Source organism: Schistocerca gregaria, chromosome 1 (assembly GCF_023897955.1).
Source record: "Schistocerca gregaria isolate iqSchGreg1 chromosome 1, iqSchGreg1.2, whole genome shotgun sequence".
Taxonomy (NCBI): Eukaryota; Metazoa; Arthropoda; class Insecta; order Orthoptera; family Acrididae; genus Schistocerca; species Schistocerca gregaria.
The window spans coordinates 850,797,182-850,941,360 of NC_064920.1; the positions used below are offsets into that span (position 1 = coordinate 850,797,182).

Here is a 144,179-nt window from a genome sequence, read left to right on the forward strand (position 1 = left end):
ATTTTCAATTTCTTCTGCAGGTACTTCACACGACATAATTTTCCATCTGTGCAACTTTCAACTAATCTGATTACCTTTGATGGTATTTCAGATTCCCTCACTATATTTAGGAGTGTATGCCGGAATACTATAGTAGGGATTCTTGAAATCTTAATGCCGTCTGAGTTATATACATTGGAGTGAATACATTATATACTGTAAATTTGTTCCTGCGGTGACTATGTCGGCAGCCCCAGTTAGTTCTTCAGTTATGGGATCAGCGCGGTTAGTAAGAAATTCAATAGGACTTTCCAAGTGGCAACCTATTGCTTTGTAAGTATCGCACACGAGGGGATCATTCTTCTTAATTATGGGGATGCAACTGCGTATTCCAGGCTGCAGGTATGATACTGTCTTACTAGTTATTTTCATTAAAGGCAGTAGTTCTAATTCCAGTCGTGGTTTAATAACTCAGCGTATACCTTGTAATCACCGAAAGTCTTGGGATTCTTCAGTTTATTCGTTACTTGCTGTATTTCATTTACTGATGCTGTGCTAAGGTGTACATCAACAGCACCAACTAATTTTTCGACTGGAGTGGGGAGATTAGCGATCTGGGGCTCTCAAGTGACTGAAGCGCACTTGTCTGGTGAAACTCAATCTCTACCCTGCCCACTGCAAACACTTTTTTTTCACATGAAATCTCTTGCTGGAGCAAAGTTCGTCTCGGCGTTCAGCAGTGTGTTCCCCTCGTCACTTCCCGTCTCAGCAGAGGCAGGGCTGTTGGCACCCTTCCCCGGGGGCAGAGTGTTTGACGTGATGCGAGTAATGGAATAGCTGTCGCCTGGGGATCTGCCGACAGCGGCAGCACCAGCCAGGACGAGGCGTAAGCCAGCGGCCCGGGCCGCCGCGAGGGGAGAGGAAAAGGGAAAGCGCGGTGTCCGTAGGCGCAGGGCTTTTGTGTGCTCGGCTCGGGTTCTATTAGCATGTAGGCGTCACTTCCATGCCGTCATGTCCTTCTCAGAACGAAAATTTCCTCGTATTGTATATCCTTGTCAGATGTACCTGCCGTTAAATGATGTGAAAACATTGGGAGAAATAAAGTTCTTAATAATACGCAAGCCCTGTCAGCTGATATTATTTGAATCCCTTATGTTAACCACCAACACCTACGCGTATAGGATATCTGCAGCACGAGTCCTCACTCACAGAGTACAGTTCTATGTGCTGCTGTAGGAGCTGTAGAATTTCTAGTACCCTTTAATGGGTCTGTTTCTCGATGCAGGACAGAGTATCTAAAACCATTGCAGTGGTGACAGTTATGAGAGTTACAAAACCGATGAAAATAGTTACAACAATACTGGCAACGTAATAACATATTCTGTCCTCAAACGTAATGAGGTATTCTGAGCAGAATGACAGCCCGAAAGCTTACATGACACTCTGAAATTCGTCGCTGAAGGCAGCCACTAGGTGCAGTATTTCTTGGATCCCGAAAACCTTTGATTCAATACGACAACAACGCTTTAAAAATGGTTCAAATGGCTCTGAGCACTATGCGACTTAACTTCTTAGGTCATCAGTCGCCTAGAACTTAGAACTAATTAAACGTAACTAACCTAAGGACATCACACACAGTCATGCCCGAGACAGGATTCGAACCTGCGACTGTAGCGGTCGCTTGGCTCCAGACTGTAGCGCCTAGAACCGCACGGCCATTCAGGTTGGCAACAACGCTTATTAACGAAAATACGATAGTTGGGAACTGGTGGCCGGCCGCGGTGGCCCAGTCAGGAACCGTGTGACTGCTACGGTCGCAGGTTCGAATCCTGCCTCGTGCATGGATGTGTGTTATGTCCTTAGGTTAGTTAGGTTTAAAGTAGTTCTGAGTTCTAGGGGACTGATATGTTCAGAGCCATTTGAACCATTTTTTTTTTTGGGAACTGGTGACTACATAGAGGAATTATTTTCAGTAAGGACGCACTACATTATCTTGCCTGAAGAGTCACCCACGGAAGCAGAAGTAACATTATTCAAACCGCGGGGAAATATTTTGGCGCTCTTAGTGTTCGTCTTGTATATCAGTTGCATAATATATAACATAAATAAATGCAATCAGAATAAGGCGACCAAATGCTCGGAGACTTCAGATTTCACTTCACAGTTTCCAGAGGACAGACAATTTTAATTTTAAAAAATGCGTTGTAACCATAGCTAAGCAAACGCTTCACATTAACGCATGCGTTCATGCGATTTAACCATAGCTAAGCAAATCTCAAATCTCAAAACAATTATAGACTTAGTAATAATAATGACGTTGTTGGCTTTATATTAACCTTCCCACTCTTAAGTTCTTTTTAGGATATTAAACTTCGTGCATAAGCACAAAATTTTCCTAGACATGCCACACGTTGTAATCACGTGATGTCTTCCTCAAATCATGAGCAACGGATGCTTCATAAATGTAAAGACAGTGGATCTAAGTACGGTCTGGACAGGATAACACATACGCCCTTTTCCTCAGCTGTACCTTTCTTTTATGTCACTTTACTAGTAAATTCAAGGTCAGGAGTTAGGTTCGCGTCTTGCCCCAACAAGTACCCATCAGTCAGTTTATGCGCAGGCGCGAGGTATTCTGTCCGCCTAGGCGGGCCTCATGACTCTACGGTCAGTTCCAGTGCAGCACTCGTGGCTGCCGCATCGAGGTCTCAATGTGGGGCCGAGGCAGTTCCAGGTACGTTTTTACAATCTGACGTTAATTTATGGACTTTTAGTTTTCGCTTGATGATGTCCATTATAGTTAACGGTACTTTTATTCTGAAGAAGGTTGGGTTATCTCAGCTAAAACCTAGGCAAATCTAGGTAAACTTTGCAACTGAGGCTGTTGCTTATTAAAATTAATATTTATACTACTATGACAGGGCCGTGAAATGTTAAAAATACAGGCAATTAAAAATCTTTACTCAGGGTGGATATAAATCAATTATTCAAAAGTAATCTTAAATTCTGACGAAGGAAAAAAACCTACGGAAATATTTGATGTAGCACTGAATGCAGAATACCTTAAAGTTTTAATGTTCAATGTTACTATCTTCTGTAACAAGACAAATGCCCCGTCTGTCATCAATTTCATGACAGATACCATGAATTCCCTACATGTTCGATGACGTGATGTGGTTTCTGGCTCACCCCATATCTGAACATTGTGCCAATTCACTTTACTGCAGCTACGGAAAGTAGCTTCGTCGCAGCACACAATTTTATTAAGAAAGCAGTCTTCAGTCTGCATTTTGTTTGACATTTCTACCCAAAACTCAACACGTTTACCTTTCTTACTTTCTCATAAAGCTAGCAAAGGTTAAAGTTTGTAGTGTTTGACAGGTTTTTCCATAATACCTTCCACACTAATTTGGCACGTGTCATTGATTTACCTGGAGTGCGAATTTGACTGGGGAACTGTTCAATTGCTGTGTCAGAGACTGCTGCCCGACTTTGACCCGCATTCACATGTAACGCACAGCTAATTTCAGCGAAACGATTGTACAAATTAATAAAAATTTAAGGTGGTGGCCTGCTGTACTTAGTCACTGACGTTGTTAGATGGTAATAAAACCTGGATATACAGGGTGAGTCACTAACTGTTGCCACCTATAATAAACCAGAAAGTATGATAGTAGATGAAAAGTTTGTGGGACAAATGTTGCATAGGACAACGTTGGTTTTGTGTTGCCAGGTGGGGTCGCTCAACTTTTTCTTTAAATGGGATAGTTTGATACTTATTTTCTGATAGCGTCTATCGAGTCGAATGCAATGATTTCTAACAGTAAGGTCTTTGAAGGCCAACGAAGGTCACAAAGCAGGTATTAACATCCATTTAAAGGTGTTCGAAGAGATAATTGGTATCAATGCAGCGCTGCAATCTCCTAATCATAGGTTAAGGTGTATTCCTTATCACTTCGGTACTTACCGATGCATATGCTGTGACAAGTCTCCCTCGTATATCGCGCAAATAGCAAATAGTCGCCGGATATGGTGCATCCATCTAACGTGGCATTGACTTGTAAACACCATTCAGCGGTTTCGCAATATAACACTAATAGGAACGGTAAGAATAGTATCGTCGAAACAAGGGAATGTGAATGATGTATTCCATCGAAAAACATGTCGATATGCTTTTCATTTATGGAGAATGCCAAAGAAACGTACTCACTTTACACGTCGTACATTTAAAAATGTGTATGATAAATGGAGAAGGTGTCAGAAACATATACGGCAAAGGAAAGTTACTAACGACGAAACGGACTCTTGTCACTGATTAGAGATCCTTATGTTAGTTCGCGTCAAATCGCAATAGAACGTGGCATGAGCCAGAGTAGTGTTGTTAATGTTCTGCATTGCCATAAATATCATCCTTACCATATCACTCTAGACCAAGAATCAATTGGTACCGATTCTTTTCGTCGCACTGAATTCTGCCGATGGGCTCATCTTCAGATTTAGGGGGCTGACACATTTATTAATTTGATTTTATTTACTGACGAGGCTACGTTCACGAACCATGGAAATGTTTATGCGTTATTGTCCAACTGAAAATCCATGTTGGCTGCTGCTAGCTGCACACCAGAAACCGTTGGTGAATGTATCGTGTGAGATTCTGGACAGAATTATATGCTTGTATTTCATCGAAGGAAAATTTTAATGGTAGGAAGTAAACTACTTTCCTGCAATAAGCATTAGGTCTGTTACTGGAAGAAATATCTTTAGCGATAGGAACATTATGTGGTATCAACACGAAGGGTGTCCGGCTCAGTTTTCGCTGATGGCTAGAAATGGGCTGCATAGACAATTCCCCAATCGTTGGATCGGACGCGGAGGAAATGTTTCGTGGCCGGCTGTACTTAGTGTTAGGTGGTAATAAAACCTTAATATTTATATTGCATTCAGTGCCGATCAGATATTTCTGTAAGTTACTTATAAAAACTCTTTATCTAATTTAAGAAATACATTTTGCCAGAACTCACCACCACTTCGATGTGAATTGTTGATTAGAAAAGTATTGTAAAATAAATTGCCTGAAAGTGTATTTCACAACGCTAGTGTGACGTGGGAGGCGTTTTTGTTGCAATGTTGCTGTCAAATCCTGCGGCCTCTTCGCGTGATTTAGGTGCACAACGCAGATGGACGTATCAAGAGAAGCTACGCCAACTTAGTTTCGGTCGGATGGTAGCATTGGAGGGATCGACGATGGGTGACGTGGGAGTGTGAACAAAAATGATAAAATTATCATTTGACGTAATATAGAGGATGTAAGAAAGACATAATTATTGAAAGCAACGCAATGAGAGTTGGCAAAGGTTCTGATTACGATTAAACAAAGTTGTGCAGTCGATACCAGTTTTATTCACTAATGGCGCCAACAAACAATGAGAAGAATGACAATCTAATACTCAAAACGAGTATCTGTGTTTCTTCTTTCATTGGTTGCAAAACGTCAGGATGCAAGGAGTCACGCCCTCTACCAGGGCTTGCCACCATCTTTGAACACATTATTGCCATGCTCTAGAAATCATCTCTTTAAGCATATACGTTTCACGTAAGGTCTCCAGGAGTTAGGGCTCAAGTCCAAATATTTCATGTTGGAGTCTTTCACTAACATCTGCTTTTGCAGTTAAACTACATGCGTAACTGGTTGGTAGTGCAACGGTCGCTACTGGGTGTTGGGAGGTGTCTTGATGCTTGTCAGCTAGCGCTCGGTTGCAACCTGGCGATTCTTGCGATGGCGAGCGAGACAGAGGTGTTGTTGGTGACTGCAGAGGCATGTGTGAAGAAAAGTTATTTAATACTCCATCAGATTTAGACAGTTCTATTTCTAACGGTCAGGCAGCAATCTGCAATTTGCAGCCTGGTGAGCATACTGTGTCCTAGGTATTGCGTAGACTCCAACGCTGCGTCTGTCACCGACTGGGTGCAATAATATCCACTAGCTGTCTGGGTAGTGAAGGGGTGAGTGTGGCGGTTTAATTGAAGCTGCTGGGCGCTGACTATGTGGAAAAAGCTTCTCAGGCACAGGCAAGTGAGAGAGATCCGGCTATTACTATATGGTAGGTCAAATCGCAGTAACTTTCTGAAGGTTGGTTTGTGTCCTAGGCCATTGGCTCGTGTGGCGCATCAGCTGATCAGCTATTGTGGCTGGAAGAGGCAGTTTAGTATGTCCTTCATTCAACTGGTGCAACTAATGAACTACACTGCAGCTCCCAATTGACTATTAAAGAGATTAATGCAGTAACAGTGTGTGTGTCACTGAGCCATTAACTGCACTGCAGTTTTAGTGCAACGGCAATCTAAAGTTTTTTTCAGATAAGGCAATAATCTATGATAAAGTGCTATCGCAAAAAAGTTGCGCAAAATTCCAGTAAGATCATAACAAAATTTCGAAGGAGTGGCAAAACTGGCAGGATGGCAAAATGTTTCTCATGTCACGTTGTAGACAAATACATCCGAACTGCAAGACTACAAAAATCAACCTTGGTACAGTAGCGCCATTCAAAATAGTTGTTACTCTCGTATCAAAAGCAGCCAGACGACTGCTAGTGGCAATTTGGCAGTAACTATAACCGTAAAAAAAATTGTTGTACAAAAATTTCCACCGTAATATTAGCAGCTTAGGGCGTACATATATGGATCACATTCATGTACATATTTTCATCGATAGTTTCATTAAATAATGAACACATACACATTTAATTATCAGACTTCATTTTTAAATACAATACCATCATGCATATTTATAGAATTTTTATATACTATGCAGTCTACCTCCATACATTTCATTCCTATTAAATCATACATAATAATGTACCGTGAATTTACTAATCATCTGTCTATGCACATTTTAGTTCTTTTGTATTCTACTCTAGTTTTAAAAGTTTTGCATTTAATATGCATTCATTGACGGAATAGAAAAAAAGCTTTCTACAAGGCATTGTCGTATGGTTGCTCAAATTTCTCTTTAGAACAGATATTACTTTAATATACAGTAAACCGTTTCACAGTAACTTTGCCACATACACAATATTTCTTTCAACTTTAGCTGTATTGTGGAACCTCTAACTTCATTTAGCTGCTGGTAGCATGTTTCATGTTCATTCAAACTGTTTTTACGTTGCTGTGCAAAAACTGCTATTCTGTGTGGGTACTGGGCGCTACAAAAATTTGGAATCAAGGTGAGAAATGCATGCTTGAACATAAATACGGATGCCAGCCAAGCCTATAGGTTGTGCTCTTGTATTTGACTACGAACGGCACTTCTGCGGTTCCCTCAATATTTTGGAAGTGTAAGTCGTGATAAGAATAGTGTTCAGTGCAGTTGTGAGTACATAGTCAGAGGTAAGTGGGGCAACTGTTGGTGCTCGTGTGGCTGGTGCCTCCGTAACATAGGCAGATGGCGTATACGGCAGGCAGGCAAAGCGTAAAATGTCATCCTCTGAGTCACGACGAGAAGGGAAGTGTGTGGTGCGTCATCGTGACCGACGGTCATTGAGGATTGTGGCAAAAAATAAAAGCACAACTGCGATAATCACTGTAGAACTGCGGAACTGAATGTCGGCAACACAACAGTCCGAGCTACGGAGCAACGGATGTCATTTGGTCGGATGAGTCTTGTTTCACACTGTTTCCAGCCTCTGGCAGAGTTTGCCTCCCAAAAGTGAAACTTGGTGGAAATTTATTGTCGATTTCGGTAACCATACTGGAGTATTCCTAGACCATTATGGTTACTCTGCAAAGTAACACTGCTGCCAAGGACGGTGTTATAATTTTGGCTGATCGGATCCATCCCATGGTACAATGTTTGTCCCCCAAAACTAATGCTGTGTTTAAATACGACAGGGCCATTTTCACACTGCTCGATTGTTCAGGACTGGTTTTGTGGATACGTGTCACGTCTCCTCTGGCCACCAGAATATCTTATTAAACTTTTGTGGTCTACTTCGGAGAAAAGGGTAGGTGATCGCCACACACCTCCATCATTACCTACGCTTGCCATTATTTTGCAGGAAGGAAGGTATAACGTTCCCTTGAGAACCTTACAGGAGATTTTTTATGCGCTCAGAGACGACTGGAAGCTGTTTTGAATACCAGCGGATTTTCTGTTGACACGCTGATGTTTTGTATGTTTTGTATTTTTGGTGGTTCCATATTTGTGTCCACCCTCTTTACACGATGTGGGAAGATAAAATTCCAAGCTCTTTGAATAGTGACCTACATCTGTCTGTTCTTCTTGCGTTAACCATTGTTCTGGTGGTTACTGTATACAGTTTGAAGGCTTTTATTTCATTACTAGACTTATCTTATATATCTATTCCACAGGTGTTCATAGTATCAAAATGAGAAATACGTAATTTGCATTCCATCTTCTGCTGCCAGTCGTTTAATATTTCGGAGGACTAATATGGATGAACTCAGTTTGCTTGTGACGGGAGCAATGCGGTTTTTCCACAGTAAAGGATTAGCTATCTCGAGTCCTAAGGACATTGCGTTTTGAACTACATTCATATTCAGTGCTCGTAATTGTGATGACTCCATTCTTCTTCTGTTGTTGTTGTTGTTCCTGAATAGTATTGTTTTAGTTTTGTCTTTACTGAGAGTCAGCCTATTTGTTCCGCACCTCTGAATGATAAACTCAAGTAATTTATGTAGAGTAATGAAATTTCTGGAATACATTTGTCTAGATACTGTGTTTATGTGAATAACGTTGAAAACCACAGGTTAATGTAAGCATGAGACAAGCTGTTCCAAATCTGAACTGCTAGTACATCAATAACAGGGGCAACCTCCAGACTGTTAAATGCAATCATTCGAACGAGCACGCATTGAGGTGTTGAATGTCAGTTTGTGGGATGGAGTTCCATTCCTATTCCACTTGGTCGCTCACTACTGTGGCGATTAATCCAGTTTGTGGATGACGCTGAAATTGTTATCCGATGACGTGCCGTATCTGCATGCTCTGTAGAGCATGTAGGGTTGCAACATTGGTATGTGGTCGAGCGTTATCCGGATGAAAAACACTCCCTGGTATGCTGTTCATTACTGGCAGCACAACAGGTCGAGTCACCAGATTGACGTACAGTTTTGCATTCACGGAGCGTGGGATAACGTCGACAGTGCTCCTGCTATTACAGAAGATCGCAACCCAGACTACGGCTCCAGATGTATGTCCAGTGTGTCTAATTCACAGAGTGATTGGTTACAGGCCCTCAACAGCCTCCTTCTAACCAACACGTAGCCATCACTGGCATCGAGTCAGAAACAGCTTTTATCAGAGAACACAACAGACGTCCACCCTGCCCTCTGGTGCTCTCACTCGACACCACTGATGTCACTAATGGTCGTGGTTTAGGCGTCAGCTGAATCCACGCCACAGGGCGTCTGGCGCGGTGAAGTCCTTGAAGAAATCGATTTTTTACAGTTCGTTGTATCACTATCATGTCAGCTACTACCCAAACTGCTGCTGCAGATGCAGCACCCTTTCGGTAGTGCCATATGGCCGTCCGGAGCCCGTCTTCTTGCGATGGTACATTCTCGTAAACACCACTGTCAGCAATCATGTACGGTGGGTACATTCCGCCGTGCGGGATTAGCAGAGCAGTCTAAGGCGCTGCAGTCATGGACTGTGCGGCTGAGCCCGGCGGAGGTTCGTGTCCTCCCTCGGGGATGGGTGTGTGTGTTTGTCCTTAGGATAATTCATGTTAAGTAGTGTGTAAGCTCTGGGACTAATGATTTTAGCCGTTAAGTTCCTTAAGATTTCACACACATTTATTTATTTATTTTTGCTCCATTCCTGTCAAGTCTCTCCGCAATACCTCGGACGGCTCTTCCAGCTCCTCATAGTACAATTAAGCGACCTCTTTTAAACTCAGTGCGTTGTCAATAATGACGTCTTTGTCGCTTTAAAGGGATTCTTGTCTAACATGAATTCATTGCGTCCAATATCATAGGTAACCAACGCTCACAACCGTTACAGAGCGTATTCAAACCAAAACTTATTTGCATCCTCACGGTGACGCTAAGAGTATCTGATAAAAAAAAAAGTTTCTGTTGTATAACCGCGCCTAGCAACTTTCGTTTATCTCCCAAGACTCGATTTTGGTGTTAGGATTTATTTCGGACCGTTATATTAGAAACAAGAGGTCTAATACGCTAATCTGTGGCATACCGTGACCAATTTGTTGAAAATTTTATAAATATTTCTTTTGTATGAACTGTTTTTCTATTGGCTGTTTTATATTGTGCGGCTATGATATAATGATACAAATATTGTAAAATTGTCCCTCTGATTCTTTAAAGATAAAGATTCCCTATTAAGATTTCTTGGTAAATTGGTTGAAAGCTTCTAATGTGTCAAATAATATACAAAGAGGTTGGCACTGATAGAATTCCACTGAGATATTTGTAACATCAAATGTCGTGAAACTGTTTATTTTCATTTTTTAAATCCTACTTGTCTACCATTTATTACGTCACTTATGTCAAAATAAGACATAAATATGATGTATATTATTTTCTCAAGTACTTTTGAGAAAATGGGTAGCAGGCTAACTGATCTATAATTGTGATAGCACATTGGATCTCAATTTTCGTATAGTAGACTATGGCAAACTACCTTACATCACTTATGAATTAACTAGGGGGCAAAAGCTGGTTTGTCACTTAATTACAATTTCATCCGGATTTCCATCTATGTCAGTGGATGTTCTCTCACAAAATCAATTATTAATTTCACTGTCTCTTGCTCTGCTGTAGGATACAAATAATATGAATTAATGGCGGAGTCTTACTTATTCTTTACCAGCTGAAGGGCTTGTACAGGATCACTTACGTTGTGTAAGACTCTGGCTTAAGCTGATTATTTTTTTAAATTAACACTAACAACTGCAGAATCCTCTTTTATTCTGTGGTATAGTTTAAGATTTAGGCATTTGCTTTTATTGTCTCATGGTTTTATCCGGTTTCTTTGTTAATTATCTTCCATGTGCTCCTGTGTTCAATGATTGAACAGCCGTATTTCCTTCAAAATATTGTTTCTCAGCTTTTACGGCATTACTGTAAATCTTTTGTTAAGCTTCATAACACTTAAGTGGTAATATCTGGCTGAATATTTCTGGATAATATGAAGCTTTTTTCTGTTTTTTACCGGTCGTCAACCGTGGAACCCGAACAACATTTTCCATCAATGTCTTTGGTTTACTCGTACGTATTCTATTATAAATTTTAAGCAAATGTCGAGTGAAATTTCGCATGCGTACAGATTTGATCCATACCGCGGCGCACAAAAGCGGGATTTTCCGCTGCTCACACCTTTAATTCTATTGATAATAAGAAAGTAGCGTCAAGTGATTCGGATATCCTTTGGGAAAGGGACCAGTTGTACACCCAAAAGAAGGATCGTCTTATTGTATCTTACAGTAGAGGCTCAAAATGTAGATAGTACACACTTCCTTCATGCTTAGGAGCACCGAACTAATCGGTTAGTTCTTTTTTTTCATTTGCTACAGTCTTGATGGGGTTTACGGGGCACCATTAGTTCATGGGAAGTTCTATGGAAAACCCCAAAATATGTTTCTTTACTATGTTTCTTTACTATGTTTTCGCTGTCACCGGCTGGCCAAAACCCAACCAAGAACCCTAAAATGGCTCCGCACATCAAATGTCTGAAAATTTCACTATTTATTCCCAAGGTCCCGATCTCGAAAACAATTGAAAGTTCTCTTAATATCTTCATCCCTTTTGTAGACACAGAGGTTCAGAGTTTCCCTGCCCGTAAACGAAAATATGGAGGTAACAAATGATTGATTGATGACATGTTTACCCTATATCAGCCTGTGATTTTATTAACATGATGCACTCATGGGCGGTTGGTGAGAAACCCGCAAAAAAGCGTTTTTCACCATTTTATCGCCGTCAGCAGTGGATGAAAAAAAAAACGACTGCGCACATCAATTGTCTCTAATTTTATAGTATGTTCCGAAGATTTCAGTCTCGAACGTCCCTGAAAACCTTTTAGGTTTATTTAAACTTTTCCGAGATAAGAGGTCCAAGGTTTTCTACTTGTGCACGTAAAATGTAGTGTGAAGCCGGAACAGTGAGGTATCACGGAGAAATATGATATAGTGTCTCCATTATCATGAGAAGGGTTATAGGAGCTCCACGTTGTGGTACCAAAATACATGCAAATTTTTGTGCATGTAAAATCCAGCTTAAGGTGTAATATTAATTCAGCGTATTTCAATTTCACGTAAGTAAATTATCAAAATTTTAATGACTCACAAAGTTCTTTTCGTATGATAGACGTGTCCTGCTGTGACAGGGAAAAGGGAAGAACCAGCGCAAAAATTATTCTATCAGAGCACAAAAACAGGAGAATATACACCTGTTTATTAAAACACACTGTGTGAAAAATGGGGTAACAGCTACCTCTACCTTCCTCAGCACCTTTAAAAATGTTCCAAAAAATATGGACGTGTATTTTAGTGCCGAGAGAAGACAGTGGCAGTGGAGAAGAGATGGAAAATTAATAAACAGTTGAAGACAATGGACAGAGGTTGTGCTATAGAAAGGGCGAAGGATACAGCGGTAATATGAGAGAAAGCGAGAGACGCAGTCATAGTGGAACATAGTAAGCAGTGAGGGAACAGTGTTAGGAACAGTGTGTGGAAGATAGTGCCAGTGGGAGAGGAATAAAGATAAGCAGAAAGTGTAAGCGGATGGGAGCCAACGATAGTGAGACAGTCCGTGGCAATAACAAGGAGGAAGAGAGTGACAGTGAGAACAGGCGGCGGCAGCAGTGGGAAGGAATGAATGAGACAGCAGCAGTCAGACAAAATGAGAGGGAGACGGTGAGAATGGGAGGAGACAGTAATGGTAGGCTAGAACAAAGGCGACTATGGGTGTGCGACAGGAGACAATAATACAACAGATACTACAATAATTAAATTTAGGTCTTAGCAGTCAGCAATTTCTTCGTTTCGTAAAACTTCTTCACTCGTTGTGATCTGGCTACTTGTTCTTCTGCAAGATAGGAGATACTTCTGCCGTTCTGATGGTTTGAATGTCAGCCATGTGTGTTTGTTCTTCAGAAGCAGTGTCTCTTCTCTTTGTTGAATTTGGTGTGTGGTGATTGTAACGTTCGCTGGCAGCACACACACTATTAATAAAATGAAATGACATTTAATTGTACTATGTACGCCACTATGAAGCAATTCGTATGTACTGTAATTGTTTAATAAAAAATGTTATTTAATGTTGTGTAAAGGACGTTGGTTATTATTGTAATTTTTTCTGTAATAATACTCTCGAAGTATTTATGATTGTAATATTTCTATACTCATAATGTAATTACGAAATATGTTAATATCTGCGATGAAAAAATGTAAAATATAGCCACAGAGGAAAATAATGTTGTAAGATTATAAAGAGACATTCACAATCAGCAATAATATAAATAGTGCTACATAATGTGTATTCTTTGTCGTCTTCCTCTAGAGCTGAGAGAGAGGAACCTGTGACGTAGCATTATATGAATGAGTAGACTTAGTTTGCCTGTATCTATCTTTATCCGCCATTAGAGGAGAAATTATCAAGTTGTGTAATTTTGATTGTTGTTATGGTCTAAATACATTACAATTTATCAAAATTGTGTATTACTAATGTAAATTAGCTTGCCCATGTCATCTATAATATTTCTTTAAAGAATTTTCAGCACTTTTAGCGAATATCGTTGGTGTTGCTGGGCTGTGTCGCGACCGAACGATTTGTAGCGGCGGCACATTTAAAAAATTGTTCTGCTACAAAATTAACCAAACCCGTAAATCGGGAGCAGGTAAAATTAGCAGTGAATTAAGAAATATTTTTCTTTTACAGCGATCCTGAGGCTGACTGAATTTATTACTGGTTTTACATTTGTGCATTCATAGGCGGATAATTAACGTTGAAGTGGTTAATCTGTTGGTTCTTTTCATTACTAAAGCAAATAACGTAAACGTATAGTGAAGTGTTTTGTCAATGATAATTAAACGTTCAGGTCGGCTTGGCAATATTTAACCATTTTATGCTAAGAGACAGTCTTGTGTTCCATAGCTAACGCAGGGAAGGAATTCAGTAAATATTTAAAAACCCACTGCATCTAGAAAATGTGTGCCAAGGCCGAAATACGTAAAAAATTGAATTTAAATAAGTTTCAAATAAATGTTATTAATCAGTTAGTTTGAATTTATCAGCATGAGAGGGTTGCTAAGGTTCACGTAATTTTAAGTGTGTTTAATTCTGTCTAAATGAATTTTTGTTACCACACGTAAATAAAGGATTCTACAACAAAGTTCGTACTGAAAGTATAAATAACATAAATATATAAAGCCATTTCTTCCCCATTTCCATTCACATTTTTACATAATAAATATTTCATATCTTTGTTTTCTCGTTAAATGATGTTCAGTTCATCCAGATCACGTTGTACGTCATTAAACCAGATGTTTTGGCTTTACTGTTCCAGAAGTATTCAAAAATTTGCTTCAGGGTTCTACTATTTGGTAGGCGAGATATGTGGTCGAAAAATGCAATTCTTTTCCGCATTGTATCAATAATGGATTCTCTTTCTTTATACACTACTGAATTGGGCAAAAGTCTCCACTGTCCATTAACTTGGTGTTTCTTACTGATAATTGTTCAGCGTAATCTTCTATCAACTTTCTGCAATTTGTCAGTTGTTGCTTGAGTATTTAGTCTGAATAGTGTTTCACTTGTATTTGTTGTTTCCGGTTGAACGACGGAGGAGTAATGTCGAAATTTAGCATTTATTGAGAGAGATCGTTTTTTGTAGGTTGGCCACGTGGTTCTCTGCGCTCTCTGAGGTTTTAATGTTCTACCGTCTATTGATGCTCTAGTATTAACAATACAGATAATAATATCACCAAGATATTTAAACATTTTTACTACCTTACTGCAGTCAGTAGCGAGCCAGGGGGTGTGTTGGACATTCCATCGAGCTACAGACCCCCTTGAAGATGTCTCCCGCACACGGGGACGGAACGTTGGGAATGAACACAGAATTCATCAACCGACCAAGGCATAATAGCCCGGGTAATTATAATGGACTTGACATTTCCGGCAGTGAAAGTCTACATTATCAGACGCATCTACAGGGAAGAGAAGTCAAGAGAAGTGCGACGCCTGGAAGGACTCCAGAAGAAGAAAGTTCAATTTTGTGTTCCCTCACATTCCTGTCTCGTTGCAGAGCCGTCGGCGTTATACCGAAGTTTCTGAAGGTAAAGCGACTGTTCTATCCCGGAAAGGCCCAACGCATTTTCGGACGGACTGAGGAGGCCTTACTACGAGAGCGCATTCAGCAGACCCGACGGGACTTGGCAAGCACAAACTGTAAGTTATTGTCTCTCCATATTACTATCAGTAATAAACTGTGCAGCGGTGACTGGGATAAAATTGATAGACTACTGCATGATACCATGGGGAAGCGTATGTTGACAACGTCTAGCAGACAGAAGTAGTAGTTTGATAATTTGCTACCTAATTGACTGTTCGGCATTTCGACGTTTCCCGGACCATTATCAATTTATCCAAACGTTCGTTATCTGACACGATGAGACATCTGTGCTTGCAGAGGGAGGAAATTTTGCTGTTAGTCCATGTTTTGTGCCCACGGAAGAAATTATAGTTAGTGCAGAAGCAGGAATTCGCAGTGTGGATTCTGTAACAGCTGAAGAAATCCGTATAGAAACAGTGAGAATATTAGCCAATGTAAAACCGCCGAAGAGTAATATAACTGTGGTTGAGAGAAGAGCGTTTAAACTCCTGAATGACGACGATAGTATTTTGATTCTTCCAGCTGACAAAGGAAGCGCAACGGTGGTTATGGATGTGGCCGACTATGAGTAAAATTACTGATCTACTGGATCCGCAAGCATATAGGAAACTGAGTAAGGACAGTTCTTACAACTGTGTGGCGGTTAGTTAAAAAGTCCTACACTGAAGAGAGTGAGAGAAAAGTCTCTGCAAGTCGGTTGCGCTACCACCGAGGCTCTATGGATTGCCCAAAATTCATAAAGAAAATGTACCGTTAAGACCGATACTAAGTGCCATTGGTTCGCCCACATAGTGGTTAGTCAAGTTTTTGATTACCCTGTTACCACCACATGTGGGCCGTTCAGGCTCTTATATAAAGAATTCGACATATTTCATCAGCAGATTGAATGGCATAGTGGTCCAGCCAGAGGACATATTGGTCAGCTTCGATGTGATATCGCTGTTTACCATGGTTCCTCTTAATGGTGTATTCGAACAGTTGGATCGAATTTTTCCTGCCGATATTTCAGAACTGTTTAAGTGTTGTTTGTCGACCACATATTTAAAGTGAAATGAAAAGTTCTATGAACAAACGGACGACGTGGCTATGGGAAGCCCGAAACTCCCGTAATCGCAAACTTCTTTATAGAGAAATTTGAAGAACAGGCCTTAGGTAGTGCCAGCAAAAAACCAAATGTATGGTTCCGATACGTGGATGACACGTTTGTGCTGTGGAGACATGGCAGGGAGGAACTAAGCCAGTTCCACGAACATCTGAATAGTATAAATTCGATAATTCAGTTTACAATGGAGGAGGTAGACGGCTAATTACATTTCCTGGATGTGCTTGTTTCTAGAAACGAAAATGGTAGTTCGGGCCACTCAGTCCACCGCAAACCCACGCACACGGACCGTTTTTTGCACCGAGATTCGAACCACCACCCACAGCAGAAGCGGAGTGTTATGAAGACGTTAGCGGACAGAGCTAGAAATATTTGTGAACGTGAGTTGCTCGACGCTGAGATGGAACATCTCCACAATGCACTAATAAAGAACGGATATTCGTCCGCCGAAAAAAAAACGTACGTTGAGGCAGCCACGCAGAAATCATAGGGACGTACAGGCTACTGCAAAATCTAAGGTTTTCCTGCCGTTTGTTAAAAATCTAACGGAAAGAACAGGGAAGATGTTGAAGAAGCGGAATACTACCGTAATTTACAAGCCCATCAGGAAGATATAGGAATACCTTAAGCCTGCCAAGGACGCTCGCAAACCATTAGAAAAAGCTGGAGTGTATAGGATCCCATGCAGCTGTGGTGATGTTTATGTGGGTACAACTAAAAGAAAGGTTTCAAAACGCTTGGAAGAGCACAAGAGCTATTGTAGAAGAGGAGAAACGGAACGATCAGCTGTTGCGGAGCATGCTTTCCAGCCAGGGAACCACCATATTTGCTTCGAGGAGACGCAAGTACTAGCGGCCACAAGCGGGTATTACGAAAGGCTCTACAGGGAGGCAATCGAAATCGCTAAACACCCTAATAATTTCAATCGTAAGGAGGAGGGCGTGAAATTAAACGGTATATGGATGCCGGTGTTCAAGATGTGTATCACCCGTCCACTACTGGGTGATGGCTACGGCGATCGAAGGAAACCGACAGCGGCCAATTGCACTGACGTGTTCAAAACACGTGACGTCACGCCGCGGTGCGGGAGCGCTCGGCCTCGGAATTCAGCGGCAGTCAGTAGCGAGCCAGTGGGTGTGTTGGACTGTCCATCGAGCTACAGACCCCCTTGAAGAAATAACAGACTTCATCAACTGACCACTGCATAACAACCCGGATAATTATAATGGACATGTGATACTTACGTTCTGTTAATCTGAGACATCTGTTAAATGTTTCAATTTACCTGGTCATTTATACTATCAAAACACACAATTGTGGCCAGTTTTAAAGTCCCAGTTTTTTTTCCTGTAGGAACTCTATGTTGGAGATGCTAACGTCCCTATAAGGGGAACATTTGTGAGCATCTACCTTTACAGCATCATTTTTAGGTACATGTTCGACAGTGCACGGTAGCAGTATGTTCCAAAATGCCGGGAGCTAAAATGAGTGTCCAGGGGGCTATGTTTCCAGTTCTATTGGTCACAAATAAGGGGATCAATTGAAGTTTTTCGCATTGCAAAATTGGCAGACGTTATCCATTTTTCCGATCACGACGTGTTCGTTTGTTATATTCTGTCGTTGGATCCTAGAGGAATGCTTCATTTGTTAGGTTGTACTGTTTGTCTTCGTTGGCGCTTCTCGTAGGGTATTATTTTCTTGGGTGGCTTGAGCTCGCAATCTTTTATTAGATCTGTCGTAATTCTAGATTTTTCAGTCGGTTCATTTCGTTGTTCTTTGGTTCCTGTGCTTATCACGGAGCTCATTTTTTTCGTTCGTTGGGAACTTAAATGTGCTTCGTGCTCTTCGTCTGTTTCTTTTTTTTTCTTTTTGTTATTGTCGTTTTGCTTCGGAACTGGCATGATCTCCTCTTCCACTCTTTGACATTGTCTAAAATATAAAGCAAATCAACTTTAGGTTAACAAATACAGTAAGTACACATTATACACTTTTCACACTTTATACACTTTTCACACTTTATACACTTTTCACACTTTATACACTTTTCACACTTTATACACTTTTCACACTTTATACACTTTTCACACTTTATACACTTTTCACACTTTATACACTTTTCACACTTTATACACTTTTCACACTTTATACACTTTTCACACTTTATACACTTTTCACACTTTATTTTCGATGTATATTCAGTCACTGCATCACTTTGAGTACTACAGGTCACTACTTTACCTCACTCAGTGCAATACTTTTCCGGTTCTTTCCTACGTCGCTGATAAGATACTGACGTTCCAACCCACGAAGGATTTTGCTTTATATACCTTTACCAATGGATACCCCCACTAGTAGCGAATTCAGAACACACTCAGCCGGCCGGTGTTGCCGTCCGGTTATAGGCGCTTCAGTCTTGAACCACGTGACCGCTACTGTCGCAGGTTCGAATCCTGTCTCGGGCATGGATGTGTGTGATGTCCTTAGGTTGGTTAGGCTTAAGTTGTTCTAAGTTGTAAGGGACTGATGACCACAGATGTTAAGTCTCATACGACTCAGAGCCATTTGAACCATTTTTTAAGAACATACCAAAAAGGCTTCGAATAGTCCACAATGTTAGAGAACATTTCATAACATTAGAGTGGTCTAGAATGCTCAACAATGATCTCGGATGTTCCCAAATGTTTCAAGCTATTCCTGAATATATCAGAAGATCCCAGGTCATTGTGGAACTTTCCGGAACGTTCTAGAATGTATCGGAATGCTCTCAAATACTCTCCAGCGTTCTGGAATGTTCTCGAATATTGGCGAATGTTTTGGAATGTTCTCGGATACTCTAGAATGTTCTGTAATGTTCTAGAAATTTCTGTAGGAGGAAACTTCCTAGTCGTTATACGTTCAAAAGCACGCCCACCTTAGGTCAAAACGGGACCCCTCTTCATGAATGAGGGATGGAAGGCTACCATACCACATAACTCCCTTGATCGTTTTAGCGGCCTATGCGTTTTACTCGATAAATTTTTTACCATATGTTCTTAAGTCGATATTCTCTGGTAACTTCGAAATGTTTTCGATATCATTATCCATTACCGAGATCCACAGGTTCAAAATTAAGGTACTTATGCACGCGAAATATGCACGTAATATCTGGTGTGACGTGCAAAAGTAGTTTTAACTGACGTAGTGAACGTATGGTATGGGTTTTAGTCATCGAAAGGCTTCTGAAATCACCAAACTATATTTCTAGTTAGTATTTTTTCACCAATAAAACTTTATGGCGCGCAGTCATTATATAATGGGCACTTCACGCCTTTGCAAATACGAAAAAATGGTAATGCAGTTACAAAAAAGGACTACAATGGCCTTAAAATGAGCAAAAAATCTTAAACTGACTGCCAAAAACTAGACAAAATGCATTTTGATTCCTTTACGATACGAATCACAAGCCAGGGGTTTCTGATGAATTGCGATCTATGTGCGAAATATCCAGAAAAAACTGTGTAAATTTTATATTACACGTAGGTATTTTTTACTTACATGTGTCAAGTATTTGAATGTCTCGAAGTATACGTATAAACTGTCAAAATTTAAGTGACCTATGTTCGTATTACAGAAAGAGCAGACGCTGCTGCAGCAGGGAAAGAAAGCGAACCAACGGAAAAATGATCCTGTAAGAGTATAAAATATGTGAATATGTTCCTCTTTAAAAGGCACAGACAGAAAAATGAGGAACCAGATCAGTCCTCATTGAACCTTCCTCAACAAAAAATTTTGTCATGCGAGCTTATTCGCGCTTTTTTCTGCTGGAAGAGAGAAGCAGAAAGAAATACAGAGGAGGCAGTGTAGGTGGGATAGAGAGGAGACAGTAATGGATGGAGACAGAAAGTGGTAGTGGCAAAGGAGACATGACTGAAGACAGTGGCAGTGGAAGCCCAGGAGAGAGGAGATACTGATGATGAGAACAGTGGCAGTAAAAGACAAAAAGAAATGGATGGAGATACAAACAGTGAAAGTAAGAGAGACGAGACTGAAAATGAAAAAATACTGATGATTGAAAACTATACGTAGATGTGACGGGAAGAGGGGAGTCTGTACCCTCCCAGATCGGCGAACTTCAGCACATACGTATAATGAAGAGTGTACTTTGGACCGTAATTTAAGCATGTGTACATACGGGCAAAAATAATTTCCCGCCACCCCTCCCCCTCCCTGTCCCATCCTCCCAGAATTTTTTAGCTGCCGAGGTATGGTGGAGGCAGTGGCACTAGGAAAGCAAAACAAAAGGAGACATTAGAAGTGAGAGACAAGACAGTGGTAGCAGGATGTATGAGAGCAAAGGGAGACAGTGAGAAAGAGATTACTGTGTGTTAAAATAGCATAAGTACGCCAGTATGTTACAATTTTTAGTGTGAAAGGCAAAATGAGAATTGAAGCAGCTTGTTTCCCACTTTTCTGTGAGTCTTTTGAAGACGAACATATTCGCCTTTTTTGTGATGTGATAAATTCATTCTTCCACTGTTGATTAATGCCTGGAAATTGTAATCTAAGAGATTCACGAGAGATTTTGAAGTGCTGGTTTTATAGAGTCACTGTACTGATTGAAGCCTGTCACATTTTCTGTGGTGGATCAATCTCTTGTAAGCACTCGACAACGGAAGCAAAACGTTAACACTAAATTGTAGTTTTGATAATGTATTCACATGTAAGTGCACTATTGACGCAATCTTTTCTTTCGCTGTTGTAAAAAGTCACAAACCGATAATATTGAAATAATTATTTCTGGCCAGATGCACTGGAGTCAAAGAGAAAAAGGCTCGAGGACCAGATGAAATTCATGTTAACAACGCAGTCCATTCCCTGTAGTATCAGCCCCTTTAGAAGTTCATTTTTTGTGAAAATGTCGGGCAACGAATAGTTCAATGTGACTGATAAAAAAATAATTGTCGTGTGTTTGAGAAGCGTGAGGTGGTCAGAATTGCGGAACAGTGGACTTAGTATCCGCAAAGATTTAAGTCACTGGATCATTTTGTTATTTAGAAAACAATTAAAGTGGTTTCTTTCCTTAAAGTGAACACAAACAACGCTACAAATAAGGCAACATCTCTCCTTAAATCTTGAACTGATCATAATACGAGGTTTCTTGAATAGCTAGTCGAGGTACTACGCAGCTATCTAGATTGTCTATCCATGATTTCGCGTTTGTACCCTAAGTAGAGCACACTCAACAAAACAATGGGCATTTTCGTCTAGTTATGCATATCAAGAGACAATCAGACTTACTGACAAAATCCAGTGCCTAATTTGACATCAGAATATGAAGCAGAAGCTATAATACGCAACAGTATTAAGAGGCAATCCTGCACAAGACACGGTACAACGTCAAAGTCAGGGGGTGGGAGACAGCCTTGTCTCCAGAGACTGCTCATTATAATTTTAACTTTGTGCTTGCTTCTTGTGGGGCCACGTTAAACAGTAGCTCACATAACGATTACTCAGTCTTGTAAACTTTTTAACGAAAACTTTCTTCGTTGACTTCAGTTTCATTACAGCACGATAAGTATTGGCCAACTTGCGCCTCCAGTTACGGTCCCTAAAGAGAGAGCACCACTCAGCACAGTTCATTACGTGTAAGGCCGTTACATAAACGAGCGAGGCGAACACGTAGGCGACAGAGTTCTTGTGGCCCAAACCAGCGAACACTAAGGACAACTTCTGAAAGCCGTTGGCAGTGGGCTTGTCATGAAACTACGGTCAAACAAAGCAAGTGTTAAATTATCCACGATGGCACATTAACAGTGTAGCTAGTATACATGACAGTTTGAAAACAGACTGGAGCACAACAAAATTTACGGAACAGTAAACTACTCATTTAGCTAAAAATATTTTTATCGCCGCAGTAAAAAGTATAATTATGCGGAGTATTACATTGAAGAATGATAGTCTGCTACACATCAAATCTTATAAAACAGAGAACTAGACAAAGGAATTCTACAATACCGAAAGAGATATGGGAAAGACTGCTACAGATGAAGATACCAATCATTACATTGTGAGCTTAACACAATATGCAGTAAAACCATGGCCACAAGGGAACTGAAAAGAACAAACAGGAAGCGAATGGTATGAAGTATGGTAAACATTTCGAGCACAGACGAAATGTGAAATGGAATGCATTGTATATTCGAGAATAGCCACATCGCCACTGGAAAGAAATGTATAAATCAAACATCATTAGGACTGAAAAAGAATACGTTAATCATAGACAGTGCTTTGTAATGTTACGGAAATTTAGGCGAGCTCATCGGCCGTCCAGTATAGGTAGGAGGTAAGATGAATTTGCTGTACGGCTGAACGCTAGTGGACACAGTTCTCAGGGTGCGCTGAAGCAGTTTAGGCTTCCTGCTAGACGACCGCTATAGGTAAGCCAGGACCAAGGACGTCAGCAAAGGACGGGACGAGGATTAATCTCATTATGGGAATTTTGGCGATGGACGTTCACTTAAAACAACAGACAATGCTCCAGGAAAAGGCAGAGTGTCAAACAATCTCAAAGACGGCTAAGTTTCACTGTCTCAACTTCAACAATAAATCAGTTACATATTAAAGCCCATCTGTATACACCTGCGGTCCCATAAAAATAAGGTGCACACAATGACAGAATATCTTTGAAACTACAGAAGTTACAATTTTACAGTGAATAAAGATTTATTCAATGATCCCCTTAATTAATCGCTCCTGTTTGCTAGTCAGTTCGCTAATGCTGACGCCAGAGCTAGTTTCGGGTAGCGGGGGGAGAGGATTTTTGTCCAGATCGGAGATGTCGCTCTAAACTGTCTCAGTGTGGATTGGTACTTGATCCTCACCATAAACAAATGTATCGTATTGCGCTTAAATACATGGATAGTTCCGTTACTGTATGATTAGACAATTTCCGAATGAGCATTTGAAGCACTTACACACATTAACTACACTACTTGCCATTAAAATGGCTACACCATGTAGATGACGTAGATACGCGAAATTTAACCAACAGGAAGAAGATGCTGTGATATGCCAATGATTAGCTTTTCAGAGCATTCACACAAGGTTGGCGCCAGTGGCGACACCAACAACGTGCTGATGGGAACGTTTGGAAGACAAGAACCATCTGCACGAACAGTTCGACGTCGTTTGCAGCAGCACGGACTATCAGCTCGGAGACCACGGCCGCGGTTACCCCTGACGCTGCATCACAGACAGGAGCGCCTGCGATGGTGTACTCAACGACGAACCTGGGTGCACGACTGGCAAAACGTCATTTTTTCAGCTGAATCCAAGTTCTCTTTATAGCATCATGATGGTCGCATCCGTGTTTGGTGACATCGCGGTGGACGCAGACTGGAAGCGTATATTCATCATCGCCATGCTGGCGTATCACCCGGCGTGATGGTATGGGGGGCCATTGGTTACACTTCTCGGTCACCTCTTGTTCGCACTGACGGCACTTTGAACAGGGGATATTACATTTCAGATGTGTTACGACCCGTGGCTCTACCCTTCATTCGATCCCTGCGAAACCCTGCAGGTCCTGTCCGGGCCTTTCTGAATACAAAAAATTTTAGACTGCTGGCCTGGCCAGCACATTCTCCAGATCTCTCACCAATTGATAACGTCTGGTCAACGGTGGCCGTGCAGCTGGGTCATCACAATACGCCAGTCACTACTCTTGATGAACTGTGATTTCGTGTTGAACCTGCATGGGCAGCTGTACCTGTACACGCCATCCAAGCTCTGTTTGACTCAATACCCAGGCGTATCAAGGCCGTTATTACGGCCAGAGGTGGTTGTTCTGGGTACAGGTATCGCAGGATCTGTGCACCCAAATTGCGCGAAAATGGAATCGCGTGTCAGTTCTAGTATAATATATTTGTTACCCGTTTATAATCTACATTTCTTCTTGGTGTAGTTATTTTAATGGGCAGTAGTGTATATGAGAGTACCCGTACAGAGCCATTTGAAGTGAACCTACGACATAAAACAAAACTAATCGTAGGAAAGACTAAGAAAGATTGAGATAGAACGAGAGAACCCTCAGGAAAAGTAATCAAACCATGAAAGAGGTATCTTTCAACCAGCTGTTCAACCAGCACTTGAATATTGATGAGACTGATGAAGAAAATACAGAATATTAGAAGATGAACTGTGCTTTTCATCACAGTTTAATTTCGTAACTGGAAAAAGGTCACGATGATACGCATCAAGCTCTTAACAAAGGTTATACGTATGTTCTGCGCATCACTCTGTGGTTTACTGTTAAAATTCCGCAAGCATACTTTCCAAGAAGAAACCAGTACATTGCTTGCTCCTAAGATTACCTCGCAGAAAGATAATGTGGTGCAGAAGTCGTAAGGGAAGAGGATGTGGTTTCATAGTGGATATCTTCAATCGGGGTTAAGTGATTCTTTTTGGCAAATCTACTTACAGTGAGGTGACAGAAGTCATGGGATAGCGATATGCACATGTGCTGATGACGCCAGTATCTCGTACACAATGTATAAAAGGCAATGCATTGAAGATGCTATAGTAGTACTCAGCTGATTCGTGTGTAAAGGTTTCCAACTTGAAAGCGGCGGCATGTCATGAATTTGCACGAGCGCTGGTAATTGCAGTTTCCTAGCGTCGATAGTAGGTTTCGAGCATGGCGCAGATCCCACGAATCCGTGGACTCAGATTTTGAATAAGGCACTATACAAGCTGGTGGTAGCTCTTAATGGTATGAGCTGTGTTTAAATGGAATGGAACAGTTCCTCTGGTCCAACTGATCTGATAAGTGACCATATTCAGCCATCCACGTACTTCATGTTCCCAAGCAGAGATGGAATTTTTGTGGGTGAAAGTGTGCTGTGTCACCGGGTCACATTAGTTCGCGATTTGTCTGAATAACGTTCTGTACAATTCGAGCGAATGTTTGGTAATCTAGATCGCTCGACATGAATCTCTCCGAATCTTTATGGGACATAATGCAGATGTCAGTTAGAGGACAAAATCCTGCACTGGCTACACTTCCGCAATTATGGACAGGTGTAGAAGCAGCATGGCTCAGTATTTCTGGAGGGGACTTCCAACGACTTTTTCAGTCCAAATCACGTACAGCTGCTGCAGTATGCCAGGTAAAGAGACGTTCGAATCGATATTCGGAGGTATCACATGACTTTTGTCAATTCAGAGTATTTCTTGCAGTACAGAAAATTGAGATAATCCGAATATAAGTTCCCATCTGAGCGAGGGAATATGTCGTTGAGGCATTTCCAGTCTTATAGGCGAGTGTTATTGCTTAGAAAGTATGCAAATGTCTGTTACTCTGAGATTTGAAAGTAAGTTACGAAACGAACTGGGCCGAATGCACCCTTGAAAAGACACACATAGGTTAGCGATGCAGTGTCACAATAGCGGTGATGTTTATGGAATGAGAAGAATTTGGTAAGGTCTATTTGTAGCAATGAGATCTATTTTTGTTCCGTGGAAATGTAAGGTGTTCTGACCTCACTCTTCCCATTTTTAATTTGAACTATATTCCTATCTCTTTGTTGCCGAATTATCAACAGAAGATGCGAGAAGGCGTTTTAGGGCAATGAGTGAACTCCTTACGGTGCAGATATGTAGTCCTGTAATCCTGTCTGAGTCTTTTTGGAAGTTCACTAGCGTGTAGAACTGAAGGACGAAATGACGTGGTCTGTCACTGCCAACTAGAACAGGTCAGTGAAACTTGGACTACACGTAGATAGAGGTGCTCTGGTATTTGGAAAAGATAACTGAAAGAAATACGGAGTAACACTTCAAGAGTTCGTAGAGCACTTGCCCGCGAAAGACAAAGGTCCCGAGTTCGAGTCTCGGTCCGGCACACAATTTTAATCTTCCAAGAAGTTTCAGAAATGAAACTTTTATTCCCGGACAATAACTACACTGGAGTCATCACGATTTATGACGGACCCTTAGCCATTATCAGCCCTGATGTAGTTCTTAATAGGGTGTGTTTTCACCATGTGCGGTAGTGTATACTCTACAACGAGGTCCGTCGCTGGCCACAAAGCTGGTTAATACACTCCTGGAAATTGAAATAAGAACACCGTGAATTCATTGTCCCAGGAAAGGGAAACTTTATTGACACATTCCTGGGGTCAGATACATCACATGATCACACTGACAGAACCACAGGCACATAGGCACATAGACACAGGCAACAGAGCATGCACAATGTCGGCACTAGTACAGTGTATATCCACCTTTCGCAGCAATGCAGGCTGCTATTCTCCCATGGAGACGATCGTAGAGATGCTGGATGTAGTCCTGTGGAACGACTTGCCATGCCATTTCCACCTGGCGCCTCAGTTGGACCAGCGTTCGTGCTGGACGTGCAGACCGCGTGAGACGACGCTTCATCCAGTCCCATACATGCTCAATGGGAGACAGATCCGGAGATGTTGCTGGCCAGGGTAGTTGACTTACACCTTCTAGAGCACGTTGGGTGGCACGGGATACATGCGGACGTGCATTGTCCTGTTGGAACAGCAAGTTCCCTTGCCGGTCTAGGAATGGTAGAACAAGGGGTTCGATGACGGTTTGGATGTACCGTGCACTATTCAGTGTCCCCTCGACGATCACCAAAGGTGTACGGCCAGTGTAGGAGATCGCACCCCACACTATGATGCCGGGTGTTGGCCCTGTGTGCCTCGGTCGTATGCAGTCCTGATTGTGGCGCTCACCTGCACGGCGCCTAACACGCATACGACCATCATTGGCACCAAGGCAGAAGCGACTCTCATCGCTGAAGACGACACGTCTCCATTCGTCCCTCCATTCAAGCATGTCGCGACACCACTGGAGGCGGGCTGCACGATGTTGGGGCGTGAGCGGAAGACGGCCTAACGGTGTGCGGGACCGTACCCCAGCTTCATGGAGACGGTTGCGAATGGTCCTCACCGATACCCCAGGAGCAACAGTGTCCCTAATTTGCTGGGAAGTGGCGGTGCGGTCGCCTACGGCACTGCGTAGGATCCTACGGTCTTGGCGTGCATCCGTGCGTCGCTGCGGTCCGGTCCCAGGTCGACGGGCACGTGTACCTTCCGCGGACCACTGGCGACAACATCGATGTACTGTGGAGACCTCACGCCCCACGTGTTGAGCAATTCGGCGGTACGTCCACCCGGCCTCCCGCATGCCCACTATACGCCCTCGCTCAAAGTTCGTCAACTGCACATACGCTTCACGTCCACGCTGTCGCGGCATGCTACCAGTGTTAAAGACTGCGATGGAGCTCCGTATGCCACGGCAAACTGGCTGACACTGACGGCGACGGTGCACAAATGCTGCGCAGCTAGCGCCATTCGACTGTCAACACCGCGGTTCCTGGTGTGTCCGCTGTGCCGTGCGTTTGATCATTGCTTGTACAGCCCTCTCGAAGTGTCCGGAGCAAGTATGGTGGGTCTGACACACCGGTGTCAATGTGTTCTTTTTTCCATTTCCAGGAGTGTAGTTTATCTGGTAGCGCGCTCGGTTCATCCATCGGCACGTTTGACAAGCATGTGTTGCAGTAGGCTCTGAAACGTGTTGAACTCTTTCTCGACGGGATTTAAGACGAGGGAGCGGGCAGGCCAGTCCAGTATGCGAAGGTCTCCTCATTGCAAGAGCTCCTCCACCTCCGTAGTTTGACCCGATCGCACGTTGTCTTCTATAAGAATGAAGTCAGGGTCGAGTGCATCCCCGAAGAGACGCACATTGGGAAAGTATCCTGTTGAATTTTGGAGGTCAGGATGTGTAGGCAACATTAGACCTCCCAAAACCAAAACTCAAGCACCCCAAAGCGGTCATGTTCGCACTTCTTGCCAGCGAGGTTATGTGCAGCATTGTTGACCGTGATCGTTTTGTTGGAACATGTGTTATAGTCTTGAGGGTTCTAGTGCTGCATGGGAATACTAATCTGCAAATCCTTGAACGCGGTACAATCACTGGTAAAGGTTATAAGACATTTTCCTCCTTTTCCATGTCCGTCTCTTCGGGGGGTGTTCGGCCACGTAGTTAATTTTTATATAAATTTTTAATACAATAAATTATAAAAATGAGCAAAAAGTATAAAATAATTTCTCCCAACCTCACACAGATTTCTAACCCCATACAGGTACTTCCGAAAAGCTGTGTTTGTGGTTATGATTAGCTATTTTAGGCGGTCACTGCTTTCGTGTCCTGGACTGAGGGATCCCTTGTCAGGATTATGCAGGCGTTGGTTCCGTAAGGTAAAGAATTACACGAGCACGAACTCCGAATTATTAACCATTAACACTTTATTTCCAAAAGCACAGTTACGATAAAACGCTAGTTACGTTGACCCTTCATAGCTATGCCTAGCACAAACAAACACAGATTTGTGAGGACTCTATTGTAAGCCGAAAAATACATAAATTCCACTCCGTACCACGCGTGTTGAAAGCATATCCGCCCGTTCAGGCAGCCAGCAACGCGACTCGACGGCTGCGTGTGTGGCGGGGGTCTGCTGCCGCCGAATACTTACATCGCAGTCCATCAGCATTCCAAGGTAGCGGAGGAGGAGATTAGTGTCTAACGTCCCATCGACAATGTCATTAGAGACGAAGCACAAGCTGAGATTAGGGAAAGATGGAGAAGGAAATCAGCTGTGCCCTTTCAAGGGAGCCGCACCGGCTAAATAAATTGGCACATGCAGTAGATAACTGGTACATGAATAGTTCACCAAAGTCTCTAACAGTTTTATTTCACTACACAGCAGCCACCGTTGTCTCAGCGCTGCTATAGGCCGGCCCCTCAATCCTTCTTCCTCGCTGGCGTAGTTGAGATAGTGGCGACAACAAGCGCCTGCTATCCGGCGTTCGAATCTACGGCCCTCGCCTCAGGAAGTCTCTAGCGTGTGTCGGGAGCCGAGGCGACTGCCTGCAGTAGTGGGCCGAAGTGTGGCATGCCGCTGGCTGACTGCGGACCCCGCGTCAGCCTCAGAGGTCGAACCAACGACCCGACATGGACTGGGACGCTGGCGCCCCAGCTGTTGCTGCATGTAGCCTGGTGGTGTGATACGCCCCGCAGGCCAGGAGAGCTGCCACGCTTAAATGATCTCGTTAGAAAACAATACCTATTTATACTCGTAATTGCGCCTATGTTTTGCTAATGCGTCACTTCGCGTCACGTATGCATGACACTTAGGTTTGCCAGTTTCTCCCTTCTGCCTGCGACTTGCGCCATGCAAACTGCTGTGTGAGTGTGCCTACTCCGGCAGTTCTACGCCCTTGTGGCCTCTATTTGCCTCTGCAACTGCTGGTATGCGTAATTCACTGCAATCCGGCCCGCACCTGGCCGTAACTTGCACTCAGAATATCTCACAAAACTAACTTTCCCTATCTTAAACGGATGTGCCGCTACAATTGGCTGAAGGCCTTCACCACCAAAAATACGTCGTCCTTAAGCTCTACATACATTATTTGATCCATGTTGACAACTTTCCAGGTTCAAATGGCTCAAAGCACTATGGGACTTAACACCAAGTCATCAGTCATCTTGACTTAAGAACTACTGAAACCTAACTAACCTAAGGACAATAGACACATCCATGCACGAGGCAGGATTCGAACGTGCGTCCGTAGCAGCAGCGCGGTTCCAGACTGAAGCGCCTAGAACCACTCGGTCACATAGACCGGCTGAAGACTTTCCAACTTAAACTAACATAGAACATCAATATTTAAATCAAGAAAGATCATAAATATTCGTTTACCTTGAAAAGTCCCCTTAGAACAATTATACACGATTGTGCTTAAACTGACACACAATAGTTTTAGCGCAACGCAATCTGACTTTCAAAAATCCCTACAAAAGAATGACCCTGACTAACACTAAGTTATACCTTTCACAAAGCACTTACGTCACCAAAATCTTAGTTACTCGAACTACTGCAATACAGAGAGCGTCACTACTGCCAGTCAAATAAAAGATTCAAACTATGGAAGTCACTAACTACTGATAGCCACAATTAGCAAATGAAAGATTTTAATACAGAACAAACAATGTATTTACCTTAATAGTCATAATATATATAGCAGTTCATGATACCAATTCTTACAAATTTCAAAACTCCTCCATCACTCTCCCCACGTCCACCACCGCTGATGACTTACCTCCAACTGTGGAACGCTACACGCTGTTAACATCCAGCCGCCCAACACTACAATGGCGAGTATTACAACAATGCCAACCAGCCACTGACTGCACATAGCACAGCCAGTGATTTTTCATACAGAGCATTATGTGGCGTTACCAATAAAAAAACCTAAACAGCCTACTCACATAGCCCCATGCTCCCCACAAAAAAATTTACAAATTGTTTTGGGCAGTGGCCAATACAGATTTGAAACATGTTTTCATAATTACAATAACAAAGAAATGAAATGCACACACTTATCGATACAATGTTGGTCAAAAGCTAAAATTTTCTCACAGTCCATAAAGACCGTCCTGATCATTCATCAAAGTAAAATTGCAGTGTTTTTCTCAAAGTCTGAGTAGTAAAAGAAAATGCACACAGAAGTAGTGGATTTCCATGCAGTCTTGAAGAAGTAGTGTTGTCCTTCCAACGGAAAGACAGTGCTGACTCTTGACATGCAGACAGGTAATGGGCCACAACAGAGCGAACCCACAGCAGAGTCAGTCGAAGTTTTGAAGAATATTGGTAGGTAGGTCGTTACAGAGTAGACCCATTGTAGTCCTGGTAGAGATTAAGGTATTGGTGGGCCACCAGAGGTGCAGACCCACTGCAGTCCTTGTAGAAATAATGGTATTGGGGAGTCATCAAAGGTGTAGACCCACTTCAGTCCTTCTAGAGATAGCCAGCAGCCATCTGTTTGACTGTGCAGGCGCACAATCACCATTGAAGAGTCTTACGGATAATATAGCAAGTCCATAACCCACCACTTGTCCATTCACAAAGTTTTTGGAATTGTCCTTAGAACCAGCAATGCTGTTAACCAGTCCCTTGCTGAATTATCCACACACTTGCAAACACAAACAGTCCCTACTTCTCACATATTGTCCATATACTATGACCAACAGAAACGTGTGCAGTGAAATGTAATTTACAAGTTACTTAATTTGATGAACTGGTGTCAATTACGATTTTATAACATAAGAATACAATAACAAAGATACAAAATACATCTTTAAAGAACATAACAATACAGATAACATTTGTAGTAGTACAGGTTTTACAAAAGAATCGAAATAGCAAATACATCAGTGTTACAAAAATTACGACACAAGTACATACATAAAAGATCAGAATAACTTTTGAAACATAAACTTCACACATGAGCATAAGAACAAAACAGAATAAATAATGTGTAAACATCTTTACAAAGTAAATAACATGTTATCAATGCAAATTATATTTGAGGATAACAGTATTCCTCATCATAGTGAATGTAGCTTAGTATTAAAAAAAATTCTGTAACATAAGTCTTATAAACATATAAAGACAGGAAGAATACAAATACACAAGGGTACACAAACACATAGCGAAATAATACAAAGGGAAAGGACAGGGTTTGTTTTACTGCAGTATTTTGCAAACAAAACTTTCTTTACTTCTTGGAGATCTCACTTCATTCATCATTATTCCCAAAAAGTCTTATCTATACCAGCTTTCTGTATTCTATTCATCCTCTTTCAAAATCCTTTTTTGGCCAAACCATTTTCTTATAGATTCTCAATGCATTTCTTCCGATTCATCATAACTCGTTCTCTTATATAGCCTACCCCATCTTAACTTAAATCTACTGAGCTCAGATGCATAAACTAAGGGATGAGGCAATGCAGCAGTACAAAAAAAAAAAAACAATTAACGCAAACAGCAATGATAAAAATGCAAATTTCCAAAGAGAGCAGCAGTAAATCTAAATTAACAGAGAAAAAGCAACATTACAAATAATATGAAGCATTGAACAGCAACAAGAAAAATAAATCAGTAGTAAAACTGGCTTAACAGAGTAATACAAAGTGAAATTCAGTAGCACTATGCATGGCAAACAGCAGCAGCAAATGGAATAACTTATATGTAAACATGACAAAGCTCAAGAAGAAAAAATATTACAGTAAAGACAACAATGCAGAAAAGGGAAATGTCTATTCACATATTAATATCTATGTCATTAAACTGGTGCACCACAAAACTAATTCTACAAAAGATATTACCAAGTAGTTGAAAAGAAAATTAAGTATGCAGTAACTGTTATCAATCCCTTCCTATTGCTCTTTCCTTTCCAAGTGCTCCTTTTTCGAAGAACGTGGATCATAAAATGATTATTTAATAAATCTGTTGACACAAAGTGTTCACATTAGCAAATGCATTTTATTTTATAAAACAAATGCTGCAACATAGCTGGAAACCAGTTATCAAATGAAATAAGCAAATATGAAATGCAAAGCGTAAAAATATCATTCAGTAGTCATGTGAAATTTCATAAGTTAGTACAAATTCTCTCAACTCTCGTAGAAAGACGCTTGTCATTGTCAGATATGTAGATGTAAGAAAATCTTTCCAAGTAATGAGCGTATCGCTTTTGCGATGCTTTCTACAAAGGAATGTCAATAGCGAGGGTAATGGCCTCTTTATTTTTTTTCTCCACCTGTGCCTCTGAAAGGCACACAATAATGGCTAGTTTCCAGGTGGCTGTCGCCCAGCTGGGTGCCCACGACGCACTATGTGCAGGTGGTCACTTAACTTTCTTACCGAAATATTTAAGACACCAGTTTCCGCTACAGTGGCAGTCTCATATAAAAAATTTCACAGGTCAAGAATTTGCGTTACACATTTGTAGAAAAAAAATCCTATTGATATAAGTGTCCAAAAAATTTTCGTCGGCATTGCAATACATTCATACACCTACATACGTTTCATAACTCTTAAAGTACGATTCTTGGTTTCCAACAACCACCTTCACAAACCAGTCCCCAACCACTACTCATTATTCCCTACCCTATTCGTCGACACTTCTTCAATATTTCATCATAACAGATACGTAGCATAATCAAATAACTCATATAGCATCAGCTTATTGATTACAAACATACCGCAACAGCATAATACACATAGTCATCTCAATAATATCATAACACCTCAGTCAGTCGTAGCTTCCTCCAATAATTTCAAAACCTAGAAAAAAAATCTCTGCTCATGTCAAGTGTCATCCGCCTGACATGTACTTTAAAAGTCATGACCCCATGACAAATACATCATTCAAAGCTCTCATAGTATCACAATGGTTCCGAAAAAATATAAACAGTTCACAAAGTACAGACAAAATACAATTTCATAATTGTGAAGTTATCCAACTGTGTAATTACGTAAACATCTGTCACTGACGTAGTAAAATAAATATTTGTCTCTCTCAGTTAAATGATCAGACAGCTGTGCAATTTTGCGTTAGAGAAATATGGTACCGATGTGTAAAGTTGAGTAGCAAATACCTTATTAGCTAGGGCTCCTTGCGCCTGCCACACACATGGTACACAAAGTAAGCGTGTACCCCCCTGAGGATCAATGTAATTACACCCTCAGATGTTACAGATTACAGCAATTGAATGAAATGTATCACGGAAAACCTTTGTATCATTTTACTTTAAATATCTTTAAAAATGTTTTAAGTACAAAATTAATCACTCAAATACGTGTACTGTAGCGCTAAACTGTGCGTCTTGTTATAAGATAATCTCTGTGGAAGTGTCGTAGTTATTGTCCTCCGAAAGCTAAGTTCTGCATAAGTCAATGAACATACCTCATGATAAACAAAAGTGAAATGCTTTGGGTATAAATATCTTAGTTATTAAGCTTATTGCCGTGATGAAGGAAGTGCTGTGCTGTAACGTATTGTTGTGCTACGGAAAAGGCTGTCTCATTGTAGCTATACCACAAAGTTACTACTAAAACATGTTTTACTTTTCAAAATAATTCATAAAAACTGTGCAGATATAAAATAAATACACCGCAAAAGCAACATTGTAAATTGTCACTCACTAGTTGCATCGTGATAAAATCGTGTAGTTGTCACATAAACCAAATGCTAAGTCATCTTTAATCTCACAGAAAGTATTCTAAATCCAGAATTTACTTTCAAGTAAAATAAATGTTGCATTAAAATCTCATTAGCACTACTGGTAAATGTTCTAAGTATGTAAGACTTATAGTCGTTACGTGATCGTGCAACTAACAAGCAAAAATGTACACACACAGTAACACTGTGTCCTCTGTTCACTATAACTATGCATATGTAATTTCTGTTTAAATAAGTTCTATTGGTTCTTGACTGGATATTTAACTTCAAACATTGTTGCATGTTAAGAATTTCTTAGTCTGACAAAGCATACTAATAACGTGAAGTGAAAAATTTTATAGGAAAGACTAAGTTAAGAAGCAGATTATCATTCAAGAAACGGTTTTACATGTGAAATGTAGTACACTCCTTTATTCTTCCTAGTGGTCAGAGTTAACTAGAACGCAATTATCATGCGATATGCGTTGGTAAAGAATACTGGAATTTTTCTCAAGGTTAGTGTCTATGTTACATTTCTCTGAGCCAGCCGGCGCAGGCGGCTGCCTGCGGTGCGGGTCATTGTCTGTCTCTTTGTTGGCGCGCGCCGTTATTGGGATTAGGCGACCTAACTTCTACAAATTCACCTTGACGAGAAGGCCCTGTACTGTTTGAAGCTCGCCAGTTCTGATGAAATTCAGGTCTGTCGTTTTGTCGGTAGTTTACATAGTTTCTTGTTCGTTGGTCATGTGGTGGAGAATTTCTGCCTGAATCGTAACTGCGCGCTGGACCGTTGCGTCTGAAGTTATTCTGTCTCCCTTCATAATAATTTTTTTTCCATATCGTCTGTTTCTCTGATTGTGTCCGTTATATTCATTACTACGGAAATGCGATCGTTCTCTGTAACTATTACTCTGCCAGTGGTTGCCATACGGGTGGTATCTGTTACGGTCACGATTTGTGTTGTGAGAATAGACTTGTCGTGTCCAGTTATTTCTTTCATCGCGGAATTGTGACGGATATGACCTGTAATTGTTGTGCTTCTGTTTTCGCGTTCCGCCATTGTCAGGGTCAATTTCCAGTTCTTGTAAGAGTCGCTGGAAAGCTTCAGTGTCGTCTTTGCAACTTCCTACCAAAATAATGTGTCGTACATGTTCAGGCAATTTGATTAAGCACATGCGGATGAGTTCTGAGGGGCTGTATGGGTTTGAAAGATACTGATTCTTATGCAACATGTCTTGAAAATATTCCATAGGACTGGAAAATTGATTGTTCGAAACGTTTCATCATTATGATGCTGTGTTTTACTCGGTCTTGTGTAGCTTGAGACCAATACGCTGAGAGGAAGGCATGATAAAATTCTCCTTCATTGTGACAATCGTGAATGACCGATCGCATTCTTACAGCTGGTTCATTCTCTAAGTAGCCACACATAAGTTCTAATCTGGGCTCCAATGACCAGTTAGAAAGAAAACAATGAGAGAATTGATGGAGCCACACTTGTGGATGAATGTCGTTGCCAGAATTTTTCCCTATTTTAAACGGATGTGCCGCTACAATTGGCTGAAGGCCTTCACCAACAAAAATACATCGTCCTTAAGCTCTACATACATTATTTGATCCAAGTTGACAACTTTCCGGGTTCAAATGGCTCAAAGCACTATGGGACTTAACACCAAGTCATCAGTCATCTTGACTTAAGAACTACTGAAACCTAACTAACCTAAGGACAACAGACACATCCATGCACGAGGCAGGATTCGAACGTGCGTCCGTAGCAGCAGCGCGGTTCAGGACTGAAGCGCCTAGAACCACTCGGTCACATTGACCGGCTGAAGACTTTCCAACTTAAACTAACATAGTACATCAACATTTAAATCAAGAAAGGTCATAAACATTCGTTTACCTTGAACCAGCCCCTTAGAACAATTATACACGATTGGGCTTAAACTGACACACAATATTTTTAGCGCAACGCAATCTGACTTTCAAAAATCCCTACAAAAGAATGACCCTGACTAACACTAAGCTATACCTTTCACAAAGCACTTACGTCACCAAAAACCTTAGTTACTCGAACTACTGCAATACAGAGAGCGTCACTACTGCCAGCTAAATAAAAGATTCAAACTACAGAAGTCACTAACTACTGATAGGCACAGTTAGCAAATGAAAGACTTTAATACAGAACAAACAATGTGTTCACCTTCATAGTCATAATATACACTCCAGGAAATGGAAAAAAAAAACACATTGACACCGGTGTGTCAGACCCACCATACTTCCTCCGGACACTGCGAGAGGGCTGTACAAGCAATGATCACACGCACGGCACAGCGGACACACCAGGAACCGCGGTGTTGGCCGTCGAATGGCGCTAGCTGCGCAGCATTTGTGCACCGCCGCCGTCAGTGTCAGCCGGTTTGCCGTGGCATACGGAGCTCCACCGCAGTCTTTAACACTGGTAGCATGCCGCGACAACGTGGACGTGAACCGTATGTGCAGTTGACGGACTTTGAGCGAGGGCGTATAGTGGGCATGCGGGAGGCCGGGTGGACGTACCGCCGAATTGCTCAACACGTGTTGCGTGAGGTCTCCACAGTACATCGATGTTGTCGCCAGTGGTCGGCGGAAGGTGCACGTGCCCGTCGACCTGGGACCGGACCGCAGCGACGCACAGATGCACGCCAAGACCGTAGGATCCTACGCAGTGCCATAGGGGACCGCACCGCCACTTCCCAGCAAATTAGGGACACTGTTGCTCCTGGGGTATCGACGAGGACCATTCGCAACCGTCTCCATGAAGCTGGGGTACGGTCCCGCACACCGTTAGGCCGTCTTCCGCTCACGCCCCAACATCGTGCAGCCCGCCTCCAGTGGTTTCGCGACAGGCGTGAATGGAGGGACGAATTGAGACGTGTCGTCTTCAGCGATGAGAGTCGCTTCTGCCTTGGTGCCAATGATGGTCGTATGCGTGTTTGGCGCCGTGCAGGTAAGCGCCACAATCAGGACTGCATATGACCGAGGCACACAGGGCCAACACCCGGCATCATGGTGTGGAGAGCGATCTCCTACACTGGCCGTACACCTCTGGTGATCGTCGAGGGGACAATGAATAGTGCACGGTACATCCAAACCGTCATCGAACCCATCGTTCTACCATTCCTAGACCGGCAAGGGAACTTGCTGTTCCAACAGGACAATGCACGTCCGCATGTATCCCGTGCCACCCAACGTGCTCTAGAAGGTGTAAGTCAACTACCCTGGCCAGCAACATCTCCGGATCTGTCCCCAATTGAGCATGTTTGGGACTGGATGAAGCGTCGTCTCACGTGGTCTGCACGTCCAGCACGAACGCTGGTCCAACTGAGGCGCCAGGTGGAAATGGCATGGCAAGTCGTTCCACAGGACTACATCCAGCATCTCTACGATCGTCTCCATGGGAGAATAGCAGCCTGCATTGCTGCGAAAGGTGGATATACACTGTACTAGTGCCGACATTGTGCATGCTCTGTTCCTGTGCCTATGTGCCTGTGGTTCTGTCAGTGTGATAATGTGATGTATATGATCCCAGGAATGTGTTAATAAAGTTTCCCCTTCCTGGGACAATGAATTCACGGTGTTCTTATTTCAATTTCCAGGAGTGTATATAGCAATTCATGACACCAATTCTTACAAATTTCAAAACTGCGCCATCTCTCTCCCCACGTCCACCACCGCTGATGACTTACCTCCAACTGCGGAACGCTACGCGCTGTTAATATCCAGCCGCCCAACACTACAATGGCGAGTATTACAACAATGCCAACCAGCCCCTGACTGCACATAGCAAAGGCAGTGATTTTTCATACAGAGCTCTGTGGCGTTACCAATAAAAAAAAACCTTAACAGCCTACTTACAACCTGCAAATCGCAAATAAATAAATAAATAAGCCTGCATTGTTGCGCAAGTGTGGTAACGATAAATGACAAGATTTTCCTTAAATATTATTCAAACAGTTATTTACAATTTCTACATAGAATTGTCTTTTAGTAATCAACATTAAAATACAGTTACTGTCAAAATAATAAACTTTCCATTAAATAAATACAATGTTGTTGTTGTCTTCAGTCCTGAGACTGTTTTCATGCAGCTCTCCATGCTACTCTATCTTGTACAAGCTTCTTCATCTCCCAGTACCTACTGCAGCCTACATCCTTCGGAATCTGCTTAGTGTATTCATCTCTTGGTCTCCCTCTGCGATTTGTACCCTCCACGCTGACCTCCAATACTAAATTGATGATCCCTTGATGCCTCAGAACATGTCCTACCAACCAATCGCTTCTTCTGGTCAAGTTGTGCCACAAACTTCTCTTCTCCCCAAACCTATTCAATACTTCCTCATTAGTTATGTGAACTACCCATCTAATCTTCAACATTCTTCTGTAGCACCACATTTCGAAAGCTTCAATTCTCTTCTTGTCCAAACTATTTATAGTCCATGTTTCATTTCCATACATGGCTACACTCCATACAAATACTTTCAGAAATGACTTCTTAACACTTAAATCTATACTTGATGTTAACAAATTTCTCTTCTTCAGAAACGCTTTCATTGCAATTGCCAGTCTACATTTTATATCTTCTCTACTTCGATCATCATGAGTTATTTTGCTCCCCAAATAGCAAAACTCCTTTACTACTTTAAGTGTCTCATTTCCTAATCTAATTCCCTCAGCATCACCCGACTTAATTCGACTACATTGCATTATCCTCGTTTTGCTTTTGTTGATGTACATCTTATATCCTCCATTCAAGACGCTATCCATTCCATTCAACTGCTCTTCAAAGTCCTTTGCTGTCTCTGACAGAATTACAATGTCGTCGGCGAACCTCAGTTTTTTTTCTTCTCCATGGATTTTAATACCTACTCCGAATTTTTCTTTTGTTTACTTCACTGCTTGCTCAATACACAGATGGAATAACATCGGGGAGAGGCTACAACCTTGTCTTACTCCCTTACCAACCACTGCTTCCCTTTCATATCCCTAGACTCTTATAACTGCCATCTGGTTTCTGCTCAAATTGTAAATAGCCTTTCGCTCCCTGTATTTAACCCTGCCACCTTTAGAATAAATAAATACCAAGGTATTACAAAATATGGAGTATTCATGCCGTATCAATTTGCTGTGTCACTGTTGCGGATACGATGATCTGACTAACATTTGCATAATGAAACAGATATAACAGATGTTTGATTTAAAACAATAAATGAAATAGATACAGATATGTAGATGTCACAGATGACAGCCACAGGGCAATGCAATCAGTTGAGGTACTGAGGCGTCCAAGATCTTACATATTTTAATTTTTTCAAATATTGTGGTCAATGGGGTACAGGTTTTCCTGTGATTGCAAACTAAAATAGTTGGTCAGCTTAGTGCATAGAGCGCAACCAAATTCCAGCTCTGTCTAATTATTAATTAGATAGCAATTTACGATTTAGCTAAAACAAAAATTGCGAGACTCTATCCCTTAAAATGGCTTTAAGCGCTGCAGTGGAAATCTTTACCCCATTTGAGACAAACATCCATAAAAATGGAGAACTGTATAATGGAAACATTTGAAATAACGCTTTGTAACGTTGTTATATTGTAGGCTAGATACTCACCACGATATTGAACTGTAATGTCTCTGATACTTTCTTGAAATCCCAGGCTCCTGATCATCTTCTTCTTCGGATACTTCTTCGGATACTTCTTCGGCAAACAGTAAGTCCTTATCAATATCTGACCTTTTATGATGTTGTAAGTTTGAAAATCTGAGGAGTAATCAACTGACTGTTTGATCTGTTACCTTCCTTCTTTGACATTGATGTAATGACATTTAGCTTACGTCAGTTTGTTTCTATGGCATGCTCTTTTTCTTCTTTCTTCTTTGTAGCAAGCTTTTAATTTCTCAAGATTTCTCCTTCCACTCATTCTTTATTGGGTGTCGGCGTTAGAAGCACAGATTTCATAGGCATTGTCGCAAAGTTTCCCCTAAATCATCATTTTACACCTCAAAATTGCATTTTCAGGTGGGATAGTCTCTGGTGCCGAATCGCATCTATTGTAAGAGTTATCGTTGGAAACCTGTCTTCACATCGTTGGAGCTGCGGGAAATTAAATCAGAACACCTGCGAGGATTTGCACCACTTCACCTTTTTCCGAAAAAAGTTGCTTTGTTGATTTTGGGGACCAACTGTAACAATTCGAACACGAGTAATTCGTAGATCCTTGTATTCAAACTCTACAGTCTAAAATGCTCAAGTAAATCATCTGAAACGTATCGTGTAGGTAGTAAATAACAGCCTTACATTCCTTTCACACATCTAAAGCGATCTGCTGACAGAGAAATTTCATGGATAAATTACAGTAGTACAAACGTACCACCTGGTGGGCATCTCCTGAATCGATGTTAGTCACGGGCGACCGCTACGGTCGCAGGTTCGAATCCTGCCTCGGGCATGAATGTGTGTGACGTCCTTAGGTTGGTTAGGTTTAATTAGTTCTAAGTTCTAGGCGAGTGATGACCTCAGAAGTTAAGTCGCATAGTGCTCAGAGAAATATTTTTATGTTAGTTAGTTCAAAAACTAGGTGCATGATTTTACTCCAAACGGAGCCTTACTCCCACCTATTCTACACGGTGATGGAAAACAGTTTCCCAGTCCTTGTGCTCTGCTTTCTAATGTGTTTCCTTTCTTCCCTCCTTCAAGAAACTGATGTCACTGGAATAGGTAGGCAGAAATAAGTTAAGAACTAAAAGATAGTGATGACGTCGCCACGAAGATGTGACAGGTGAGATATTGTTTATATTATTGTGAAAAGGAAGTCTTCTGAAAGCTCTGTCGACTGTTTGGCCTCTCTCTGCGAAGACGGCGCCAGCTATCGGCTCGAGCCGCGGGAGCGAGCACGGCCGGCAGTAAGACAGGGCAGCGTGGCGCGTCTCGGAGCTTTACGGCGCCATACGTTCCGCCTTATCGCCGGTGCGCGGTACGCGGTACGCGAACTGCGAGCAGCCTATAAAGTGGCCACGCGAGGGCCAAACCTACTGCCATGGCGAAGTCGATGACAGCCAGCCCATCGATACCTTCTCCATGAAGCACCCGCATTTATCACACCAGCGATTTGTACACTAACGTGCCTTTGGTACTGTCGCACCCCGAATGACCTCTGAATCACCCATAACTTTAAGTTTCTGCCCGACGAGCTCAGAACGGGGCCAGTCTGTATCTGGACTCGGCCTACCACCGATGTTGCAGAAAGCAAGGTACAATTTCGAACGTTGCCCCACAGCCTCCGAGAGAGGGAACAAGACAGGAGGTACTTCAGTATATCATAACAGCACTGTATGAAGTAAAGCTCCATAACTCCAAACACCAGAGTGCCACACCAATAGTCAAACTTTGCAGAAAGACCCAAGCTTCAGAACCTAGAGTGCGGTGTCGTTGAGTATTGAGAGCGGCGGGAGATATATAGACCATTGCAGAGATACTGCTCAGCAAGGTTTATCACGAGGCACCAATAAGATGCTAGAGAGAAACCGTGCGTCCTGAGGTTCTTAGGCGAGGCTAGGAGAGCAGTTCTGTTCGAGATTAGATCCTGTCCACTTCTAGGAAGTTCCTGTTGGAGTAACATCGTTGTGAGGCACAGGTAGTGTCAACTATCAGGGAATGAAGAGATTTGTCTCCTGTGAATTGCGCCTACAAGAAAATAAATCAAAACATTATCAACAAGTGTCTAAGAATTGAGTTTTGCAGCGACGCTACAGTAAGGCCATTCAGACCCTGTATCACTTTGTGAATCAGTAACTGTGGCTCATGTGCAGTTCCATAGCTACAGCCAAGAATGGCCAGAAAAGAACATTTTTCTTGTAATTAATAAGATATTACTTATTCAGAATTCTCTGATTTACTGTCTTATTTTAGCCACGTCAGTAACCAAGAAGTAGGACAAAACACAGAGTACTTACTGAGCTGAGGAACACTGATGAGCCCAGTAAACCAGTGCAAACTCGCTAATCCACTGAGAGACACTGTATCATAAGAGCAGGCTCTGCAAATTCAATCATTGGGCGTTTGGAGCTCATATACACATTCACTCACGCTGCCATTCTGTCTGAGTCATCAATACCAGAGAGAATGATGCTCTACTGAGTTTCATTGTAAGCACAATAATGTGATCGAAGATGGCCTGCCTCGCTGACTTAGATGTCGAGACGCAGCCATCCCAATGCAAGCCACAGCCATACTCTGCCATTGTGGCCTACTTGGACATTGTATATGTGCACCAGCTCTGCTCCTACTAAGGGTACTTCATAGAAGATATGCAAGCCGTCACCTTAACACTGCTCAGGTGTGACATGTTTGTGCAGCTCCCTGGCCAACCAGTGTGTATCTGCTGTAGTCTTGGTCGTCCTGTGGTGTGAGACGAACGCCTGTGCTACATAGCTACCACCGTCCTGGATCTTCTAGACAACTACACTTACCTAAGTACATGACGAGCCACCTACACATCACTGAAATAGCTTTTAGGGCTCAGAGATCCTTCAAGTAGATAACAAGTTGGCCACTCAAACTCTGTGAGTTTGATTACAAGGCTGTTTATAAATCAGGGAGTAAGTACATGGATGCGGCTATGTTGAGTAGAAAGTTTGCAGCATTTAACGCACTAGGGAAACGTGTTAGACGCTGGCAGACAGCACAGGCATCTGACAAAACTCACTTACGTCACAACCATAGCTTGTGACACGTGATAGCTTTCTCTGCAGACCAACAAAATACATTCCATGCACATTGGTTCTGGTAGCATTCAACGGCAAGGTTTTACAACAAGTGCATTTCCATATGTAGGTCATAGAGGATGCAGAGCAAGAGACAGATGAGTCACAGAAAGCTACTGGTGCAACACAAGAAAGTGTAATGTTGAGCAGTACGTAAATAACTGTGCATATTTTGGACGGCGAGCTGATCGTGCTCATAGACAAATTCCTTTGGTAAAACTACCAGAGGCATCTAAACATTTTCATATTATAGGGCTCAATATTACGGGACTATTGAATAACACCTGAAGGAAATAATCACTGACAATCAGAGATGACTTCTGAAGATTTACAACAATGACAGCGATTCCTGATCAACAGGCAAGTACAAAGCTCACATTACTATTAACAACTGGGGACTTAAATCTGGTGTGTGTGATATGTTAATTATGGACCAGGGAGTAAATTTCGTATCAGGCTTTATGAACGCCATTATGTCTGTACTTTGTATCTGGTAGTTACAAACAAGCCTTTTCTATCCACAGACTAATGGCAGAGCAGAGCAGGGGCATAGGACAATTTCTAAAATTTTAAGTAATTACGTTAATAGTCAGCACAATGATTCATAGCTTATGTGTATAGTTCTAATGCACATACTAACACCAGTCATCGCCATTTGAGGTGCTCTATGTAGGAAATTCTGTCGCCTTTTGATATCATTATTCGTAAATTAGGACATAACTGTGAGTCGGTTAAAATATGTGCGTAGACAATAAGTGGGGAGTGGAACAAAGTGAGGCAAGCAACGCTAAAGCCTTGAAATGACAAGAACAGGCTGGACATCATATAGGGCAACCTCTGTATCGGGTGGGTGTCAGTTACTAATCCTCAAGGGCCAAAGGGGAAAGCAAAGAAGTGCTTGACTATCAGGATCCTTACCAGAACATAAAGATGTAAGGGAAAATAAGCAGAAGACATAAATATTTCACCAGGGGAGACTAATGTGCAGTTTGCAAATAAAATGTCTATTTCCGTGTTAACAGAGCTACATCCTATAAAGGCATAGTGATCGCATTACCACAAATTATGGTAGGCAAGATTGTGCACCTGAAAATAACTAAGGGAGTCAAGCAGCACTTACCAGTAGATAAGAATGACACACATTGCATATCCTACCCACTGAGATCACACGACGATCAGTAACATTCGGATTTTGTTTTGATTTTTGAGAGCTATTCCATACGTGATTCATCTTCTATGTTTGTTCAAGAGTTACATGATTTTATATTTATGTTAGATACCATAGGTTGGCGTTCGTACTTTGGATGTGGATTATTTCATGGCTGATTTGATTTGTATAAATGTTTTTGAATGACTATTACAGTGTCATCTATCACAAAGCGAAAAAAGATCTACAACTAAAACATTCATATTTCTTTATGTACTACACGAATATGTAATAAGAATGAGGGTTCCTATTTAAGAAAACGCGGTCGATATCCGTTTGACCTATGGCAGCGCCATCTGGCGGGCCACCATAGCGCCATCTGATTTACCCCTTCAAGCTAGACAAGTTTCGTTGTTTGTAGTTTTTTCGTTTGATGATTATTTCCTGAGATATTTGGCCTGGTCACTATCAATGGACCACCCTGTATGTAACAGGGCGAGGCCAACAGTATTGCTATGATTACATCGCCGCTTGGTTAAAAGCCACTGCAAATTGAGCTGCCAGTGCCACCAGCCTTCCACTACATTGTTTATATTTGATTCTCTGTAAATGGACCAGATATTTGTGAAATTTGATTTTAATAGTAGTCGTGGTTTTGCTAAAACTTTCTTATACCCGTGATTATCCCAAATCACAAACCTAGTGAATTTAATTCTGAGTGTTCTGATTTATTATGAGAAAGTGGTTGAAATTGAATTTAATGTTGTGTTGTCAGCTGCAACAGCCAATTATATTTCTGATTAGATCAAAAGACTGTTTATGAAAGGACATTTGTTATTTAAATATTTATAGGTTTTGTGCTTTCCTTGATTAATAACTAATAAGAAGAATGCTTACCATTTCTCATACATACTTAATCCGACGGTTTTACCACCACCCACGCATAGGCGCTCTCTTTAGCTCCCGCCGGCCGTCGTCCTTCGGATCATGCCCCGGTGACGCTTAGAGATGGCACGGATGCCACCAAGGTCCACACGTTACGCTCATAACCTGACGCTACTCCGGTCCCATTGCCAACACCGACGACTTCCGATCCTCTTCCTACGTCCCATCATTATCGCCGGTTCCTCCCAGACCGCCGCGACTCTCATCTTACAACACGCAAACAACGTTCACCTAAAACGAGCAAGACGCGGCGCCGTAAGGTCTCGGAACGAGACATCTCACTTCCCCTCGACGCTCCAGAGACTGTCCGGCCCGGCGAGGCCTCGGAGAACCCGCACGGCGACAAGAATGATGACAACTCGACGCCCGCTCTGGCTGTGCCGATGCCTACTCTGAGCACTCGCCCAGGTGCACCTGAACCAATAGACTCCACCGTTGGGACTACCGCCGGACGCCCTCCGCTCCTGCGGTCCAACTGGAATATAAGAACGCTACAACGACCACAACATCAGTGGGGAAGATTGACGACGTCGACGAAGGCCCGAGCCACACGCTGGGGCGTATTAACCTCAGACGGAGACCTAGTTAGGCCGCCGATAATGCCGTCAGGTAGCGCATGGCATGGCTGGTAGCTGCCCCTCTTCACCCTTCGCTAATTGAAATCCCGTCCACGCTGGGACACGACTCCAAACGTACCGAATAGCAACGATCAACACTAGAAAAATTAGCTCTCGCGTGAAGATTCAACTGCTGCGGGAGATGGAATGTGCATCGGACGTTGACATCGCACTATTAAAGGCCACAATTCCTGATGTCGCCGGGTGTAACACTTATCCTTCTCATGGTGACATCTACATCTACATCTACATGACTACTCTGCAATTCACATTTAAGTGCTTGGCAGAGGGTTCATTGAACCACAATCATACTATCTCTCTACTATTCCACTCCCGAACAGCGAGCGGGAAAAACGAACACCTAAACCTTTCTGTTCGAGCTCTGATTTCTCTTATTTTATTTTGATGATCATTCCTACCTATGTAGGTTGGGCTCAACAAAATATTTTCGCATTCGGAAGAGAAAGTTGGTGACTGAAATTTCGTAAAAAGGTCTCGCCGCGACGAAAAACGTCTATGCTGTAATGACTTCCATCCCAACTCGTGTATCATATCTGCCACACTCTCTCCCCTATAACGCGATAATACAAAACGAGCTGCCCTTCTTTGCACCCTCTCGATGTCCTCCGTCAATCCCACCTGGTAAGGATCCCACACCGCGCAGCAATATTCTAACAGAGGACGAACGAGTGTAGTGTACGCTGTCTCTTTAGTGGACTTGTTGCATCTTCTAAGTGTCCTGCCAATGAAACACAACCTTTGGCTCGCCTTCCCGACAATATTATCTATGTGGTCCTTCCAACAGAAGTTGTTTGTAATTTTAACACCCAGGTACTTAGTTGAATTGACAGCCTTGAGAATTGTACTATTTATCGAGTAATCGAATTCCAACGGATTTCTTTTGGAACTCATGTGGATCATCTCACACTTTTCGTTATTTAGCGTCAACTGCCACCTGACACACCATACAGCAATCTTTTCTAAATCACTTTGCAGCTGATACTGGTCTTCGGATGACCTTACTAGACGGTAAATTACAGCATCATCTGCGAACAACCTAAGAGAACTGCTCAGATTGTCACCCAGGTCATTTATATAGATCAGGAACAGTAGAGGTCCCAGGACGCTTCCCTGGGGAACACCTGATATCACTTCAGTTTTACTCGATGATTTGCCGTCTATTACTACGAACTGCGACCTTCCTGACAGGAAATCACGAATCCAGTCGCACAACTGAGACGATACCCCATAGCTCCGCAGCTTGATTAGAAGTCGCTTGTGAGGAACGGTGTCAAAAGCTTTCCGGAAATCTAGAAATACGGAATCAACTTGAGATCCCCTGTCGATAGCGGCCATTACTTCGTGCGAAGTGACCACGCCCGAGAAGGCATTCCGGTGGCTGATACCACACACCTTCCGTCCACCAGAGATATGGCAGTCGCCAACATGGGGACGAGTATTGTCCATCAGGCTCCACCCGCAGACGAGACAGTCAGAATATACAGAATTAGCCATCCACAGCTGTGCAGTAGGAAACGACTTCTGTCTTGTCAGGTTCGAATCCGTTTCATAATCCTTCATGGACGTCTTGGGACGTCGTATCCTTGTAGCAGCATGGAAGGGATCTCGACTAAATGTTGATTGCAGATGATTGTTCCTACTGGATTTTCAAAGAGTGGGTGACCCAGTACGGTTGTTCGCTCTGCACCACGATCGTTTCCTAGACTTCAAGCATTGATATTCTGCTTGTACAATATCTCGATAAATGGGTAGCTGAGAATTCTTGAGTGTTGCTCCAGACCGTGGTGAGAGCTCCTGGTCTTCTTACAGCTGCAGGTAGGATGTTGCTAAGAACGGGCAGCTGTAGTGTGTTTATACTCCAAATAAACTCTGCAACTATCCGCATTGCCTAATTGAATTGCACGTCTATCTCCTCAATGTGAACACTATTATCCATATCGAACGGCAATATTCAGCAATAGAGTATGACAGGAGTAAGGCTGTGAATCTTAAATCATGAGAATTAGTTTCCCATGAGGTACCAAAAATGTTTTGAAGAATGTTTTGAAGAATGTTTTGAAGAATGTTTTGAAGAATGTTTTGAAGAATGTTTCTTGTATTTTGGTGTAATACAGTACAAACCCTGGTATCTGAATTTGACTAGTGATTTGCAATTGGCCTATCTGTTACATAGTTGAAATGTATATATGTGTTCTCTAAGGATTTTGGTGCAGGCACTTTTTCTTAAGGATTTATCCAAGACTTCCATATCAATGTATAAAGTGGTTTCAGCACCAGAAATATTGGAGTTCTGGACCACCAAACTGTCATCAACATAAATGAAGTCGAGTCTGTACAGAGAGCTGTAGCCTTTAATTACCGTACATGTGATGCCCGGGAGGTGCTAAGAAATCAACAGTGAAAAGAGGAGACAGAAATTTTTCGAAAGATCTCACGGTCGAAGGATGTATAAGACGTCCAAAGGACCCACAAGTTCGTGAAACTGCACCACCTTTGCCGTTTTGTCGAAGGGATAAGTCCAGTGAAATGTGAATATGCATCCAGGCTTTCACAATTAATTACTCAAGGTCTTTCCCATGCCTAGAACACCTAAAATGTATATGTATGATTGACATTCCGAATACCACCATGGTCGCAGTATACGGATTGTATCCCCTAAAACATACGTATATACTTTCGTCTGGATTGATCATCACGAACAGTTTCTTGTATCCTTCATCAGTGACTTCAACTTTGGAAAGCGCAGGTAGATTTACCTCCACCATTACTACTTGTACAGATCTACGATCGTTTGTTCCTAGTCCAAATCATTTCTAATTGTGCTTCTGAGTGCGACAGTAACACCGCTAGCTGGAATAAATTTGTCTTGTATCATATTTCGTAGCTGACTGGCTGTACCATCATCTTCGCCCGTAAGGACGCAAATTCAGTGTGCACGTCGTAGGATGATTAGCTGTAAGTTTCTGCGGCAGATTACTCTCCATACTACACAAGTCACGTTAGTTAGAGATGAGTGCATGATCGAGATAATCGTAAGCTTTCGCCTCTAGGCTTAAGGATGTGTTAGGTATAGCGGAAAAATATATTGTGCAAGCAGGGTTGCACAGCATCAGCGTATTTTAAACGACCGCTTCGCGAAACCACATTAGAGCAGCTTTTGGTCATAAACCCACGGAAACGACAGTGAGCCGTAGGCGTTTCGTGCAGTTTTCCACAATCGTAGCTTTTCACTCTTTACCTCAGTTGTGGTACATTGGGAGAATCCATATATCTGTACAAAGAAGTGTACAACACTGTAGAGTCTACTATATAGCCGCTATTTCCAGTACTGCCAGCAATTCGTGTTGCGTTGTGCTCTGTTGATATTAAGCGGTCAACAGCGTGAGCAGAGGTGCTACATTTGCCTCTCGTAGGCAACGGGAAGTATACACAGCGCTTTAATCAATATATTTTTTATTTGAAAGGCGTACCGCGGTACACCTAATAATTAACTGTAAACAGCAATGACACACATGGCAGCAAATTGTAGCGTTCCGCTTAAATAACTCTGTTTTGGCAACTAAAAGAGGACAACAACAAACCTGCAATTTTTACACAAACATTTCTCTCAGTGATAGAAAGCATGAGTTAATGAATTCTGAGAATAGATTCAATTAAAATGACTTTCTATATCGAATGACAATAAGTACCTGGTATTTAACTGTGCCGAAAAATATTCACAACTTTTTTCACACTAACAATAATGATTTATATGACATTTTTAATACACGAACACAAGGAACATTAACAGCTACGTTAAGTTTCCTTTCTCAACAGACACGGCTCATAATTTTCAGGTACACTTTAAAATTAAAACTTCTCCCCGTCTTTGAGAAAACTGCCCCTAAGCTTGTTAATAATAGGCAATTAAAAATCTTGCATTTTTCATCACATATGGAGTCGGAAACGCATATTGTACTAGAAATCGAGGAAACAAACTTTTTCAACTGCTGCTTATGAACCCATAAGGTTACAGTTTTTCAACGAAAGCATTTTTGACGTAGCGAACAAAGCAACACAGAACGTGTTTTCGATTCCCAGGTGCATTTTGCAGTCATTTTCCATTTTTTTTCATTTCGAAATTGATAAGCATAGGTTGGTTAACGAGGTAAGGCAATAGATAATAATAATACAGACAAATTTCTTAAGGACTTGGAGCAGCAGAGAATTAAAAATGTAATTCTTGGCGCTTTACAATGGCTTTTCACTCACTCTCTTACATTTCTCAAATTTCCTCAGAGACCGATGGTACTTCTCGTATATACATTCAAAGCAAATATACTCACGGCACCAAGAACGTCTAATAAATGCTATCTTCGCACAGCGACCTCGTTTCCTCCTAAGATTGGCAGGAAAAGAAATTGGGTTTACATTTAAGAACATTTCTTTCTCTGGAATTAATTTTTAGGCATACCATATACACAATAACACTGTCACAAAAGTTCTGAAAGTTAATTATGAATTATTTTGTGAATTTTCATGGTATCCGCTCGGTTGTGCAACTGCTGCTGGGTTTGCAGACTATAATTTTGATGCCTCGAAACAATGATTTTAACTTTGTGATAAAAATAAATCACGTGGGAGGCACACAGTTGTTCTGTTTGACATTATTACTTCTATCATGCAAATCGAGTGAACCTCGTCATCCACACACATGCTATCATATGTGACAGTGTTATTTTGTCCACCCTCAGGGATCCAGTACCAGACAAAACTTACTAGTAACGTACGGTTTAAAAATGTTCTCAAGATATATTTTGCAAATTGAATTCTTCTATTTCCCTGATATGGAGCAAGTCAAGTAGACATTTTTTAATGTGTTGGCTAAGTAGTTGACCTCTTATATTCCCAAGAATAAAATTAATCATTAGTTTCTTATAGGTTTTAGTCAACAATTTTGCAATCGCTTCGATGGAATGTTGCGCTGTCTACAAAGTTTAGTTTTTTATGAACTATTAACTGAAACAAGGGTTAGTTTCTTTCGCTTATGCATAACGTTGGTAGAATGCTCCGCTTCGCAACAGTCTTACTCGCGACTGATATCTTGCAATGAGGCTTGAAATTTTGTGTACTAATATAAGCAGATTGAGAAAGTGATTCGCATACGTTGTTATTATTATTTGCTGATTTACTTATCTTATTAACTCTCCTATTCCTACCAATTTCGATGCAGAGAAATATGTAAAGAAACTACGAATCGAACATAGTTTCTCCGCCTCTGAGCCAAATGACTTTGTCACTCCGCCAGCTGCGGTTACGTTTAACAGAATATTCCTGATGGTTACACAAGCGGAAGTAGAAAAAGGTTCTTTCCTCGATTTCTAGGAAAAATGTTTTATGACGTATGTATGTTTATGAAAAACCTGAGTTGACTGCGCTCATTTACTTTAGAAGTATTTCTCAAAAAAGGTGTGGATTAGGGAGGGGGGAGCGTGTTGAGGCAAAATATCTTTAAGTTGTTCATTTTGCAGTTTTGGTTGTGCAGAAGCGATTTGCCAAATATGACCCGAGTTAGCTGGCCGCATATGATGCATTCCTCATGTCAGTATTTCTACTTCACGTAGCAGAAAGCACTGAACAAACCACAAATTTTAATAACTACATAATATTAGCCTTAATAACAAGCCCCCCCCTGCGGGTCTGGGGTAAGAATAGGCCTGAGGTATTCCTGCCTGTCGTAAGAGGCGACTAAAGGGAGTTTCAACCGTTTCGGTCTTCCATGTGATGGTCCCCCTCGGGGTTTGACCTCCATTTTTCAAAATTCTACAGAAGTACGAGCCTTTTTGGGGAAGGACACATTACATGGTGTATCACTGGTCCTCAGTGCACTAGGACCTTGGCACTCAGCATTGTAACGGCGTTCTAACCGCACCCACTATTCCTCAAATTGGGCCTAAACACCTGATGGGTTGCGCAAGTTACGCCCATAGTGCGTCCCCATCTGCACCTACGATGATGATGGACTTCCCATGGCACCCGAAATCCAGCACGGTAGCCAGCCCGTTGTGGTGGGGTCGTCATTTACCCTCTAGGCTGTAGACCCCTGACAACACAGGGATCGTACTGCCGATACCTGAGCTGCACCCTCCCCACGTCGGCCAAGGAGTAGATGCCCGTCTCCTTGGGGCGTCAGGACTCCTGGCAACGGTCATACTGCCAGGTGGCCCTTGCTGAGGCTGGGTGGCGCCCATGGGGAGAGCCCCTGGTCGGAGTGTGTGGTATCGGGACGGACGTTTCGCAGATGAAACGTCAACATGTATCAGGTCGATCTATGACAGAGTCTTTTAAAAAGAAAGGTACTGTCTCTGGTTCTCGTTCTCCTGCCCTTTCACCTTGGCCACTCCCTGGGAGGAAGGACAGGCCCACCGGCTTGGGGCGAAGTACTTCCCCCCGCTATTTAGTCTGTTCTCGGACCGATGGGGAGACGTTCGCCACCTCCAAGCCCATGTTCTTTGTCCAGCACATCGAGGACATCTTCGGGGAAATCGAGGCTCTCAGTAACATGCGTTCGGGTTCCATTCTTATAAAAACCACCTCTGCCACACAGTCGGTGGCGCTCCAGGCGTGCAACCGACTAGGGGACATCCCAGTGTCCATTGTGCCGCATGTGGCACTGAATAGGATGCAGAGAGGTTATTTTTCATCGGGACCTCCTGCTGCAATCTGATGAGGAGCTCAGGGCCAACCAGGAGCGCGGAGGCGTGCATTTCGTCTGGTGAGTCCAGTGCGGCCCCAAAGACTGTCGCATCGACACCAGGGCCTTTATCCTCGCCTTCGAGGGGGACCTTCTCCCGGAGAAGGTAAAGGTGATGTGCTACCGGTACGACGTGCGACCTTACGTCCCGCCTCCTACGTGCTGCTTCCGGTGTTTGCACTTCGGGCACATGTCGTCACGGTGTGAGCCTCAGCCCCTTTGTGGCGATTGTGGACATCCTCTTCGTGAGGAACATACCTGCACCCTACCACATTGGTGCGTCAATTGTCCTGGCCTCCACTCGCCTAGATCTTTAGACTGCCCCGCGTATCAGAAGGAGGAGGAGATTCAAGAAATGAAAGCTTTGGACCGGCTCTCTTCTTCTGAGGCCAGGAAGAAGTATGACCTCCTACATCCCGTGACGTTGACAACTTCGTTTGCCTCAGTCGTGCCCACTCCTTCCACAGTATCCTCACCCTTATCCTGTCCCCACTCCACCTCCTCACCCCATCCGGGGTCTATGCCTCCGCCTCCCAAATCCCTCCCTTCCAAATCATCCTCCCTCGCAGCCCCTGCCCCCTCTGCCCCAGGGGCCACCCTTCCTCCTCCTCCCCCTCCACCGCCTGAGAAGCGATCCTCTTCTCAGATGTCCATCGGGGAAGCGTTCCGGACCCCGGCTTCCGAGGTCTGGCGTTCCAAAACGGACCCCGCGCGTGAGGACCTTCTTTGGGTCCAGCCCACCATCCCCATGCCTCATCGGACTTCCAAGGCCTCCAAGAAGTAGTCTTTATCCCCCTCTCCAACCCGGCGCGTTTAGTCTGACGCTCCATCCGTGAGTCGCTGCTCCCAGCCGTCCTCAGTTTCGCCGGGACGCTCTGCTGCAAGGCGCTCAGCTGGCCTGTCGTCAGCGAATGATGCTGCCCCTCCTACGCAACCCAGGAATGCGGCCGCAGCTGGCGACGACTCGATGGAACAGGATCCGCCTCCCACCGGTTGTAGCGTTGTTCCCTCGAAACCTGGCCCTCCGCGGCCGTCGAGGTGACCAGCTCTCCACCTGTTTTGTTCCCCCTTTTTTCTGACTAGCGCTGGCTTGTTACATTGGAACATAAAAGGTATTCGATCTAATCGGGAGGAATTAAAACTGCTCCTCCGCCTGCACTGTCCGCTCGTCCTTGGTCTCCAGGAAACGAAGTTGCGCCCAACTGACCGTATTGCTTTTACCCACTATACCTCGGAGCGGTCTGTCCTCACCCCTGTGGACGGTATTCCAGCTCATGGTGGGGTCATGTTGCTCGTTCAGGACGATGTCTATTACTATCCCATCCCATTGACAACCCCACTCCAAGCAATAGTTGTCCATATTACTCTTCCTGCTTTTACTTTTTCTGTTTGTATTGTCTACACTCCATCGTCATCCGCAGTTAGTCGGGCTGACATGATACACCTGTTTGTTCAGCTTCCTGCGCCGTTTTTATTGTTTGGCGACTTTAATACCCATCATCCCCTTTGGGGCTCTCCTGCATCCTGTCAGAGGCTCCCTCTTGGCGGATGTCTTCAACCTTCTCAATCTTGTCTGCCTCAATACTGGCGCCCCGACTTTCCTCTCGGACTCATACCCTACTCCCACTTGGACCTCTTGATCTGTTCTACCACTCTTGCCTGTCGGTTCGAGTGGTATGTCCTTTCTGACACCTATTCGAGCGACCATTTCCCCTTTGTCGTTCGTCTCCTGTACCACACCCCATCCTCACGTCCTTCGAGCTGGAAAATACTGAAAGCTGACTGGGTACTTTACTCCTCCCTGGCGACGTTTCCAGACCACGATTTTCTCAGTTGTGACAGTCAGGTCGAATACCTCACGGCTGTTATCATCAATGCTGCCGAACGTTCCATTCCTCGTACTACCTCTTCTTCACGTCGCGTTTCCGTCCCCTGGTGGAATGAGGCTTGTAGAGACGCTATCCGACGACGTGCTTTACGCACCTTTCACCGCCATCCTACGTTGGCGAATTGTATTGGATACAAACGACTCCGAGCGCAAGGCCGTAGAGTCATCAAAGACAGCAAAAACCTTGTTGGGCCTCTTTCACCAGCTCCTTTAACAGATTTACTCCCTCTTCTGTCGTCTGGGGTGGCCTGCGCCGGCTGTCGGGCATTAAGGCCCACTCCTCGGTACCTAGCCTGACTTCAGGTAATGAGGTACTTGTTGAGCCTGTGGATATCTCCAACGCCTTCGGCCGCTTTTTCGCGGAGGTTCCAAGCTCCGCCCATTACCACCCTGCCTTCCTTCCCAGGAAAGAGGCAGAAGAGGCTCAGCGACCTTCCTTCCACTCGCTGAATCTGGAACATTATAATGCCCCCTTTACTATGCGGGAACTCGAACGTGCACTTGCACTGTCCCGGTCCTCTGCTCCGGGGCCAGATGCCATTCACGTTCAGATGCTGATACACCTTTCTCCGGCAGGCAAAAAACTTTCTTCTTCGTACCTACAATCGCGTCTGGACCAAAGGTAAAGTCCCCATGCGTTGGTGTGATGCCGTCGTTGTTCCTATACCCAAACCCGGGAAAGATAGACACCTTCCTTCTAGTAACCACCCCATTTCTCTTACAAGCTGTGACTCTAAGGTGATGGAGCGCATGGTTAACGGTCGGTTAGTTTGGATTCTTGAATCTCGACGGCTACTTACCAATGTTCAATGCGGCTTTCGTCGCCGCCACTCCGCTGTTGACCACCTTGTGACCTTGTCGACATTCATCATGACCAACTTTTTACAAAAGCGCCAAACGGTAGCCGTGTTCTTCGATTTGGATAAGGCTTATGATACCTGTTGGAGAGGAGGTATCCTCCGCACTATGCACAGGTGGGGTCTACGCGGTCGCCTGCCCCTTTTTATTGATTCCTCTTTAACAGATCGAAGGTTTAGGGTACGTGTGGGTTCCGTATTGTCCGACGTCTTCTTCCGGGAGAACGGAGTGCCTCAGGGCTCCGTCTTGAGCGTAGCCCTATTTGCCATAATGATCAATCCAATTATGGATTGCATTCCATCTAATGTCTCAGGCTCTCTTTTTGTCGATGACTTCGCGATCTACTGCAGTGCCCAGAGAACATACCTCCTGGAGTGCTGCCTTCAGCGTTTTCTTGACAGCCTATACTCCTGGAGTGTGGCTAATGGCTTCTGGTTCTCTGAAGAGAAGACGGTTTGCATCAACTTTTGGCGATATAAAGCGTTCCTTCCGCCATCCTTACATATCGGTCACATTGTTCTCCCATTCCTGGAAACAACTAAGTTTCTAGGGCTCACACTGGACAGGAAACTTTGTTGGTCTCCGCACATCTCTTATTGGCTGCCCATTGTACACGTTCCCTTAATGTCCTCAGAGTTCTTAATGGTACATCTTGGGGAGCGGATCGCACTGTCCTGCTTCGCTTGTATCAAAGCTGGATTATGGGAACCTCATCTACTCGTCTGCTCGGCCATCCCTCTTACGCCGTCTCAAATCCATCCACCATTGGGGGTTACGTCTTGTGACCGGAGCATTCTACACTAGTCCCGTCGAGAGTCTTAATGCTGAAGCTGCCGAATTATCATTGACCTACCGGCGCGGCGAACTGCTTTGCCGGTATGCCTGACGGCTGTTGTTAATGCCCGACCACCCCTCTTATCAGTCCTTCTTCGCCGATTCTCTCGACCGTCATTATGGGTTGTACGTGTCTACCCTGCTTCCCCCTGGAGTCTGCTTTCGTCGCCTGCTTCGACAATTGGATTTTGCCCTCCCTGCCACCTTCAGAGAGGGTGAGAGCCCGACACCACCTTGGCTCCAGGCTCCGGTTCATATTCATCTCGACCTCAGCTCGCTTCCGAAGGAGGGTACTCCGGCTGCAGTGTATAGCTCACGGTTTGTCGAACTTCGTGCACGACTTGCCAGTCACACCTTTATTTGCACTGATGGCTCCAAAACTGACAATGGTGTCGGCTGTGCCTTTGTCGTCGGGGCTGTCACCTATAAATACCGGCTCCTCGACCAGTGTTCCAGGTTTACGGCCGAGCTTTTTGCTCTCCATCAGGGCGTTCAGTATGCCCGCCGCCACCGTCACTCATCGTATGTACACTGCTCTGATTCACTCAGTACTCTTCAGAGCCTTGGAGCTCCATATCCGGTCCATCCCTTGGTGCAACGGATCCAGCAGTCCCTCCATTCTTTTGCTGATGATGGCTCTCGTGTCAGCTTTCTGTGGGTTCCCGGCCATGTAGGAGTGCCTGGGAATGAGGCTGCTGATGCTGCAGCCAAGGCTGCAGTCCTCCTGCCTCGGCCATCCATTGTGTCCCGTCATCTGACATTAGTGGGGTTGTTTGTAAGAGGCTTGTGTCATTGTGGTGGGATACTTGGTCATCACTTAAAGGAAACAAGCTCCGGGCCGTAAAACCGTTCCCAACTGCTTGGACAACCTCCTCCCAACCATCTCGGCAAGAGGAGGTCCTTCTGACCAGGTTGCGGATTGGGCATTGCCGGTTTAGCCACCGCTACCTGCTTTCCGGTGAGCCAGCCTCGCAGTGCCCTTGTGGTCATACATTGATGCATTGACAGTGCTCCATGTTTTGTTGTCTTGTCCCCGTTTTAGTCAATCTCGTGTTGTCCTGTCTCTGCCATCTACTTTACAGGATATTTTAGCTGATGACGCTCGAGCAGCTCCTTCTGTTCTTCGTTTTATTACTTTGACTGGCTTGTCCAAAGACATCTAACTCTTTCACTTACTTTATCTGCATCTTTGTAAGAACTTTCAGGTGTCCCCCCCCCCCCCTTGAGTTTTACTAGATTCTATGTGCTCTTACAATTGTGACTGGGCGCTAATGACCTCAGTAGTAGAGCGCCCATAAACTCCAACAAACAAAAATCGGCATTTCAAGCTCGTCTAGGGTGAAGGAATAGCTCCAGAGGACAGTTGTGATGTGATCCACAATTCTTATCTCTTGCTTCGATGTCGGTCATTGCTATTTATAATTCAACTCTCACAGAGAAAACACCACAAACAAACACCAGAATAGCGGATTTTTCTCCCTGGTTTAAAATCATAAAATATTAAGCCCAGAATACGCCAGACTGGTGCCGATCTCCTGCAGCTCGTTACTTTATACAAGTCACGTGACAGAATGTACAAACTTGATTTCCTTGCACGTGAATGGGGTCAGTTTTGCTTTTACCCACGTGTCACTGTTAGTGTAGCCCTAATTTGGGCAAAGGGTTAAGGATATGTAGGAGAAAAAAGCAAAACATTCAAGACAACATACACTGAATCGTTCGTGCACTAGGCAATAGACGAAATCTACATGTAGCGTGAGCAGAGTCTGTGCGGCATGCTGAAAAGCTTCAGGAAGAAGAATTTGACAGGGAAGTGATGATGGATATAAGCCTTGAACTAATCGTCATAAATTTAAGGTCAGATTGTTCCTAACCATACTCAAATAGAAGTGAGAATGGTATTACGGTGTAGACTTAGGAACAAAGTAGTAATGTTTCTTAGTTTTAAAGACTGGTGGTTTTAAAAAAATGTATTTGTCAATATATCAGTTACATACATAATATTGAGAACTTCATAGACTTTTTGAGTAGGACTTCGGATCCTTTGAATTTTGCAGACTACAATGTTCAACATATTGCCCAAGGAGAAGTTAAGCCTCTCCCACCAAGTTGTGTGCCCTAATAACATGCGAGAATGCAGCTGGAAACACTCGTTAGATGTCTGACATTTCCACACGTAAACTATTCTCATTTTCAAGGCACTGACTGGATAAGGCAATAAAATGACAGTAACTGTAACTTTTCGAGATATCGGTAGTTTTCGATGCTATCGATCAACATTCCCTGGCGTTACTCGCAGATGATGGATAATTGTTTGCTTGTTCAGTATATTATAAATTCGGTCTCTCACTGTAATATCGAATAAGTTTATTTACACTCATAATTCCCGTTAATAGCGAAAAATATGACAACTCAGTGACCATTTTTACGACAATCTTTTACATTAGTCTTTGCTACCGCTAATTCTTTTTTATGCACAGTGATTACACTTAAATATAGTCAAACAGACACACAGCTTAAACATTTTAAAAATTCTACTGACTAGAAGCACTTATCAACTAAATATGATTTCGGTTTGCCTTGAAGTAAACTTTGTTCTGCATTAATTATTTCTATAATACAGTTCAAATAGCAATAAATTATAATTATTGCAATCATTTCAATGATCTTGTCCTTTTGAGAAAAATTGTAATTCACGTCTTCACAAAGCTGTTTCAGATGTTCTCGCCTTCTGACGTTACACAGAATAAATCTCCGGAGCAGTGGACGCAACCTCGTGAAGAAGTGAATTACTATTTCTCTCATGACGATTGCTATAAATTGGTTTTAATACTTGCTATTCCCCTCTCAGATTTGAACGTGTAATACGATGTATTGTAGGCAAATGAGCTTGACTGTTGTCCGCAGCAACGCAGTTCGGCACATGGACTTTGTTTACCCGCTCTCTGTTACTGCGTATGCGTAGTTCTCATCCACCCCCCACCCCTCCACACACACACACACACACACACACACACACACACACACACATTTCCGCCCTGCCTCTATGCGCGGAAGCGCTGCCCTAGGAGACACGAACTTTAGTTCTCGATTGTCACGTGAGGAAATGGCCGATAATGCTTCCACTGCATACCGCAACTGAAACAGTAACTTTAGGAGAATGCAGTGTTTTCACTTCACACAAATCGCCAGTCTGTCTTATTTACGAATCCAGTCAGGTGGAAGTGAGTTTCATCTGCGAACTGTAAGAAGCTGACATAAAAACCATCATTACCAATCGTTGTGAAATTCTGCTTCCCAAAGTTGTTGCAAACCAATCCCTGCTGCAATTCTTCAGCCGGATTTTCTATGATGCTGCTGAATAAGTCCAGAACTTATGGCGATCTTTTCCCAAGTGGCTACAGTTCGCATGGGTCCAACATTCCCCACTGCCTGTCTGACTTTGGTGAAGAGCTTGTGAATGACTGCCGCTGTGGGTCCTTTTCGAATGTTGAATCCTTGTTTGACACCTACACCTTGTTCCCATAACGCTTGTTCTCAAACCGTGATACTCCAGTATCTTAAACTCATTTTGTTCAACGGAATACAGAATTTCATTTCAAACTCTTCCCTCAGTACGCTAACCTTATTTCCCGTTTAAGCGATGGAATTGTCTGCTCTCGACTTCGGAGATTATTTATAGGAACTACTTATTGCGATTACAGTGTCACCTTTTACTAACTTTTGCAACTACTACTACTTCGAAGTTTCTGTTTAAATCTCTTCCAAATTCCATATGGAAGCACTGTTTGTTGCTTTCTTCCATGGATCTTTGTTTTCATATCTTTTGATTTTAGAATGGTGGAGTTCTATGCTGGACACCTTGTACCAAGAACATTATCTAACCCTTGGTGTTGCATTTCTTATTATTTACAGCAGTATAAACACTTACGTCAACACACAACGTTCTCTTGAAGATAAAACGGCTAGATATGTCCACCACGGAGGCTATATGACAGTGCTTGCGCGCTGTCTACATTAAAGGCGGTATCCCTTCAACAGGTGTGACTACAAGTGGTAGCATTACGCAACATTATCTTCAAAGATTGTGTCTGACATGTTCTGAGCATCACTATGGAAAATAGTAAGATTGAAATATAGTTGCTCTACGGGTCTTCAATACAAGGTGCGAAAACTATTTTCCAAGACAATCGAGTAATAGGTGTATGACGCTGTGATCATGATACTCTCTGCAACATGAATTTTAAAACTATATTCCAGTGAGAGCATTGATTTGGTGCGTTTAATTTGAAACCTTTCGCATACAAACATCTTTGAAATAATTCATACTACTACTTTTTTACATTTTCCATTTCTAAGTCTGATAAATTTGTTCATAATCTATACATTCGATATCACTAGGCTCCTTTCCGTCGCCCTACGTTAAGTGAAATGTTAGTCATCCTGAGTTACCCTTTTCCAAGACTCGTGGTGTCCGTCGAATTGGAAATTTCTACCTCGACATTTATACGGTCCTGTTATACACACTTTCTACCATTGTTACCGGTAACAAAAAGCTGTTGTTCCCACCGCAACTGCTACTGCTAGTGTACAGTTTCACAACAAATAGTATCCATGTGTGCTACGTTTCCAGAAAGCGTTATGCTCATTTTACAGTGTAGTGGCGAAACCATTTATGTCCAGTAGAAAAAATATGCTCTCTATAACGCACAATTCTGAACGACGCTACGTATACACATCTGGCGGACCATCCCTAATGCAATGTTTTAAACCATATTTAAAATAGTATACTATTTATTATTACATCTCTTAGTATTGTTAGTAAACGTCTGATGCGGGTGAATACTCAGAGATACTGTGTGGTGAAACGGGTAATACTCAATAATAATCTCGAGGTTGAAGCTCTGAAGCTTGACAGCTGGTAAACAGTGACAGTGACAGCTCAGTATAGAGAACTTCACGGTGAAGAAGATGAGGAAAAATAAAACATGACTAACTGTGAAAGAAAACAGGCACATAATAACTTAGAACCACACCATGTGGAAAAAAGCCATAATATATTATTTTTATTATTATTATTTCGAGCCTTTCCTCAATACAGAGGCTTATCTCCCGCGTAATAATTTGCTCGGAAATTGCAATACACAGAATAAACTCTCTTAAACTATATTTTCAAAATATTCCTTCAGGCGTTTCGATCGTGTGTACTCCTCTGCGCCCATTCTCCTCATTGTGTGCTGTACACTTTGGAGACAGGTGGTCATTGGTCGTCCTCTTCTTCTTCTCCCCTCCGGTTCCCACTCCAGTATTAGTTATGGTATTCTGCCTTCCTTCATTCGTCGTACATGCTCGTACTACTGTAATTTCTTCCTTTCCATTATTTCATATATTCCTTCTTTTATTTCCACTCTCCTTACTGTTTCCTGGAGATTCTTGTCGATCTTCTCCAGAAGTCCATCTCTAGAGCTTGTAATTTTTTAATGTGCTTCAGGTTAATGGTCCAGGTCTCGGTTCCATACAGAACAACACCTCTAATATGGATTTGTATATGAATTTTTTATTCCTGCGCATTACATTCCTGCGGCATAAGACTAAGTTAAGCAACCAAATGACCTTCCGTCCGCTACTAATTCTTCTACTGATTTGACTTTGATTTTCCTTCAATTTCTAAAATAACATGAAGTGTTTATCTTTTTGATTTTCTTTTCAGTGTATAGCTCATCTGAATCATTAGTTAGTTATTCTGTTTCTTGGTAATAAATCTTCAAACCCCAAGTTTTTTATGCTACTGTTAGTTCATTGCACATATATTTAGCATCCTCCCCATTTTCTGCTACGACTGCTTGATCAACAGCAAACAATAAATCGTATAAGTAAGCTACATCTCTTATTTACAATCCCACACTATCACATTTGCGAGACCATGTTCTAAGGTTGACATCTATATAGGTTTTAAATAATAATGGTAACATGTGACAGCCTTGTAAAAGGCCTTTGCTTGTTCTGAATTTCTGTGAAAGTTTATTACCAACTTTCACTTGGCAAATTTTACCTTTATACACCTGTTGTATTATTTTAATCAAGGAAGGGTTTATGTTTGCCATCTGTAGTGCTCTCCAAAGTAGTTTTCTTGGAACAGTATCATACGCTTTTTCTACATCTATGAAAATTAAATACTGTATTTTTGGATTTATCCCTATGTTCCTCCCCCCATGAACCATGGACCTTGCCGTTGGTGGGGAGGCTTGCGTGCATCAGCGATACAGATGGCCGTACCGTAGGTGCAACCACAACGGAGGGGTATCTGTTGAGAGGCCAGACAAACGTGTGGTTCCTGAAGAGGGGCAGCAGCCCTTTCAGTAGTTGCAGGGGCAACAGTCTGGATGATTGACTGATCTGGCCTTGCAACATTAACCAAAACGGCCTTGCTGTGCTGGTACTGCGAACGGCTGAAAGCAAGGGGAAACTACAGCCGTAATTTTTCCCGAGGACATGCAGCTTTACTGTATGATTAAATGATGATGGCATCCTCTTGGGTAAAATATTCCGGAGGTAAAATAGGCCCCCATTCGGATCTCCGGGCGAGGACTACTCAGGAGGATGTCGTTATCAGGAGAAAGAAAACTGGCGTTCTACGGATCGGAGCGTGGAATGTCAGATCCCTTAATCGGGCAGGTAGGTTAGAAAATTTAAAAAGGGAAATGGATAGGTTAAAGTTAGATATAGTGGGAATTAGTGAAGTTCGGTGGCAGGAGGAACAAGACTTTTGGTCAGGTGACTACAGGGTTATAAACACAAAATCAAATAGGGGTAATGCAAGAGTAGGTTTAATAATGAATAGGAAAATAGGAATGCGGGTAAGCTACTACAAACAGCATAGTGAACGCATTATTGTGGCCAAAATAGATACGAAGCCCACACCTACTACAGTAGTACAAGTTTATATGCCAACTAGCTCTGCAGATGACGAAGAAATTGAAGAAATGTACGATGAAATAAAAGAAATTATTCAGATAGTGAAGGGAGACGAAAATTTAATAGTAATGGGTGACTGGAATTCGAGTGTAGGAAAAGGGAGAGAAGGAAACATAGTAGGTGAATATGGATTGGGGCTAAGAAATGAAAGAGGAAGCCGCCTAGTAGAATTTTGCGCAGAGCACAACTTAATCATAGCTAACACTTGGTTTAAGAATCATGAAAGTAGGTTGTATACGTGGAAGAAGCCTGGAGATACTAAAAGGTATCAGATAGATTATATAATGGTAAGACGAGATTTAGGAACCAGGTTTTAAGTTGTAAGACATTTCCAGGGGCAGATGTGGACTTTGACCACAATCTATTGGTTATGACCTGTAGATTAAAACTGAAGAAACTGCAAAAATGTGGGAAATTAAGGAAATGGGACCTGGATAAACTGAAAGAACCAGAGGTTGTACAGAGTTTCAGAGAGAGCATAAGGGAACAACTGACAGGAATAGGGGAAAGAAATACAGTAGAAGAAGAATGGGTAGCTCTGAGGGATGTAGTAGTGAATGCAGCAGAGGATAAAGTAGGTACAAAGACGAGGGCTGCTAGAAATCCTTGGGTAACAGAAGAAATATTGAATTTAACTGATGAAAGGAGAAAATATAAAAATGCAGTAAATGAAGCAGGCAAAAAGGAATACAAACGTCTCAAAAATGAGATCGACAGGAAGTGCAAAATGGCTAAACAGGGATGGCTAGAGGACAAATGTAAGGATGTAGAAGCTTATCTCACTAGGGGTAAGATAGATACTGCCTACAGGAAAATTAGAGACCTTTGGAGAGAAGAGAACCACGTGTATGAATATCAAGAGCTCAGATGGCAGCCCAGTTCTAAGCAAAGAAGGGAAGGCAGAAAGGTGGAAGGAGTATATAGAAGGTTTATACAAGGGCGATGTACTTGAGGACAATATTATGGAAATAGAAGAGGATGTAGATGAAGACGAAATGGGAGATACGATACTGCGTGAAGAGTTTGACAGAGCACTGAAAGACCTGAGTCGAAACAAGGCCCCCGGAGTAGACAACATTCCATTAGAACTACTGACGGCCTTGGGACAACCAGTCCTGACAAAACTCTACCAGCTGGTGAGCAAGATGTATGAGACAGGCGAAATACCCTCAGACTTCAAGAAGAATATAATAATTCCAATCCCAAAGAAAGCAGGTGCTGACAGATGTGAAAATTACCGAACTATCAGTTTAATAAGCCACGGCTGCAAAATACTAACGCGAATTCTTTACAGACGAATGGAAAAACTGGTAGATGCAGACCTCGGGGAGGATCAGTTTGGATTCCGTCGAAATGTTGGAACACGTGAGGCAATACTGACCTTACGACTTATCTTAGAAGAAAGATTAAGAAAAGGCAAACCTACGTTTCTAGAGAAAGCTTTTGACAATGTCGACTGGAATACTCTTTTTCAAATTCTAAAGGTGGCAACGGTAAAATACAGGGAGCGAAAGGCTATTTATAATTTGTACAGAAACCAGATGGCAGTAATAAGAGTCGAGGGGCATGAAAGGGAAGCAGTGGTTGGGAAAGGAGTGAGACAGGGTTGTAGCCTGTCCCCGATGTTATTCGATCTGTATATTGAGGAAGCACTAAAGGAAACAAAAGAAAAATTTGGAGTAGGTATTAAAATTCATGGAGACGAAGTAAAAACTTTGAGGTTCGCCGATGACATTGTAATTCTGTCAGAGACAGCAAAGGACTTGGAAGAGCAGTTGAACGCAAAGGAGAGTGTCTTGAAAGGAGGATATAAGATGAACATTAACAAAAGCAAAACGAGGATAATGGAATGTAGTCAAATTAAATCGAGTGATGCTGAGGGAATTAGATTAGGAAATGAGACACTTAAAGTAGTAAAGGAGTTTTGCTATTTTGGAAGTAAAATAACTGATGAGGATATAAAATGTAGACTGGCAATGGCAAGGAAAGCGTTTCTGAAGAAGAGAAATTTGTTAACATCGAATATAGATTTATGTATCAGGAAGTCGTTTCTGAAAGTATTTGTTTGGAGTGTAGCCATGTATGGAAGTGAAACATGGACGATAACTAGTTTGGACAAGAAGAGAATAGAAGCTTTCGAAATGTGGTGCTACAGAAGAATACTGAAGATAAGGTGGATAGATCACGTAACTAATGAGGAGGTATTGAATAGGATTGGGGAGAAGAGAAGTTTGTGGCACAACTTGACTAGAAGAAGGGATCGGTTGGTAGGACATGTTTTGAGGCATCAAGGGATCACAAATTTAGCATTGGAGGGCAGCGTGGAGGGTAAAAATCGTAGAGGGAGACCGAGAGATGAGTACACTAAGCAGATTCAGAAGGATGTAGGTTGCAGTAGGTACTGGGAGATGAAGCAGCTTGCACAGGATAGAGTAGCATGGAGAGCTGCATCAAACCAGTCTCAGGACTGAAGACAACAACAACAACATCCCTAAGTTTCTCCAAAATCTGTCGTGAGATAAAAATGTGGTCTACACATCATCTCCCAGCCGTGAAACTACATTGTTCTTGAGTTCTAAAGTTTTTTACAGTTTTTAATCAATTTCCCAAAAAATTGTCATGTGTTTGTATCAGAAATTCCTCCATAGTGTGAAGAAATTTTGCGATCCCCTTTCTTAAATATGGTATTAATGTAACCTAGCTTCATATCGTAGGGTATTGAATCTGCATGTATCATTTTGTTGAAGAGCTGTTAGCAGTTTCACAATTTTGTTACCACCATAATATAAAAGCCCACCTGCGATGCTGCAACTGCAGTGAAACATGTTTAGGATATGAAAACAAAATTGTCTTGCTAGGGGTGGACCCGATCCTAAAACATATGAGTAATACTAAAGTTGCCCTTTATATTCTCCCACCATCAATAGCAATAATTATTTCTATAGAATGAATGTATCCGCAGGCAGCTTTTTAACACCAGTGTGTAAATGTAAAGAAAGGGGACAAAAGACAGATATTGAGCTATCTCGAATTTTTCATTGATTTATTAAAGTATTAATGTACTTACATTTTCGCAAGAACCCTTTTATAACTACCATTTCCTTACAACGCTCAAAGGAAATTGTTTGCAGGTATTGTAACTGCCTACAGCTCCCGGCAGTAACAACGTCCTGAGCGACGTGGCACAGAGGTAAAGCACTAACTTGACAGCACGACAGTTGAAATTACGTCCAAACATCCAGGTTCAAATTTTCTATGGCTTCGCTCATCCAACTGAGGCATATATGACTACGGCTCTATTCCGAAGGAAACTGCTGATACCCGTCCTGATCCAGAAAATGACTAACATAATTCACATCTTTACTTGCAACAAAGGAATGTTTTGTTGAAAAATGTCGTTTGAATTTGCTGAGAACCATAGCAGTATTACTCAGTTTTCACCACACACAACACTCTGGGGAATTAGGCATGTTTTCTTACCATCCAAATATATCCTTGTTGTCGTTGTCGTCTTAGAGTCCAAAGACTGGTTTGATGCAAATGTCCACGTTACTCCATACCGTGCAACCCTCTTCATCTCCGAGTAACTACTGTAGCCTACATCCCTCTGAATCAGCTTACTATATTCTTCTCTTGGTCTCTCTCTACGATTTTTACTCCCTCCCCCCCCCCCCCCCCCCCATTTTCCCTCCAGTACTAAATTGGTGATGCCTTTAACTCGCAGAATGTGTCCTACCAACCGATTCCTTCTTTTACCCAGATTGAACCATACATTTTTCTTCTCCCAAATTCTATTCAGTAGCTTCTCATTAGTTACGCGATCTACCAATCTAGCCTTCAGCATTCTTCTGTAAAACCACATTTCAAACACTGGTATTCTCTTATTGTCTAATCTTTTTATGGTCCATGTTTCACTTCTATACGTGGCTACACTCCATACAAATACTTTCAGGAAGGATTTCCTGACACTTATATGTATACTCGATGTTAACAAAATTCTCTTCTTCAAAAACTCTTTTCTTGACATTGTCATTCTACACTTTATATCCTCCCTACTTCGATCATTATCCATTATTTTCCTTCTCAAACAGCAAAATTCGTTTACTGCTTTAAGTTTCTCGTTTCCTAATCTAATTACCTCAGCAAAGCCTGATGTAATTAGACATTATTCCATTATGCTCGTTTTGCTTTTGTTGATGTTCATCTCATATTCTATCATATAGATAGTTCTCTTTTTTCCAAAGTTCACTCTAATTTTTCTGTAGGCCGTGTCCATCTTATCCCTAGTGATATATGCTTCATCCTTGCATTTGTCCTCTTGCCACTTCGCACCTCCTGTCGATCTCATCTTTTAGACTTTCGTATTCCCTTCGTGTCAACCAAGCATTTCTACTAGACCTAGTCTTTTTACCTACTTGTTCCTCTGCCACATTGACTATTTCATGTCTCAAAGCTACCCATTCTTCTTCTACCGTATTTCTTTCCGCTCTTCTTGTCAATCATTTCCTTATTCTCCCTCTGAAACCCTCTGCAACCTCTGGATCTTTAAGTTATCCAGGCCCCATCTTCTTAAATACGTGCCATTCGCTGTTTCTCCAGTTTTAATGTGCAGTTAATACTCGATAGACTGGTCCAAGTCCGCATCAGCCCCTCGGAATGTCTTACAATTTAAAATGTTTCATAAATCTCTGTCTAACCATCATATAATCAATGTGAAACCTTCGGAGGTCGCTTCCACGTATACAGCCTTCTGTCATGAATCTTTAACCAAGTGTTAGTTGACATTAAATTATGCTCTATGGAAAATTCTACCAGGCGGCTTCTTGCATTCCTTTACCCCAGTCCATATTCACTTACTACTTTTCCTCCTCTTAGTTTTCATAATATCGAATTCCAGTCTTCCCCCCCCCCCCCCCCGAGCATTAAATTTTCGGTTCCCTTAACTATCTGTATAATTTCTTTGATCTCATCAAATATTTCCTCAGTCTTCTCCTCACCTGCAAATATAGTAGGCATGTAAACTTGTCGTGCTGTGGTGGGTGTGGGTTTCATGTCCGTCTTGGCTACAATAATGCGTTCACTATGTTATGCGTATAATCTTATCCGCCTTCCTATTTTCTTCTTCTTATTAAACCACCGCTACAGTAAACCTGTTTGATCTTGTGTATATAACCCTGTATTCACTTCACCAGAAGCCCTGTTCATCCTGCCACCGAGCTTCACCAATTCCCACTATATCTAACTTTAAGCTACCCACTTCCATTTTTAGATTTTCTAATCTACCTGCCAAGTTAAGGTATCCGACATTCCACGCTCCGATCTGTGGAACGCCAGTTTCCTTTCTCCTGGTAACGACGTCCTCTGATTAGTTCTCCCCCCCCCCCCCCCACAGATCCGAATGGTGGACAACTTTACCTGTGGAATATTTTACCTAAGAGGATGGTGGCGAATGAAAAGAGTGATAAAGCTTAAGAAGCAACTACAAGCTGGAGCAAATATTCAATGAAGGCAAAAAATAAATAGTTTTACGAGGACATTTTTGTGATCTCCAGAATTTTAGGGAAAAGCACCTGCTGTCAGCAATACACAAAAGGGGCGATGTCACAAAGTACTCTCATCCAAGTGGCACAATTGGTGCAGTGATACGGTGATGCAGGTAAGAATACATCAACTTGAGGTAGCGAAATTCAGCAATACTGAGTACATAAATTACATTTAATTTCTAAGAAAATATTAAAGCTACCAGTGTGTATTAAACAATAAATGAATAAACTAACATCTTCTTACTTGAAGTCGATAGAAATAAATCAGATTTAATTTCTTTAAAAACATAAAAATTCGCTGTATTTCTAAAATAGAATTCTATAATTTTCTTACAATATTGAGTACATGTTTACATCACACCCTTGACTTTGTGGCAGTACATCAGAGTGCCATAGTACCCTGGCTGCAGAACACTGAGATAGAGTATGCTGCAAAAATATACACAATGTACAATATATTATGTACAGGTTTATTTAACCTCACTGTTGCAAACTGCTTTTCTCAGTTCTGAAAAGAATACAAAGGAGAAAAGGGTCACTCCCTCACAACACTTCTTTATACAGAAAAATGTTTCGCACCTTTCACTTATGCTTTTCATTTGAAAAGATAGCTGCGGCTGGTCCCGGCGGAGGTTCGAGTCCTCCCTCGTGTGTGTGTGTGTGTGTGTGTGTGTGTGTGTGTGTGTGTGTGTGTGTGTGTGTGTGTGTGATCGTCCTTAGGATAATGTAGAGTAAGTAGTGTGTAAGCTTAGGGACTGAAACCTTAGCAGTTAAGTCCCATAAGATTTCACACACATTTGAAATTTTTTTTGTCAAAGATAGCTTGCCACGAGCTGCATTTGATGCTTCACCACACGTGACCTCCTTACCATTATCGACTTACCATGGTGCACACTGCAGGTGAATAATGAGTCAACGGGATCTTGGCTCACTTCCTGATTCGAACTATAGGTGACCCACGAATCACTGAATGTTTGACTCACTCACTGATGCGGCCCGTGGCAGCCACCCAGTGCTCCCAATTACAGGCAGAGCAGTTAACAACCCCTGCTCTTTGTGTTCTTGGCTCACTGAATGACTTGGCTAACAGTGCTATTGAGGTGTTCACTGATTCTGCTCACAGTTTGGCTAGAACCTTGGAATCACTGCTCTACATTCGAATTCGGCTTACCAATGACATCGTTCATTGTAACAAGATATATATGTAAAATTAAATGTTACACATATATTAGTGCAGTTGTTGGTTATGTAATGTACTGCATGTAAATTTATTCTATGTTTTTGCTATGGGTCAGGAAGGCCATTAAGATCGTAGTCCACTGATTATTCTTCTGCAGAAAACCGAGGAAATCATCCTCTGCTATGTCAGCTTCCACTTCACATGCGCTCTCAAGTCAGTGAAACATAGCAAGTCTCAATCTGTTTCCAGGCTGTCATTGTCATATAATATGCATATGCATTGTCATAGAATATGCTGGTTTGTTTCTGTTGTGACACCGTAACTGCCAAACTATTTGTTTTCTACGACATATAAGTAAATCTGTCAGTGTTACAAATCCAACTACATTAAATAAAATTATTACTTTAGTGACCTATAAGCTGACAGCTTCTATAAATTATTAAATGATGTGATATTTGCTCTTAGCTCTTCCTATTTTTATTTCACTATTGCAGTTTCAGGATTTGAGAAATTTTCAAACATTTATAGACCATAGTAGAACATACTAAAAAGAGCCTAATATGATACAAATTTAAATATTGTAAATACTGACACTGTAATAGAAATAAACTGTTTGCTGTGCAAATTGTTATTAAATGAAATGATTTAAACTGATTTGTGGCTGCTTCTGTGGGAAAAGGAGCGAAATATGTTACAATATTCGAAATATCCGTGTAATGGCTGCTGATTCTTGCACACCAGCGGTATTCTGTCGCTAGCGGCGCGACAGCTATAAATTGCTAGAAATTGCTTAATTGTCCGGGATACTGATACGAAGGACCAGAGGGCTACTTTCAGTAGTAACAAGGCTACCATTTCATACATACAGTGAAAATTACAACATACACACCTCTTTAACTTAAATGTCTCTTTCTCCAAGAACAGATACAACAAAAATAATACAGACAGAAGACTTAGCGGCTATTACGACCACTTCTGTTACAGAACAAAAAAAGATGTTATCCATGGTCGCAGCTGTGTCAGGATCGCTTGCTATGTTCTTCAGACTATATCTGTGATGAAAAGTAATTACAGTACACTTGAGACATTTTACTAATAAGTTACAAAAATCACACAGCCTTTAATGTCCAAATTTGGAGACGTTATACTGTGCTACTTGTAATGGTAATGTTGTCATAGGTTGCTGTTAATGAGGTTAACCGATTTTGTACTGATGGCCAATGGCATACGAACAACCGTAAGTAATATTCCTTGGTCTGGAGTCAGTATAGAAAACTGGTGATGAGATGAGAAGGGTAGTTTCGTTTCTCAGTAGCAGTCCTTTTGCCTTACACCTCAAGCGGGCGCGCCATTTCTCGTAACACGATTGGGTGTACAGTATACTTCGGCACACTGGTGAAGAATATATGTTTTATGTTACCAAGGTAAACATGTATGAGCAAAATCACAGTTTGGCCATAGTATAATTACACAATGAGAAAATGTTACATTCTAAGAGCAAAATCACTGTTTATTTAAGCAATAATAGAAAAAACTTTAATTTTATTACTCTGTTGCACCATACAAGTGTTACCCTATAGTAATAGCCCACTCTAAGCATTAATAGTAAAATTGCATCAGATCGCTGATCAACGCTTATTTGATATAGTTTCCTTATTGTGGGTTTGTGCAGGTATCTCTGAAAATGGGTGTCATTTTGTTGCACAGATCATAAATGTTTTTATTTAAATTAATGTTGAGCACTTGAAGATATCCCAACACTGTTTGTCTTTGTGTTAGCTTAATTAGCAATAAAGGAATAGTTACAGACATGCAATTCCTAAACAGCAATGGAATGGTAGAGGACAATGTTTTTTGTGGTTGGCGTACTTTTTGCACATGCTTGTCCACTAGAAGTTTAATACGACTTGCTGAAATGCATGAACATCAATGACCAATCAAAGGGTGGGAATAGTTCAATTTAGCAGGTGCACAGTGCTACCATCAGTGAACTCCAAGGAAACTACGACCTGCAGCAGTTACCAAACTAGTTGTAATTTTTTAGGCTGGTTATAAATGGCAACCATAGGTCATTTTAGGCAAGAGAAACTTGAGTTATATTTCAATTTTTACATTTGTTTCAATAAAATTATAAAAATGTGCACAGAATAGTTTATTTTCATAGGTTATCAGTCCTTTAATCAGAATCTAGTTATGGTATTTTTAATTTTCACTGACGATGAATAGTAGGAATTTTCAGAAAGCTTAAATTACAAAGAAAGTAGCGAAGAATTGTTAGTTCTCTTCCTATATTCTTTCAAATAGGGTTAAAATTCGTTAAAAATAGATGTACAGTAAACTTGAATTACAAAAGGAAGGTGCATTTTCCTATCAATTTAATGAGTGAATGGTGATTGGTGAGTCATGAAAAAGAACTAGTTGATTCCAGTAAGTCAACGGTTAATTTCCAATTCCTGAAAAGAATTATTTTCCCATCTCTAATGCACTGTTGTCACATCCGATCATTAACTATGTGTGGGTTTTTGAAGCGATGTTTCTCTTCAGTATGCAGCACAAACTACTGCATGACGTTCCACTGTGACAGTAGGCCACGCTATTTTGTTCGGGTTCATTAGTCACTTTGCTGTGCAATTGGATGTGAGAGTTTCTATTACTACTGCATACTACATACATGTACACGAACCCCAACGAAGATGGTAGAAGCAGTTGTCCAAAGCTTGCGATTTTTTTTAATTAGATTTTTTGACAAGAACTTTTTATGCAAGGACTCCATTGCGAACGATTTTGTAGCCATATGTAAATTTATATTTTCATGGTGATAACAAAGAGTCCAGGGAATGGAAATCAGCATCCACGAAGTACCTGTGTTAGCATACCATTCGAAAAAAGGAAATGGTAAATATGAAATCCCGTTTGCTCTACTGAAGGTAAATTTAATGTAAGCACTCTCGATTAAAAATAAGTAAAATAAAGAACGGAAAAAGGACCGGGTATAGATTCTTTCAGCATGGCAAGTTACTCGCCTTAAACAAACCGAACCTTTGCTTGCCAGCCATTTCAGTGCTTGACTCTCTACCGACAGCTTCTGTTATGTTGCGATGTACTGTGTGCTCTTCCTGCGCTGGAAGCGGAAATTAAAAATGAACGACCTCTGCTGGCCTCCCTTGCTACGCCTCGCTATGGCCTCGGGCTGCCAGTTACGTCATCTAATATTGTTAGCTGCGAAATCATGTTGAAAAGTCATTCCTTAAGGCGACAACCGTAAAACTTTCTACAGTCAACGGATCTGCACCTCATTTTCCCAGCACATTAAGTGCTGTTCTGAGTACTCCAGATTGTGTAGCGAAAGGATTGCACTGTTTTTCACTATTTACATTATATACGTCACTAGGGTTGTCAACTTCCTGATTATCCTAGTTAGGTGAATAATCCATGAAGTGTTGGACTTTCTGCCAGAAGTCATTTCTTGACGAAATGGTGGCGCCAACAGATAACTACACCCAGGAAACGGCCTGAAATTTTACAAAGCGTCCACATTCGAAAACCAAGGAGGAAGTATTAGGTTTCAGAGAACCATTGGCGGTGAGTACATTAAAAGAGCTCCATGAGTGTAAATTCGAAATGGAGGTGTCGTTTCTCCAAAGGAGCTATACCGGAATTTATCTTAATGAACTTAAGTAAAAGACAAAAAACATGTACCTGTTTATCTGGAAGTCTACTTGCTTTTCCCTCCCTCCCTTCTTCCCTTCCGACAACGTGTGGCCAGTGCTTCCAATGAACACTTCTCTTCGCTGACTGTGCTCACTGGTAATTACTTTTAACTTAAATTTTTTGTGTCTGTTATTTTAATTTGTATACGTCTATCGACATTTCACCTAAAATGAAAATGTAAATGTCGTGTGACTACGGCTTCCCGTCGGGTAGACTCTTCATCGGGTGCAAGTCTTTCGAATTGACGCTACATCCGCGTCGATGAGGATGAAATGATGATGATGATTAGGACAATACAACACCAAGCCCTTGAGCGGGGAAAATCTGCGACCCAGCAGGGAATCGAAGCAGCTAGGATTGACATTCTTTCGCGTTGACCACTCAGCTACCGTGAGCGGATGACATTTCATCTGAATAACTTGTATACAAATTGTTTGGTGCTGGGTTACAGCTCCAAAGATTTACAGTCTATTGGTCACGAACTTCCCTCCATCAGAAAGAGTCCATTTACAAACATCAATATGCTGTGAGTGTAATTTCTATTTATATCCACACAAAAAAATAATCAATAACAGTTTCCGTTATGACTATAGACACATTTTAAATTATGGGAGAACTGTTTGTATGTGTATAAAGTTCATTTCATGATCGTACAACATGTAAAACAGTCATGCTTCAAATGACGAGATGTTTATGACTGCAAATACAAGAAAATGTTTCATCGATCGAATGGAAATCTTAGCTCTGTACCCCTACCAAATATTTTTATAGAAATAATTTACCTACTCTTTTCTTTCACGACTTGTTATTCCGTGATAACACTAGGAGAACATTGCACGCTAAATGCTAATCAAATTTACACATTCGTTGTTTTGTACCATGGATGGTATAGGTCAGACAAAAGCAATTGTAAGCTAAATACCTAAGACTTCGCTTTAAAAAAATATACAGTACCAAGTTCCCTCATACATAATTAGTGTACATTAATTTTCGTTTTCTGTTATTGAGTGAATCTACCAGAGCAAAATTAGTCAACTTAAATTCTGGTTAATAAATGTATATACCATCTGCCTAAAAAAGTGAGAGATAAGGTTTTCGGAACGGATAACTTTTTATTTCACTTTACACAGCAAGTCCCAGAAGAACAAGGTACTGCAAGAGAACAAAAATACAAAAGAGAACGCTAAAAATGGATTAAAAACGAAATGTGCAAGAGGCATTTATGGTCGGGAGACATTTGCTGCAAATGTGTTTGAGGTCACTTCGGCTACGTGTGAATCAATGAGGATGACATGATGAGCGGGACGACAGACACCTGCTGTTCGGGGCGTACAACATCCACGACACAAGCGGGGATCAAACCCAGGGTCCTGTAGTCGAGAATTAGTAATAACTACAAGACCACGAGCAGCTCAAACTAAGGGGGTAATTGTTGAATGAAACAGGTTAGTCAGGGTTGGTTCAAATGGCTCTGAGCACTATGGGACTCAACTGCTGTGGTCATTAGTCCCCTAGAACTTAGAACTATTTAAACCTAACTAACCTAAGGACATCACACACACCCATGCCCGAAGCAGGATTCGAACCTGCGACCGTAGCAGTCATTAGTCAGGGCTTTATTTAAAAGGCAATTGCATAAGGGCAAACAATCAGTGCTGAAAAACGGGCAACGGGCTTTATGCAAATTAACGGCTGCGAGAGTTGGTACTGTAGAGCAGGGCCGGCCCTGCAGTGGCAGATGGCTTGTGTACCCACTGTGCGGAGCGCCTGCAGGCCTGGACGTGACCTGCCTCGGCTTCGCTCGGTCCTTCTGGGAAGTATCGGTGCAGAGATAAGTTTTATTTAGTGCTGCGGTGCTGCATTTTTCAGCTCCGCAGAACTGTGGTGTCACAGCTGTTTACTGTCCACTGTTTTTTCCTGGTACTACGGACATTCACAGCTACAGAGCTTGTTTGCAAAGAAGAAACAGTCTAGCTATCCATCGTCCCATTCATTTAAAAATAAATGGGAATGATAGAGTGGGATGAAATTTCTCAATATACACACTGGCGACACTAACGGGGGAAAAATGCAGTACCAAGAGGTAGTTGCGTTTCATAAACTAAAGTTGGTAGGCGTGCTTGTACATCTGATAGATGTTGTCTGTTCACATTTCTCTCTAGTCGTATAAGAGTGGAGCTAGCAACACCATTACGAGAATGCAGATCAAGTTTGCTTTAAATATCCGCTGTAACAGAAGTGAGCGTTGTTACTTTTGAGAGACGATGTGGTGGGTTGATGTTAGACAAGGACGCCTATAAGGCGACTAATACGTCACTATCAATGAGTTTGAACGAGGTCGTGTAAAGGGCTACGAGAAGCTGGGTGTCCCTTCTGCGATACTGCAGAAGGACTTGACAGGAATGTAGCGACTGTACATGATTGCTGGTAGTGGTGGTCAAGGGAACGTACGATCGTAAGAACACGGGTATCTGGACGTCCATGTGGCACTACCGAGAGGGAAGACCATCGTTATCGGCGTATGGCTCTGTTTCATAGCACTGCATATAGATCCAAAATTTGAGCGTCTGTTCACACAACGGTGAATAAGGAACTGTTACAAATGCGTTACTTTAAAGACAGCGTCAAGCCAGACGCCCTACAGCGTGCAGTTCTCTGACGTCACACCATCGCCGTTCGCGACTTCAGTGGTGTCAAGCGAGAGCTCATTGTAGGGCAGGGTGGAGATCTGTTGTTTTCTGGTCATAGTTGGTTCTGCATAGGTGCTAGTGATGGTCTTGCGACCAACCTGTATGTGTTCCAGACACGATGGACCGGCACCTGGGTTTATCGTCATATAATAGCAGGAGCACTCTCGTGGCTATCACATGCACTCTGATTTTAAATTTCGACGTCTATCGGGTGATTTGACCAGTTGTGCTGCAATTCATGAACAGTACTCATGGAGGTTTTCCAACAGAATAATTCTCGCCCGCATACTGCTGTCGTCATCCAGCATGCTCTACTCAACTTGGTCTGCCCGTTGAACAGATCTGTCTTTAAGCGAGCACATATGGGACATCATCAGACGACAACTGCCGCGTGATGCGATTTTGTTTCTGTCAATGTATATTATTCAGAAGGATAATCACAGTTTTCTGCAAATTTGCTACGAAACGACCTTAGAATACCACGTATAAAGAATTGAGTTTATTTACAATTAAAGAGCAAAATATTACAACCCTCTATAGAGGGATCCTTTGTTTTGTACATCAAGAAGCAGAAGCTAAATTTGTAGCCATGGAGCACGCAGGGAAACTGAACTGAATTTCTGAAGTCGCACACATCATTCTCATGACTGTTCCGACAGTTTTCGATTAAACTGAAATAAGAGTACGGATACTTTATAAATTTTTTACTGCACAGTAGGTTGGTAAAATTTAAAGACATATCTGGAACGATTTATCGATTTCAAGCACGCCATTGCTGAATTTATGAAGGAAAAAGGAGTACAGGAACGAAAATTAGAACATACAGAATGAATTTCAGACCTTGCATTTCTGTGGACTTGATTGTACACTGCCTATAGTATGACAATACACGATGAGAAACAACATATTTCTGACTTGATGGGGATGCATCTAGAAAGAAAATCGTGAATGACAAATCTGACAAACACAGTCTAGTTCCGTAAACTCATTGGCGTTAAAGAAAACGCCAAGCACTGGAGATTCATTGTGGTGTTTAAAGAACAACGAGAATAGGTTTCTAAACATTTTCAGGACTCAGCCAATCTCACACTTGATGTTTCAGTTGAAAGAGTCTCTGTGCATACGCAGATTAAAAAGCTGGGCTTTTTCCCATCTTAAAGGTAAATGTTTTTATGTTAAAGTCGTCCAGGAAATCTACATTGTTTTCCACATCAAGAGTTTGCATGACTCCATAATTACTATTCAAATGCGATAAAATATTTCGATATTTGTGTTAAAGGCTTTTTTTCGATTATTAAACTAAATAATTAACGATTACGAAACAGCCTGAGTATGAAAATACGTCCGTTTGTCCATATGGCGAAGGTCTGTACCAGATAAAAATTATATATCTTCAATATGCCTCAATAATTAAGTAATACTGAACAATTGTTCCGTTTGTGATCTGTGTTGTTGAGAATATGAAATATGAAAATATAAAGTGGTATTGAGAATATGAAAATATCATGTGGTATGCAACGCGACTGCAATGCCATCTAAACAGGCGCGTTTGCTATTTACATCTAGTCCCCCTCCTCCCAATGAGACAGTGTGTTGTGACGATGGTGGGAATGTGCCGAACACTGTGGCACGCGTTCCGGGGCGTGGCTAGCGAGCCAAATTCGTGGCATCCCTGCTGCAGAGAGAGCTGTGCTGGAAATGGACTGGTAGCATGGTGTTGGTTATCTGCAGGCACGTTATGCTATAAACAATGCTACTTGGAGACATATCACTCTAGGCAGACAAGCACGGGCTTATATTTGCAATGGGAAAGAAGTAAGAGTTGTTGTTGTTGTTGTCTTCAGTCCTGAGACTGGTTTGATGCAGCTCTCCATGCTACTCTGTCCCGTGCTAGCTTCTTCATCTCCCAGTACCTACTGCAACCTACATCCTTCTGAATCTGCTTACTGTATTCATGTCTTGGTCTCCCTCTACGATTTTTACCCTCCACGCTGCCCTCCAATGCTAAATTTGTGATCCCTTGATGCCTCAAAACATGTCCTACCAACCGATCCCTTCTTCTAGTCAAGTTGTGCCACAAACTTCTCTTCTCCCAATGCTATTCAATACCTCCTCATTAGTTACGTGATCTACCCATCTAATCTTCAGCATTCTTCTGTAGCAGAAGTAAGAGTATTTGCTGTAAATTCGAAACGTGCATTGTAATAGACTTCCTCAGCCTGCAATATTTCGTAGTTATCATGGGGAAATCAGCTAGGTTCGTAGCCTAAAGGGTAGAGGGTGATGGATATTGTTGAAATACATCGCGGTGTCTGGATTAATTTGAGAGTGATGCTGTAATATGCTGGTGCTTGGAACTGATGCTGTAATATGCTGATGCTTGGAACTGCTGCTGTAAGAAGTATCGTCTGATTGTGGTGAGCTGTCTGCGAAGAAAGGGCGTTATATGGCGTCGTCGGCAGATGCCTGTGATGAGGCTATTGTAGGTGCCAGCTCATGCAACACCATTACTCTACAAAACGTTGCTTTGAGGGAATGTAATGATAACGATTGTGGTGATGGTACATGTGGTACAACGATGAACATTGCACATCCGAAAGTGAGATTGACAGCTACTGTGGAACCAATTTCAAGGGACCGTCAGCGGAGCCCCGGAAGGTCTAACTAAATTTTTCACAAATCATAAATAGACAGCGTTACTGAGATTACTATTGTTATTAAATTCGTTATTTGATATTTTTAAAACAGTGGCAGTTAGGAAGGAGGCCTAATTCAGCAATAAGATCACAAAGCTCCGCGTTAAACTTTTGGAAATAAGTGACATTCAGAAAGTACAGTCTACATTTGCTTTGCAGAATTTCATCGTGGCTGTGCTAACGTCATCGACGAATATTGCGGAGATCGACAGAAATATGTTGCTTTTTTACAAAGAAATGTCGATAAAGCGCACATGATTACCTTCGTTCGTGTCTGAAACCAAGCCACACGCAATTGTTTGGTTGTTGCAAGATTAACCAAAACCAGCAAAGGTGTTCGTTCGTGAAATATTTCCAATAATATTTTTATTACATTAAACATATTGTGATTATCGCTTGAAGCGAATGAAGAGCAGTTAATGCTTAATGGTATACTAACGTCTGTTTGCTACAAATCGGCGATGAAATAGTAATAATGGCGTGTGGCTATCGCCTCCCTTCGGGTAGACCGCTCGCCTGGTGCTAGTCTTTCGATTTGACGCCACTTCGGCGACTTGCGCGTCGATGGGGATAAAATGATGATTATTAGGACAACACAACACCCAGTCCCTGAGCGGAGAAAATCTCCTACCCAGTCGATGAAATCAGGAGGAACAACGTAAACGCCGCACTATTCTTCGTCATAAAAGCGCTACCGGTCACATAAGTCAAGCGAGGGGTTATTTGACCGACAAAAATATCAAACTAACGACACATCATACGTATTCACGTCCAACGGCTTTTCTTCTCTCCTTCATGCCGAACAATATATGCGTGTTTAGCAATATTTATCACTTCGAGAAACTGGTGAATTCTTCCTAAACCATGTTTTTGGCCTTCCATCGTTTAAGTGGAAAATGTTTCCAGATAGCTTAAAAGTTAGCTGTTTATCATGGATAATGTCCGCCCCTGGTAGCTGAGTGGTCAGCGGGTCGGAATGTTACACCTAACGTCCCGGTTCGAATCCCGGCTGGCTCGGAGATTTTCTCCGGTCAGGGACTGGGTGTTGTGTTGTCATTATCATCATTATTTCATCCCCATCGGCACGCAAGTCGCCGAAGGGGCGTCAACTCGAAAGACTTCCATCAGGCGAACGGTCTACCCGACGGGAGGCCCTATCCACACGGCTTTTCCATATCACGAATAATGTGATGACTGTAGTTAACAGTACCATTAAGTTATTGCCGTAATTTGACTCACACTGAAGATCTGCAACATAGATAGAAACACTGTATCAGAACATGTGAGGGACGTATGAGAAACAAACTTGGGCAGGCGAAGATGAAAAGAAAGCGCTATTGATGTTACCACCATTTCTTTTAATGTTAGCGAATGCTGAATCAGTCCTCCTGACACTTCACATTTGTCATGCAGCCATTTCGCCTTAGCTTCCCTGCACACTCTGTTTTTCATTCCTCACTGGTTGTATTCTGTATTCCTGAGTTTCCCTAAACATTTTGTAAGGTGTCAGGCAAATCCAACACCTTACATGAAAACCCTGACATAATAAGCAAATCTAGTAGTATGTCACACAGCTCCGAATAAATCGTGACATTAAATTAACCAAAGTAATACGAGTAACGACTGAGCAAATGGAATACCACAGACTAACACAAGACTGCCTAAATGCATGTCATACCTTCCCACCGTGAGACAGACGAAGTTCCGAGGGGAGAAACGAGAACAGAAGCCGAGAGCAGAACCGTGTTAAGCTAGAAGGCCATACGATAAGGGACGGACTGGACACCCACGTCGGCAGCCTACCGCTAAGACTACCACCCGCACGTTTTAGCGTGAGACTTTTTCTCGCATCTCTGTTACGCTGCAAACTTTAAAAACATTGCCCACCACGAAAAGTATAACGTTTCTCCTTGGATAGACAGATTTTTTGTAGGCGGAGCTTAAGGTTAACATTGAGACCCTGACTGGTCAGATGAAAACACAGCCAGATAGTTTTTTTAAACCAACTTCGGTAAATTGTAGTAAGGAGAAGTTAGAGGAGAGTTGTTTCCGAGACGGCGAGGTGAGCGGAGCTGTGGTGCCCGCCGCTGCCCTGACGCTGCCTAAACACCGACAAGGTAATGAACGCACGCGATGCCGCATTTTTGAGCGCATAAGGCTTCACTGAGAACTGTAGAAGTCTCATCTGCTACACCCTCTTTTTTTGCGCAATGCTCATGGTGTTAACATTTGCCACTTGAAGAACAGATCTCAAACGCGATGATTTTTCTTTTATATAGTTATTGAGAAGCCACATCAGCCACTGTAATTTACAAGTTAGATAAGTAATTAAAGATAACTGACGGTCACTCTAGACCATTTTGATAGTTTTCTCTTTTGTGAAACTTAATTTAAACCCAGATTATAGATGTGATATGGCATAGGTCATCCTTCGATCGATTGTAGAACTTGGAAACCCATTCAGGGAATATTCGTTAAAATTTTTGTTGAATGCACTTGGTTTTTACCATCCTGTATTAAAACATTTCCTTTTATCAATAGTGCAATTTATAAAAGATGTTTTGAGAGTAGAATAAAATTCCCAATGGTAAACATAACTGCTTTTTGGACGTTATTTTACCAGCTAACTAAAAATAGGAAAGCCTTGAACCCCTTTCACTAAATTTAGTTAGTATTAAGATTCTTTTACAGGGAGTGCAGTGGAGCTGACCCTGAGATCATTAAGTATTTGGTTATATCATCGCCAGTCTCACTGAACTCTTGTGAATTCTACATGCAATGTGTGGTCTGGCGTCTCCTTACCAGCAACAGGTCCCAGGTTCAAACTAGTTAGTTCCCTAAAAAACACGCTCAGAGCGTCGTTGGGCGAAAGTGGTAGGGAGACACGATATAGTACAACCAGACACCACCATGAATGTTTAGAATTTTTGTACTTCCTTCTTTCATCGATCCACTTAAGTATTTCATTTTCTACCCATCGTTTCTTCGCTGTTACCTTCTTTGCGCCAATGTTTTTCTTTCCAGATTGTTTGATTGCCCTTTCTAGAGGTGTGTATTCCTCTTCAACTGTTCTGCTGTTGACAACTCCATACTGGAAAATGTTACAGCTCCAGGCTGTGAAACCTATGTTCGTCTCGGTATCCGATCGCATAAGATCAGCAGACTTTTTAAAAATATTCTGAATTGGAAACTAAGTGGAAATGAAAAAAAGAACAAATACGAAGGTGTTTTCATTCATGTCGGTAAAAATTCCATCCGGAACAGCAGTGAGGAAGGAATAATCAGACACACAGAATTTGATCCGCTCTGCAAAATGTATGTTTGAAAATTGAAAAATTGTCTTTTGTGCAGTTTTACACATAAGATTAGTAGGTGATGCATGCATAAATAAGATAAGCGGTGGAATCAGGGGACAATGCGACAAGCTGGGTGCAATTTTTATAAACTCAAATTTGTAAGTGGTAAGTGTCAGCGAAAGGATGGCCTACACTTGAATAGGTTAGGTTCAGTGACTTCCAGCAGAATCATCGTAGACATCCACAGAATCATTAAAAGCAAGGGAAACTGGAAACTTCTGAAAGTGGTGAGAAAACAAATGTGGTGAAACAAAATGGAAACTGTAAATATAATGGAACAAGTGAGGATCTTCAAAGTATAAACAAACTCAATAATACTATCTTGATGCATCTAAAAATAAACGGTTGAGCAGAAATCGTCCAAATGTAGGTTATGAAGAATTGCAAGCTACACTTTCTGAACTATCAAATATAAAGGTGGTCTGCTTAAATGAACAATGGCTCCCAAAAGAATGCATAGATATTCTAAATAAAATTAGTTACTTCAAACGTGACAGCAGCTTATGTAGAAAAAACAATCTCGTTGGGGCTCCTGTATCCTACTGCATGCCTCCTTACACTTTAAAGTGAAAGAAGATTTTAGTTATCTAAATAAGGAACATACTTTTGAAAGGCGTTGTGTAGAGCTGTGTGATTTAAATACTGTGATAATATCAATTTACAGAATTCCTGGGGGTTCTACTACTAAATTGTTCTTACAAAATTTTCAATATCTCTTAGGTAAGCTTAAAAAAAAGAAAGCAAGAAAAAGATTGTGACTGGAGGAGACGATAACTTAAATACATTAATTGAAAGCAGTGAAATTGAAAAATTTCGTTATTTCATCCAAAAATCTGATTTCAAGTTGAACTTCAAAATGTGCACTAGAGAAAGCTTTCACTCCGCAAACGGCATTATTACAAATTATCAGTTTGATGATACAAGGATGTTTTTGCCTAGATCCAAGGATATCTGATCACACAGCTTTGTTTACAGAGCTCCCCAAAACAGAGAAACTAAAATCTGAATTTATATAAGACGGAATTTTCGCACAGAAAACTTAGTGGTTTTATGATAAGCTAAGTGTTATAAGCTGGCCTTCAGACCACTGTGATTCAAGCAACAAAAATTTTGATAAATTTCGAAAACTGTTTTGGGTGTATTCAATGAAACATTCTCCAAAAATCTTTTCAGGATCAGGAATAAACTAAATTGGGTTATACCAGGCATAAACATTCAAAATCCAGTAAAAGGCAGCTGCACAATGAGGCCAAAGTAAATAGAAACCCAAATTTCCTAAGTTCTATTAAGCACTTTAAGTGTATATTCGATAAAGTAATACTGGCAGCAAAAAACTGGCAAATAGTGTACTCATAAACAAACAAAGAAATAAAATAAAGGCAGTCTGGTGTGTTGTGAAATCAGAGTTGGTCAATGTGAAACGTCAAGAAGTTCTCAAAATAGGTTTCAGGGTGATATTATTGTAAATCATGTTCAAATGTCAAACTGCTTCAATGATTTCTCTGTCAATATATCAAAATCTGATGTAGACATGACAGCCTATGAGGACAATATTATTTTCAGGCATTGAGATGACATATAAAACATTTGTTTTAAAAAATTCAGAAAAATTACAGAAAAAAACACACTATTATCAATAAAAAAAACAAAAATTTAGCTGGAGTTGATGGAATACCCTCCATGGTAATCAAAGCAGTACGTAATATTGTTTCATACACAGTGACTATTATTATAAACCAGTCCTTTGAACTTCGGTCTTTCCCAGATATCCTAAAATATGCAGAATTTAAGCCAATATTTGAAAAGGGATCACCAGGATATATGGAAAACTACCAGCCTCTCTCTCTCCTTCCTGTTTTTCTAAAATATTTAAAAATCTTGGGGCAAAACAGCTAGAAAATTTCCTTACAGTAAATGACATTATTTGTAAAAATCAGTTTTCAAAAAGGAAGAAGCATAAATGCCATCAGAGAATTTACAGGAAAGATAAGCATATCGTAGACCAAGGTACAACAGTCTCAGGAACATTGTTATCTAACGAAAGCCTTTGACTCGGTGAACCACTCATCATTACTTCACAAAATGAAGAGCTATGGGATCGAACATACCGCATTACAGTGGCTCAACTCTTATCCAACAGAAAGGAAACAGAGTCATTTTAACATCAAATTCTGTTAACTACCACTCTAAAAGGAAAACAATTTCCCAAGCAGTTTCACAGATTCCAGTACTGGGTCGTTACCTGTTCTTGTTGTATATGAATGATTTACCATTGAATATTGATGCTCATTCAGTCTTATTTCCAGGTGACACCTCAGTTGTGATAGAAAATGTTACAAAACAAAAGATTCCAGATAGTATAGAAAATGTTCTGGGGAAACTGGAATCCTGGTTCCATAGAAATGGACTAAAACTCAATGTCACTAAGACTCAGATAATGCAATTTGTCTCTAAATTGTCAGCAATATGTCACGTACAAATATCCCATAATAATCAACTGATGACAGTCATGTGCCATGAGAAGTTCTTGAGCCCAAACCTTGATAAAAGTTTAAAGTGGAAGACGCTTACAGACTTCCTGACAAACAAAATTGAATTCTCTAGCTTTTGAAATGTTTACTTTATCTGGTGCCACTCATGGGGACAGAAAAAAAACAGTCTACCACGGCTATTTTGAATCTGTTCTTCGGTATGGGATAATTTTCTGGCGAAACCCTAGAAGCAGTACAAGACTACTAATTCTTCATAAGAAAATCATTAGAATCATGCGTGCTCCCCACAAAAATGAGTCATGTCACCCATATTCAAGAAATTAAAAATACTAACAATTACATCATAGTATATTTTTGAAATTTTGTTTTTTATATATAACAATCAACATAATCTAAAAACGTTCCCATTTAAGCATAGCTATGGTACTCATCACAAGAAAACTTCAAATTTCCTTCACAACACTTAAAACTTTATGCTCAGACACGAGTGTACATGAGGATTAAAATATATAACAAATTAAAAGGAAGAGCCATATTAACAAAGGATCTTGGGTTGCTGAAAAGTTTACTCCAAAATATTTTAAAACAGAAATTTTACTATACCATTGAAGAATTCATGGAAGACAGTCTGACACTTTGAACAATAAAAATCTATAGCTAACATTGCAGAGTGTTGTCTGTGTGTAACAAAGGAAATTGGTAAACTGTCAATTTACAGTAAATATTTTAGTGTTGTATTTATTGGCTTATAATAGTGTAAAAGGTATTTCTATAAATCACTATACATTATATTTTTGTTTATCCTCACGTGTCTCGTAAACAACACATGATATGAACCGTACAATGTATGTAATAAGACTAATAAGTCATATTTCAAACGAACTGGCGAGTTTTTGACATCTGAGGAGGCGGGTCGACAGAGCCATCCAGAGCTCAGTAGCCGCACCAGGTTTGTAGTGTCACCAACTGATGACGGCAGCCTCTGAGGAGCAGTGATTGGCAGACGCTCTGAGTATAAGAATTTTAGACTGTAGGTCAGGCAAACGCCGGCTCTGGCTACTCGGTAGGAAGACCCGACCGTTGGTGTCAAACATGGAACAAATATCAAATATGTAGAAATCTACTAAACTAAACCCAACTAGTGACGGAGGAACCACCAACATGGTTACAAAGACAATATTATGAAATGAGTGTGTGGGTGTAAACGCGCCGTGGATAAAAAATTTAGTTCTGATATTATTTAATGTTGTATGTTTTATGCATATAAAGATGCTAAAAATTAATTCTCGATAACGCCTTGAGCGATTTTTACAAACAAAATGTCTACAGATTGGTTTTTGTCGGCACTATCGAACAGTAGATTTGCTTTCATGAATACCAATTTTTATTTACTGGTCAGAAAGTACATTCGGCACATGAACCTCAATTTTCATGTAAATAAGAAATAAAACTTTAAAAGTAGCGTCAGCGTTACTGAGTAGGAATAATGAGGGACGTATGAGTGTGTTTGGGTATAATTCTGTACGCTTCTTGGTAACATAACATTGGAAAGTAGCATAACATTGGAAAGTAGCATTCACTTGGACAAAATCTTTATTTTCGAAAAAAACTACACTCCTGGAAATGGAAATAAGAACGCCGTGAATTCATTGTCCCAGGAAGGGGAAACTTTATTGACACATTCCTGGGGTCAGATACATCACATGATCACACCGACAGAACCACAGGCACATAGACACAGGCAACAGAGCATGCACAATGTCGGCACTAGTACAGTGTATATCCACCTTTCGCAGCAATGCAGGCTGCTATTCTCCCATGGAGACGATCGTAGAGATGCTGGATGTAGTCCTGTGGGACGGCTTGCCATGCCATTTCCACCTGGCGCCTCAGTTGGACCAGCGTTCGTGCTGGACGTGCAGACCGCGTGAGACAACGCTTCATCCAGTCCCAAACATGCTCAATGGGGGACAGATCCGGAGATCTTGCTGGCCAGGGTAGTTGACTTACACCTTCTAGAGCACGTTGGGTGGCATGGGATACATGCGGACGTGCATTGTCCTGTTGGAACAGCAAGTTCCCTTACCGGTCTAGGAATGGTAGAACGATGGGTTCGATGACGGTTTGGATGTACCATGCGCTATTCAGTGTACCCTCGACGATCACCAGAGGTGTACGGCCAGTGTAGGAGATCCCTCCTCACACCATGATGCCGGGTGTTGGCCCTGTGTGCCTCGGTCATATACAGTCCTGATTGTGGCGCTCACCTGCATGGCGCCAAACACGCATACGACCATCATTGGCACCAAGGCAAAAGCGACTCTCATCGCTGAAGACGACATTTCTCCATTCGTCCCTCCATTCACGCCTGTCGCGACATCACTGGAGGCGGGCTGCACGATGTTGGGGCGTGAGCGGAAGACGGCCTAACGGTGTGCGGGACCGTAGCCCATCTTCATGGAGACGGTTGCGAATGGTCCTCGCCGATACCCCAGGAGCAACAGTGTCCCTAATTTGCTGGAAAGTGGCGGTGCGGTCCCCTACGGCACTGCGTAGGATCCTACGGTCTTGGCGTGCATCCGTGCGTCGCTGCGGTCCGTTTCCAGGTAGACGGGCACGTGCACCTTCCGCCGACCACTGGTGACAACATCGATGTACTGTGGAGATCTCACGCCCCACGTGTTGAGCAATTCGTCGGTACGTCCACCCGGCCTCCCGCATGCCCACTGTACGACCTCGCTCAAAGTTTGTCAACTGCACATACGGTTCACGTCCACGCTGTCGCGGCATGCTACCAGTGTTAAAGACTGCGATGGAGCTCCGTATGCCACGGCAAACTGGCTGACACTGACGGCGGCGGTGCACAAATGCTGCGCAGCTAGCGCCATTCGACGGCCAACACCGCGGTTCCTGGTGTGTCCGCTGTGCCGTGCGTGTGATCATTGCTTGTACAGCCCTCTCGCAGTGTCCGGAGCAAGTATGGTGGGTCTGACACACCGGTGTCAATGTGTTCTTTTTTCCATTTCCAGGAGTGTATTTAAGTTAGAGAACTAACAACAGCACCAGAAAACTGAGGACACTGACTAGCAAATCAAATATGATACATGTGTAAAACATTACATTTATACTTCTTAACAATGTTCAGTAGTCGGAAGCGTGTGCACTTCACTCAGGTCATTGCGAGGGTTGAAATAACGGATGCCATTTTTGAATGAGGCTTTTTTGGTTGGCCTTCGCCATGCTGTTGGATTGGGACCTGGTGCACAATATGTGCGTGCTGCAGCAGGTCGGGTTTCGAATGAGTTAAAATATTTTGTCTATGGATTAAGTTGGTGGATTGACATTTGCATGTGTCGATAGTACGCACTTCGATTTGTTTTGGGTTTGGAAACCTATAATAACTGACATCCGGCGAAATGGTTGTATCCTAGACTTGTGATATTCGCGTTTAGTGCTGATGTATACTGTAAAATATTTTCAAAGTGTGAACTTTAAGTATTTCGCATTAGGTAATACGGTCTGGACTTAAAGACATTACTGGGGTTGTTTCTGAGAGTGGTCTGCACTCGGAATGTAGTTAGTTCAGAACTGTATAACTTTAATTTTAGAAGTCTAGACAAACATTTCTTCAGTCAGACGATCACTGCTTCACTGATGAACAACTATAATTTTATTAAGTGTTACTTTATTTCAAATAACCTCAGTTTTGTTAAAATTTAAAACACTACGACTAGCGAACATCGTTTTCACTGCAAATATCTGCGTGAATTTGTCTGAGGCTGTAAATTAAATTTTTTACTGGTAGGTTGACAGCTTCTTCGTTTAGACCCTAGACTTTTGCGAAGCCAATACTTGAAAACCCAACTATGCATTTTGGAGGGCCTATGAACAATGACTTTCAATTTCAGAATTTGTTATTCCTGCAGTGCAGTGTGGGGCATTCAAGAGCTGCTGAATGAATAACAATCGGAAGCAACACTTTAGTTTTCCCATTCTCATTCATTAATTTTTAATCCACCCAATTGCATGCATTGGTCTAGTCCGGGTCAGGAAGAGTTATCAGAGAAAACATAATCTTCACTGCGACTAGAAACATCCGTTTCCTAAAAAATTTCCATTTCAAACATTCTGATACTAAGCCGCAGTTGTCCATATTAAATAAAATCTATTACACCATTGTCACTTTTTAGTAAAACTCTAAGGGCATTCCTATTAGATCACTGCTTCTGTAGAGTATCAGAATTTTTAAAATATTTCAAATATAGTAGAGTTAAAATATCCTACTACACGTAGTGTAACCTCATTTGTAGTTAAAGCAAAAATTCATTTATTTGCTGTAATATTAGTGTTAAATGTTCAGTACTTCATTTAAGTGTGTGTGTGTGTGTGTGTGTGTGTGTGTGTGTGTACACAATCAAATACATTATCTATAAAGGAATCATATTTCCTATGATATAAGACTTTTGGAAGAATAGGTAAACAAATACTGAATTATGTGCAAATCGGACAGTGATGTCGACACCGTGATGTAGAGCGCAATCTATCAGTTAATAATTTTTCCTTTTGTACACGTTCACAAAACAGAACAAACCTATTCGTGATTTGACAGCGTTCTTATATAAACACAACATAAAATATTGTAGAACACACTTGTATGAAATTAATAAAGAGTTCTCGGAAACTTTTAGACAACATTAAACTAAACAAAAATATGTGCAGAGCACGCGCAGAATGTAGCCTTCCAGACGACAGTCCACAGCTCTAGCAAGTACACTACTGTCAGTTAATACCTACACACTATAATATCTTTGAGATTTCTATGCGTTATCAGCCGATCCAATATTAACTGACATTTAATTATATCAAATGTATAAAAAAGAGTTTTTTCAATATATCGTCAGACTGCCGATGCCTGGAGACGGCATATTTTCATTCACGCAAGCAACAATATGAAAAGCATCAATTACGATCAACCGTAAACTGCCAACACGAGGTTTCCCGTAATTTTTTTTACAATAATTTATTCCAAATGTGAATTGGACTGGCAATCTTTAAAACAAAGCCGTTTCTCGTTGCGACTGGATCTTCTCATGAAATTTCAATCACCAGTTTTTTCCTTCGATAGCGAAAACATTCTGTTGGTACCCTCCTACATTGGGAAAAAAGATCATCACGATAAAATAAGAGAAAGCAGGGCTCGCACAGAAAAATTAAAGTGCTCGTTTTTCCCGCGCGCCGTTCGAGGGTGGAACTGTAGGGAGATAGCTTGAAGGTGGTTCATTGAACACTCTCCCAGACACTTTATTGTGATTAGCTGAGTAATCACGTGGATATAGATATAGATGTAGATGTAGAAAAAGACAGGTTTTTGAGAGATCCTCAATGAGCCAGTGCTCTGAAACACCTTATATTCATAGTAATAATATAACCTATCGTACCCAGGCTTCAACTACAAACGGCGTAATCTCGTAATCCAATATAGCGTCTCCTAAGATGTGTTTGTGACGTAAAAGCGATCTTCTGTCTTATTGTAGACGTGGTTCTTTCTGAAGCGAAAATCTGACGTTCTGGTTATACGTTTGAGGATTAAAAATTTTCTGCAAAGAGAAATTCCACGTTATGACCCGAAAAACCTGGACCAGGTCACATCCAGGTTCGCTTTCACGTCCGATGTCTAGATGGCATTGAGGCACAATTATAAGTTCTCTCGACTGTTGCTCTGTCCTCAGGCGTGAAAGAAATGTGTGATTTCCGCTCTCATCACTCTCGGAGATGAAGGAGCTGTAGAATTCGTTTCTGTTCAGTAGGCAGGGACGAGTTTCTCATAGCGAAGCACGCCAGACGTGGTATCGGTCGTGGTTGCTACACGTTTTGAAACGGTCTGCTACACCTTACGGAACGTGCTCCTCGTCGTGATTTGCAAAGACAGTGCTCTCCAGCGGTAGTCTGCTGCTAGAGTCACACTAATCACACACTCTTTCCGAAAATGGACGCTTACAAAAAAGCTGTGTTAATTCAGTTAGCGATTGCCAAAGAAAAGCGGAGGAAATTACGAAGAAAATTTAAACTCCTCGATCACTTGAACAGCGAATAATGCAGCGCAAACTATTAGAAGTTATTCGTTGACTCACTTGAATCTTCATCCCATTTTAGGTTTTAAATAGAATGTAGTTAAAGTATTGCGTCTAATGTCAATTTGTGCATTCCCAATATGTATATTTTCGATGTTTCACTGGCTACCATCATATGGGTTTCAAGATCGACGTTCGCTTCGTAATTTCATTTGAGCAGAAGAGGAGAGTTTTCCGATACTGCTCACTATCATTGAAAATGATTTTCGCCGACAAGATTCGAACATGAGGCAGCCCTTAAGAGAAACTGATATATATTTGACACAAATTTTCATAAGAGTAAAAACTTCCCCTGAGTAACTTATGTTCACTTTCTGACTTACACTGGTACTTACGTTAAGATTTTTGACCCCTGTGGAAACGTTGCAGTTGTTGGTCTCTGCAAGAATAATTACAGCAAATACAGTATTTATATAGTTTACTAATATTACAGTCTTGGTTAACAATATTTATATGTAATCAGGTTATTAATTTCAGTCACTAATGATCATCTTCAGACCTAGAAACTAAAGGCGCACAGAAGTAGCCTACTTTACAAAAGTCCTATGTATAAGACTGTGATGCAGAAAACAGTTGTTCACCTGGCCCAGTCATTTTTCTGCGAGCCATTATATCCAATCTTCATTAGCGAGTGGAATTCAAAAGTAAGAAAATTGTTTATTTACGAGCCTAACGTTTGAAATGTCATGAACAGTAATACTGTACGGTGGCATACATCTTACCATACGTTTCAGGCTGCATGATTTTATAGCACATATTTTAACATATTGATACTTTATAATTATGGTCTTTGTATGGGTGGCGTAAGGCACTGATGATGCAGCGTCCAGTGACATTTTTATTACATTTTATTGTTATTCCGGTGATTTATTGCAAGCACCTCTCTGGCGGGCGTGTTGCGTGAACGCATTGTCCGTATTTGGTAATGTTTTCACTTGTGTGCTGTCATTCTTTTTGTAATTAAAATTTTGCTTGTCTAATTTTGTAAAGACAGTCTTCTTTCCGATTTATTATATGACGTGAAGCAAATTAAACTTCATCTTCAACATCTCCTTTTATAGAAAGTGAAGTAAGATTTTGGTACCCTATGCTTGAAAATAAGGAATGTACATCTTTGAAATCATGTGAACTGACGTGCAGCGGCGATATCTAGCGGGTTTGGATGGATACACGTTTGTTGCTGATGCGAAGCAGTATAACTCTGTCTCCCTTGTGTCCTTTATGAAGGCTTCAATGATGCGTTTTACATGCCATAATTGTCTTTGGCGAAGTCGAAACGGCTAATGATTTTGACTGTGCCATCACATGTAATGAACATCAACAAAAGCAAAACGAGGGTAATGGAATGTAGTCGAATTAAGTCGGGTGATCCTGAGGTAATTAGACTATGAAATGAGACACTTAAAGTAGTAAAGGAGTTTTGCTATTTGCGGAGCAAAATAACTGATGATGGTCGAAGTAGAGAGGATATAAAATGTAGACTGGCAATGGCAAGGAAAGCGTTTCTGAAGAATAGAAATTTAACATCGAGTATGGATTTAAGTGTCAGGAAGTCATTTTTGAAAGTATTTCTATGGAGTGTAGCCATGTATGGAAGTGAAACATGGACCATAAATAGTTTGGAAAAGAAGAGAATAGAAGCTTTCGAAATGTGGTGCTACAGAAGAATGCTGAAGATTAGATGGGTAGATCACATAACCAATGAGGAAGTATTGAGTAGGATTGGGGAGAAGAGAAGTTTGTGGCACAACTTGACCAGAAGAAGCGATCGGTTGGTTGGACATGTTCTGAGGCATCAAGGGATCACAAATTTAGCATTGGAGGGAATCGTGGAGGGTAAAAATCGTAGAGGGAGACCAAGAGATGAATACACTAAGAAGATACAGAAGGATGTAGGTTGTAGTAGGTACTGGGAGATGAAGATGCTTGCACAGGTTAGAGCAGCATGGAGAGCTGCATCAAACCAGTCTCAAGTCTGAAGACCACAACAAGAATCACATGTAATAGCGTTGTACCTGGAACGCAACACGTTTTTATTCAGGTATAGATATCTTCTCCTGAAGATCGCAAGTAAGAAACTTGCTGAAACGTTGCCGAAGAACAGCGCTTTGACTCTGCTGTCAACCCGAGAATATTTTATCAAGATTCGCCGAGAAAGCCTGCATTCTCATATGTTGTACAGTTGTTCTGTAATTGTTTTCTACCTTACAGTCGTACAGTTTGGAGTATTTTGTAAATCAGGCTAACTGTGTGTGCTTGAATTTTCTAGGTCTGAAGATGGTCATTAGAGTTCGAAATTAATAACCTGATTACAAATAGCATTGTGATCCAAGACAGGAACTGTACTAAAGCAAATGTTTTTCTGGACCGCTGCAAACTTTTCGTGACTGTGTAACAATTTGTAAATATTATTTACAATAAAGAACCGCGACTGTTGCAGGTAACACATCTGTTAAATGAAGAGGACAGAAGAAGAATCATTCAGAAAACAAAAAGTGTAGAGAAAATGGTTGTGAAAGCAGGTGAATAAGAACCTGCTATCTTTCTCTTCACAGTTCGCATCAATATTAACTTATCTACGGCTTGGAGTAGCAGCTACGTCTCAATATATGGTATAAGCTACCTAAGGACTGTATATACAAATTTCATCGTTCGATGTTTAACTAGAGCAAATTGTATGAAAACGTCACGCTTTTGGTAGTCTAGCATCGTGCAATGACAATGCAACGTTATACTTTCACGGCACACAATTTATAATACTAAAAACATAATGGACAGGGAACGTTTACCGACGTATGTATGGTTTCTGTCATTGTATTATAACAGATTGCAGTTCAAATGATGTGCTCTCGAGAGGTCCTCAATGTGCTGATGAGCGGGAACCGCTTATATTCACACCAAATACTCTGTGGTAAAGAAAACTCAATGCAATATTGCGGCTCCTGAGTTCTGCTAGAGTCGTAGAAAGTTGCTGTATCTCATTGGCCATGGTACTTTCCACAAGGCAAAAACCTGACGATCCAGAGCCTATTTCACGCTCCGCACTGTAGCGAAACTTGGTATTACACTGTAGGCGCACGAGAAAGGCCGCGACGCGTACTTCAGAGTACGTGACAGTGTACGTCTTACGAGACCCAGCAGCCGTCTCCGGGGGCGGCGAGTAATTACTACAGATTCTTAACACAGTGTTTAAACGCATGTAAAGTGTCGATAGCGCACGACAGGGTTAAAATCTTTAGAGTGGACAGTTTCGTCACTATATTGATTTCCCGTGGGCACTGCACAGACCCGGGCGTTCGCGAAGGATGGCAGACAAGTCGACTAGTCTGACGTCACTAGTTCGTTGCGGAGCCCGTATTTCCGCACGGCCACAAATTCCACGCTCCTCGTCCAAGTGCGTGTTTACAACTCGTAACAGGACGGCTTAAGCCGTCGTGTCCCTGATAAGTGGTAACGACGGTCGCGAGCAGAGCCTAGAGCCGCCAGCTGGGAATCGGCAGGGCTGGGTGGTCGCAGTGCTGGGTGCCGAGTGACTGGTGACCGCGCACACTGGGCAGCGCGCATGCGCACGCTGCCCGTAATCCCGGACGGCACGAGCAGCAGGGCACGCGAGGCGTGGGCGGCCCCCAGGGAGCGCTTGGCTGGCCGGCGCCACCACCGGGCCGCCGTCTGCAGCGTGACCGGCGCGGCTAGCCCACACGGCGACAGGCATTTCTCTCGCGGTCATCACATTCCGCTGTGAGCAGTCGGCCGCGCCGTCTCTAGCGCTGCTCTACTCATCCCGTCAGCTACGTCTGCAATATTCACGGTGGCCCAGCAAATTCCAAGCATGGCCGCTCACGCTACTCGTCATTCTCTGCTTTAATAAAGACAATACCGCCAGACAGGGTCAGCTTATAAACTATTCCGAATATGGAAATAACGTATACCGCGGCAGATGATATTGTGTGAGTTAAATACTTTTAAAATTTCATTACCTTAGAAGCACTCATTCACATACTTTGCCGAGAACTGCAACCACAATAGGTATCATTTGATAGGTTCTACATGAATATTTACAGGAGAATGACATTGTCACGTGCACCTTGTAAATAATTGTTAACGCTTATTGCATGAAAGGTGACGGATTGTCTTTATTATCAGAATGATTACGTATACTAGTAGACGTTTGAACACCAGTGGAGATGAAACGGCAGACAGAACACAGGCTATGGGTGGAAGGCCTGCACAGGTGATGGTCCTCCTTAAAAACAGGAACTAGCTAGACGGACGTCGTAGCACCTGAGCTCTGGAGCACAAAAGGCTGAGGGCCGGCCGCTATTGTAGCAGGACCGGAAAGATAATCGCAAACTCGGCAAATCTTGCTCCCATGTGACAGAAATGAAGAAGAAAAACCGCGGAAACCACGAAAGCTGGTTATTTCCAAGGATTTTTACTCAGAAGCGTAGCATTGTACGAGTGCAGGTTTTTCCTCGCAAACGTCTCGCGCTAGATGACAAAAGACTAAAATATGGCTGGTCAGCGTTCAGAAGAAATTGTAGAGAGGGAGAATATTCCGTGGCTTCGGGAATGTTGATGTTATTGTGGTATTCAGTCCTGAGACTGGTTTGATGCAGCTCTCCATGCTACTCTATCCTATGCAAGCTTTTTCATCTCCCCGTACCTACTGCAACTTACATCCTTCTGAATCTGCTTGGTGTATTCATCTATTGGTCTCCCTCTACGATTTTTACCCTCCACGCTGCCCTCCAATACTAAATTGGTGATCCCTTGATGCCTCAGAACATGTCCTACCAACCGATCCCTTCTTCTCATCAAGTTGTGCCACAAACTTCTCTTCTCCCCAATCCTACTCAACACCACCTCATTAGTTATGTGGCCTACCCATCTAATCTTTAGCATTCTTCTGTAGCACCACATTTCGAAAGTTTCTATTCTCTTCTTGTCTAAACTATTTGTCTTCCACGTTTCACTTCCATACATAGATGGCTACACTCCATACAAATACTTTCAGACACTACTTCCTAACACTTAAATCAATACTCGATGTTAACAAATTTCTCTTCTTCAGAAACGCTTTCCATGCCATTGCCTGTCTACATTTTATATCCTCTCTATTTCGACCATCATCAGTTATTTTGCTCCCCAAATAGCAAAACTCCTTTACTACTTTAAGCATCTCATTTCCTAATCTAACACCACCATCACCCGACTTAATTCGACTATATCCCATTATGTTCGCTTTGCTTTTGTTGATGTTCATCTTATATCCTCCTTTCAAGGCACCATCCATTCCGTTCAACTGCTCTTCCAAGTCCTTTGCTGTCTCTGACAGAATTACATTGTAATCGGCAAACCTCAAAGTTTTTGTTCCTTCTCCATGGATTTTAATACCTACTCCTAATTTTTCTTTTGTGTCCTTAACTGCTTCGTAAATATACAGATTGAACAACATTGGGAAGAGGCTACAACCCTGTCTCACTCCCTTCCCAACCGCTGCTTCCCTTTCATGCCGCTCAACTCTTATAACTGCCATTTGGTTACTATACAAATTGTAAATAGCCTTTCGCGCCCTATATTTTACCCCTGCCACCTTCAGATTTGAAAGAGTATTCCAGTCAACATTGTCAAAAGCTTTCTCTAAATCTACAAATGCTAGAAACGTAGGTTTGCCTTTCCTTAATCTAGCTTCTAAGATAAGCCGTAGGGTCACTATTGCCTCATGTGTTCCATCATTTCTACGAAATCCAAACTGATCTTCCCCAAGGTCGGCTTCTACTAGTTTTTCCATTCGTCTGTAAAGTATTCGCGTTAGTATTTTGCAGCCGTGACTTATTAAACTGATAGTTCGGTAATTTTCACATCTGTCAACACCTGCTTTCTTTGGGATTGGGATTATTATGTTCTTCATGAAGTCTGAGGGTATTTAGCCTGTCTCATACATCTTGCTCACCAGATAGCAGAGTTTTGTCAAGACTGGCTCTCCCAAGGCCGTCAGTAGTTCTAATGGAATGTTATCTACTCCCGGGACCTTGTTTCGACTCAGGTCTTTCAGTGCTCTGTCAAACTCTTCACGCAGTATCATAGCTCCCATTTCATCTTCATCTACATCCACTTTCATTTCCATAATATTGTCCTCAAGTACATCGCCCTTGTATAGACCCTCTATATACTCCTTCCACCTTTCTGCTTTCCCTTCTTTGCTTAGAACTGTGTTTCCATCTGAGCTCTTGCTATTCATTTAATTTTCCTGTAGGCAGTATCTATCTTACCCCTAGTGTGATAAACCTCTACATCCTTACATTTATCCTCTAGCCATCTCTGCTTAGCCATTATGCACTTGCTGTCGATCTCATTTTTGAGACGTTTGTATTCCTTTTCGGCATCTTCATTTACTGCATTTTTTTTTTATTTTCGCCTTCCATCAATTAAATTCAATATTTCTTCTGTTACCTAAGGATTTCTACTAGCCCTCGTCTTTTTACCTACTTGATCCTTTGCTGCCTTCACTATTTCATCCCTCAAAGCTATCCATTCTTCTTCTTCTGTATTTCTTTCCCCATTCCTGCCATTTGTTCTCTTACGCTCTCCCTGAAACTCTGTACAACGTCTGGTTAAGTCAGTTTATCCAGGTCTCATATCCTTAAATTTCCACCTTTTGGCAATTTCTTCAGCTTTAATCTACAGTTCATAACCAATAGATTGTGGTCAGAAGCCACATCTGCACCTGGAAATGTCTTACAATTTAAAACCTGGTTCCTAAATCTCTGTCTTACCATTATATAATCTATCTGATACCTTTTAGTATCTCCAGGGTTCTTCCATGTGTACAACCTTCTTTCATGATTCTTGAACCAAGTGTTAGCTATGATTAAGTTATGCTCTGCACAAATTTCCAAAGTTCTACCAGGGGCCTTCCTCTTTCATTTCTTACCCCCAATCGATATTCACCTACTATGTTTCCTTCTCTCCCTTTTCCTACACTCGAATTCCAGTCACCCGTGACTATTAAATTTTCGTCTCCCTTCACTACCTGATTATTTTTTTATTTCATCATACAATTCTTCAGTTTATTGGTCATCCGCAGAGCTAGTTGGCATATAAACTTGCACTACTGTAGTAGGAGTGTGCTTCGTGTCTATCTTGGTCACAATAATGCGTTCACTATGGATCTTGTAGTGGCTTACCCGCATTCCTATTTTTTTTATTCATTATTAAACCTACTCCTGCATTACTCCTATTTGACTTTGTATTTACAACCCTGTATTTGCGTAACCAAAAGTCTCGTTCCGCCTGCCACTGAACTTCACTAATTCCCACTATATCTAACTTTAACCTATCCATTTCCCTTTTTAAATTTTCTAACCTACCTGCCCGATTAAGGGATCTGACATTCCACGCTCCGATCCGTATAACGACAGTTTTCTTTCTCATGATAACGACGTCCTCTTGAGTAGTCCACGCCCGGACATCCGAATGGGGACAATTTTACGTCCGGAATATTTTACCCAAGAGGACGCCATCACCATTAACCATACAGTAAAGCTGCATGCACTCGGGAAAAATTACGGCTGTAGTTTCCCCTTGATTTCAGCCGTTCGCAGTACTAGCACAGCAAGGCCGTTTTGGTTAGTGTTACAAGGCCAGATCAGTCAATCATCCAGACTGTTGGCCCTGCAACTTCTGAAAAGGCTGCTGCCCCTCTTCAGGAACCACGCGTTTGTCTGGCCTCTCAACATATACCCCTCCGTTGTGGTTGCACCTACGGTACGGCTATCTGTATTGCTGAGGCACGCAAGCCTCCCCACCAACGGCAAGGTCCATGGTTCAAGTGGGTGAAGGAATATGATTCATTTTCGGAATTACGAGGGTGGGGACCCCAGCCTTGCTGAGAAGCCAACAGTGCAGAGACGAGGCTTTCCGTTGTGAGCGCTCGTGTGTGACAGTCGTTTGGTATGAGCTTTGTTGGTACAGAAGGACTTGATGTCTTTGTTCTCAGGAGAGTTTATATTTAGAACAATTAGGCACTGTACTCTTGCGAACATATACCATTCTGCACTTCACCTATGGGTTGAAAGTCGTCGTCGTTGAGTATGCAGCGTTCAGTAATTGAGAGCATTTATTCTGCCTATACTTACGTTGAAACGTTATCTGAACTCAGTCCTTGTGGCTGGTAGTTCGCGTTTCTCATATGTAGACCACAGAGAGAAAAAGACAGTATTCGAGTATATTAGTCAGAGGACCGCCTTTTGCCGTCCTAGTTTCTGAAAGAGTTTTTGTGTGGGTAGAGTTCGTCCATCGTCGCAGACCAGTACGGGAACTATCACTTCGGCGCACCAGACGCAGTACATACGGTGATATCGCAAAGTGCTTCGGCTTATTAGGGCTATAAAGCTAAACAGCTATGAGCACGTTACTTCATTTCGACTGAGGTTTCACACCACCGTACATCATCTTTGAAAGTAGTGCCTTCTAGTGTTTGACCGCGCAGTCATAATAAGGGGCAGGGTTGGGCAACTGATTAATAATATTGTCAGGAAATATAGACAATGGTACTTAAAGGGCTGATTTTAATCTATAATAAATATATATCGAACAACAACGTTTATGATTTAGTAATATTACTTGCCTTCATCATTCATTCATATTTAGATTGTAATTTTTATTTATTAAAAAAAAAAAAAGATACGGTTGCAGGTTCGAATCCTGCCTCGGGCATGGATGTGTGTGATGTCCTTAGGTTAGTTAGGTTTAAGTAGTTCTACGTTATAGGGGACTGATGACCTCAGATGTTACGTCCCATAGTGCTCAGGGACATTTATTTGTAAATAAAAAAATACATATACACTCCTGGAAATTGAAATAAGAACACCGTCCCAGGAAGGGGAAACTTTATTGACACATTCCTGGGGTCAGATACATCACATGATCACACAGAACCACAGGCACATAGACACAGGCAACAGAGCATGCACAATGTCGGCACTAGTACAGTGTATTTCCACCTTTCGCAGCAATGCAGGCTGCTATTCTCCCATGGAGACGATCGTAGAGATGCTGGATGTAGTCCTGTGGAACAGCTTGCCATGCCATTTCCACCTGGCGCCTCAATTGGACCAGCGTTCGTGCTGGACGTGCAGACCGCGTGAGACGACGCTTCATCCAGTCCCAAACATGCTCAGTTGGGGACAGATCCGGAGATCTTGCTGGCCAGGGTAGTTGACTTACACTTTCTAGAGCACGTTGGGTGGCACGGGATACATGCGGACGTGCATTGTCCTGTTGGAACAGCAAGTTCCCTTGCCGGTCTAGGAATGGTAGAACGATGGGTTCGATGACGGTTTGGATGTACCGTGCACTATTCAGTGTCCCCTCGACGATCACCAGAGGTGTACGGCCAGTGTAGGAGATCGCTTCCCACACCATGATGCCGGGTGTTGGCCCTGTGTGCCTCGGTCGTATGCAGTCCTGATTGTGGCGCTCACCTGCACGGCGCCAAACACGCATACGACCATCATTGGCACCAAGGCAGAAGCGACTCTCTTCGCTGAAGACGTCACGTCTCCAATCGTCCCTCCATTCACGCCTGTCGCGACACCACTGGAGGCGGGCTGCACGATGTTGGGGCGTGAGCGGAAGACGGCCTAACGGTGTGCGGGACCGTAGCCCAGCTTCATGGAGACGGTTGCGAATGGTCCTCGCCGGTACCCCAGGAGCAACAGTGTCCCTAATTTTCTGGTAAGTTTCGGTGCGGTCCCCTACGGCACTGCGTAGGATCCAACGGTCTTGGCGTGCATCCGTGCGTCGCTGCGGTCCGGTCCCAGGTCGACGGGCACGTGCACCTACCGCCGACCACTGGCGACAACATCGATGTACTGTGGAGACCTCACGCCCCACGTGTTGAGCAATTCGGCGGTACGTCCACCCGGCCTCCCGCATGCCCACTATACGCCCTCGCTCAAAGTCCGTCAACTGCACATACGGTTCACGTCCACGCTGTCGCGGCATGCTATCAGTGTTAAAGACTGCGATGGAGTTCCGTATGCCACGGCAAACTGGCTGACACTGACGGCGGCGGTGCACAAATGCTGCGCAGCTAGCGCCATTCGACGGCCAACACCGCGGTTCTTGGTGTGTCCGCTGTGCCGTGCGTGTGATCATTGCTTGTACAGCCCTCTCGCAGTGTCCGGAGCATGTATGGTGGGTCTGACACACCGGTGTCAATGAGTTCGCAACTGCCCTACGAGACTCCCCTGTGGTACACATGAAGTAACTCTTACTTCGGAAGATTTCTCTCTATTGAGAATGACTTATTATGTTCTGTTATCTAGGAACTCTTCAATCCAATCACACAACTGGTCTGATAGTCCATATTCTCTTACTTTGTTCATTAAACAACTTGGGGAACTGTATCAAACTCCTTGCGGAAGTCTAGAAACACGGAATCTACCTGGGAACCCGTGTCTATGGCCCTCTGTGTCATGTGGAAGAATAGCGCGAGCTGGGTTTCACACGATCGTATTTTTTTGAAGCCATGCTAATTTCTACAGGGTAGATTTCTACTCTCCAGCAAAGTCATTATACTCAAACATAATACGTGTTCCAAAATTCTACAACTAGTCGAGGTTAGAGATATAGGTCTAAAGTTCTGCACATCTGTTTGACGTCCCTTATTTTCCAATATTTTGGAACGCTACGCTCTTCTAGTGACCTACTGCACACCGCTACAAGAAATTCCTTCGCGAACTCTCTGTAAAATCGAACTGGTAACCCATCAGATCCAGAGGCCTTTCCTTTTTTGTGCGATTTTAGTTGTATTTCTATCCCTTTGTCGTCTATTTCGATATCTACCATTTTATCATCTGTGCGACAATCTAGAGGAGGAACTACAGTACAGTCTTCCTCTGTGAAACATCTTTTGAAAAAGACATTTAGTATTTCGGCCTTTCGTCTGTCATCCTCTGTTTCAGTAAAATTTTGGTCACCGAGTGTCTGGGAAATTTGTTTTGGTGGCCGAGCGGTTCTAGGCGCTTCAGTCTGGAACCGAGCGACTGCTACGGTATCAATTTCGAATCCTACCTCGTGCATGCATGTGTGTGATGTCCTTAGGTAAGTTAGGTTTAAGTAGTTCTAAGTTCTTGGGGACTGATGACCTCAGCTGTTAAGTCCCATACTGCTCAGAGCCGTTAGAAATTTTCTTTTGATCCACCTACTGCTGATGGTGGCAAGTTTCCACTCTAGAGTCAAGTTTCGGCACTAGAGTACACGTCCAGCACATGGTACTTGTCTCCACAATGTTACAAAGTGGCAAACCTCAGGCTACAGAGGAAAAATTTCATGCTGGGAACACTACTGCGGTTTTCCACATTCGATTTGCCGTTAAGGTGTCATCATATGATGAAATCAGACATTGTTGCGTTTCCCAATGGCTGATGTCCTCTTTCTCTGCTATGACTATGCACCTGTTTCATGCATACTGCAGTTCCTCGCCATTTATTACTGAGGTTTGGTGCAGCAACTTCACGTAACCAAACATGAAAAAAACAACCATAGAAGCAAAATTTATGATCACACTGAACACTGGAAACGACATTACAATTCAGAGATGAGATTATATGTTGAAACTTCACGGAAGATTAAAATTGTGTGCCGGACCGAGACTCGAACTCGGGACCTTTGCCTTGGGCGGGCATGTGCTCTACCAACTTAGGTACCCAAGCACGACTCACGCCCCGTCCTCACAGCTATAATTCCGTTAGTACCTCGTCACGTACCTTCCAAACTTAGCAGAAGCCCTCCTGCACAGCTTGCAGAACTAGCACTCGTGGAAGAAATGATAATGCGGAGACATGGCTTAGCCACAGCCTGGAGATTATATGTTCACCACTTAGTCGTGGGCATTGATAAGCACACCACAAGAAATGGTCACATCGTCAGAAGATCGTGCTAATGCCTTCTAACGCCACTGTTCTACGTAACTGCTTCAGTTCGGCGAGGGGGAGAGTCCAAATGTTTCTTCAGGGAGACTCGTAGACACCCATTGATGATTAGATCCTGTAGAGCTGCGAGAGTGGAACAGCGTTGATTGATCTGTTTAACGCCCTGTTCCAAACAGTCCAAAATATTTTCGGAGGTAGTGTGGTGGGGTGATTTAGCCTGCCACTCTAGATGTGAAACCACAGTTTTCCACTGCTTACGTTTTTTTTTTTTTTTTTTTTTTTTTTGGGGGGGGGGGGATCACAGCAAAACACACAGAACTTCTTCATGGAGATTAGGCGCCTGAAGATGTGATGTAGACTGGCTTGAGCCAGCGGCAACGTGCTCCACAGTTGCCTCTCCCCGGCTGGCTGTTTGAATATAGATGGTCAACTGAGAAATTCAGAGAGTGGTGGTAGTTGTCATGTTTAAAATTTTGTACTTATTTTTCACATTTGTTTCAGGGTCTAGAGATAGCCTTTGATTAATAATCAAATCATCTGGAGGGGCCACTTTAAATGTGGTGCACATACACTGCCGGACTGAAGAATCACCCTTGTTATAGTGAGCGCAGGTGCAGGCAGATTTTCAGGGTAACTCCTTGCCCCTAGGGTTGGAAGCCGACTGCACGTGGAGGAAGAATCAACAATGATCAATAGTATGAGGGCTGAAGAAGGCAATTGCAACCACTGAATTAAATTCACATGATGTGTATCCAAGGACATGGGAACTGTAATTGAAAGAGTTCTCCCTCGGCGATTTAATCCGGACTAGTTTAACATTCGGACCACCGGTTGTGGACTGCCAAGTGGGAGGTAACCAAGACCCAAGAACTGGTTAGCCAACAAAAGGGTACCCTTTTATGAGTCGGAGTGTGGAATACCAAAATTTTGATTTCTGGTTTGACGACGGTAGCACAATGTCAACAGCATCAGGAATAACTGTATTGTCTATGAACAGGAACAGGAATGTACGGCAAACAGATGGTTATTGTGAACAATTCAGTGATGCAGTTGTTCTCATCAGAGTCCTCAACAAAGCAACGCCTAAAACAAGAGTCGAGGTTTGGGTCGGACAGAGAAGCTTGCACAGATAGCCGAATGGTTAATGCGACCACGCGAGATAGGTGGGATATCTGGATTCGAGTCCCAATCCGACACATATTTTTATATGTCACAGTTGGGTAATGCATCCAGATTCATTGTAGCCGATGTCATGAAATTCGCACTCAGTGAATACTTGAAATTCTAACTATAGTTGTGGCATAAATGACAACGCCAGTGGGAGATGAAGAAGAGATAAAGTATACGAGGATACTAAAGGGAGGAGATTAAGGGGAGATGATAGCCTAATGATAGGGGAGTTAATAGTCCAATAATCATTAGATGATGGAATGAAAAAATAGGGGAAGGAATAGAAGACAGCGCTACAGGCTTCGTAGCAGGAATTAGAGAGGAGGAAAACTACTTGAGCTTCGCAGTAAATTTGAGTTAGTAATAGTGAATACATAGTTCAAAAAACACAAGAGGTGGACGTACTCTTGGAAAAGGTCCAGAGACAAGGGATGATTCGAACTAGATTACATCATGCCTAGACAGAGATTATAAAATCGGGTATGGGATTGTAAAGTGTAAGTAGGAGCAGATACAGACTCAGATCACACTTCAGAGATGGTGAAGGTTGAAGTTTAAGAAAATCGTGCGGATGATCTAGTGTGGATAGAAGTTGAATACTAAAGAATGACGAGATTTCTTTCAAGTTGTTTAAGCTTTAAACACTGTGACAATGAATAACACAGTAGGCAGTTCAACTGAAGAGGAATGGAAACCCGTAGAGAGGATGTTTACAGAACATGGACAAAAAAACATACGTACAAGGAAGACAACTGCTAAGAAGCTTCGTTCTAATGTCTCTGAGAACTGTAGGACTTAACATCTGAGGTCATCAGTCCCCTATAACTTAGAACTTCTTAAACATAACCAACCCAAGGACATCACACACATCCACGCCCGAGGCAGCATTCTAACCTTCGACGTAGCGGTCGCACAGTTCCAAGCTGTAGCGTCTAGAACCTGTTCGGCCACCCTGGCCGGCTTGCGAAGAAACCTTGGATAACGGAAGAAATACACTAACGGACGAAAAACCAGCCGAACACAACAAATAAGTTGTGCGACATAAATGACAGTTGGGTGGCGTTTCATCTGAATGATGTCCTCAATTCAAATTTCGCGCCAGCGGCATTAGTGACGCCAGTAGTGCCACCATGAAGAAGCGAATCAGATTAGCTTCAAATATGAATTGTAGGGGTCGTGAGGCTTAGTTATCATTGGGATTTGACTTACGAGAGTTGATGTTAGTCAAGAAATCCGTTAACAAGCTGAAGACGCCGTTATCAATAGCTCAGTGAATTTCAACAAGGTCGTGTAATTGGGCTACGAGAATCTTGCTGTTCCTTCTGCGATATTGTAGAAAGACTTGGCAGGAACGCAGCAACTGTATATGATTGCTGGCACTGGTGGTCACAGGAAGGTATGTTCGCAAGAAGATCTTTCTTCGGACCGCCTCGTGGGGCTACCGAGGGGGAAGACCGTCGTATTGGGCGTAGTTCTGGCGCGTCGTACTGCGTCTCCAGCAGCAGTTCGAGCGGAACTTGGCACCACAGTGAGACGACACAATGCTTCAAAACAAAATGTTTCGAACGCTTGGCATATTTTTTTATTTAACTAAGGTATTTGGTTGTGTTGATCACGAAATATTACTCCAGAAGTAGGACCTTTATGGAATACGAGGATTAGCTCACAATTGGTTCACCTCTTACTGTAGCAACAGGCAGCAAAAGTCATTGATGTGGGGTGTGAGTGGGGTAGTATCAAGTGGGGGGTGCCCCACGGATCAGTGTTGGGGCCACTCCTGTTCCTTATTTATATAAATGATATGCCCTCTAGTATTACGGGTAACTAAAATATTTCTGTTTGCTGATGACACTAGCTTGGTAGTAAAGGATGTTGTGTGCAACATTGGTTCGGTTTCAAATAGTGCAGTACATGACCTCAGTTCATGGTCTGCAGAAAATAAACTAACGCTAAATCACAGTAAGACTCAGTTTTTACAGTTTCTAACACACAATTCAACAAAACCTGACGTTTTAATTTCACAGAACGGGCATATTATTAGTGAAACTGAACAGTTCAAATTTCTAGGTGTTCAGATAGTAAGATGTCGTGGAAAGCCGACGTTCAGGATCTTGTTCAGAGACTTAATACTGCCATTTTTACCATTCAAACGCTATCAGAAGAGAGTGATCTCTCGACACCAAAAATAATCTACTTTTCTGATTTACATTCGCTTATGTCGAATGGTATTATATTGTGAGGTACCTTTTCCCATTCTAAAATGATATTTTTGGCTCAGAAACGGGCGGTTCGGGCAATAAGTGGTGCGAGTTCATGAACCTCTTGTCGACCTCTGTTCATTAGTCTGAGTATTTTGACCCTGGCTTCTCAATACGTATATTTCTTATTGACGTTTCTTGTGGTCAATAGTAGTTTATTCCCAAGAATAAGCAGCTTTCACTTGGTTAATACTCGGCAAAAATCAAACCTGCATTTGGATCGGACTTCCTTATCTCTTGTACAAAAAAGTTTGCAGTATATTGTTGCATCTATTTTCAATAAGCTGCCACTTGAATTCAAAAATCTTAGCAGTAATCCACGTGCTTTCAAATCGAAACTGAAGAGTTTCCTCGTGGGAATCTCCTGCTATTCCGTCGAGGAGTTCCTTGAAAAATTAAGTTCACTGTTTTTGTACTCCTGATAGCGTTTAATTAAACTTATGGACTGACATTTTTCAGGTTCATGAACATTTATTTTTATCTGTTATTACTTTCATTTTGTAGTTTCATGTACTGACACGTTCCATCACCTTGGAGATTTGCTCCTCAATTTGGTCCTACAGAACTTGACGTGTAAATAAAATAAAATCAGTTACTTCAAGGACAGCTCCGAACCACACGCTCTGTATGGTTCATTCCATTGACCTTAAATTACTGATATCTGAGACTTAGTGATGTTAAGAGAGAGCTCAATGGAGAGTAGAGTGGAGACATGTTGTATTTTTTTTTATAATATCTGGTTTTGCTTCGGTGCCAGTAATGGGGTTTTGTCGGTTAGAATGAGGCCAGTTGAGGGCCTGCGGCCGGTTGTTGTGGCCGAGCGGTTCCAGGCTTTTCAGTCTGGAACTGCGCTACCGCTACGGTCGCAGGTTCGAATCTTGCCTCTGGCATGGATTGGGGTGACGTCCTTAGGTTAGTTAGTTTTAAGTAGTTCTAAGTTCTAGGGGACTGATGTCACATAGTGCTCATAGTGCTTAGAGCCATTTGAACCAGTTTTAAGGGCCTGTGACACACTTATCTGTGGCCTAAACACACTGGATACGGTGTGGGACAGGATGTCGCATGACAGCAGGGCAACGCTCTTGGTTATCCCATGTACCGAGACAGCAAATCTGTAAGACAGTATGGTAAACCGGCCTGTTTTCCATGAAGAGCAAGTCAGGAGATATTTTCCAACAGGACAACTTTTGCGCACGTACTGCCGTTGTAATCTAACATGCTGTACAGAGTGTGGATTTGTTGCATTGGTCTCCTTCATCACCAGACCCGTCTTCAGTCGAGAGCGTATGGGACATCATGACACTGCAACTGCAGCCTCAACCACAACCCGAATTAGCCGTCCCTGTATTGACCGACCAAGTGCAACAGGCATGGAAATCAGTCCCACAAACTTACATTCGGGGCCTGTACAACGCAACTAATGTACGTTTGCATGGTTGCATTCAATTATCTGGCGATTATATCAGTTAATAATGTAACAATTAATAATGTAACAGCATTTCACTTTTGCAAAGATTTTTCTCGTACTTACATTAAGCTGTGATTTAGCAATGTTAATGGCTTAAATATATCACATAGTCAAACGTATTTCTCAAATTTCGTTATTCTACATTAATTATGCCTTGGTACTGGGGTTATTTTCCGTCAGGGCATTTCTCTTGAACGCCGAAAGAAGTAAATAGAAAAATGTTCAGAAATGTAAGTCACATAGAAATGAAGTAGGTAGGAAGTACAGCGATGCTGAGCCGAAATCACAACCAGAAAAACGAGAAGAAATTGAAAGACTGATTCAGCATATCCAACAGTCAAAACAACCATCGGTGAAATAATAGCAAGGACATACACATTAACCGTGAAACGGGAATTCCACTGTTAAAAGCAAAGTGGAGACCGGGTAAATGAAGTATATTCAGGGCTTCTGCGAGACGGAGAACTTACCTGATGACGTGTTAAATGAAGAAATAGGAGTTGCGATGTGAGGCAAAGAGGGTACAGGTCTCTGGGATATTTGCAATCACAAGAAAGAGGAAGACCTATTATTCGCTACGACTTCTTAAAATCATTGAGGAAGATAACAACCGAACGACTATTCAAGTTAGTGTGTATAATCTATGAAACTTTCATACTTTCAGTAAATCTTTAATCACAGTGTACCAAAAACTGCAGCCGCAGGTAATTGTGAGAATTATCTCAGAAACAGCTTAACATTCCACGCATTCGTGTTGCTGACAAGAATTATATAGAATCATGGAGCAGAAAATCGAGGAGCCGATAGATGATCAGTTTAGCTTACGGAACCGTGAAGGCAACAGAGACAACTCTGACGATGACCAAGAAAAATCGAGTCACTTTCGTTGGATCTGTCGACCGAGAAAAAAAATGTTCGACATTGTATAGTGGTGCGATATGTTCAAAATTCTCAGAAAAATAGAATTACGCTAAACACGGGCAATGTAGAACATCTGCAAAAACCAAGAGGTAACAACAACAATGGAAGTGAAAGGACGAAGACCACAACGTTCCCCAATCTAAACGACTATGAAAAAACTGGCCGTGATCGCAGGAACCCGATCGTGTTAGAAATTTAGGACATTCGTTACGAAGTAATAACTTACTAGTGGATGATATGTGTCAGCAATATAGTTTTACAAATACTCATGTAAATTGTTTGTGAAGTAGTGCAAATCACTCACAACTAAGACAAAGCCTTTTAGTAGGCCACAGTGAATGTGTGGATAAGTTCTAATAATGGTGTACAGTCCAACAAAACAAACTTTAATAAGTAAACAGTTGGTTATTAGCGAGGAGGTATATAAACTACAGAGTGTGACTATCTGTGAGGTAACAGCGCTCCCAGCGGCAGCAAAAAGCAACACCGGCCGCCATTTTTGAAAAGTCTACATGTCAGTATATTTAGTATTTACATTTGGTGTATACTCCATGGGTGTATAGTACGGGCGTTAGAAAATCGCTGTTTTCCGGTTCTAATTTGTTTTAAAAGTCTTATTGGCCGATCGCGAATCATGCCCAGTGTATGAGCAGCGTACAATTGCGCTAATAGAAGTGATAAAACAACTGGAATATCATATTTCAGGTGAGTATCTAAATGCGTGTTGTACTCAGTGTCTTGTGCATAATTTTCGTGTTTAAGCTGTATACAAAATGTAAATAAGCTATCGTATACACGTCTCTTTATTTTTAGATCTCCTCTGAAAAAGAAAGAGCTGTCAAGCCGGTGGGTAGCCAATATGAGGCGAGATAAGTGGCAGCCAACTCAATATAGTTACATATGGTCGTTTCATTTTGAAGATAGATACATGTATAGTACAAACGAGAAAAGGCGACTTCTGGCAAACGCAGACCGACAATATTTACGTTTCCTGACCATCTGGAGAAAACTAGTACAGAGACAACCAAGGAAACGGCCTGTCAGCGGAGAATCAGCTTCCTTATCAAATGAACCAGGTAAAATAGTTTTCCTGTTACTTATTTGCTATATTGGTTATGTGTGAATTTACTATAAATCAATGTATGTTTAAAGAAAAATAAAGTTTAATTATAATACTTCATTTTTGTAGGTGAAAGAGTGAATCAGAATGATCATACAGATCATTCTTATTGTATGCCTAGCCCCAAAAAATTGAAACAGAATTATGAGGCACTACAGAAAAGGACTGAGAAGCTGAGGAAGCAAGCGGAACATGCAACGCAAAGTGTTTCAAGAAAAAAGAAACAAATTGTGACATATAAAACAGTAGTTGTAGGCCTAAATAAGAGATTTCAAGACTGTGCTACTGAAGTGATAGGATGTGACAAAACTAGTGATATTCTGAAGCACTTTTTGCAATGCAAAACAAATGTTCAATTCCTGAATATCCTAAAGAAATACAATCAACATTTACTCCGTCAAAGTTTATAATTATTTGAGGAAGTCTGTCAAATTACCCCATCCTGCGCTGTCAATTGGTCTTACTGAACTGTTTAAAATTGTTTTTGACCTAATCTATATGGCATTGCAGCGAAATGAACTTCAACATTTCTTAATAAACTTTTCAATTAATCGATGTCATAAGTGTGTTTCATTTCTCTTACCCTTAATCACTATATGTTTTACAGTAGAGAAATCAGATTGTCAGTGCAGATCGGCTTCTTTTTACGCAATGCGTAGTAAACATTAACAACATTCAGCACTAGCAGACGACGTGTAGGATGCACCTTGGCGTTACAAGAGATGGCGGCTCAGTTTTCTGGTTGCTTCAAAGATGGCGGTGCCATAGCCAGTCTATGTTGTTTATATAGGTCGTTGGTTATTAGAGTAATGATTATTACGTCACTATTCTGAGAAAAGTAACGGGAAAATATTTAGCATACAGCAGAAGAAAACATCACGAAATAATAAGGAAAAATGTTACCTACTGTTTCACATCATTAAAGAAAATCAGGTGTAAGAACTTAAAAATATGAAAATAATTGTTATGCACATGGGAAAACGGAGCCGTGCCCCTCTCTGCGACAGAGAGCTGAGACTGTTAAAGCGCCGCTTTCAGATCGAATCCTCCCGGCGGGTAAAAAACGAGTATCTGTGCGCCGGCGAGCCAGGCCGTGATTTATAGGCGGGTTCCCACATCCGACTAGAAGAATGCCAAGTTTAAATCCAAGTGCTGCCTCAGTTACACGGTTCGAAAACATTCAGCAGAACTTTCACACAATTTCACGTAAGTAACACTGTACACAGACAGCTGGAGTACACCCGTTTCCTGCCTTTGGGTAACAGGAAGTGCGTCCGAACACTCCTTAAAATTAAGCATACCAGACCCGTTAATAATCACGTCGGCCCTGCGCGACTGCGAACAGTCACGAGAAAAAGAAGAAATGCTACAATGGCGAGCTCTCTTTTGACCTCACAGGAACGATTAATTTCACAAAGAAAGCACGTTTACTTCCAACATCAATATTACAATATTCTACTATTCTATATGAAGTGGTAATATCTGCTAAAATAAAATGATAAAGAATTTTTGTAGTTGGAGCCCCGAAATACGAACCATCTTTATCGCAGCAGGAGTGCATGTAGGCGAAAACCATCAGGCCAAACAAAAAACAGGTTCACAAAATAATTATCATACGAAAAAAAAACAAAATAATATAGTCTTAGTTTCGTCCTAGTTCTAGTCTATATATAGACGTGAAAGTACTACTTTTACTATATCAGTTACTATTAGAATCCAACTATTAACATAAAAATTATAGGAGTAGGCTGAGTCATTAAGGCCTCTTCACTGTTATTACAATATGCAGTAAACTAATTGTAATTGGAAGCGAATGATGGTTGGTACGCTGCCGACAAAGTACGAATCCTTCCCATGTCATACGAAGTTTTCCAGTAACGCCCGTTGCGCTCCTAGCCAAGTTGGTTCAGATGGCTCTGAGCACTATGGGACTCAACATCTATGGTCATCAGTCCCCTAGAACTTAGAACTACTTAAACCTAACTAACCTAAGGACATCACACAACACCCAGCCATCACGAGGCAGAGAAAATCCCTGACCCCGCCGGGAATCGAACCCGGGAACCCGGGCGTGGGAAGCGAGAACGCTACCGCACGACCGCGAGATGCGGGCCCTAGCCAAGTAATTGAGCATTATTTTACTGTGTTGGTCAATAATCGCACAGAAATGGCATTCCGGATCACTATTTAAATTAGATTTTCGGCCTGCACTTCTAATAACAGCAACATCGACTTTTTGAAGCTCCGAATGTTTACAGTATGCTACAATATCCTCTACGAACCACGACATTAACGAAAGCACTGCCCAGAACAGGTGGGGGGAAGTCTGTGCGCCGATTCACAAGCGTAATCCAAGGAGCTTTACCTCTACAATTTAGAGTGAACAAGAAAGATCAGGTAATCCTTGCATCGGCTGTGTCACCCCCTATTGACTCGTGTTTATTCGGAGATAGATTTGTAGGAGTTTAGTGCAAGAACGGATCTGGCGATGGGCTGGTGGCAGAATGCATGAAATCTATTCGCAGAATGCACGAAATGTATTCGCAGAATGACGACAGTGAAAATTTGTGCTAGACTGGGACTCTAACCAGGGTATCCTGCTCTATGCGAGTGGTCGCCATAACCTCCTCGGCTATCCATCCATGAATCCCTCCCAGACCTACACTTCCAAAACTCGTCGTCCATGTGTCACAACGTGCACTCGTTATGTATATTCCCGTTCAGGAAGGACATATTTATTGAGAGTCGACGGCCTGGTACTGACGAATAAATCAGAAATAGCAGTGCTTGTATTATAAAGACGTTCAATGCAATGTTCCTCAATAATACAGGTACTGCTATTTCGTAGGCGGATGAGTATTGGCAGCAAAGTCTCCGGCAGTAGAATTTTGTGTAGAGGAATTTGTCAGCTTGTCTAGAGGTGTCTTAAATGCTTGAATATGAATAGTTGTTATTTAGGGCAGTAGCACAAAGGAGTATTTAAGATTTTTACGATAATTTGCCTTAGAACCACTCGGCGATTTTACATGGATCAGAATTTTTCCGGGTTCTCGGCCAGATCTTTTGCCAAGGTCTGACGGTGGTAGTAGTTGTACGTATGCTTCGCGCATAGATCTTTTCACAGACGCACGAAACTCTACTAACTTTTGCTTAACGTCATCTGCGTGTTCTCTTTGGAAACGAGAGTGCAAATGCCTCTGCATCCTTAGCACTTACCTTATCTCGTTATGAAACCATGGTTGGTGTTTTCTATCCCTATTCCACTTACTAAGCACATAATTCTCCTGATAACGGTTTACAATTTGATTAAACTTCACCCTTACTTTCTCTTCGTCCATGTTATTAGGCCTAATGATGTCGTGTTCGCTAATCCCCGTTTCTCTTGTGACATTGTCGATAAGGCTAGATCTGTTTGTAGCTAGATCTAAGATACTTCCATTGCGTCTGGGCTGCCGAAATAACCGTTCAATACAGTTTTCAGAAAACTTTTTCAATAGTCTGTCTTTAACCACTACAATTAATCCATAGACATCCCAATCTACATACGGTAGGTTAAAGTTGCCTACACCTATAAAGCATGATATGGGTATTTACACGCTACTGACCATAGACATTATTTGAATGACTCTAGAACTGTCACAGAAAAATCGGATTGCTGGCAAAAGATTCAACTATTAGCTTGGTTTCACGTAGACCTATTTTACGTGACCAGATAACTTCACTGTTACATCCAACACAAGGTTTTCCACTTCGGGTTTCAGACAGCTATCGGTCACAAGAAAAATGTGAGTGTGAGACCTTTCCTGGAATTCGCGAACTTTCTTACGAATCCTTCGACAATTTACTTGTAAAATTTTGACAATCAAAGTGTCTTTACTCTGAAAGCGGTCTGACTTTCCTTGCTGCATATCGACTGGCAAGTGTTCTTAGATCTACCTCAAACTACCGTCTAGCCTAAACAAAACCCTGCACTCCATAAGGACTCTGATCCCTGACTGGCGTACAAGCCGGGACAAACATTACGACTGGAAAATGTATTTTTGCACACGTGGAAGTTTTTATACAAGGATCTATCACAAATTCATGATTTTATTTCACGTCGTTCGCTGCATTTTTAAAGATGTTTTCCTTTCATTCTCAAAACCCCTCTTATCCCAGTGACTACATTTATTCCATATACAGTACTGCCATTATTTAAAACTATAAAAGTGCGAAAGATTCTCACGCGTCCCCACCTACTCATAAAAACAGTAGTAGAGACTTAAAGTTACGTCACAGTAACTTCGATGTACTTAGTTTCACTGTCAATGACCTCATGTGGCCAATATAAAAAAAACCGCATGTCAGAAATCTATGAGATAAGAATTTGTTAGCCGTTCACTTGTTAGGCTTTCACTTGATCCCAGAATGAAGACCATTTTTATCCAGCATCATACGTGCTTTGACGGGTGTTTTTGGCAAACAATTTGATATTTTACGCCAGCTGATGGTGTCCTATTCAGGCGAAATGCGTCGTTCTTAAATTTATAAAAATCGTTGGGCAACGTACGACTTTCTTAAAACTGCGAGTGGTAACTATAGAAGCTTGTGGTACGATCATACGAAGACGGAATGGACTAATTTTTAAATAGTTCAGTATCAATAACATGTTGAGCCACTTTTTGCCGGAATAAGTTTCACAACACGGTCCAGCATGGAGTTGATTAGAGATCTGATATTGTGCTGAGTTTGATTGTCCCACAAATCTTGAACAATCATATCCAAACGATACACAGAGTGACATGGCGTCATCTGGTCCCACGCATGCTTTATAGTATGGGACAAATCATGGGAGCAGGCTGGACAAGTAAGGGGCCGAAAATGGCGTAGGAAGTCTAGAGCAACTCCAGCTATTTGCGGATGAGATTTATCTTGCTAGAAAAGCACTCCTCATAGGCCATGTAGGAAAGTTCTCACTTGCGAAGAATGCCAACAACATAACGCTGACTCGCTAATGTTCCACGTACCACAATTAGAGGGCACCGGCTATCGTAGGTTATGGGCCTGCAAACTATTACGCCGGTTGGGCGGGCGGTGTGATGCCCGACGTCGTAAATGGAGCTTTATAAGGTTACTTAAAAACCGTCTTGATTGCAAATTTTTTATTCATATGACCGGTTTCGGTTCATTCAGACCCATCTTCAGATCTGTAAAAATAATGATACTAATTTACTATTTCACAGAAGCAAATCTTTTTCATCCTATCTAATCAACATCAAATGTACCAGAGCGCACCTGATATTTCAGTTACAGGAGTAACCCGTCCAAATGGAGCTGTACCGTTCACTAGGCTACCTCCACACCCATACGCGGTTGTCATCCATCCCAAAAACGAATGAGGATTCGTCATTAAACACCATGTTATGCCAATCTCTGGCAGTCCATATCATTCTAGTCTGGCACCATTGTAGATGGAGTAGTCGATGGTTGGATGTTGACTACAGTACACAAAGAGTCCTGAATCGTGGAGCGTAGCATCTCTGACCGCTGGCCGCCCGATCCTTGAAACCTCTCGCCCCGTCGTCTTCCTCGTAGTTCCAGATACGATACGCCCCACCTGGGTACCGTTTCGTACCAAGTGCTCCCAATATCGATTGACGATCACTACGAATGATCGACTTGGCGAGGCACACTGCGTGTCGACCAGTCCTCGTTTGAATGCCGATTGTTGCTGATGCGTCCTTCCTTTCGACACATCGAAATTAAATACATAAACAGTCTCTAGTTGCCAGACACTTCTTTATTAGAAACACATGCTGTTAATGAAACCAACAGTAACACAAAGGGCACCTGGCCTACAGATCCGGCAGCAGTACTCAGATTTGAGCATTAATGCATTTAAATGTCACAGACGCCAGATCTTTCAAAATTTACTCAAGCAGTTTTCACTAATTAAAACAATGTTCATAAAACCCCACCAATAAAATTTAACTGAAATAACTGAATGCTTCATGACTCACATAGAAACCTAAATTGCTTCCATGCACTGATTTGAAGCAATTGTAACAAATTAAAAGTATCATCAGATTAATGTACTCGACTAAGTTCCTCTTTAGTATTACTCACAGGTACGAGGTTCACATTCATTTCATGGCCAGAATATAACAGGAATTAAATAGTCTTGTTACAATTTTTACGCTCAAAATTAGTGATGGACGCGAGTAGACCGAAAGGTGCTACCAGATAGAGGAGATTCACGGACGACGAAGTAAAATGAAACTATACTTAACTTTGAGCTATGATTAAGCCTGCAGAAAATCACAGCGCTCCACCGGAAGAATGGAACTGCAGAACACCAACATCGTAACCACAGACACTGATCCAGGTCCTTAAATTTTCCTCTTCCATTGTGATACCGCGATCGGAGTTCGCGCGCGTCGACCACTGCCAATTATCTGAAACATAAACTCATCAGTGGCAGACATCATTCTGGCGCACCAGGTAGACAAACATATCTGCCCAACTGGTTTTAAATAAACTTTTAATTATAAATGTTCAAATGTGAATGATATCTTATGGGACTTAAATGCTAAGGTCATCAGTCCCTAAGCTTACACAATACTTAACCTAAATTATCGTAAGGACACACACACACACACACACACACACACACACACACACACACACACACACACACACACACACACACACACACACACACACACACACACGCCCAAGGGAGGACTCGAACCTCCGCCAGGACCAGCAGCACAGTCCATGACTTCAGCGCCGTAAACCGCTCGGCTAATCCCGCGCGGCCCTTTAATTATACACTGCAGCAATGAACCCAAGCCGGACTACCTAGGTGATCACTTGCCTAGTAACGGCTCTTAAAATTTGATTAGTCAGTTCTCTAGAACGAAGAAATAAAATAATAGCATAGGAACAGGAAATAGGAAAATTATTTCGGCCCGCTCTTGAACGTCAGGCACGGACTTACGTACTATTTGGCATGACCTCTAGCTACACATTAAGCAGGGCTTCATGTCTATTTGTTGTGCGTAGCTAGCACTCCCTTAAGTGCCATCAACATATCAGGCGCCCAGAGCAAGTAAAATGATAAATAACTGAAACAACCAAGATAGCTTTAGGTGCACTCGAGTATTCAATTAACGTGAACAGAACCCACCAAGAAACAATCCGACGAGTCCAGCTCGTTCACTTTGAGTAACATGTAACCGAAACGAAGGAAATCTGTCCTTCAAATCCCCAGGAAAACCCAATCACCATCGGCAGCAGGTCTGCATTCAAACGGCGAAACACGCCGCAGCAGCTGCCCGCCTTCCTACGTCGTACCGACTCGGTCACTAGCCAGCGCCACACGGCACTGTCGCTCATACAGCTGATACCAGAACGCAAGCCCTTGCAGAGAGCGCGCCCTCCGCAGTTTACGCGGCGTTGTGGTTGAGGCACAGCTTCTCGCGCAGCGCGTCACTCGTGCCTCGTTAGACCCGTGAGAAATTTGAGGCGGGGAGCGGAAAAGTAGCTCGGCCATATGCTCACATCGGCACGGTACGTACGAACAGTGGTTGTACCGCCCATACGATAAATATTGCCTTACAGCGTACTAAATTTTATTGCCTGTGGGTAGTGTTTCGTTTTTTGCCATTCAAACGCTCCAGCTCTCTTCGTTAGTACATTACACTTTTCTGTCGTTTATACCTGTATAGTTTTGTTATGTTTTTCTTCTGTCAAGAAAAATGCATACTTCAGTAACTGATGTGCCATTGGCCGTTGGAATTGTATCACATGACTCCGCGATGTTTTCAGATCGCAAGAAGGGACAGAGGGTAGTGAATAAGGAAGCAAGGAATATTATAAGATAATGTGGTTAAGAAGCAAGGCAGGAAAGTAAAATTAGGTTATCTTATCGCTGCCTAGTATGCTGGCGCGTCTGTACGATCTGTTAGAAAAATTTAGAAAGGCATAATCTCCACAGGTGTGATCTCTTTGTGCTCCTGGTAAAAGATCTGAAGTATAGAAGTCTCACTGTGATGACTCTGATATGGATGTAATAATGTAATACGACACAATGTACTACATGCATGTGAACATCACATTTCCACTGCAAGCTAGAAACAGTCGAGAAAGCAGTCTCAAATAACAATGTTTTAATTTGTTCGGCGTGATGAGAAAAACCATTTCAATTGTTGCATGAACATTATCAGCGTTAATAAACTAATTATACAACAGGTTACACAAATGAAGAAAATGGTCGGTATTATTACGAAAGTAGGAATATCCTACAAGAGTGTTATGATGAGATATGTTTCATTTGTTGAAATGTACTGCTCACAGAGGCAGATCTACTTTCATGACAATGTTTTTCGAACTCCAACTCACTAGGCACATATTGCTAGCTTGTGCATTCCTGTTGCGGGCACTGTCCTCCGCTGCTGACAATATACTGACCATTGTGTTGTGCGACAGATTGTTTATTTTTCTGAATAACAACTATTTTATTCGCGATCACACATTGTCAGTTTGGCAAGCCGTAGGTGAGTAACTAGTATCTGACATGAGCCGATCATACCGTCTGAAGGAGTGCTCCTCATTATTTTAATATTCAGATTAAGAGAAAGAATCAAATACTTAGGTAAGTTTCCATTCCAGTCGCTCAGTGTTAAAAATACGATGGGTTACGGGGATTCCACCAAAATTGGCAATCTATTTTTGTGTGAGTTGTTAACCTTTTCGCATTCGAAAAAGCATGACCGTTTGTAACGGCCACATTTCTCTTGGTGACTGCTTTAATTGTATTTACTTTGTCACTGTGTAATTTGCCAAACTCATCTCACAGCAGCTAATGTGACAGAATTCCGAAACGGAGTGCCTGATTAAACAAGTAGTTGACAATCACAGAGCTCAATAGCTTACGAAAAACCTCATGGCGTCGGTTTGCAGTAACATAAAAGAAGAAATTTCATGTTTATCTTCATACTAGGAAGCTCTTGTTTCTCTAGCTGTCGATAACTCTTAAAAAATTACAGTCACTGTAGTGAAATAAATAAAAAGGGAAGTATAAGTACTGATATATCGCCACAGATAAGAAAGTTCAGTGTGTTTAAGAACTGGCAAAACACTCTCCTCTTTGTGTACTATCATTAGCCAAACTTTCGTTTCGATGTCTCGAGCGGTTTAGGAGATATGAGAGATGTTGCGAGTATTTCATTCTCGCGGGCGTGAGATCGGAAGCGAGCGCGCTGCATTGGATCCATTTTGTCGAGATCGGAGGCAGATAGAGACCTCCTCCCAAGTCAAAGCAAAAATTCAGCATGTTAGCTAAATTTCTTACGCAGCAAGATATGGTGTAATACGCACCAATCTCAAAATCATAGCGACCCCTAACTTTTGTTGCAAACTTTTTGAGTTTTGCTTAGTGTCTTACTAAAATGTGTACATCGCAATAACAATGGTCATTAGCGAGATGCTGGGCACATCGCCACGAACCTGACATATAACGCTACAAGTAAGGCAAAAATCTAATATTTTCAGTGAATAGTTTCTGTAAAATCATTTGAGAAAGACAACAGGTTGCGAGAGCTTCGGTTCTGTCAGTGCAGAGCGTCGCCAGTCGGCGCGTCGAGGTATGGTGTACGCGCCGCAATACGCGCTGGACCCGCATTACTCGTGCGGCACGTGGGAGAAGATGACAAGCAGGCATCGAAAATCGACTCACCACAATTGGGATGACAATCGATGGAAACTGGCGCGAGGATCGCACCAGCTCAGTTACGACCTTCTCGCACTGGCTTAACTGTGAGAAATGTCATCTAACGGGTCTACCTTGCATTCTGTGCCTATTGATGGCAACTTGGAGTCGACATATGAACGTCACGTGTAACGCTCGTCCGAAACGTACCGCTTATAGGGTCTTCTTTCCGATAGCAGTCTCACTGTAGGGTCTGAGACCATGAGCAATGGCTCAAAACATGGATCATTTGGATATCGGACCGCATTGTACGCATTTGCAAAGTTCCGCCTTAGTATCTTTCTTCCCTCTGGGTGCGCTACTTTCAATGTTCAGGAGCGTATACTTTGAAACGTAATGAATTTTTTTTTCTTTATTGTAATTTTAATCACCTCATACAGGCAGGCTGTCAGCAGCATATTACGCTGCTCTTCAGCCTTAAGTGGTACAACAATAAGACATATAGGTCACACAGACAATACAATAGAAACGGCGGGCAAAAAATGCAGATACAAAAAACAAACATGAAGCCGTTCACGCTGGACGAGAAAAACACTAACACATGTTGACACGGCGCACATAACACGGATGACTGCGACGGCACACGTGAACAGTGGAGGTGTGACGGCGAAAGAACACTAAACACAAAACGAAGCCACACACACAAGACACTGCTGGCGATGATCTCCGGCGCGCGAAGGTCCACTGAGCGTGTATGAGTCAGGGGACCTGCCAAGAGAGGAGGAGGAGGAGGAGGAGGAGGAGGAGGAGGGGGGGGTGGGAGAGAGAGAGGGAGAGGGAGAGGGAGAGGGAGAGGGAGAGGGAGAGGGAGAGGGAGTGGGAGTGGGAGTGGCAGAGGCAGAGGCAGAGGCAGAGGCAGAGGCAGAGGCAGAGGCAGAGGCAGAGGCAGAGGCAGAGGCAGAGGCAGAGGCAGAGGCAGAGGCAGAGGCAGAGGCAGAGGCAGAGGCAGAGGCAGAGGCAGAGGCAGAGGCAGAGGCAGAGGCAGAGGCAGAGGCAGAGGCAGAGGCAGAGGCAGAGGCAGAGGCAGAGGCAGAGGCAGAGGCAGAGGCAGAGGCAGAGGCAGAGGCAGAGGCAGAGGCAGAGGCAGAGGCAGAGGCAGAGGCAGAGGCAGAGGCAGAGGCAGAGGCAGAGGCAGAGGCAGAGGCAGAGGCAGAGGCAGAGGCAGAGGCAGAGGCAGAGGCAGAGGCAGAGGCAGAGGCAGAGGCAGAGGCAGAGGCAGAGGCAGAGGCAGAGGCAGAGGCAGAGGCAGAGGCAGAGGCAGAGGCAGAGGCAGAGGCAGAGGCAGAGGCAGAGGCAGAGGCAGAGGCAGAGGCAGAGGCAGAGGCAGAGGCAGAGGCAGAGGCAGAGGCAGAGGCAGAGGCAGAGGCAGAGGCAGAGGCAGAGGCAGAGGCAGAGGCAGAGGCAGAGGCAGAGGCAGAGGCAGAGGCAGAGGCAGAGGCAGAGGCAGAGGCAGAGGCAGAGGCAGAGGCAGAGGCAGAGGCAGAGGCAGAGGCAGAGGCAGAGGCAGAGGCAGAGGCAGAGGCAGAGGCAGAGGCAGAGGCAGAGGCAGAGGCAGAGGCAGAGGCAGAGGCAGAGGCAGAGGCAGAGGCAGAGGCAGAGGCAGAGGCAGAGGCAGAGGCAGAGGCAGAGGCAGAGGCAGAGGCAGAGGCAGAGGCAGAGGCAGAGGCAGAGGCAGAGGCAGAGGCAGAGGCAGAGGCAGAGGCAGAGGCAGAGGCAGAGGCAGAGGCAGAGGCAGAGGCAGAGGCAGAGGCAGAGGCAGAGGCAGAGGCAGAGGCAGAGGCAGAGGCAGAGGCAGAGGCAGAGGCAGAGGCAGAGGCAGAGGCAGAGGCAGAGGCAGAGGCAGAGGCAGAGGCAGAGGCAGAGGCAGAGGCAGAGGCAGAGGCAGAGGCAGAGGCAGAGGCAGAGGCAGAGGCAGAGGCAGAGGCAGAGGCAGAGGCAGAGGCAGAGGCAGAGGCAGAGGCAGAGGCAGAGGCAGAGGCAGAGGCAGAGGCAGAGGCAGAGGCAGAGGCAGAGGCAGAGGCAGAGGCAGAGGCAGAGGCAGAGGCAGAGGCAGAGGCAGAGGCAGAGGCAGAGGCAGAGGCAGAGGCAGAGGCAGAGGCAGAGGCAGAGGCAGAGGCAGAGGCAGAGGCAGAGGCAGAGGCAGAGGCAGAGGCAGAGGCAGAGGCAGAGGCAGAGGCAGAGGCAGAGGCAGAGGCAGAGGCAGAGGCAGAGGCAGAGGCAGAGGCAGAGGCAGAGGCAGAGGCAGAGGCAGAGGCAGAGGCAGAGGCAGAGGCAGAGGCAGAGGCAGAGGCAGAGGCAGAGGCAGAGGCAGAGGCAGAGGCAGAGGCAGAGGCAGAGGCAGAGGCAGAGGCAGAGGCAGAGGCAGAGGCAGAGGCAGAGGCAGAGGCAGAGGCAGAGGCAGAGGCAGAGGCAGAGGCAGAGGCAGAGGCAGAGGCAGAGGCAGAGGCAGAGGCAGAGGCAGAGGCAGAGGCAGAGGCAGAGGCAGAGGCAGAGGCAGAGGCAGAGGCAGAGGCAGAGGCAGAGGCAGAGGCAGAGGCAGAGGCAGAGGCAGAGGCAGAGGCAGAGGCAGAGGCAGAGGCAGAGGCAGAGGCAGAGGCAGAGGCAGAGGCAGAGGCAGAGGCAGAGGCAGAGGCAGAGGCAGAGGCAGAGGCAGAGGCAGAGGCAGAGGCAGAGGCAGAGGCAGAGGCAGAGGCAGAGGCAGAGGCAGAGGCAGAGGCAGAGGCAGAGGCAGAGGCAGAGGCAGAGGCAGAGGCAGAGGCAGAGGCAGAGGCAGAGGCAGAGGCAGAGGCAGAGGCAGAGGCAGAGGCAGAGGCAGAGGCAGAGGCAGAGGCAGAGGCAGAGGCAGAGGCAGAGGCAGAGGCAGAGGCAGAGGCAGAGGCAGAGGCAGAGGCAGAGGCAGAGGCAGAGGCAGAGGCAGAGGCAGAGGCAGAGGCAGAGGCAGAGGCAGAGGCAGAGGCAGAGGCAGAGGCAGAGGCAGAGGCAGAGGCAGAGGCAGAGGCAGAGGCAGAGGCAGAGGCAGAGGCAGAGGCAGAGGCAGAGGCAGAGGCAGAGGCAGAGGCAGAGGCAGAGGCAGAGGCAGAGGCAGAGGCAGAGGCAGAGGCAGAGGCAGAGGCAGAGGCAGAGGCAGAGGCAGAGGCAGAGGCAGAGGCAGAGGCAGAGGCAGAGGCAGAGGCAGAGGCAGAGGCAGAGGCAGAGGCAGAGGCAGAGGCAGAGGCAGAGGCAGAGGCAGAGGCAGAGGCAGAGGCAGAGGCAGAGGCAGAGGCAGAGGCAGAGGCAGAGGCAGAGGCAGAGGCAGAGGCAGAGGCAGAGGCAGAGGCAGAGGCAGAGGCAGAGGCAGAGGCAGAGGCAGAGGCAGAGGCAGAGGCAGAGGCAGAGGCAGAGGCAGAGGCAGAGGCAGAGGCAGAGGCAGAGGCAGAGGCAGAGGCAGAGGCAGAGGCAGAGGCAGAGGCAGAGGCAGAGGCAGAGGCAGAGGCAGAGGCAGAGGCAGAGGCAGAGGCAGAGGCAGAGGCAGAGGCAGAGGCAGAGGCAGAGGCAGAGGCAGAGGCAGAGGCAGAGGCAGAGGCAGAGGCAGAGGCAGAGGCAGAGGCAGAGGCAGAGGCAGAGGCAGAGGCAGAGGCAGAGGCAGAGGCAGAGGCAGAGGCAGAGGCAGAGGCAGAGGCAGAGGCAGAGGCAGAGGCAGAGGCAGAGGCAGAGGCAGAGGCAGAGGCAGAGGCAGAGGCAGAGGCAGAGGCAGAGGCAGAGGCAGAGGCAGAGGCAGAGGCAGAGGCAGAGGCAGAGGCAGAGGCAGAGGCAGAGGCAGAGGCAGAGGCAGAGGCAGAGGCAGAGGCAGAGGCAGAGGCAGAGGCAGAGGCAGAGGCAGAGGCAGAGGCAGAGGCAGAGGCAGAGGCAGAGGCAGAGGCAGAGGCAGAGGCAGAGGCAGAGGCAGAGGCAGAGGCAGAGGCAGAGGCAGAGGCAGAGGCAGAGGCAGAGGCAGAGGCAGAGGCAGAGGCAGAGGCAGAGGCAGAGGCAGAGGCAGAGGCAGAGGCAGAGGCAGAGGCAGAGGCAGAGGCAGAGGCAGAGGCAGAGGCAGAGGCAGAGGCAGAGGCAGAGGCAGAGGCAGAGGCAGAGGCAGAGGCAGAGGCAGAGGCAGAGGCAGAGGCAGAGGCAGAGGCAGAGGCAGAGGCAGAGGCAGAGGCAGAGGCAGAGGCAGAGGCAGAGGCAGAGGAGAGGGAGAGGGAGAGGGAGAGGGAGAGGGAGAGGGAGAGGGAGAGGGAGAGGGAGAGGGAGAGGGAACAGGAAAGAGAAGGGAGAGGAAGGGAGGGAGGGTGCCTAAAAGAAAGGACACAGGAGGTGGGTGGGGGAGGATCAAAGTTGTTAGGAGGGGTAAATGGAGGGGAGGAGGACATCATCAGGGAGGGGGAGCTGGCAGAAGCCAACTTGGCATAGGGTAAAGAGGGTGGAGAGATGGAGACTGGGTGGGACGTGGGAATCCAGTTGCGGCAACGAGTGGGGGCGGAAGAGGATGGGCGAGACAAGCGGGTGAGGAGCATCGAGTTTGCGGGAGGTATACAGGATCCGTATCCTTTCAAGGAAAAGGAGGTGGTGGGGGAGCAGAATGAGATCGTTTAGCATCTACATGGGGGGGGGGGGGGGGGGACAGATGTGATAGGAGAGGTGGAGAGCATGGCATTCAAGGATTCGAAGAGATTTATAAAAGGTGGAGGGGGGGGGCGGAGATCCAGGCCGGATGGGCGTAACAAAGGATAGGGCGGATGAGGGATTTATAGGTGTGGAGTATGGTGGAGGGGTCCAGACCCCACGTACGGCCGGAAAGGAGCTTGAGGAGACAGAGTTGGCAGCATGCCCTGGCTTGGATTGTCCGGAGATGGGGGGTCCAGAAGAGTCGACGGTCGAGGGTGACACCAAGGTACTTAAGGGTGGGGGTGAGAGGGATAGGACGGCCATAGATTTTGAGATAAAAATCAAGGAGGCGGAAGGAAGGGGTGGGTTTTGCCTACAATGATCGCCTGGGTTTTGGAGGGATTGACCTTTAGCAGCCACTGATTGTACCAAGTGGTGAGCCTGTAAAGATGGGACTGAAGAAGGTGTTGGGAGCGCTGCAGGGTGGGGGCAAGGGCAAGGAAGACGGTGTCATCGGCAAACTGGAGAAGATGGACAGGGGATGATGGCGGCGGCATGTCCGCTGTAAATAAAAGGTACAGAAGGGGAGAGAGGACGGAGCCTTGGGGCACACCGGCGGAGGGAAAAATGGTGAATGAAACCGTGTGATGGATGGTGACGTAGGAAGGACGGTGGGAGAGAAAGAAGCCGATCAGACGGACGTAGTTAATGGGAAGGGCGAAGGTTTGGAGCTTTAAGAGGAGATCGGAATGCCATACGCGGTCATAAGCACGTTGGAGCTCCAGGGAGAGGAAGATTGCGGAGCGACGGGAATTAAGCTGTTGTGAGTGAAGGAGAAGGATGACTGAAAGCCTACATAATGAACCTGTAACGCCCCCTTGTGGTTCGACCGCATGACATTTACTTGTGAAGACTTCTCTATGCTGAGTATGTATGCTGAGTATGACACGATGAGTTCTGTTTGCTAGGAGTTCTTTAGTCTAACCACACAGTTGGCCTGATATTTATTAACACTTAACCGTAAAACTAATGTTAATACTTGTGCAACCACGCGACGCTTGGCAGTTCAGGTGGAAGTTGGCTCCGGCTTCAAACGGGCCGCAGCAAGGTGAGGCGAGACGCGGCTGCGCTGGAGCGCTGCCCGGCAGTCCCTCACGCCTACGGCGGCCGTGTCCCTGGCACTGCCGCCGCCGCCGCCGCCGCCGCTGACCGCGCGTGGAGGCGACACGTCGAAGAACGGCCGGCCGCCGGCGCTCTTTCGCTTGCAGGCGGCGTCCGTGGCCGCAATGGATGGCCGGCATTTTCCCAGCACGCTCAATTTCCCTCAGGAGGCATCCTTCCTAATAAACCGCCGCTTTCCTGGCCACCTGCGTGGTCTGTATGCGGCCGCCGTGCCGGACGCTGTTTAATGGCCCAGTTGCAGCTCCGGCCGCATCACCTATTCGCAGAGTTAAGATAAGGCTAACGAAATTGCTCATATACAGTCAGCTATTGTGACAATCATACACCGTTGTCATAAATAATGATAAACTATTAACTGCAGCTGCGTTTTAGTGCACTGCCGTTTTTGTATAACTACGCAGAAAAAATAGTATTTTTTTTTTTACTACACTTTAAGAAAACTGCTTGTACGGTAGTTTTTCGCAGTTCATGTATGTGAGCACCTAGCCTCGACCTTTCGTCCACAAGACGTTCCATTTTAGCTACCTTTTTTTCTGTTCATTTCCCACTCCTTCAATAACTCTGTGCAGACAATGACTAGTATTGTGTGTGATAAACATGGCGTCCTTGAAAATTTCCTTGACACATGATTTTGGCTTTTCTGTTAATATTAGACTGCCTGGTATTTATGACCTTTGACTGGAATAATCATTAAGATATTCGTGATCTAAATGAATAACAATTTTTGGACCACATAGTTGAGGAGATGAAGCAGCGATTAATATGATTAATCAATTATTCCTGCCGTTATGTAGACAGGAGTCACACCATCAGCAGTCGAGCAATGGCGTAAACTCCCAGATGATGACCCCTACCTCGGGTTGAAACCGGTTGGTGGTATAATAATAACAATAATAAATGCGATTAAAACTGTTTTTGAATTACTGATAAATCAATTACAATGTCTACACGAAGGAAAAAGTCACTTCTTAAAAATATCACAGCAAAAAAGAAAACTCAAAAAGTTAGAAACATTAATCAGGCAGTCTTGAAACCAAATACAAATAATTATATTTTGCAATGTAACACATTACTGTATTTACTTTCTTGACTGTTAAGTATCGATGTTTACTAAGTACAGGAAAGAAGAATGTGAGCGACCTGTTGAGGTGTAACTTCAGATTCCAACAGCACCCTGTCCTGAATAGTGCCCAACACCAGTGTTCTCCAGTCTAGCAATGGCCAAAGTGTTTCTTATGATCATGTTTCCCACCTTTCCAAGATTTGCTCTAATTTGTGCCTCAGGCACTATCCACTCTTACACGTAATTTGAATAACTTCCTTTGTCGAGGCTAGCCGCCATGTATGTGGAAAGAACCAAGTTATACGTTTACACAAACAAGCAGCCACAGTACACAAATTCCAAAACAGCTCAAGAACAGACATTCGTGAAACCTTTTCGCTGCTGTTGGCGTGTAAAGACGTCCTGCTGCACCCTTCCCCCGGTGTTATGGACGAGTGTACGGGCGCCTTTTGAATTTTGCTGCAATGCTACACACGTGTGAATGTGTCATGAGCTGCCGACTTCTCACCGCTAAGGCCGAGTTTCTCCCACATCTCGATTAACAAGGAAGTTTCGATTACTTATCAGACAACATAGGTACCTTATTGCGTGCAATGATTTGTAAGAAACCGTGCTTCGATATCTTGAGTAGTTTATGAAATATTCTGAGCGTTATGGACGCATGATTGGCGATGCGCAAGGACGTGAAAAGGCGCGTCACGCACTACCTTTTTTCGGATATAATACGCAAAAGTTCAACAGCGAAATGAGACATCTTTCTGCTCTCAATTTTAAATAAAATTAAATATGTTAGCTACGTTTCATTCACTGAAATGTATGAGCTAAAATCAACCACACCCACTGTGTACGCAGTCCGTCTTTACATCTGCGAACTTTTTCAAGATTCGAGCAGTGTTCTATTTAATATGATGTAGCGCAGTAAGTATGACCGATTACCTTTATGAGTGAAGATGTCGGTCTGTACCATGAGTAAAAATCAATTTTTTTCAGCTAAATGTTTTAGAAAAATCGGATAATTAAAATTCCGCATTGCTCAGGACACAGTCTCTCAGCGCAGGCACCAGCGTTTGGTGAGCAGTGCAGCCATAACAAAATACGCCTCTGCACGGAATGCAAAGAGCATCTCTGTAGCAATGAAAGAATTGATGCTATTCTGATCTACTTCGTAATTTAGTTGCAGATCTGTTACTTCTTTAAATTTTGTATTTATATCTGTGGGAATGAGGCTACTCTGAGCAAGCCACAACACCCCTTCTTCCACCACTTAGCTACAGTCTTTATCTCCAACTTATTTCGTGCTAAACATTTATGCACCTTTACCTATTTGATATTAAACTATCAGGCGTCTATAAACTGCACGTTAAAACTTAGTACGTATGGATATTAGTGTTATGAGTTTAAATGCCCGATTCGAGTAAATTACGACAGACTGTAACAAAGCACTTATTTAGCATGGTACTGGTATCTGGTTATGTCTAATATCTTTCCTAATGTCCTCCACCAGAGAGCGCCGCACCCCCCACATATCATTAGATAGTCAATGCGAGCATAAGAATTTCAAGATCTCTGAAGACACTATAGTAAGACGTTCAGTTTTCATCATAAGTAGTATTCTTACTTCGTGCTTCCGTGGAGTAAATAAATACTAGACGTCACCTCTATTTTCCCAAAAGATAACGCCATAGAAAAGTATTGAATTACAGTATGAAAAGTGTGTTAGTTAACAGATAGTAGATTATCAAATTTAGTGAGGTTTTACTGTTGCAATGAAGATGCAGTTGAGCTTTCCAGTAAACTGAAGGATGGAAGATCCATCAAAAGTTAAAAGTATCAGGATGCAGAAGGCAACCGAAATCATTGCAGCAAAGACACATAATGTGTATACGTAGACCATGTGACCTGCAGTTGAAAAAGAGTCATGATAAACTTTGCACTGGAAAAGATCCATTTGGATCTCCAGGAGGCGACTGCCAATGGGAAGATGGCCACGAGACAAATACTCAATAACCAACTAAGTGCAACATTCTACGAGTCGGAGGGTGGAAAATCAGAAGTTTGAACGTGGCACAGAAACTAGAAAGCCTGAAAAGAGAATACAGTATTCAGTCTAGATATAGTGGGATTAACTATGAACAAGAAGTCAAGGCAGAGAGTGAGTTACTGACAACAGTTCAGTCACGAGATTGTTCTCATCAGAATTCTACACCGACAACAATACTTCAGGTATACGTGCCGACGTCACAAGCAGAAGATGAAGGGACAGATTAAATGAGGCCAGTGAACAGGTAACTTAGTGTGTAAAGGGAGATAATAATGATGGAACGTAGTATTAGGGGTAGGAACAGAGGAAAGCATTACGGAAAAACATGGGCTTGACAGAAGGAAAGAGAGAGGACCAAGACTAATTGAGTTCTTCAAAATATTTCATCTAGTAATAGTGAATATTCTGTTCAAGAATAATTAGGGAAGGACGTATACCTGAGAAACCCCTTCAGACACTGGAAAATAACATTATGGTTAGACAAAAATTACAAAATCGGATACATCATTGCAAAGTGTACCTAGGAGTAGATGCAGATTTGTATCAAAATCTTGTTATGACGAAGAGCAGGTTGAAGCTTAACAGAATCGGCAAGAAGAATCAATGTGGAAAGAAGTCTGAGTAGTATTGAGGGTTGATGGGATGCCTTTTAAGTTTTTTAAGGCTGTAGACAGCACTATCGTGAATGCTACAGAAGCACTTTATTGGAAGAAGTATGGAAACCTCTAAAAAAGGTAATCACAGAAGATGGACAACCGAACGTAAGTTCAAAGAAGTTAATCACAAAGAAACCTTGGGTAGGAGAAGAATACTTTAATTGGTAGACTAAACCTAATAGTCTGAGGGGGAGACAGGAATACAGCAATATAAGTCTCTCATGAAAGCAAAATACGTCTTCTACGAGTGAAACAAGTGGGAAGCGCATGGGTAACAAACCAAAATGGCTGCAGAAAAATGTGAAGAGCTGTTGTCAGAAGCACTGATTTATTATACATATAAAAGTCACGATAGCCTTCGGTGAAATCAGAAGCAAGGTTACCAGCAGTAAGAGGACAATGGGAATTCCACTTTTTAATGCAGAAGAAAGATTAGACAAATGGAAATAGTACAACGAAGGCCAGTAAGAGGGAGAAAAACTGTCTAACGATATGTAGAGGACAAAATGGATCAGTATGGAAGACAACGGGAGCTAGTATAAGAGTCAAACTGAAACGGCGCTTTGGAAGACAAAGGCAGAAGAGATAGACAACATCGGTTAGAAGTTTCTAAAATCGTTGGAGGAAGTGGCAACCAAATGACTATTCATGGTCTTGTGCGGAACCAAATGAGACGGAGAGTTAGCATCAGACTTGCGGAAAAATATCATACAAACGGTCCAAAAGATTGCAGGGAAGTTAAATGCAAAAATTATCGCACTATCTCTTTAAATAGTTCGCTCATCTCAGCTGCTACCATGAATTACATAGAGAATAATGAGAATGTAAATTGCGGATCTGTTAGATGTCTCAAGAAAACTATAAAGTATTCTTGATCGTATAAACACGTTTATTTATAATTGAGTAATTGATATCAGTATTTCTTACTAACGGTTCCTGCTACGCGTTACTGCCTGCCACCTTTGGAGTATGGGCCGGCGACGGTCTAAAACAGATTGAAACCGGTCATTGTTGTTAAAAAATGTTTTTCAGATGAAGACTGTTTTTCAATTTTTTTTAAATACTGATTGTATAACGCTGCTTTTCCAATTATGATTACTAAAGTAAAATGTTAGATAAGGAACAGCTTGGCTTTCGGAAAGGTAAAGGCACCAGAGAGGCATCTCTGACAGTTCGTTATATAAGGGAAACAAGAAACTTTCATAAGCGATGCCGACCTAGAGAAAGAGTTAGACATGCGAAATGGTGTAAATTTTCGGAATTCTGAAATAACTAGGAGCTCACTGTCGGGCGGGTAATATACAATGTGTATAAGACCAAAAAGGAAACAATGAGAACGGAAGGCAAAGAACGAAATGTTCAGACTACAAAAGGCGTAAACAAGATTTGAATCTTTCGGCCCTACTGTTCGCTCTATGTATCCCAGAAGCAATTATGGAAATGAAAGAAAGGTTGTAGGCTCGGATAAAAATTCATGGTAAAAGGATATCAATGAGAAGATTTGTTGACGACATTACTATCCTTAGTGAAAGTGAAGATAGATTACATGAAATGCAGAGTTAAAGAACAGTCTAATGACAAAAGAATACGGACTGAAATTGAATTAGAGACAACAGAAACAAACAAAAAGTAGCGGAAGTGGGATTAGCGATAAAGGTAACATCAAAAATGATGATCATGTGAGTTAGGAGAAATTAAGGCATGCTGCTACATCGGAATCAAAATAACCAAAGACGGGTATAAAAAGTAGGCTAGAACTGGCAACGAGGGCGATCCTGGTCAAAAGAGGTCTATTGGTATCAAACAAAGGTCTTAATTTGAGTACAACATTTATGAGAATGTACGTTTACAGTACATATGATAGTGAAACATGGACTGTGGAAAACTGGAAGAGAAAATCAAAGAGTTTTAGATGTGGTGCTACAGCGGGATATTGAAAACTGTGTGGACTGATACGATAAGGTATGAAGAGTTTTTCCGCAGAATCGACGGAAAAACGAATGTATGTAAATAACTGACAGAATGGAGGGACAGGATGACACGGTGGGCGTTGAAATGACAGAAAATGATACATGAGGGGGCTGTGAAAGGTAAAAACTGTATTTGAAGATAGAGATTGGACCACATCCAACAAGATGTAGGGTGAATATGCTACTCTGAGGTGACAACCACAGAGGGCACAATACATTTCATTACACTATATTCATTTCTTTATTTTATTTATTTGTTTATATTTTATGCATCACTGCTAACTTCATACATTAAATACTAATGAAAAGTGAAACATGGGGATTTTGAGGGGAAGGGGAGATTTGGAGGTGTCCCCAGATGGAAGTACTGGGCTCCCCACATGATTGCTACACCATTCAACGGATTTAGAGCAAAAAACAATTTCATTCAGTACAATACCAAACAAATACTTTTTACATAGTCAGTACAGTTTTAATTAATCACCATAAAATACATATCAGGATACAGGTCTTCAAAACACAACCAACGCTGACAGAAAAGTCAGCTGCAGTGATATGTCACAGAAACGTTAGCTGAGTTATCGCAATGTCTCAGACACAACTACTATAAATCACTAAAACACCTGTCATTACAATGAAACCAAGAACTGTTTTTTTTTTCACTTCTCTCTCTCTCTCTCCCCCTCTCTCTCTCTCCCTCTCCCTATTTTTCCAAACAGTGAACGATCATATTTTATTGGAGGCAGGTAATACAAGAGCCTCCAATAAACAACTTACTTAAATAAAATCAGTAGTCACTTAACATAGTCAGATAAATATCGTTTAGAAGAACTCTATTGATATAGCTACCCAAAATTATAAAAACCACCTGCATTACACTGAAATCAAAAGCACAATTTTTTTAAGCAGTTAACAATGACATTTAAAGGGAGACAGGCAAGAGAGCAGCTTTCAATAAACATCTTTACCAAATTATCTTATTAAGCAAGCAGGTACAGTGCTTTTGGTACTCGGAAACCTCTTAATGTATGGAGCAAGCTTAGCAAAATTCCGCATATACAGCTGCCATTAATTATAAAGCAATGTTTCATACATTAAAAATAAGTACCGGTTGCTGGCAGGAGGGGTGGGGGTTGGAAGGCCTTAGGCAAGACAGCACCTTCAGTAAACAGTTTTAACAAGTAACCTTGTTAAGCAGCATGACCTAGTATTTCTACCAAGATCAGTGACCACGAAATGGACAATAACCACAGATAACTTCACTGAATAAATGTATGATAATATCCCATATGCAGTTGCCATTGATTATAAAATTACATTAATATATTGAATCCATGTACAGGTTTCTCATAAGCAACAAAAAACTTTTTTTGAAGGGGGGAGGGGCAGTAAAGGCAGTAGCCTTCAATAAACAGTTATAGGAAAAAACCTTATTGCAGTAGGACTGATCATGCATGAAGACTGGAAGAGGAAAAGTAACTATCTGCCATATTTTTCGTGTACACAAAGTTATTTAACGTTTTATTATAACCTGATGCACCTTTAGCAAGACTCTAGAGAGTCAACAGCCTGATGGAGCCTGGTAGAACACCAAAAACATGAGGTATTTTTGTGACTCTTAGCTCATAGAAACGGCATGTTTGGAATTGAAAGCAATCGGTGGCGACCCCATCTCCGAGTAAATCTTGCCGAACAGGTCCACGGCTGTACAAGGCAGACATAGCAGCCCCTTATCGAGACAGGTCTCTAGTAGAACAATGCTATGATACCTGCATTGGCGCCACCTTAACACTGGGCTGGGGGTGACAGACTGAAGGGTGGCATCTACACAGTGGAGTCATAAACCAGGCATTGTGTACCGACCCAGACTTAATAAAAGTTCACATATTTTCATGTTTGACGGTACTATAAATAGGCCTGTGATGTACTTCCATCAATTGCCTCGGTTGTATAAGAAACTCAGGTGACGAAAGTGAACGGGTGACCGCTGCAGAATTAAATATAGGCGCTGCTAGTTCGAGATGCACCATCAATGAGACTGGCAGACCAGAATCAAGAACTTAACGTCCCAGAATAATGGAATCTCGTTCATCTAGTCCGCAAGGTGTTAGGGATGGACCTCAGTTCATGCAAGAGGCAGAAAGGAAGAGACAAGAGGCAGAGAAAAAGAAACGGGAGGAAGAGCAGGAAAGACACAAATTAGTCATAAGAATGGTCACAGACGGTATAGATGGAGTCAAGAAAGAGATCGCAGGAATGCAAGAGAAGGTAAAGAACGTCAAGAAAACAACAGTAGAAACGCGTGAGGTCGTGGACCGGGCGAAGCGCGATGCCAAAACAGCGCGATTGGTAGCGCAAGTAGGACGAAAGGACGCATCAGAGGCCAAAGAAGAAGTTAGACTGGCAATAACAGAGGAGTGTAAAGACAAAAAAGGCAGTTGCAACTCTCTAAAAGCTAGAAAAAAAGTAGTTCAAGAAACGTAGGAAAAATGAGTGAGGCGATTCGAACAGATAGAAATCAAACAGGCCGAAATCTCGGAAGTTAAAGATCAGCAAATATGAGTCACCGTGCAACAAAATGAATGGCTAAGGATGTTGGGCACGCACTTTAGCGGGTCGCGCTATTGCAAACTCAATCTCGTCCTGTAGAGCGCCACCGAGAGCATCACAGAAGTGAAGAAAATGTTTTGCGAAACTTCGAACTGCTATATGAGGACACACCCCTTGCGTATGGACAAATGCAGCAGGAATATGTTTCGGGTGCGGTGGAACGCGTAATACACTCCTGGAAATTGAAATAAGAACACCGTGAATTCATTGTCCCAGGAAGGGGAAACTTTATTGACACATTCCTGGGGTCAGATACATCACATGATCACGCTGACAGAACCACAGGCACATAGACACAGGCAACAGAGCATGCACAATGTCGGCACTAGTACAGTGTATTTCCACCTTTCGCAGCAATGCAGGCTGCTATTCTCCCATGGAGACGATCGTAGAGATGCTGGATGTAGTCCTGTGGAACGGCTTGCCATGCCATTTCCAACTGGCGCCTCAGTTGGACCAGCGTTTGTGCTGGACGTGCAGACCGCGTGAGACGACGCTTCATCCAGTCCAAAACATGCTCAATGGGGACAGATCCGGAGATCTTGCTGGTCAGGGTAGTTGACTTACACCTTCTAGAGCACGTTGGGTGGCACGGGATACATGCGGACGTGCATTGTCCTGTTGGAACAGCAAGTTCCCTTGCCGGTCTAGGAATGGTAGAACGATGGGTTCGATGACGGTTTCGATGTACCGTGCACTATTCAGTGTACCCTCGACGATCACCAGAGGTGTACAGCCAGTGTAGGAGATCGCTCCCCAAACCATGATGCCAGGTGTTGGCCCTGTGTGCCTCGGTCGTATGTAGTCCTGATTGTGGCGCTCACCTGCACGGCGCCAAACAGGCATACGACCATCATTGGCACCAAGGCTGAAGCGACTCTCATCGCTGAAGACGACACGTCTCCATTCGTCCCTCCATTCACGCCTGTCGCGACACCACTGGAGGCGGGCTGCACGATGTTGGGGCGTGAGCGGAAGACGGCCTAACGGTGTGCGGGACCGTAGCCCATCTTCATGGAGACGGTTAAGAATGGTCCTCGCCAATACCCCAGGAGCAACAGTGTCCCCAATTTGCTGGGAAGTGGCGGTGCGGTCCCCTACGGCACTGCGTAGGATCCTACGGTCTTGGCGTGCATCTGTGCGTCGCTGCGGTCCGGTCCCAGGTCGACGGGCACGTGCACATTCCGCCGACCACTGGCGACAACATCGATGTACTGTGGAAACCTCACGCCCTACGTGTTGAACAAAATCGGCGTTACGTCCACCCGGCCTCCCACATGCCCACTATACGCCCACGCTCAAAGTCCGTCAACTGCACATACGGTTCACGTCCACGCTGTCGCGGCATGATACCAGTGTTAAAGACTGCGATGGTGCTCCGTATGCCACGGCAAACTGGCTGACACTGACGGTGGCGGTGCACAACTAGCGCCATTCGACGGCCAACACCGCGGTTCCTGGTGTGTCCGCTGTGCCGTGCGTGTGATCATTGCTTGTACAGCCCTCTCGCAGTGTCCGGAGCAAGTATGGTGGGTCTGACACACCGGTGTCAATGTGTTCTTTTTTTCCATTTCCAGGAGTGTAGAAACTGATACGTCGCTAACACGCAGCATGTCAGAGACAGAACTGGAAAACAATTGTGCACGTCTACGTAGGTCAGAAACGTTATAACTTGAATCTGACGAGACGGGGGTTTACCATAACCGTGCACGAGGATCGTTTGGACACGTATACATGGAATCACGCACTGCAGGCAAGAAGGAAAATTCGTAGGGTGGTTACGTCGAACCTTTCAACCACAGAATTTCTTGACCTCCCAGAATTTCAAAGTTTACAAGGAGGCAAACAATGCATTACATCCAAAGACCCGGATGGAACAGAACTATCATGTGCTCCCAGAATCTTGGCCAATGAAGTTCAAGTTCCAGTTTATCTGTGATTTCTTAGAAAGGTCGATCGCAAAACATGTGCGCGGGAGTTGCGGAGAGTTGTCACTCCTACCAAGAATTTAAGGACGCATTCCTTAGCATATATTGGTCGCAAGACATGCAGGAGATGGTGAAACAAGAGATCATGTTCGGAAAGGACTAAGAAGCGTCAGAATTCCGCAGTCCTGTCAAATTCTTTTAATCCCTGGTCGAGAAGAACCGATTCTTGGATGAACTGTACAGTCCCAAGGAAATTATAATGCACTGCTACATTAAACTATCTTTACTTTACCAGCAACAGCTCATCGGTAGATGCAGCGATTCACACAAAGCATTCAAGAGTACGCTGCGCGAACTCGAGTACGTCAATGAAATTCAGAACTCGCGGGAAAGAAGTAGAAATAATGACTGTAACGATCAGGATTCGGTAGACAAGAATGACGGTGGACGAAATGGGGGAAAACATCGGTCGAATCGAAACCTTAAATTCTAGCTTCAGTGGCAATAACCAGCCATCATGGGAACATAGAAGAAGACGAGGAAATTATAATCGTCAGAACAACTACTACCGACGAAATGGAAACTGGAGAGAGCAGCAGAACTAGAACCATGATCACCAGGATTCTAGGGACCAACAGCAAAGCAATAGCAGGGCATACAACGGTCAAGGTCAATGGAATCACCAACGTAGCGAATATGTGGAATAGAGGCCACCTGACCCATCGCATGGGTCACGCAGAGAAAATTCAAACAGGAATTGACACACAGCCGCAGAGGTCTCAGCTCATAACAATGCTGCAGGAACTATCGGAAGGAGTGATTTAACCTTTCAGCATACTAAGATACAAGAGAACTGCACCGATAAGAGAAGGGGCAGTACGTAAATACTCTCCACGGAGGAAATGTTTAACGTAATTTAATGGTGATACTGTGTTGCTTAGCGTAATTTTCCATTTTTTCTATTTCGATATTGTTTTGATTGTTTGACATTTCCACTAGTTTCCAGCATGAGTCCTTGGAGAACATGGTCAAATGAGTTGCATATTTGTGACATCTTCACGCCAACATTCACTCTCAGGTGGCAGACTGAATTAAAATTTCGTTGCCAATTATACGTCATCACCAAATGGTACTTTTGTGGCATACCAAACCAGGCACGTTGCAATACTGAGTACTCCAAACAACGGACTATTGCTATTATTTATTTGGACCTCACAACTGTTGTCCGATTTCCGCAATTGAGCACCGTACTCTGTCGTACCATTCTCGTAGAAGAGCCTTCCCTTGTATCACCATGGCCAATGAAATTGTTTCTGTGTGATTTCCGTGGTTTCTTGTACACTGTCCAAAGCACAGATATGCGTCACTTTGTTTTTCGTGATGCCTAGACGATAAATCGTGCCATAGAACATGTGCGTCTCGATTTTAGGATGTCTTTTGTATGGTGTCAGCAGTCCACACTTCGGGCGCTTTCGACGCTATTACTCTCTGTGTTATGAGCAGGTGGGGTTTCGATCTTCGCATGTGCTTCGTATGGAGTTAGTGGTCCATGCTTTGGGCGCGTGTCGACGCTAAGACTCGTTGATTTACCGCCTGTTGTGCGATGTAGCCTTTCTCGTGGTAGAATTTTGCCAGCGCCATGTGAGTGCCGTCGGCGAAATACTATGTATGGGGAATTAGCACAGACAAGTGCAAGTCAGGGTAGAGTGGTGAACCCCAGACCCGGATATAGGAAGCAGAAACGAAATGATGGACCATGCTTGAAACTTATAGTAGAAAAATATATATATTTGTATACATAATTCAGTATGCTTTTATTCCATTCCAGCATCAGTGATCCTGACAGGAGGCATTCTTGTACTATGTGAAATTACGTCTACATAGTCATAAATGCTACTACAAAGATTTCAGCACCTGAGTAGACGCACTTCCTGACACCTTCTGCGTCAGAAGACAACACCGCTGGATATTGAAAAATCATACACGAATATACAAGAAATAAAATGCATGACGATTCGCTTCGGTAGTATTAGCAAAGGCAGAGAGTAATACAATAATTTAGTATTTAGTATTGGGGAAAGTCGACACGTTTAGTGGATGTATAAAGGCAGCGCCAGGGTAGAATTAGGGTGAATGACAGGAGCAGAAATGACCAAAAATTAACAAAAAAGTGCACACACACGAACAAAGACATCGCACACCACATAATTTACGTCCATACAACGTTAGCAGGGCCCTGCAGTCATTAAATTTATTATTGGATTTGCGTCCTTAGTAATAAAATAAACAAATAAATAAATGTATTAAGCAAAGAAAGAATACTGTATTCATAATTATTTTCTTTTTGTGTAAATGGATTATATCGATGTAATGACATTTGTGAGACTATATGGCACTTGACGACACTTGAGGATTGTGCAGACTCTGGAACCAACCCCGCAGACTGGACGTCACGGTCCACGCCAGCCAGTGAAGAGCGAAGAGAGGGAGCAGCCGTAATAAGTCAGCTGTGGCAGCCCAGGTGAGCGGGGGAATGGACCGCCCGCTGTGACTGAACCAGCCTGCCAGCTGACACCTACGTCATGCAGCCAAGTTATCTACCAGTCTCACAAGCCAGTGCAGACAGCAGGATGCCACCTCGCGCCGGCAGCAGCCCCCTATCGGCCAACAACCTGCGTGGCCGCTTATTGAGGGACAAGCGAGTCGCGTGTCACTACAATCGACGCACGCCGATCCAGCAGGGTGCCTAGAGGGACGTGTCCGCCGACAATAGGTGAGCTAATCTGATGTCTCTCGCAGGCGTTTCGATGCAGAGGTGAATGGGAAGATCAGGGCTGTCCCATATCCCACTAATGCTGAATGGATTTTTACGCAAGTTGGTGGCTTGCACGTCAAATGCAGTGCAGTCATGCCAGGCGCTGCTGCGTGACCAGGATGTTGCCAAGGGTCCAGCTGCCCAAGACACCAGATGCTGCAAGATGAGAGGACACTCCAGAGACATCTGCCGCATCTTCTGCCATGTCTTGTGCAGTGTGAGAGACCACTCCACTCTGACACAAATTGCCGTTCTTCAGTCCTACCAGCCACAGTCTGTGCAAGTGCATAAGTGCCATGTTTTCAATTCATGTGACACTTTCAACTGTAAAATTTGTCTCCCCAGGGACCCATGTGGAGGGAGCGATAGGCTACCTCTCTGTAATATCATTATACAATATCTTTGGTGTTTTTTATGTATCAATTGAACTGTCTTGATTGTGATATATATTTGTCTGCACATTTATTAATGCTCTGATTATGTGCCTGCATTTGTTTTCATATCATAGAAAATAATACACCAATTTACACCACTCAGGTATTAACACAAACAGATTACACATGTGATTTCCTTGTTCATTTGGAATTTAAGAATGTATGTGTTTGATGACTGAGACCAAATAAGTGAAGGAGCAGGGGTAAATCAAAGAGCAGAGAACAGTTCATACATCAGGACATTGTAAATGATTAGGGACATTAGACCTCTCTAACCTCAGGATATGGCGTGAATGGGTAGTTTTCTTTGCTGCAAGGTCTTTTAACTGCTTTTCAAATGTTTGTCAGAAGTCTGTAATGCAGCAATGACCCCTGGGTCTAACATAATTCGTACTACTCACGGCAGTGTTTATATGAAGGGCTTATTTCAATGGTGGTCGAAGTCCATTACCTCCACTTTTCAGCCTATAATGATTCTGAAATTAATGATCCAATTGATGATCCAACAGAAAGAAAGGCTCATCTCTAGCAAGAAGCCATACGCTTGAATATTTCTGGTATCTCAACTGCAGATTTTTCAGTGCTTCTTTAACTTTAGGACGCTGTATGTCAAAATGAACAAAAACCAAACTTTACCACTACTCAAATAAAGCCTTTATATGTACCCTTGCTGGCTTGCAGCTTCATGTGAGTGAATAAACCTTCAAATGAATGAGATCAAGCTACGATGTGTTTTAGCCATGGGTAATCCTGATTTGCAAAGTGACCTTTTGTTACATATATTTCGATTATCAGGATGCGATTTTCCTACTGTTTTCAAAGATTTCCTCTCTTTCATGCCACACTAAACACTACTGAAGTGAGACACTACCCAAGCAGAAATCAACAGCAGATGAGAGATGACAGGTTACTCACTCACATATTTTTCATATATGGAAAAATTTTATTACAACCTTACGCACCTTGGTCGAGACTAGAAAGTTAACAACTTTAGCAGATGTTGATGGACAATGGTAGGACACTAAAACCAAGAAGTATTTTTATGGTTCTGACCTTGTAGAAATGTCATGTTTGGAGTTGAAAGCAATTGGTGGCGAGCCCATCCCTCAGTAAATCTTGCTGGACAGGTCCACAGACATACGGGGCAGACAGAGGAGCCCTTTGTTGAGACAGTTCTCCAGCTGAACAATGCTGCGATACCTGCATTTGCGCAAGCTGAACGCTGGGCTGCGGGCGACAGACTGAAGGGAGGCGTCTACACAGTGGAGTTGTAAACAGGGCATTGAGTACAGGGCCAGACGTAGTAAAAATTCACGAATTTATGTGTTCGCCTATACTGCAGATAGCCCTGTGATCCACTTCCATCAGCCACCTCGTTTTTATGAGAAATGTTTACAGGTAGAATCTTTATTACACCTCATAGCCAGGACTAACAAGCTCCAAGGCACAGACGATTTAGATGAAAATCTTTAAGATTGATCTGTTCACTTGTTGCTGTGGGAAGCGATGTGACTTCAGAGAATAATACCTTCCCACTCCGCGAAAACATAAAAAAAGCTAGTAATTGGCTGTTTCTTTTTTTTTTTTTTTCGAGAGACGCAGGTTTCGTAACTCATACCCCTGTTTGTGCTGTTATGTGGGAGGGGCGATTTAGCACTTCTAGAGCCCTATGATTGGGTCAAGGTGGCTTAAAGGCGGTGTCGTTCGTTCACTTTGCGGGAAAACGGAGGTTTTTCTTGAGAGGTGCAAGGCATTCGTTTGCTGGACTTTGGCCTGGTAAGGCGACTTCTGGTCGAAGCTCTGGCATTTGTGGTTGGTGCTTGAGGTCCTATCCTGAGACTGACTTCACTTGCGAGTACCGTTAGACTGGAGAGCCCATGCTGAAGTTTTTACTGTATCGACAGTGTGACTTTAAACGTCTCGGACTACTTGTTTTCTGAAGGCACACCTATTCGTTTCTGGTTTACCAGTCTTGACGTTTGGTATCCCTGTGCATTATGTCGTATAAGTCCTTGGTACGACCAGCGGGCACTCCCTATTCACAGACGTTCTACATTCATAAAAAGCCCAAAAAAAGGAAAACCGTAAGACTCCATGATCTACATCAACCTCACTGATCACTGATCAGTTCCCGCAACGAGCTTTTATCGCTACCTAGGACGCCGTTCGTGAGGTATAATAAAGTTAAAAGGCAACGGGAGAGGAAATCGATTGAGTATGGAGCCAGCTCGCTCAGCCTCCACCACTGACATTCAAAGACGGCACGCGGGGTTCCGGCGTCTGTTGCAGAAGGTAGGGACAAGGGTTAACTGCTCTCCTTAATATGACTAACATGAATGCTAAAGGTCTTCCCATGAGATCGGTTATAGAACGAGAGATTAACAGGACTCGTGGGAAGATCTTTAGAGTTCAAGTTAGTCAGATTAAGGAAGGTAGCCTTTGTCCCTACCTTCCTTAATCTAACTAACTTGAACTCAAAAGCTCTTCCCTTGCGATTCATTACGGACCAAGAGGTTAACAGGACTCAAAACCCTTAAGATTTTGCAGGTTCATATGAAACGGTGGGTCAGTTGATTAGAAGGGTTTGCTGTGGCATTGACACTGACGTTAAACCTAAGGACGAACACTCAGTCATTGGCCTTCCCCTTGAAGTGCTCCTCCCATAGTCGTAACAATGTGTCTGTCACCTGTACACGAGCTCAATGTTGTGTTTGCACTTTTCCCAGTTACCGGGCGTGATTTTATGTGTGACTCGCTGAGGGAGTATGTCATCAATCGTCCAAAGGTTACTCAAAGGAGTATTAACCCTTTGGGCATCACATGTAGAAAAAAATTGTGGACAATTTTTTTGTGATGAATATTTACTATATATGTTGCAATTATGCCATATCCATTGCAAAAGTTCTTTTGAAGCTATTGGTTAATAAATAAAATAATGATTCCAAATGGCATTATTAAAAATTACATAATAATAAATGCATACATAACTGTATTGTAAACTTACCATATTTCTTTCCTTTGCCCTTGAGGAACTATGTAAAGTTTGTTCTATAACCAAGAATTTCAGTATACACAGAATAAAACTAAACACTCACAAATGAAGTAGCACAACTCACGACACTTTCTGTTCTGCAGTTCAAACAAACGGCGTGTCATGAAAGGAAACGCCACTGTGATCTGATGGCCAAACTTGGAACTACGTGAAGCGATGCCAAACGGTATCATTGAAGCATTGGGAAGCTCAGAAAAGCCAGGAATACTTAACGATGCCATTTGGAATTGCAGACGCAGAAAGGTTTAATCGGATAGGGCAGAATTAACGAGGTCAGAGTGGCTGTAGTGGCTTCATGTCGAGCAAAATTGAACACCACATCTTACCAAGGGGTAGAAAGATCCCAACGGTTTTGAGACTTGGCATGAAATATTTCAAGGCAACCATTCAGATTTCTATTTACACGCTCAGTGAAAGAAAGTTGTGGGTAGTGCCCATTGCTGGTGATATATCTAAAACCATGCTGGAAACAAAATATCCATATTCTATAGAGGTAAATAACACAGCGTTACCACTCACTAGGGTACTCGGTGCTGTAGAGACAACCAAGATTTTGGTAAGATGTACGGATTGCCCACTAGCGACCCCGAGGCTGGGAATTAAGAAACTAATACATGAAAATCCATCCACCACCATCAAGATACTACTTTCCTCCCGCCTCCCCCTGCCCTCTCCTTCCACCGCAGATACAAGGGAAGAGTCGTACATAGTTCACAAAGAGGCGATCCATGGGTCTGCTCTCGCCAGTAGACTCCGGGAGAACTTTGCATGAGTTATAATTGGGGTTTGCTTGTTTTCACGGCTGATATTCCCTCACTGACCAACGTGTATCTTTATAGACAGCAGGCCAAACCATATGCTGCCTAATTTTTGCCAGTTTCATGAAAACGTAGGTAACCTCTCACTGCAGAACTACGGAAATTCCTAAAATCAGCGGAATCCAACACCAGAGGCAAACAAACCTTGATATTACGGTCGCCTCTGTCATGTGGACACACAATACGATTTTTGTTCGCCTTTTAAAAGCCTTTTCTTTATTTGACAAATATGGGAATACTCTTCCCACCTCTGCTTGAGATCACAAAAGAGATCGAGAACTTCAGTCAAGATGGCGTAACTGGAGGTAAGTTCTTCATTGGCCTCAGCCCATGGAGGTCAGTAGCAGTCTCCATACTCAAAGCGGCGGCCACGCAGTTTTCTGTACTCCTGATATGATGAACCTTGATAAAACCTAGATAAAACTCGAATTTCTCTATTGTGAATACAATGGCGAAAGATTCCCAACCACATACCAAGTATTTATTTTTAAGCCAGAGACAGGCAACGTAATGATTAGTGAACTGAATGGCGCCCCCCATAGTGTTTCTGGAGGAGGACCATGGCTATTGTAACACCTCGGTTCAGATTACAGTGATAAAAGCTATAGTAAGAATAATTTAAAATTAAGAATAGAATTTTTAGAGGGGAAAATAGTATATAATAAGAGTTCGGTAATTGCAGATCAAAATTATAGTATATCAGCATGTAGTTTAACGTCTACGCACAGCAAAGCCACGGAAGCTCCGTCATGGAGAAGGCAGTGACGTTAAACTCTTGTGATGAAAAACCTATAAAAAGGTCTGATCGACATTATTAACGCCTTTTTCCTTGGTTGTCTCGTTAAAGAGCGGGGAGCCCATGTCAGTCAGCAAGACAATAAATACATTGGACTTACCGTGTTATAATTCACAATAAACTGTTAGAATATTACAGAGATTAAAAGTGATGTAGTGTACGATTTCTGACTGTTGGTAGCAACGGAGTATTAAGGGGATTTTAGGACTTTAGTGCTATATTGGAACTTTATGTACATACAGACAACAGGAACACAAATTATCTGCTGATATGAGGGAATTCAGAGATACCAGTATTGAGATATTAACGTGTGGACGTTTGAAAGTGTCGTGTGCCGTTAGTTGCGATTCTGGACGTAGAGCCCGTGTATATCGGCATTTGCGGACTATTGGGATTCCTCCAGGCTAGGAACCTTTTAAATA

The 144,179-nt window shown here is 42.9% G+C and overlaps 1 protein-coding gene across 2 annotated transcripts; it reads left to right on the forward strand.

The window, feature by feature from the left end:
• Positions 1 to 2,659: 2,659 nt before the first annotated feature.
• Positions 2,660 to 110,530, forward strand: LOC126306587 (THAP domain-containing protein 1-like). Of its 2 annotated transcripts, XR_007553565.1 has the most exons (4): positions 2,660 to 2,713; positions 15,266 to 15,408; positions 109,715 to 109,977; positions 110,091 to 110,530. XR_007553565.1 is itself a non-coding variant. In XM_049992067.1 (3 exons), the coding sequence occupies exons 1-3, from the start codon at positions 2,691 to 2,693 to the stop codon at positions 110,429 to 110,431; spliced, it is 627 nt and encodes a 208-aa protein (XP_049848024.1). In that variant the 5' UTR covers positions 2,666 to 2,690; the 3' UTR covers positions 110,432 to 110,530. The 2 variants fall into 2 exon arrangements, 1 of the variants encoding a protein (XP_049848024.1); XM_049992067.1 differs by lacking the exon at positions 15,266 to 15,408 and having other exon boundaries at positions 2,666 to 2,713.
• Positions 110,531 to 144,179: the final 33,649 nt, after the last annotated feature.

Bases quoted from the DNA above. Each gene is read 5' to 3' on its own strand.
- LOC126306587 (XM_049992067.1), top strand. From the start codon at position 2,691: ATGTGGGGCCGAGGCAGTTCCAG. The intron at 2,714-109,714 runs GTACGTTTTTAC...CTTTATTTTTAG, and splicing joins TGGGGCCGAGGCAGTTCCAG to ATCTCCTCTGAAAAAGAAAG. The intron at 109,978-110,090 runs GTAAAATAGTTT...TCATTTTTGTAG, and splicing joins TTCCTTATCAAATGAACCAG to GTGAAAGAGTGAATCAGAAT.